The sequence below is a fragment of the Polyodon spathula genome, chromosome 2, assembly GCF_017654505.1.
Source record: "Polyodon spathula isolate WHYD16114869_AA chromosome 2, ASM1765450v1, whole genome shotgun sequence".
Classification (NCBI taxonomy): Eukaryota; Metazoa; Chordata; class Actinopteri; order Acipenseriformes; family Polyodontidae; genus Polyodon; species Polyodon spathula.
This window is the reverse complement of record NC_054535.1, coordinates 27481999-27603894: the sequence shown is the minus strand read 5'-3', so window position 1 is coordinate 27603894 and position 121896 is coordinate 27481999. Positions and strand designations below refer to the sequence as shown.

Sequence of the window (121896 nt, the reverse complement as noted above, 5' to 3'; positions counted from 1 at the left end):
ACTCTAGCTGAGATTTGATGTGAGTTTTTTCAACAATGGCTTTATTTTTGCCACTCTCTCATAAAGGCCAGTTTTGTGAAGCACCCCCGCTATTGTTGCCGTATGCACAGTGTCTCCTAGCTCAGCCGTGGAAGACTGTAACTCCTTTAGAATTGCCATAGGTCCTCTTTTTGAGGACGGCCTGTTCTAGACAGATTCACAGTTTTTCGATTTTCTCTCCATTTTTTAATAATGGACTTTACTGTGCTCCAGGGGATATTCAGTGCCTTGGAAATGTTGTTATATCCTATCCCTGACTGGTGCTTTTGAAGAACCTTATTCCAGATTTGCTTTGAATGTTCCTTTGTCTTCATGATGTAGTTTTTGTTAGGAAATGTATTAACCAACTGTGGGACCTCCTAGAGACAAACGTATTTAACTTGAAATCATGTGAAACCCCTTAATTGCAAACAGGTGGACTCCATTCAACTAATTATGTGGCTTCTAAAGACAATTGGTTGCACCAGAACTTATTTAGGTGTGTCATAGCAAAGGGGGTGAATACTTATGCAATCAATTATTTTCTGTTTTGTATTTGTAATTAATGTAGAACCATTTGTAGATTTTATTTTTCACTTTGACATTATGGATTTTGTGTTGATCAATGGCAAAAACTCCTAATTAAATCCATTTTGATTCCATTTTGTAACACAATAAAATATGGAAATTTCCAAGGGGGGGTGAATACTTTTGAGAGCCACTGTATATTTCTCTAAGAACATAAGAACATAAGTAAGTTTACAAATGAGAGGAGGTCATTCGGCCCATCTTCCTCGTTTGGTTGTTAGTAGCTTATTTATCTCAGATTCTCATCAAGCAGCTTCTTGAAGGATCCCAGGGTGTCAGGTTCAACAGCATTACTGGGGAGATGGTTCCAGGCCCTTATAACTCTGTGTAAAAAAGTGCCTCCTGTTTTCGGTCCTGAATGCCCCTTTGTCTAATCTCCATTAATCTCTACTAACGCAATAATAATTATTCTTGAAACTTTGTATTTTTAGTTTACTAATTACATGTAAATTTTTGCACACAGCCTGCTGCTTATTACTTTCCGCAGTGACACTGTGCCCGCGTGGAGCCGACTACTTCTGCCATCCCATCCAGGGATCAAGCAGCTTAAGTAAGCTGACTTGTGCTCTCATACAGGCTGCTAATAACTCTGGCTGGAGTTGAAATAAAAAATAAAATTGTTGCAAGTCACAGCACGTGTACCGTACCAATCCAGTGCAAGTCACCGCACGTGTACCGTTCCAAGGTTGCCATGCCAAGGATATCATACCAATCCGGTGCAAGTCACTGCACGTGTACCCTACCCAGGGTACCATAGCACAGAGGTTGTTCAGATTATAGTTTTGTAAACTGCATCCGCCGTCTTACATTCTGTACAAAATATTGCTTCTGAACAGCCTGTGGCAGTACTGTATTGGTACATTACTGTGCAGTGGTGCTTGGGTAGACTGAGGCAACAAGTTTTCACTGTGTTGTTGTTGCATCATACTGGTTTCCTGTGACATGCAAGGCCAGTCTCCCAGTGGAGGTAAGCATAGCAGGTGCTGTTCTTGCCGGCGGCCAGAGCATGCAAGAGAGGCACTCGCTGACCACAGATTCTGCAAGTTTTGTCGTAGCGTGTGTCTCTCAGCTCTGAAGAGACCAGAGCAGGGATCTCCCCAGTCACCTGCTAAAGACGTGGCTGCATTTTCTACAGATGGCTCTGTGCCTACGGAGAGTGGGAAAAGTGCTCTTTTCTCCTAAAATGACAGAGGAAGAGGAAGAGTCACCATTCTAAGAGATTGGCTGACTGAGCAAGTGCAGGAACTCTGGGCTTTCTGAGCTACTGCATGAGTGCACTGCTCCCCCTCCCAGACTGGCTGCTTCCTACCTCGAATTTATAATGATAGCCAGGTGCAGGGGATAATTAATAATAAAACAATTAAACAAAAAGAACAAACTCATGATTTTGGGCAGGGAAGATATTAACCCTCTCCCTGTTGTGTTACTATATATATATATATATATATATATATATATATATATATATATATATATACACACACACACACATACAGTGCCTATAGAAAGTCTACACCCCCTTGAACTTTTTCACATTTTGTTGTGTCAGTGCCTCAGAGTTTCATGCATTTAAGTGAGGATTTTTTTCCACTTATCTACACACCATACTCCACACTGTTAAGGGGGGAAAAGTTTTTATTGAGAAAAAAATTATATATTAAAAATACAAAACTGAAAGATCATAATTGGATAAGTTGCCACCCCTTTGAGTTAATACATGGTGGAAGCACCTTTGGCAGCAATTACTGCTGTGAGTCTGGTGGGATAGGTCTCTACCAACTTTGCACATCTAATTTTGGCAATATTTGACCATTCTTCTTTACAAAACTGTTCGCTCTCTCAAGTTCCTTGGGGATCGTTCATAGACAGCAATCTTCAAGTCATGCCACAAATTTTCGATTGGATTTAGGTCAGGGATCTGACTGGGCCATTCAAGGACATTTACCTTTTTGTTCCTTAGCCACTCCAGTGTAGCTTTGGCTTTGTGCTTTGGGTCATTGTCATGCTAAAAGGTGAACTTCTGTCCCAGTTTCAGCTTTCTTGCAGAGGGCAGCAGGTTTTCCTCAAGGACTTCTCTGTACTTTGCTCCATTTATTTTCCATTTTATCCTGACAAGTGTCCCAGTCGCTGCTGATGAGAAACATCCCCATAACATGATGCTGCCACCACCATGCTTCACAGTAGGGATGGTGTTCTTTGGGTGATGTGCTGTGTTGGGTTTGTGCCAAACATAATGCTTTGCATTTAGGCCAAAAAGTTCAATTTTAGTTTTGTCAGACCACAAAACTTTTTGCCACATGGCTACAGAATCTCCTAGGTGTTTTTTTGCATACTTCAAACAGGATTCAAGGTGGGCTTTCCTGAGTAATGGCTTCCTTCTTGCCATCCTACCATACAGGCCAGATTTGTGGAGTGCTTGGTATATTGTTGTCACATGCACACTTTGACCAGTCTTGGCCATAAAAGCCTGTAGCTCTTGCAAAGTTGCCATTGGCCTCTTGGTAGCCACTTAGTCTCCTTCTTGCTCGGTCATCTAGTTTGGAGGGACGGACTGATCTAGGCAGGGTCTTGGTGGTGCCATACACCTTCCACTTCTTAATAATCATCTTGACCATGCTCCACGGGATATTCAAGGCCTTTGATATTTTTTTATACCCATCCCCTGATCTGTGCCTTTCAACAACTTTGTCCTGGAGTTCGTTTGAAAGCACCTTGGTGCTCATGGTTGAGTCTTTGCTTTGAAATGCACTATCAAGCACTGCTGAATTTATCCTGAAATCATGTGAATCACTGTCATTTAACACAGGTTGCCACTTAACTTGGTGTGTGATTTTGAAGGTGACTGGTTACAGCTGAGCAAATTTAGAATTGCTATTACAAATGGGGTGGAAACTTATCCTACCAAGCTACTTCAGTTTTTATTTTTAATTAATTTAATACAAATTTCTAGATTTTTTTTTTTCACTTTGAAGTTGTGGGGTAAGATATGAAGATAAAAATGAAAAAAAACAAACAAACTATTTCAATGCATTTTAATTTCAGGCTACAAGGCAACAAAAGGTGAACATTTTGAAAGGGGGTGTAGACTTTATATAGGCACTGTATATATATATATATATATATTATATATATATATATATATATATATATATATATATATATATATATAAACTTTTAAAAATTTTAAAGTATATATATATATATATATATATATATATATATATATATATATATATATATATATATATATATATATATATATATATATATATATTTTAATGTTAGTTGACTCTTAGTTATTTGACTGGTCAACCTCTCTTGATATTGAAACTGAAAAGCATGTTTTTATAACTTGGCTTCATATTTATTTTCTATTATGTTCATACTTTTTGATATATTTGAAAATATAGAATATATATATACAATGTAATTGTAAATATAATTGTATAAGAAATTTGTTAAAGACTAAAACCCTGTATTTATATTTAAATATTAACACATAATTGAGGCGTCATCCTGTATATTAATGTATATTACCAACATAGTGGGGATGTTCCCTAGGATACTGAGGTATTAACACCTGCACATAGCTAGCTGCTACACTGGTGTCAGAAGTTAACGGGATACAATGAATAGAGAAGATGCATAGTGGAACCCGACGGAGTCATGATTGTTGTATGCTGAAACGCCAGGTCAGGAGCAGACAGTGTGCGCTTTCATGGCTGAAGGCAACACCAATTGTGAAGGCTCTCAGGAGAGCCGAGAGAGAGGGACCTCCAGATCACAGTGCAGCGTTCCCAGCCCAAGAGTCAGGATCCACCTCGCTGTCCACCCCACAGCCGGCTGCTGCTGTCGGAGAAGCAGCAGGCAGTGAGACTGGAACTCCACTCGATGTGCGCCTCCGACTACCAAGTAGGATCCACATGGAACTCCCCCAGCCGCCGCCTACCAGGGCCGAGCTGCTGTCAGCCACTGAGGCAGAGGAAGGCGAGATGCTGCCATCCGCAACGAACCAACAGCCTGCCTCATCCCAAGGACCAACACCAAAGCTGCTCTGGTTCAACGTCACCTCTTCCCTCGAAGCCTTCCTCGCAGAGTTCAAACTGCTCTCTGCCAAATATGACTGTACAGACCACAGGAAGGCTACCTACTTGTCTCAAGCCCTGGAGGTGTTAGCCTCTGAAGTGCTGTTGGACCTGAGCTGGGAGGAGAGGGTCGACTCCACGGCACTGACCACAGCTTTGAAGCGGCAATTCAGAGATTGTGATGCCTACCTTGGCTTACAGGACCAGCTCCAATACCGGAGGAGAGGACCGGGAGAGAAGCTGGGGGCTCTAGCTGTGAACATTGCATGCCTGGCGAGATGGGCATACAGTGATGAGCCCAACACCTTGCACTGGAAACCTTCCTGCTCAGCCTGTAACCACTGCTCCTGTGCCATCAGTTCCGCCATGCTGGCCAATGAACATGAAGGAAGCAGTAAACCAGGCCACAGCAATTGAGGCCGTGCTACAAGGCGAGTAGCCCCTACCTCCCTGCATCACACAACCACCAGAAGGAACACCAGGCTGCGAATATGGATACGATCCCCTGCCAAGAGGGAGACCTGCCGTCCCAAGCAGAGATCGAGCAAGAGAGTGTGCTGGAGATGTGGCCAGCCTGGGCAACTTATGGCTGATTGATGCCACCTGGAGCCCCAAGAGATGCCTCTGCCAGGACCAGATAGAAATGGGATGGGGTTCCAGTAGGAGGGGCACTGTGAGCCCAGCGACTCAACTCCAATATTAATGACTTCCAGTCCTCTGACACCATCATGGTTGGGTGTGCAGGAGACAGAACATTCTTCCACACCTCATCCACATAGAGGGAGTCCCCTGCACTGCCCTAATTGACACAGGGTCATTGATTACCATCATTCGACCAGACGTGCTGCAACAGGCAGAGATGGATTAGAGAGCAAGAGTCTACCCAACCCCAGTGCAGTTGAAGACTGTCACTGGGGAGCTGGCACCCATGGAAGGGAAAGGATGACTGCAAATTGAGTATGGAGGGGTGACAAAGTACCATGAAATTTGGCTGGCTGCAGTACAAGACCCCCCAATTCTTGGGCTAGACTTCCTGTGTGGGGACCCTGCTCCACTTACACCATGGGAACATCGCCGCCCCTGACCGTGTCAACCCTGGGCTGGTGCTGAGGCCCCCCCGGGCCTAACTGCTGCTACCTCATCTGCCACTAGCCACCCGAGAGTGCCTCAGCCACACCGCAAACCCCAGCACTAATCACCAGCGAGCAACCTGTTGCCCCAATCAACCCAGCCCGGGACCTGGTCGGCAGTAGCTGTGAGAGACTTTGCCCAGAGCAGAATGCCCAGCTGTGGGCACTGCTGGCCGAGTTCCAGGACAGCTTCTTCGCCTGCCCTGACTGGCTGCATTGACCTGGTGCAACACACCATTGATACCAGTGAAGCCCCATCAGACAGTAGCCGTGCCGACTTCCCCTCTCCCGGCAGGGAGTAGCGGACAGAATCCTGAAAGAGATGCAAGAGGCAGACATCATCTAACCCTCTGACAGTCCCTAGGCCTCCGCCGTGGTGCTTGTACCTAAGAAGAACAGAGATTGGTGCTTTTGTGTAGACTACCGCTGCCTCAATGACACCACAAAGAATGATTATTTTATCCCCTGCCATGCATAGATGAGTCACAGGACTTGGTGGCTGACTCAGCCTGGTTCAGCTCCCTAGATCTCCACAGTGGCTACTGGCAGGTCCCTTGAAGCCCACTCCAAAACAACTTTCTTCACAGGGAGAGGACTCTGGCAGTTCAAAGTTCTCCCCTTCAGAGTGTGCAACACGTCCGCCACCTTCAAGAGACTGATGGAGTGGGTACTGAAGGGCAACCCCCCCAATCCTGCTTCATCTACTTGAACGACCTTGTGGTCCATGCCGCCACCTTCGATGACACCCTAACCTGAGGGGGGTGCTACAATGATTTAGGACTGCCAGACTCAAGCTGCACCCCAGTAAGTGCAAGCTGATGCAGAGGGAGGTTGCATTCCTGGGGGACCGTGTAGGGAAGGACGGGTATCCGGACTGATCCATACACAAAATTAAGGCAGTCAAGAGGTTTGGAGAGCAGAGATAGATCTCTTTGCCTCCCAGGAATCAACCCACTGTCCCCTATGGTTTTCAGTAACAGGAGGAGGGGACCAACTGGCAGTAGATGCCTTGGCACACCAGTATCTGAGGCAACTGTTATATGCCTTCCCACAGCTCGCCTTGCTCTCGCTGTGTCTGGAGAAAATTCAGCTTACCATGGTTCTCCTAGACTCACCCATAAATGACAATGAAGTCTGTGCACACAGTCCCTTTATGTCTTCGGGTCCGGGCCTTGACTGCCTTACAGGCTCGTCCGAGCAGCATTGATATAGATTATTCAGGTTTCTGGGTCTTTAGGAGGTAAATAGCCATACGGTAATGGTAATTCTATTTCAGGGAACCAGGGTTCGTCAACACACTGTCCTGAACACTGTCCTTGGGGTTAACAGCACAGGACACTTTGGGGTGAGCAAGACCTTGAGACGCCTGTGACAGTCCTTCTACTGAGGTAGTTGTCGGATGGATGTGGAGGACCACTACCACTGGTTCGACGACAGCCCGCAAGGGACTCCCTGGACAGTCTCACACCCTGCTTCGACAGTTCCCAGTAGGGGCACCCATGGAGAGAATCGGGATGAATGTCCTTGGCTCCTTCCCCTTGTCAAACAGTGGCAGACACTTTATGGTCTGAGAGGCGTGCACCATGGCGGACGCCCTGATTGAAGGATTCTTCTCCCGCTTTGGGGTCCCCCAGGAGCTGCACTCCAACCAGGGGAGTCTCGGGTGCTTGCTGTGGTATATCACCACCTGGGGATTAAGAAGACCAGAACCACCCCCCTTCATCCCCAAAGTGATAGCTTGATTGAGCGATTTAACCGAACGCTCTCCACCCAAAGCCACCAGCGAGACTGGGACCTTCAGCTGCCCCTTATCCTCCCTGCATACAGGGCTGCCATGCAGGAGTCCACGATCTGCACACCGGCCTTGTTTATTCTGGGTAGAGAACTCCAGATCCACACCGAGCTACTGTTCAGGTGCCCACACTACCAGATGGGTCAGAGTATGCCAGCCACCTGCAGGACCAGCTGTATGTTGGCCACCAGTTTGCTCAGAACCGCCACCAGGCCACAAAATCCGTCAAAAGCGGAACTGTAGCTTTGTAATAAATTTATGTGTTTCAAAACAAGGTTAGATGTTCTTGTGGAAAATAAAAATACTCATAAAAAATCACAGTAACACATTTAAAAATAATTTTGACACATTTTTATATGTGAAACAGCATTTTCTTACTCAATGTAATATAGTTAGGGCTTGTAGTTTTAGTTTTTTAATACCTTAATTAATAATAATGCAGTGGAAATTAATAAGCTGAATTTGGCAATTAAAGCCAGAACTAAATGCAGATTCAAATAGAATCAGGTGAGATCAATGCACGTCGTTTGTTAACTCAATCAAGATATGAGGGTAAAAAGAAACAACTTCCTTTGGTATAGTGTTTGATTAAGAATGCAAATCGGCTCAAAATATGTTTAAAGGGACATCACGTGATCAAAAATAAAACTTGAAAACTAGAAGCCCTAAATACAGTTCAGTTAAAAAAAAAAAAAAAAAAAAAAAAAAAAAAAAATCACATGTTCATTTTACAATCTGGATGTAGACAATTTTCAGTAGTTTAATGTTAAAAGTCAAACTTTAGAGCATACTTATATCAATTCTTTAATTTGTGCAAAATCATATGCAGGACCAACTAACATTTATGTCATGTTACAAAAAAGCATAATGCACATGCAGTGTCTTCATGATAGTACCTTGAATGTAAATTGTAAGAAATATTGAATGTTCTCATGGCAGAGTTATCTCCTTCGACCGACACCTCTCCTGCTGGCTTTTGTACAAGAGGCACAGCATGCTGTTTTATAGTAGGAATAAACACAAAGTCTTGCTTGAACCACCACATTGCAGTTGAAGTACATATCTCTGCAGTTTTCATCTAGGAAGGAAAACAAAATATTAACTTATATTAGGATATACTTTTAGTTTGACTTTTTTCTATTGATTTGGAAGAATCTTATTTATACTTTATTTAGTTTACTATGATTATTTGTTCCTAAATATGAACCCTTTGCAGAAACAATGTCTGAACTGTTTGTATTACATGATCTGCAGCCCCATAATTTAGCTTGCTGTGTGGCAATCCAGCCAATCTAGCCCAAGTATTCAGGAGAACACAAACTTTAAATTAAGCAGTTTAAAGCATAATTTAACCATGTTCTAACTATACCAGTATAGTTTACTAAATACAGAATTCATGTGCATATCAACAGGTCTTAATTTATTATTTCAGCAGCCCTACCTATTTCAGGGATGCATTGATGAAAGTTGCATTCTTCTCTATCTTCTGGCATGAGGAATGGGTCACAGCTGCCACTCTGTGTCATGTCGTCTGCCAGACAACGGACTTCTCGTACCTTGTAACCACCTTCACATGGTTTTGAACACTAGAGAAAAAATATAACGTTTCTTATAACACATCATTTGTATATGCATTAATATACATTTCTTTCAGCATTTACCACTCACTATATAAAATGTATTTATTAAATAAAAATTAAAAAAAAAAACATTCCTACTTTCCAACAAAGTAATTGATGTTAGCTTACTTACAGCAAACAAGATTAGTTACTGGTCTTCAGTTTGGAGGTGTGTTTCTGATATCTGTATACAGCCTACATGTCTGAAAGACTGTTTAATCTTATTTGTATTGTATTTAGTGACATTAACAAGAGTATCAATTAATCCTCGTTAAAGAAATAGCTGGTGGTATTAAAAATAGTTCAATGGTATTTAGATCCATAGCTGTTTATATATTTGAAATAGACTCCTTGATGTGCTTAGGAAATGTATATGAAAATATACAGGGACTTTATTCTAGAATGTTCACTTTGTACTGGAAATTCAAAAAACAAAAACCGTTATTTCATTCCCTGAAATAGAAATGTTACCATTACCTCATGTTTATTTAATCTTTAATACCAGTCTGGAAATGGAGGAAGTTAGACCACAGTCGATCTACCCAGGAGTGGTCATCCTACCTAAAATCTCTCCAATAACAAACCGGAAAATCATCAAGTCACAAAGAACCCCAGAGTAACATCTAAGAATCTGCAGGCCACTCTCGCCTTGGCTAATGCGAGTGTTCAAGACTCAGCTATCAGAAAAAGACTGAACAGGAATGGTGTTCATGGAAGGATAGCCTGGAGGAAACCACTGCTCTCTAAAATGAACATTGCTGCCCATCTGAAGTTCGCCAAAGAGCACATAGATGATCAACAAGACTTCTGGAACAATGTTCTCTGGACAGACGAGTCAAAGGTAGAACTTTTTGGCCTGAATGAGAAACATTTTGGTTGGTGAAAACCAAACACTGCGTTCGAACAGAAGAACCTCATCCCAAACGTCAAGCATGGAGGTAGGAGTTTGATGGTTTGGGGCTGCTTTGCTGCCTCAGGACCTGGACGGCTTGCCATCATTGACACAACCATGAATTCTGCATTGTATCAGAAGATTCTAGAGGAGAATGTTAGGCCACCTGTCAGTGAGCTGAAGCTAAACCGAAAGTTGGTCATGCATCAAGACAATGATCCTAAACATACAATCAGATCTACAAAATAATGAATGCAGAAGAAATTTCACATTTTAGAATGACCTAGTCAAAGTCCTGACCTAAACCCCATCGAAACGTCGTGGCAGGACCTTAAGCGAGCTGTCCATGCAGGGAGCCCTCAAATGTCACTGAGTTGAAGCAGTTCTGTATGGAGGAATGGGCCAAAATTCCTCAAAACCGATGAGAGAGACTGACCAACAGTTAAAGGAAACTCTTAGTTGAAGTCATTGCTGCTCAAGGGGGTTATCTTTATCTATTATTAGGACTTAGATTAAGATCTAATAACATTTTAGGTTTGAAATATGTGAAAAAGTGAAAGGTCTAAGGCGTTCACAAACTTTTTCTCTTTATTGCTTATATATTACACTTTTGCGATTATTACATGTTATAGTAAATTTACTTCACGTTTTGTACACTCGGCCGTGGTTGTTCATGTAAATTCCACAGCAGCCTTGTGTCCGAGCGAAGCTGGCAGGTTGTGGGGTCAAAACTCTTAGGTAGGCACCATGCTTGAAAAACGGCCCACTTGTACCCATACTGGGAACGTGTGGACACCGCTCTAGCATTCTATAAGGTGCCAATGACCTTATTAGATAACCCAAGGTAGCACCCTGACCTGGTCTTGACTGATCTTTACAAACAAAAGTGGAAACATGGCGAGTGGCGGAAAAGCACTGTTGTGCCAAGGCATCTGTTGCCAGCGGGTGCCCATATATCATGGAGAACCAAAGGGGACAATGGGTTGATTCTTGTGAGGCAAAAAGGTACACCTGCGCTCTCCCAAATCGCTGCCAAATGAGGCTCACCACATCTGGGTGAAGCCTCCATTCTGGGGACTCCCCCTTGAAAGGAATTCCGCTGCCCAATTCCTCACCCCTGGCAGACGTAGTAAGAGGAGGTGATGGTGTGTCCAAAGCAACAGTTTGCAGGCTTACCGATGGAGATATGGTGACCTGAGGTTGCCGTGGTGGTTTATGTAAGCCACCACAGTAGTTTTGTCCATCCGAACAAGCATGGGTCTCCCTGAACCTCCTGTAAAAAAATCTGCAAGGATAGAAACACTGCTGCAGTTCCACAATATTTATATGGAGACCCTGCCACAGGGGTTTCTATACTCCTTGTGCTACCCTGCCATTCCTCATGGCGCCCCAGCTGAGGCTAGAAGCATCCATGGTGATAACCTCCCTTCTGGTAACACTGCCCAGTGCTAGGCCTAAGCGCAGGTAGAGAGGCTGTGTTTACCAGGATAGCGCCTGCAAACACTGCCGAGACACTGTCAACAGGTGGCCTGGGCTCAATACGGGCTGAAAAACCCTGTTGTTGAACCAGGCTTGGAGAGACCACATGTGCAGACGACCAAAAAGAAGGCTCTGGGAAGCTGTTGCCATCAAGCACAGAAACCTTTGAAACATCACAACTGTGAACTTTTCGTTAAGCTGAAAAAGATGCAGACAAGCAGCGATTCTCTGCACTCTGTCCTCGGACCTGGAATCCAGATGTACTCCTAAATAGGAGTCTGTCTGTGAAGGTGCAAGCTGGCTCTTTGCAGGGTTCACTGACAGACCCAACCGATGAAGGTGGTCTATGACGAGCTCCGTGTGAGCCACTGCCTGCACTGGAGACTGAGCACAAATGAGCCAGTCATCCAGGTTATTGAGTACCCTGATGCCCCTGAATATCAATGGGGCCAGAATAGCCTCCATGCACTTGGAAAAGCACTTGGGAACTCTTGGTCAGCCATGTCCTCCGAGGCAGTGATAGAGAGCAGGAATTTTAAGTACCTGCACTGTGCCTAGGCACTAGTACAGTATTGTACAGAAAAATGCCATGTACAGACACAGGGCATAGCACAATGGTGCAGTGCACAATGCACAGTACACAGTTTACGGTACAGCGGTACTGTACGGTTGGAAATAGTACAATACTCACAGTAAGGTGCCTGTACGGTGCACGGTACCCAATGTACGGTGCACACAGTAAGGTATGGTACACAATGCACAGTACACACACACAAATGTGCGGTACAGTGCTCAGGTCACCGTATACACGGTACACTAACAACCACGGCTGAGTGCACAAACATGAAGTAAAATTACTACAACACGTAATAATCACAAAAGTGTAATACACACGTGATAAAGAGGTATAAATCAGATATAACTGTGTCACTTATCTGTTCATAGATCTCTGTCTCTAATTGCTTCAGGTTGGTGAAAGGAAAAATGATGACAAAAAGGGAGACAAAACCGAACCAGGTAACTACAGACCAAGAAGCCTGACTTCTATATAAGCTCTACTTATATGTAAACTTATGGAAACTATAATAAGATCCAAAATGGAAAATTACCTATATGGTAAGAGTATCCTTGGAGACAACCAGCATGGTTTTAGGAAAGGGAGATCGTGTCTAATTAACCTGCTTTTTTTTGAGGATACAACATCGACAATGGATACTTGCAAAGCATATGACATGGTTTATTTAGATTTCCAGAAAGCTTTTGACAAAGTCCTGCATAGAAGATGAATTCTCAAACTAAATGCAGTGGGGATTCAAGGAAATGATTACACATGGAATATGGAGTGGTTAACATGTAGAAAACAGAAAGTACTGATTAGAGGAGAAACCTCAAAATGGAGCAAGGTAACCAGTGGAGTACCACAGGGATCAATATTAGGTCCTAGGCTATTCCTAATCTACATTAATGACTTAGATTCTGGTATAGTAAGCAAACTTGTTAAATTTGCAGAAAATAGGAGGAGTGGAAAACACTATTACAACAGCAAATGTCAACAGCATTCAGAACTGGGCAGACACATGGCAAATTACATTTTATAGAGAAAAGTGTAAGGTACTTCACGCAGGCAATACAAATGTGCATTATAACTATCATATGGGAGATACTGAAATTGAAGAAGGAATCTATGAAAAAGACCAAGGAGTTTATCTTGGCTCAGAAATGTCTTCATCTAGACAATGTGGGGAAGCTATAAAAAGGCCAACAAAATGCTTGGATATATAATGAAAAGTGTTGAATTTTAATCAAGGGAAGTAATGTTAAAACTGTACAATGCATTAATTAATTAGTAAGAACTCATCTAGAATATTGTGTTCAGTTCTGGTCACCTTGCTACAAAAAGGATATTGCTGCTCTAGAAAGAGTGCAAAGAAGAGAGACCAGAATTACTCTGGGTTGAAAAGGCATGTCATATGCAGACAGGCTAAAAGAATCAAATCTATTCAGTCTTGAACAAAGAAGACTACACTGCGATCTGATTCAAGCATTCAAAATTCTAAAATGTATTGACAACGTTGGCCCAAGGGACTTTTTTGACCTGAAAAAAGAAACAAGTACCAGGGGTCATAACTGGAGATTGGATAAAGGGGCATTCAGAACAGAAAATAGGAGGGACTTCTTTACAAAGAGAATTGTGGGAGTCTGGAACCAGCTCCCCAGTAATGTTGTTGAAGCTGACACCCTGGGATCCTACAAAAAGCTGCTTGAAGAGATTCTGGGATCAATAAGCTACTAACAACCAAATAAGCAAGATGGGCCGAATGGCCTCCTCTAGTTTGAAAATGTTCTTATGACGATGTTTGTGTCAGCAGTCTTTTATGCCCTCAGGGGCAGAAGCGACTGTGTCACTCACACTCCGTGCTGCTTTGATATAGTTATTCAGGTTAGATGGAATTAAAGGCTTAATACCCATGAGGTAATTGATACATTTCGTACTTGATAGGGAACACTCAGTAACATGTTGCGATTTTTTTTCTTAACACCTTGAAGGAATTAAAAAAGAACAGACAAAAAAAGCACACCTTCAAAAAGTATACATCATTAAATTGAAATCATAACATACATATATTGTAATAAGGCTGCTAAAATAATTTTACAGATTTCATGTTAATAAAACTTAATGGCTTTTAGAAATGCTGAATTTTCAATTACAGTACATTTAGTTTGTAAGAAATGTTATATTGGTTTACGTAGCGATTATGAAAGATTATGTACTGTTATACAGTATTATGTAGCCTTTATGAAAGTGCAACAGTACATGCCCTATTCAAACAAAGCGTTACTGAGAGTACTACGACAGATGTGAGTAATACAGCTTCTTTGATAAAAGTGTGTAACATCAAGCAAAGCCTTAGTGTAAAGCAGAATTGACCACGTGGCCTCTACCTTTTGAACAAAGAATCGCAACAGCACAAAATTAATCTGGTGCAGCTATTTTAACAGCATAACAGATGTAATACATCTGGCTCATAAAGGATTATCTTTGTTCTTTTTTTGCAACTAAAATGAAGCAGATGTGTTATTTATGTTTAACCTCTGATTGCAGCTTCAAGCAACAACTAAACAGTAATATCATATATCCAGAATTCTTAAAAAACGTATTCTGGAACAGGTGCCTGTTATTTGAAACAATGTCTTCACACATAGTTTACTGCCTAACTACAGATTATAAACTTTATGCACTGAAGACCCTTTGTTCCTTACAACACATCCAATTTAATATGAAAAACAAATGTATATTTCAATTACACACATACTCATTATCAGACATCTTTCTGAGTTTGCTTTGAGGCTGTTCTCCAACTCTGGAGCAGTACTTTGTTTTTTCATTACAGCCAGAACAGGAAATGTGATCTCACGCATGTAGCATGTGAAACCTAAGCTTCCATATTTCATCATATTAAGTTTGTTTTATTGTTTTTATTATAATACCAATTGTGTTCCAAACTGATCACAACCTACTATCTTTTATCAGCAAAAAAGAAAATCTTATGATTATTCTTAATCTTTATTAAACAAAAGATAACACTTGAAATCCTTTAAATTAATGTTTTACATTTTGTAAATAGCTGTATATTATGCACACTATTTTAAAATGTTTGTATATGCTACTTTTGATCTCTAAGTTAATGGATTTATAATTGTTTAATTAAATTGTATGGTTTGTCTTTTTATTTGGATACAATGGGGGGGGTAAATAAACAGTGTTACTGTATCAAACTGGTGGTATAATAATGACAGCTTTGTAGCAAATGACTTTTAAATGGAGTTTGTTGATAAAATCAATCTGTTAATGCTTTGAAATTGAGTCGATGAAGTCATTAATGAACGCATTTCTCATGAAAAAGCTTAATTGTCGTAGGTCACGTACATCGCCTCCTGTCTCAATGAATAGATAACGGGAACTCGTTAATCAAAATGCATGTTAAACGAGATCACAAAAAATGAATGGAAGCATTTTATGGAAACTACTAGCATACAGGGAGATGGCTCTCTCACCAGCGAGCAGCAGCCAAATGGAAATAAAAAAGATGGGAATAACTGTTTTTTGTATAATTTGTAAACTTAAATTTAAAATTGTGCATTTTGTCATCCAGAATGTACATTTATTTAGAACACTTCACATATAAAAATATGATTATCTGGCGTGTGGGTAAAAATTGGACAGCACGGGAAAAAAAAAATGAAACCCCATTAGTCAATTAACCTCATTCGGGGGGATATTTTGCCACAGCTTATTATATACAACTCTTTTAATGTGCATTAATCTTTTTTTGGTTAAAAAGAAAATACCTTTTTTAATGGGACTGGGGGTAAGCCACCTATTTATATTGGTTGGAATTAATTTTCTTATGTTGACATCTACTTTTGTATGCATTTTAGTATGTACAGTTGTAGGATATAAATGAATACGTCTGAAGTGACATTTGTGTTTTTAGTTGTTAGTTATGATACAGGTATACCAGGTATGTAACATTTAAGCGGTAGAGCCTGTCGATGATGACTCTACATGTGACAGTTGACTGCGACAGGTGTTTTGTGTCCCGAGTCAAAGGTGAGGGCACTATCGAAAGTCAAGGTCAGCTATCACAGGGTAGAGCCATCATCGAGAGGGCACTATCACTATTAGACAATTATTTTTACCATTGTTTTCTTAAAAAAACACACCTTAAAACTTAGAGTTACCTTGAACTTGACTGATTTGTTGGGTACCTTTCCGCTGAATAAAGACATTCTAAGAAAATAGTCCAGAACATTTTTTTTAACAAAAAACAAAGACAATACCACAATTTCACTCACCGCACTCCATTCTGTGGTGAACCACTTTGCCCCACATTTCTTCAGATAACAGTTATTTTCTGTAGGTGGCTTCTCAAGCTGGCTGCATTCAGAGGGCTCGACCACCATTAAACTGCTATTTGACCTTTTCAGGCAGACCACACTCCTGCTTTTAGTGCCATTGCCACATTCAGTTGAGCACTACAAAATAATAAAGGTTGTTCATTAATACTGTATTTAGCAACTAAGCAAAACATTTCATGTTTTCTGTTTAGCCTAGCTTTTCGACTATCATGGACTGAAATGCATCACTCTCACTAAGGACACTTAAAGAGCTACGTGGTACGGGTATTAAAATTACAGTTATTTAAACTGCTGTACTTTTCTTGTTTTGAAGCCAACTTCCCAATGTTTCAGTTTGTTCAACATACTTTTGTCAAGGGAAAGTGTGTTTGAAAACAAACATTGGAGGTATTTATAGTCTTTTGATGCCATGGCAACCACACATTCATTTATCTTTAATCTGTATGATGTCATTCATTATATAGCTAATGATGTAACAATCTACTGTTCCTTTCTATTTAAAGCTTCAGGCATCATGATATGTCTATTTATCATTTTATTATAATTCATTCTTCTATACTGTACATTATCTAATTTAATTTGTTCTAAAACCACAAACTTTAGGTCATCCATGGTGTGTTTGTTCCTTCTAAAGTGTTGAATTATTGGTTCATTATACTTGGTAAGTGGTTCTGTATTCTTTTATATAATGATGTATATATATATAATATAATATATATAGATATATATATATATAATCATAATATGTTTATATATATATATATATATATATATAATATATATATATATATATATATATATAATATATATATATATATATATAATTAAGTTAATACATGTTTAATATATATATATTAATCGTGATTAATCTTGAGATTAAAAAAAATAATCTTAGTTAATATTGGTTTTACTCGCATATTTAATTGATACAATTACTGCATCCATATAACTTAAATTTGATTTATTACTGATACTATAATGTTGGAATGTATTTTTTATTGTTTTGCCTAGGTTACAGTATTTGCACTGTTAGATTATTTTATTAATGCTATTAGTCTAAAATTAATACAGCAAAAACGATTTGATTGTTACCATGGGGTACTTGGAGCAAGTTTCATCTGAGCTCTGTATTCTAATGCTGTAACTAAAAGCAACAAACCTGTGCCAAGGAAATAAAGAATATTGAATGGTGAAATCAAAATCAACCTGATGGCTCCTCCGAAAGGAACACATAAACTTTAATGGCCTACATTATTATTATTATTATTATTATTATTATTATTATTATTATTATTATATATCCAAAAAAATGACCCAGCACAATAATAATTTTTTTATTATTAATAACTTGAAATTGCCTAAATAAAACAAAGCATTTACTGAGTAACGGTTATATACCCCATAATTGTATATACTATTGTTTCAAAATAAATGTAGCTATTGAAATAAAACAAAGCTACAATGTTAACTGGTCTGCAATCGGTAGCTATCCACCAGGACTGGTTTTATTGTACTTAGCTTGATTAATGGGTTTGCAGTGATCCTGAATTTCTAAAAGAGTACTCTATCGAAATTGACAGGTTTCATTTGTTGTTGTATTGTTGTTGTCTGTAGCAGAAAAACAACTAGTGTATTTTGAGAAGTGAAAGCATGTTTAGCCTTTGTTATGGTTAATGCTGAACTGGAAGGAGGACTGTGTTGTTATCATGAATGTTTTGTTTCTTTTGTCGTGTCTAAAATATACTTGTTTGTTATTATTAGATGGCTAACACGATCCAGAGCTGTCGCTAAAGGCCAGCACCAAACCTGGACTACATTGCACTTGTGTCATGATTAACTGTATTTGCACCACGAGTACTACAGCACTCACTGTGGACTTGTGATCGTGTTTGTGTTACATGTGGGTGTTTAAATATCGGGACCAACCCGTGGATTAAACAAAGAAATACGCAGTGCTGTATTGCCTGTTATCATTGCTGTTTACTGTTGTCATCAGACTTGGGATTACAAAATAATAAACCATAATTTCACCAGTACTTTGTTGTTTGTCCTTTGACTTGAGCACTGCATTACCTCTACACCTATGCACTGCAAACCACTTTGCCACAACGTCCCATTCACAAGTCCTTCAGTTTGCATGCTTTTCTACATAATGCGGTTCCATGACCAATTTTATATTCAAAAGATGACTACACATTCAGTCCTGGAATGCACTAAAATACCTTTAAGAAGTCTTTACTGGTAATACATGAATCCAAACAAACCTATTCATTTATGTGTTGACTTCAAAACAAGACGAGCGGCATTTTCCTCATCTGTACAACTGAGTACCAATCAATGACAATTAACTTCATCACTGAGTTATTTAAAAGCCACTTGGAAGCACATTTTCCTCTCATCCCAGCCGATAACATTTTTATTGTCATATTGAGGCTATAACTGACATTGAACATGAACAAAAACGTGTCATGAACCTGGGAAATGCAAATGATTTGCCACGTATGTGCATGTGACCATTCCTGACCCCTTTACTGCCCTAGGTATGTTCCCTATTTAATGCCTAATTTCTCAATGTCAAGTATATTGGACACTGGGCAGCAAGGGGTTAAACCTAACTCAGGAGTTACCACTTAAATGTATTTCTTCATCAACTTTAGATCAGAGATTACATTTTTGCCCAGGACTAAAATCCCACAGTTCACTGCAGAGATGAAGCATTTCTAAGGAAATGAGCAAACTGAGAGCAAAATGATTTCATATCAAAAGGACACGAGAAAGGTAAGATAAAGAGTCTCCTATAAAATCTAAAAGGATTTTAGTCAGTTTGTTTACATCAAATTCTATATTAAATCACACTGCCAGATTGTTATTGTTTGATACTCAATAATTGTGTAAAAATTGTGCAACTAAGGGGCCGCATTGTTTTGTGTTAAGTAATTAGAACCCTTTATCCCATTTAATGAATCACAATTTCATTTCTTAAAGGTTACTATTCAGCAAATAAGAGTATCGCCACACTTCTAATGTTTACCTTTAATGATAAAAAAGCCAACCAAATAAAGATCTGTATAAATGTTCCCATACCTGATCCCATGGTCCTGTAAACCACTCTACTTTTTCATTGCACATCCCAAGGCTGCAAGGTTTGCTTTCCATAGGTTTCTCATTGCCACAGCCTTCCAAAGGTAAACTGCTGATATGGTTCATGAGGCAAACAACACCTCTCGTCTGGGTGCCATTCCCACACATAGCTGAGCACTGCAATACAAAGCAAAAATCTAAACCATCACTTTATTAACCAGACTTGGAAAAGGTGTTTAAACTCTCCTGTATTCTAGAAGTGCCAATTTGGAAGCATTCTCAGACTTAAAAGAGCACAGGACTTTTTATATGTTCTTTAAACAAGCTAATCAACTTTATTTTATTTAACTTGGGAACTCACTGGAAATGACCTCCTAAACTTATGAATCCTAAAAGATCAATGCAACAATGAACACTTTTTAAAGGCTTTGCAGTTAACTTATATTTACACTACAACATGATAAATGCATCTAGACAGACCCAGTACTTTGAATTCCTGCATACTTCCCATCAGTACTGTACTTTACTTTGATATCCAAACCAAAGTAAACATTAGCCTTTTCCAGATCACCACGGATATATTCACAATAATTACTCCCAAACAACATATACAGTATTTTAATCTGAAGTCTTCAGTGTACTCTTGGTTTGATTAAGTTAATCATGGAACTGGCAGTCCTCTAACCAGGCCTCTTCAGTATTGCATTAACATATATGAGACACAAAACCAAAACACAGCCGTAAATAATCACCCAACAACCATATTGTAAAACACAGATCATGTACTCAGATATTTACCAGGGTCATCGTTGTTTGAATTTATTTCCTTGTGAAAAACTACTGGCAATAATTTTAAAGAGCATGTTTAGTAGTTAAGGGGATGGCATGTTGTGGCTCTATTATATTCCATATACTGTACTGGGAGGTTTTTTTTCATATTGGATTTTTTTTTTTTATGTTCTGGGTTTCATGGTTAATAGAAATATTCAAAGCTGCATATTACAATTGCAGTGAATTGTTAAAAGCAATAAATATTGTTAAACTAATTTCATTAGAAGTGCTTTATATTCGTTTGTTCCATTTTCTGCTGAAATAGGGTAAACCTTGGCTGCAAGCTGTAATTGTATCTTTTTCTTTTCAAAGGATCTTACCCAAAGTTGCCTGAAATCAATCAAAACAGATGCGACTCAGTTACAAAAGAGATACATTAGCAGTGAAGTATCAAAGAATGGCAAAGTTCTAAATCCTATTCTGTAATAAAACATTCGAAATACAAGAACTGCAACTGGTAACGATAGAAAGTTAGAAATGATAGAATTCTGCAACAGTGAGTTAGCAAATGAAAAATCTCTATTCAGAATCACAGATATAAAGGGGGCAGAAATTACAGCTGCACTCCCCTAGTGGTCATTTTTCAAACCACCCCACAATAGAAATGAATATTTATGGAGTCTTTTCAGAAGAAGACACAGTGTTTGTTGCTAGAAAATGCCCAATTATTCAACCCGGCTCACTACAGCAACCCCTGCACTAACTGTAAGAACATGTCTCACCACGCAGTTCTCAATTGCACACAGGCAGGTCTGCAGGTGCCTGGCCAGCCACAGGGGTCGCCGGTGCGTGGTGAGCCAAGGACTCCCCAGCCAACCTGAAACCTTCCCCGCCCGGGCAGCGCTTGGCCAATTGTGCGCCGCCCCCTGGGAACTCCCAGCGATGGTCTGCAGTGGTACAACCTGGATTTGGACTGGCTATCTCCAAGCTATAGGGCACATCCTGTGCCCTATAGCGCCTTTACTGGATGCCCCCAAAAATATATTTTGATATCCAAACCAAAGTAAACATTAATCTGTTCCTGATCACTGAGAATCAACCTTTTAGCCTGCATCTATTCACAATAATTACTGGATCTCAGCAACCAAAAAAGTATTATATTTAGTGAACTTATGTGAAAAAGACTTATTGTCTAAGACTTATATGTATATAAATACAACCCAGACTCAGCTATTATGTTTGGACACCCCTTGCTCTGTTATGGGGCAAAAATGACTGACTGGATAATGCTAATGCTTTAAATTAATTATATATATATAAAATATTTACGGGAGTCTCTTCTTAATATTATTTATTGTAATGGTTTTAGTTATAAATGTACAACTAAAAAATGGTATGATTTCAAAACTAATACTGATCAGTTCTACTGGTAATTGTGTGGTAGAGCTCCCAAACTGAGAATAACGGAAAGACTCAATACAACATTGGCCTTGCTTCAATTTGAGCAGTTTTGTAAGTGCTGAGGTGTGCAAAGTAATTCCCATTATGTTAACTAGAGGGCACCATGTGTAAACACGGAGAGTTGATATTTTACATCTAAACATAGATGTCAATGGGAAAGGACTAAAACGTGTACCCTTTCACTCCACTCTGTTAAGAACCAGCTCCTTGCACAGGGGCCTGCATCACAGTTCTCTGAGTCCTCTGGCTTTAGCTTCAGGTTACACTCTTCATCATCTACAACATCTCCCAGATTGTCCACACACTTGATATCTCGGGTCCTCTGTCCCACCCCACAAGGCACTGAGCACTGTATAAGAAACAGGACACACCCTTACATCTGGACTCTCTGTTAGTTTAATCATTTATAAAACCACTAAAAAGATCTAGTACTGTATTCTAATGAATTAATTATAATTTGTACAATTTATAACATAGTATTGATTTACAATATATGTACGTATACAGTATATAAACCACCGAAATACTAATTGCATATATATATATATATATATATATATATATATATATATATATATATATATATATATATATATATATATATATATATATATATATATATATATATATATATCTGTATTTTGTTTCCAATGGGCCTTAGAAAGCTAGTGCACAGTTTAGTATACAGAACTCTAAGTAATACACACTGAAGTCCAGTCAGTGTGGATCTGCCACTCGCTGCAGATTTTTAGCTGACAGGTGCTGGTGGTCTCTGGCATCTCCAGGTGGTGGCAGTGATGGGCGTGGATGGTTGTTGTTTGGTTAGAATAGGCCTGTCTGCACAACACCTGCCGATGCTGATTTCCAGGACCACACGTCTTACTGCATTCAGACCATTCCCCAACATCCCAGCTAGAGCACAACACACGCAGCAAGAAGAATAAAGACACAGCAGATACAATATGAATTACCAGACAGTTTGCAAATAGAGAGTAGAAACCTGTAAATCTGTAAAGAATTATGATGTGTTTTTTTTTTATTTTTAACTGAAAGATGACAAGTCTGAAGATGAAAATAAGAGCTAGTTCTGCTACAATCCATTCCCCTAATAATGGACCAGTGGATAAGTGGATTCAATGACTGTAAGAAGATGTCTCATGTTACATACAGTACAGGGGGACCTTTAATCTCTGCCAGGACTGTGACACAAACAAGATAGAAAAAAAGATCCAGGATTCTACACTAGGCTAACTAGAGGCTTCTCAGTGTCACTGTCTGATTTCATCAGGTTGAAGTTATTACTTTCATTCCATTTAAACTTTTGAACTTTAAACTGTCCCAAACAAATCCCCTCCTCCTTATGCATAAGGGAATGTACTGAAACAGAGGGTCCTTTTACTTTTAACATGTTTTGTTGTTTTTTTTTTCTGTTCAAGTTGTTGTTCACAAACAAAACAGCTATTTTTCAGTGTCCAATTTTATTTGTAGCCATTAAATATATTACAACGATATGTTGCATCGCTCCCCAATCTCGTCAACATGACCAAAGTAAGTTGGGTTAAATGAATTAGGTACAGCAGCTTACTGTTCTTACTTTTTATTTTTTATTTATTTTCAGATTTGTGTAACTTACAAAGCAGGACAGGGCTGAGAGTTGCAAGTTTCCTCTTTGGGTGTCGGTCTCATGGCTACATCACAGAGGTTGTCAGAAACCTGCTCATGCGTGATTCTTTCCACACAGATGAAAATCAAGACCTGACTGCCTAAAAGAAAAACAGATAACAACACAGGTTTTATGATTATATTAGATATATATATATATATATATATATATATATTATATATATAGGATATAATATATATCTATATATAAAAATAAACAAAATAAGTAAAAAATTAAATTTCATTTTTAACGAATTTAAATATCCAATGCTGAAATAAAGGTTGTTGCAATTTAAACTAATGGGTAAAAAAAAAAATATATACATTTTTATTTATTTATTTTTTATATTTTATTGTGAGAAGAAGCAAATGTAAAGGTAAATATTCTTACTTCTAAATCACAACAGAAGCAGAAAGAGGTATATACAAAACATGTGCTTAAGAAGTACAAGGACATAGTGTACAATGTAGGAAACCAAGTTTTACTGTGCAATGCCAGGAAGAAGGGCTGTAAGGGTGGGAGACTTGAGGCTTTTCTGGTCCTACACGATTGAGTCTCTTCCACAGAAACCTGTTGCATTAAGGAATCAGTAAGGGGACATTCTAAAGACAATTGTGTGTGAAAACCTGACAAACTCTCCTCAAAAAACAACAAGGACAACACAACTCAACATGAGTTTTAGCCTTGCCAAGAGGATTACTAAGCAGCAATGAAGAGAAAGGTGCTGCACAATATAACAGTTGCTCAGTTCATTTGGTTGAAGTTTCAGTTCAGTTATGATTGTATACCTTTATGTTAAGGTTTTAATTTGTTTATGGGTAAATGATTTTGAAATATCAGTTCTAATTCTGACATATTACAGAATGTAGAACCATTACATACAGGGCTACATCATTTCTTCTAACACTATTTTTCAAAAAAAACATTTATTCTGATTTGCGGTATCCATTGTGCACCATAACATTTTTGTGTTTCAGGTTCAGTGCTCTGTTAAAATAAAATTTGGAGTCAGATTACAAACTAGAGGTCTTCACGGGTCCAAAATAATAAACCTCTCCCAACCCAGAACTGACAGTTTTTTAACCGAAGAGAAGTAAAACTCATCAGACCCATCGCCAAATGGGATACCCTGTGTTTTGACTGAAATGTATAGGTTTTAATCCACTAAAGCCCAGGTAGCTTATTTGGGGAAGCGAAATGACTGCTCCAAATGGAATACCATGTGTTTTTAAAATGTATTTTAATCAGAAGAAAATCTGATTCAGTTTAATATTGTGAAATATCTTAAATTTACTATTCACAGAAAGGAGAAAAAAATAATTAGTGACTATGGCTAAGGTTGGAATATAACTCCTGTCAAATAAACAGATGTAGGAAAAACTGTTGATTACAGTGGTTAATGTAATTGAATACAGGCTGCAGACCTGTTAGGAGTACATGTCCACTCAGCAGAATTGGCATTGCCATGGGAATTCTAAAAAAACTCTGTTTCTAGGCATTTCATGAGAGCTAAAGTGGACACAGGAAGCAAGGCAGTTTGGACATTGCAGACTTTCAAACAAGAACTTCAGATGGACCGCAGCAGTTGTGGTGTCCTTGTATTAATGGTCAAAAGCAATGTGATCACTGCAACAGATGGACACATGCTGAATGCACACAATACTTACAGTACAAATATTAATTTTTTATTTATGTGCAAAAAATGTGTACTCAATGGGTAGACAAATTTCTTTGCTTTGCTCTTTTTGTGTGTAAGTAATTAAGCTGTAAAAGTATGCTAAAGTAATTGCACTCCACTATTTTTTTATTTACTGCAGTTTATATACTTTTTGCATCCTGTAATTTGTTGAATTGTTGTTGCACCTATCATGTATTTGCACTGTATATATAACTGCACTTATTCTGTATCTAGTATGTTGATACCACTGCAAGTCTACTAAATAAATAATAAATTCCTTAAGATGTTGGCTGTGATTTATCTACCCTGCAAAAAAACTCACTTTTTTTCTGTCTTAGAAGCATCTATATTCCACTTCCAAATACACATCACCTTTATCAAGTTAATTTTGCTGCCCCTCCAAATTAGCTACCCTCTTTAGTGGGATAAAACCTGTACATTTCAGTTAAAACACACGGCAGCTAAATTTGGAGCCGTCATTTCTGCTTCTCATTGTTCTGTTTAGGCAGCTCATTTTCAGGGGAGGCGCTATTTATCAGACTGGTCTGAAAATCTGTGCTACGGGAGGCCCACTTGGTGGGGGAGGATCAGATTCTCAAAACACAGGATGGGAACGTGTTCCTGGGACCGGGAAAGAGAAGCCACACATCTCCTCTGTGCCACAGTATATCTCCTGCAGAGTAACAAGGTAATAAATGCTTCAGAAGCTCACAGAGCAATACTTATATTGCAGCAGGGATACCTCGTCCTGTGAACAGAGACCTGGTTGAATACATTTTTCTACATGTGTGTCTTGTACTGTTTAAATCCATTACCATATTTGGTAATGTATTAATACTGTAATATTAATGCATTACTAGCAAATATTTATGAAATGTGTCTATGTTGCAGACATGCCCATTACACACATCAGTCACTGATATTCTCTTTGAAAAATAAAAAAGTATGCCATGATATGGGAAAGGACCTGCAACACTTTAAAAAGGTGATTTTAGACACCATAGTGTCTATTCAGTTAATATGGCTCTATACCTCCAACTTTCATAATCTAAAAATGAAATCATATATAATTAAAATAGGAACTTTCTGGGAGTTGTCATATTATATCCAACATTCTGTGGGAAATGTTTCTGTAAACTGTTTACGACAGATATGTGTTGCCATTTCCATAAAGCCCATGAGACGCAGTCCACACTCCACAGCTGCGCAGGACAATTGGGTGGATTTTTTTCCTTTGATGCAAACAAAGTTATTGAAGGAACACAGCAACTAGAGTGGTTTCAAATTAATAAACTATCCTGTTAAACTATTTGCTGTGGTTTGTTAATGTGGATCAAACTTTTTGTGTGTGTGTGTGTGTGTGTGTGTGTGTGTGTGTGTGTGTGTGTGTGTGTGTGTGTGTGTTGAAAAGGAATTCCTCTATTAATCAGGTTTAAATTTTTTACAACTTGACATACAGCCTACTGATAAAATATAGTTACATCGAGCCCTATTCCTAAACTTGAAGGACTGTTTTAAGGACTGTTTAGAAACATACTCTTAGGTAAAACAGTTCCTTGATGTAATTAACCTAAATAGACCAACACAGTCCTTAAAAATCACATTTTGTAAAACAGTCCCAAAGATTTTGTGCATAAGGACCATTCAAATTTTTGATTTATAGTCATACGTGACTAAAATTAACTTCTAACCTTTCTGTAAACAATATAAATATCACTCCAGACCACAAGTCAAGAATCAGGTGCAAAATATGTACTCTTATTAGTCTGTTGGTGTTAAGGTTTATTTTAGAATTAAGCACTGCACTTTGCTTTTTGAAATATTTCATTTCTTACCTGTTTAACATCCTGTATGTTTTCTTTATAATTACATGTAGTTAATTCTGCTTAAATCATTATTTTCTTAACAATTCCAGTAAAAATGTTCCTTTTCGGCCACCTGTAAAAGCTGGATTTGTGATGTCAGGTGCAGCTGCGACAGTTAATAAAGTAAAAGTCTCCATTTAGATTAGCCGTCAACAAACCACCAAAGCCAAGGTGTGTTTATATGTGAAAGTGGCGGCGAGCCCATATATTTCCAGCAGACACAAGTCTAATTATAGTAACTACCATTCCGAATGACTGCAACCCGCATAGAAAAATAAAAAAATGCATTTTGAAGCTAATTGCTTTTTCATTTTTTAAAACCGAATATGATGGGTAAGAGAGTCCCATATATCCCTTACAGACATTTGGTTGTTTTTTGCTTGATTAAAATGTGCATCTCTAAAAGAACCCATGTGACAACCTTTGGTCTTTATCCAAAACTGTTGCTGGAAAGCCTCTTATTTGCTAATATTGCTGTTAATATTGTAGATTATGATCTAGTGTTGATAGAATTCTAAAACCATATAGTGAGGTCAACTTTAGTACAAAGGGGAATTAAGGTTTTCGCCAAGTTTCTATTTGATTTTTTACAGGTTAATATTTTAGGAACATATGATCCTGCATTGTATTTTTTTTATTTTGGGTTTGTTTGTTTTGTTACTCATTTTTAAAATCTCTTTCCACAGATTCTATCTTGTCAACACTTTCTGACTTCATGTCCACACATGAAATATTAAAATGAAAACTAAAACACAAAACTAATTTGCACCACAAGGACTTTGATCATTGTTACAGCATTTTCAAAGACACCAGCCTAAACCAAGCACAAAGATACAATCACAGTTTAGATACAAAATCAAGCCCTGAGAACAGCAGGAAGCAGAAAGTACATTTATTCATAAAACCAGCCGTACACTGGTGCCATCCTCAATTTGCATGTCATGCTCTGAAAACACAAAATATGCAGTTAAGAGGTTTCTCACGTACCTCAACACAAAAATCACGTTCAACGCCAAATACTCATGTTGCAGTCAAACTGAAGGGCCTGCAATAATACAGTTCACATTCCCTGCAGTGCAAAAATAAGAAATTATAATTCACTGAAGGTTACTGTATGTGACCTTCAAGGTCACACTGCGGCTATTAAATAATCTGTGTGTAAAAAGCAGACAAGAGGTAAAAAAGCCTAATGCAGAATGTTGCAACTTGAGAGAGGGAACTTTATCACAATTGACCTATACTATGTTGTGTCAGAGAGCAAAGGAATTTGAGCTGTAAATCTCCCTCCTAACCAGAAAGGGCGCTGTGTAAGGTTAGTGGTATGCTTCCTCCTAGAAGGGCAGATCCCACGGTAGGCGGAAACCGGAAGATGACCATATTAGGGGAAGTACGTAGCTGCTTGTACACAGAAGGATTCCATTACAATCAGCTACAGGGCAGACAACGATTGGAGAAACCATGGCATCGAGTTGATTGCAGGGAGGAATTTAGTGGTACAAAGAGGAAGCAGCTACGTCAATACGGCACCTTACACTGAAACATGATTTTCGTAGCCGAAGCATGTGTTTTTGTAGTTTTGATTGTGTTTGTCTATTGCTATTTCAATGTTGTTGAAGCTGACATCCTGGGATCCTTCAAGAAGCTGCTTGATGTGATTTTGGGATGAATAAGCTACTAACAACCAAACAAGCAAAATGGGCCGAATGACCTCCTCTCAACTTTCTTATGTTCTTATGTTCTTATGAGTAAAGAGATCGGGCGCTGCAGCCATGAAGCCAGCACTTATGTATATCGAGGTTAAATAAATGTATGTGAAAGTACCAGCTTTAACAAAACAGTACTGTTCATAATTACAATGGTTGAGTAACAATGTCATTTATACTTCAGGTAATTACACGCATTATAAAAATTGGGCATGCACAGAATTGAATGCAATTAAAAAAAACAACATTTATGTTGAGCTGCAAATTCACTTTGAATAGTTTTGATAACCCAAGAGGGGCTTTAAAAAGCAATGAATATACAATGAGGATATAACATTACACCAATCTACAATACCTGAGGCCGACAGAATTAAGGTCAGTGAAATAATCCCTGTTAGATACTTGAGAGTTTGTGGTTTTATAAATTACCAGAGCACTCTTGCAAGCCACTTTCACAAAACAATGACTTATTCACCAACTGCTGTATAACTTACATTTTAATCAACCGTTTGTAATAAGCTGGCAGTCAGCCCAAACTATTGAAATGAGGAAACCATTTATTAACTCAAACACTGGAAGCCAGTAATTATTATCACCTCTGAAGCAGCAGGAATGGAAGTCTTGGCTGCTTTCTCCTAAGTTTAATACAAGTCAGTCCTCTTTAGAAACCAGACAACCTCACCTAAGAGTGACATCATCCACCATCCATCCATTGCTGCCAATTGTGGAACTGCATGTATGCCCCTAGTGATGTAACCCAAACACAACTCAGCCCACATGAAGACTTAATCTGGCAAAGGTTTCACTGAAATTCATTCACAGTGGCTGTCTGATGGAGTGATGATCTTCCAGCTTAGTAAATATCCACAGTGTCCATCCTGCTAGCCAGACCTCTCTAATTCCTAAACCTCTTCACAGGTACCCTTAACACATTTCAGTTCTTACCCATACCGTACACATTGTCAATATACATTGCACATGTTTTTGTTTCATATTGCAAGCCAGGTATTTTCTCTGCTTGTTGGGATCCAAGATATAAAATACAAGGGAGTTGTATTAATAGGTCACCTACCTGTCAAGTGTTTTGAACTGAGAAGTTATTCAAACATATAGGATTGCTATATGCTAATATATAACACAAAGGATTGCTACTTGGTAAAACATGAGCAGGTGCATTGTTTAGAATTTATTTGGTGCAGTTTCAACTACTTGAAAACGTAATCTTGTAAGTCAGTGTTCGTGTATACCCAAAGAACTGTGGAACTTCTGTCATTGTGATTTTGTGATCTGGAATTACATGGTGTTTCATATCATTTGTCAGCATATCTGTTATACTCTCAGAATTGTCATATAAAGAAGGTGAACCCTCAGGGTGCCGTGTTAACTTTTTGACCTCTGTCACAGACACAGAATCAAAATGATTTTTGGTGCAGGTGCAGTTACAGGGACCCAGATGATGTGAACATTTTATATTTTCCATTTCACTAGAATACAAAGATTGTTTGAATACTTTCATTGTGTTACCAGAATACAGGTAGGAGAAGGGGACCAGTTGCTTACAGTTCTGATAACATTTTTATAGATTTAGTAGAGAGATAGAGCTTACCCAAAGTCTCTGAAAACTAGTATAGTTAAAGCATGTCTATTTAGGTGAAATAGATTATAAATATTAAGTAGAGTCAAAGCACATGTTCTTTATTTTATTATTATTACTGTAGCCTTCCTTTTTATGATGTTTGGAGTCATTTTTATTGAAATGAATACTATGTTTGAGAGCTGCTCTTGAGTTCTAATTGTCTGATGTAGATATTTCTAACATTGGCTAGATCAACTTTTTCTTTTGCACTTTGCTATATACAGGATTATTTAGAAATGACCTTAAAAAGGGGAACACAACATGATAAAGTATTTAATGGCAGCAAGTCATGGCAATAGATGTATAGCTTTAGTGGACCTGATGTATGTTCTGTTTGCACCACTGCCACCTCACGACTTGAATTCAACTAAAGAGAAGTTAGATTATTATACTGATTACTCAAAAAGATAACTACTGTTTCACACATTCCAAAACTTAACATCCTTTTGTATTTCCAATTGCAAAAATACTATTAAAGTCCATAATGATTCTCACAAAAATCTAATTAACACCCACCCTTTATGCACAGTGTAATCTATTCAGCTAGTTTGGAGCAATTATGCTGTGAATATATTATTATTATTATTTTATTATTATTAAAATTATTTTTTTAAAAGATGGTCATTGGTAACCCATCTTTCAGATCAAATTCTCTGCAATATCTTATACCCAGAATAATAATTTTATATGTATACTATATCAATATATATAGATATATGATATCCACTCTCATATATATATATATATATATATAGAGAGAGAGAGAGAGAGAGAGAGAGAGAGAGAGAGAGAGAGAGAGAGAGAGCGAGAGAGAGAGAGAGAGAGAGAGAGAGTTGTTGTTTTTATGTTGTTTTCTTTGTCATAATGTGTGGGTTTAGGAAAAATTGAAAGAAAAAGACATTCCACATAATGCCTATAACACATTTAAGAAAATTTAAGATTTTTACTAAGAAAGAAGATTAGTAATCAATAAAACATTCAAATAAACAGGAACCTTTGAAACAAACAATCTTTTATCAACAAAAATGTCAAGTTTTCTTCAATTAACAAAAAATACCCCTACAATAAGGCTTAACTAGTCATTAAAAAAAAGACCAACCATTTCTTAACATATGGCCACTTTTACCATCCTCCCAAAATGTTTTTTTTTTTTTTTTTTTTTTTTTTTTTTTACTGGCAGTTTTGAAAGCCCTGATAAGTACAAGTCATGGACGCCTTTACCAAAGGCAACATTGACTAGTCCAAGATGAGCGCTAATCAGGGTAACCTCTAAAACCACCCATTAGCACCAGTTTACTGTTTACATAGTTTAAAGTACTCTTTTATTTTATTTTGAAGAACCTTAACAGCTTTAAACCACCAGGCTGAACAGGGGATTTTTGGTTATCAAGTTAAATAATTGTGTTTACATTCCTTAGCATATTTTGCCTGTTTATTTTATAATTTTAATAAAATTGTTCTCATTTAAAATACAATTACTTTATTATTATAGTATATTAACATATACTTACCTATTGTTTTTCCTTATTCAATTAATTTAATATGTTGATGCACATGCGTCATGCCAAGTAATACATATTTATTTATTGATTCATATTGTGTCTGGTGCCTAACTCTGTCTTAAAGAACACTTCAGCTAAGAGAACACCTCGCTTGCTTCCTGGGAGTTGTTGTTCTTTTAGTCAGAGACTACTGTATTGGCTTCGAGATTGAGTTATCATTTTTAGTTCATTAGGTCAAAAGCCGTAATAAATAAGACACCTGCGACACATGGCAACACTGGAAGGAAAAACAGTATGTAGTTTTCTGACTCTCAATATTTATTAATAGAAGCTGTGCTATTTGGATTTTTACATATTTATAGAAGTTTACCAGACCCTGTTGTTGTAGTGAGCATAGGCTAAATTAAATTAAGTTAATATATTGCTGCTTAAAATATTATATATATATATATATATATATATATATATATATATATATATATATATATATATATATATATATATATATCTTTTTTTTATGTTTGCAAAAACATGATTTTATAAGCCTACATGTTGTAAACACTTTTACACAGACCTATAGCATTACACAGTTTGTGTTGCTGTAACCTGTAATTTGAGAAGGTCTTAAATGCATTTAGGAGCAAGCGATCTAAATATATTGCTCAACGTTGCTGTGTATTAATAGACAAAAATGAATTACAGCCAAGTATCATCGCAGAAGAGACTGAAAATGCTTTTTACCTTTCCCACAAGTGGCACTGCATTCAGTCATTCCAGCGTGCTTCCAGTTGTATGCTGTTTGTCTTTCCCTCCTTTCCTCCAAGGAGTACAATTCATATAGCTCAGTGGTGGTTGCAGCCTGCTCTGGAGGGAATTGGTTTGTGTGGACACCATTTACAAAATTGTCTCCATTGGTATCAGGTAAGATGTAACCTTGTCCATTCTCAGTATATACTCCTAGTTGGCTGCTCAGAGCCTCACCTTTGTTCAAATGATAAGAGAAATAAAATACATTCAATAATAATTTAACACAAATAATAACTATACATGGGAGTTTTTGTAAACAAAAACAATGCATTCCCTGCAGCTATGGTGTGTGTCATATAAGATTTAATGGTTTGTATACATAAAGTAAACTGGTCAATGTCATGATAAGCAACACTTTTAGTATGCAATGTTCATATAACATTGTGAATATAAAGTCACTAATTCAAATGAATCAACGAATACATACATATATGTATACCTATATGACACCAATTTCTCGAAGTGCTAGAAATTTCGTTTAGCACCCTCAGGAAATGTACCTGTCACCACGGTCAATTATCTAGCAAGTACATTATTAAAAATATTAAACTCTGTAATTATTTTCTCTCTGTATCAGAATCCCTGTGCCTGTAAAATCCTCCTTAATGACTCCTTTTGAGTAACCCATTGCATTCTGATTGGTTGCCACCACTGTGCACAGACCTCGGATTGGCCTGTTGAAATCCAATATAAGCTGTTTTGTAGATGTGTTTTTTTGCTATTAACACTTCTTCTAACATAGCATGGTAGGAATACGACTATTATTAAAACATGTGTCTAAACTGTTTTTCGCTTCAGAGAAATCAGCAGCGGTGTAGTCAATGGTGTTGCTAGCTGAATGGGCCCACTTCCCTTTTCCGGTTTCAATTTTATATTACTCTCTCCTTTATGTTGTAACTGATTGCTATTAATCCAAATCAGAATTTGCTGCTGATTTTCTGACAGGTAATTGTAAAGGTTTAAAGGTGCTAATCTGGAAAACAGTTTTGGAAAAAATAGCTGCCGTTTATTTGCAGTTAGAAAAAGTGTAGTAAAAAGCTTTGAACGTTATCCTGTAACTTTTTGATCTTCTTAATAATGTTATTCTGGCTGCATACTTGTATACAGAGCAGAACAGTGCAACACTTGCATCTGATTTGTTGTACTACACTACTAATTGACTAAATAAACTACATATTACTTGCTTTCAACAGCAGAGCATTTCTATTTAAAGATCATTCTAACTTGCTTTCTGTATTCAGCTTGCTTACATTTGCACTATTAATATATAGTATATCAAAAAGGCTGAATACACCAGTGCTGGCTCGTCATAAGAGGCTATGGAGGCCAAGCATACATGTAATTTTGTAAAAAAAAAAAAAAAAAAAAAAAAAAAAAAGCTTATCTTATGTCATGCTTTCTACAGTCTGCTGTATTGCTATGCTTAATGTAGCCTCAAAATGGGTGGGATTCTGTGTGTCTTCAATCTGCAATCACCCGCTGTCTGTCAAGTTTTAATGTATTTGTATTGGCTACAGGATGCAAGTTTGCAGCTAGCCTCTACCACTCATAATTAAGCTTAATCTTGACGTATCTGTTGCCAGGCAGGTTATGGGTCACGTGTGGATACTCGACTGGATTTTCATTTAGTATGTTGTAGATTTTTTAAATTCATACACCATTTTCCTTGCTTTCAATTTAGGAAAAAATAAGAATAAAAAATAAAAGAAGTGAAAATTTGAAAATGAAATTTACTGGTTGCATAAGTATTCAGCTCCTTCAGTCAGTACTTGGTAGAACCACCTTTTGCAGCAATTACTGCTATGAGTGTTTTTGGATAGGTCTCTATTAGCTTTGCACAGTAGGATGGTGAAATTTGTGCACATTCTTCACGGGAAAATTGCTCCAGTTCTGATAAGTTTGTTGGGGATCGTCGATGGACTGCAATCTTCAAGTCTCGCCACAAATTTTCAATTGGATTCAAGTCAGGACTTTGACTGGGCCACTCAAGAACATTAATTCTCTTTTTGTTCAACCACTCCAGTGTGGCTTTGGCTTTGTGCTTCGGGTCATTGTCCTGCTGAAATGTGAATTTCTTCCCCAGTTTCAGAGACTTGGCCGACTCAAACAGGTTTTCCTCAAGGATTCGCCTGTACTTTGCACCATCCATTATCCCCTCTATCCTGACAAACTTCCCAGTCCTTGCTGAAGAGAAGCATCTGCATAACATGAATCTGCCACCACCATGTTTGACAGTTGGGATGGTGTTGACTGGGTGATGTTCAGTGTTGGGCTTGCGCCAGATGTAACGCTTGGAATTTAGACCGAAAAGTTCAATTTTTGTCTCCTCTGACCACAAAACTCTTTTTCCACATATCTGCAGTATCATCTACATGTTTTTTCGTAAACTCCATACGTGCTTTAGGATGAGACTTTTTGAGTTATGACTTCTTTCTTGCCACCCATCCATACAGACCAGCTTTGTGTAGGGACCGGCTTATTGTTGATGTGTGAACACTGACTTCCATCTCAGACACAGAACTTTGCAGATCTGGGTAGTGTCTTGGTGGTATGATGCATCTTCCACTTCTTAATGATGGACTTCACTGTGCTGAGAGGGATACATTGCCTTTGAAATTTATTTGTACCCTTCCTCTGCTCTGTGCCTCTCTACCACTTTACCCCTGACTTGTTTTGAAAGCTCCTTGGTCTTCATGGTTGCTTTGTTGGATCACTATGTGAGTTGCAGCTTGAAAGTCTTTATATACCTGAGGAAAATTATGTACAAGTTAAACCACTTTGAGTACACTCAGGCTGAATCCATTTCACTATTTTTATGACCTTTCAGACAAATCATTTTCACCTGAGCTGATTTAGGGCCACAGTAACAAAGGGGTTGAAATCTTATGCAACTGAGATTAATCTGTTTTTCTCTGTAAATCTTACTTATTTATATTGTATATGCATTTTATAACTTTGTCAATGTGGAGTAGTTTATGTAGATTCTACATGTAAAGTCTAATTTAAAAGCATTGTGGAGTACGCTCAGGTAGCAACAAAATGTGAACACTTTGCGGGAAGGTGAATACTTCTGCAAACAAACCACATATATATATATATATATATATATATATATATATATATATATATATATATATATATATATATATATATCTCTGCAGTCACAGGAGTGGAGTGAGGGGTCTGCTTCACATGGAGAAAAAAGGAAACGGAAAGTCTCACATGGAAGCTGAGATGTATTGGTGGAGGAGGTCCTTAAAAATAAAAATATCTGTTTGGTGCACAAAAGAGAAATGGTTCTTTTGAGAAATAAAATATGAGACAACATGACTCACAAAATAAATGCACTAAGGTCAAGTACACTTAGAACTAGACATGACATTCAAAAGAGATACTTTTGAGTCCTTTTGACCTTCAAGACAAAATGAAATACACAAAACTATAGGGGTTCCAGGGTACAAGGGGGTGAAACCCAGCCCTGCTCTCCACAGATCAGTGTGGAAGAGAGAACACTGTCTAACTGGAATGTGGTGCGCTGGAGGGTCTTGTTAGGCTGGATATTGGAGGGAGGGTTTAAGAAACTACACAGCTGTAATCATTTGCATTGACATTTTCTGCCAATACTGCAGCCCTGTCCATGTTTTGTCCGTGTTAAGAACAGCTGAGACTTAAACATTAAGTTAAATATTGACTCAAAAAAGATACTTCTTTACACCAAAAGTGTACGATGAATCATTTCCCTTTTCCGATTTTTATAGTCAATGATATGCAAACAGACGTTATTTTAGGATTTGTCGGATTGTGGAAAACAGTCGCTTTTTGGTATGAAAGACATATTTTAATGAATCACAAACAGTTCCTGACCGTTCTTAATCTGTTGATAGCTACGAATTTTGAAATAATTTGACACTTTGATGACTAGTGCCCGTAACCTCAATTTTTTTCGCCATTGCCACCCTGCAGAGCAGGCTCCATGGATTGGGGTTAAAGTGCGATTTGAGTACAATCAATAGCACACGTCCTGTAAACCTGTCCTCTGTGGGGAAATTTTATTTAATTCCCTGTGAGCTTTAGCATGTTTTTTTTGTGTAAATGATTAAATAGTTTGCAGTTAAAGCTGAATGACATAGTTTCAAATAAATACTTAATAAAGAAGGGGTGTCAAACATACAGCCCCTGGGGGAATACTTGGCGGGCCGCCCATTAGTTTCTAAAATTGCATTGATGTACTGTATCGTTTTGGAATTCTTTAAAACAACCCGCCTCTTTAATGTAATACACCTATTCAATATGTGCACCATATGACTGATCAAAAGAATGGATTGGCTAGTACCCATTTTCTTACACTGGACGTTACAGAATTAAAACATGTAGTGAGCATTGTTATCAAGTGTGCGAGAAAAGAAGTGTCAAGTGTGCTGACAGAAGTTAAAAATGGTACATTTCAAAGTGGTGCTGTTTACTATTTCGCATTTTCACAGCTTGCCAGTATTTTATTTTTTTTTTTTCAGTGCTGTTAAAGCATTATATACTCTGACATTTTTTTATGTTTTTACATTTGTGATACTGAGGTTTTTTGTCAGTGTTCTAGGAAAGCTGCTTCTAGTTAATGTGTTTTGAGTAAAAGTAGTATTTTTGAATATATTGGCCTACATATAATTTATCACACATTTTCATATACATTATATATATATATATATATATATATATATATATATATATATATATATATATATATATATATAAAGACACACACACACACTTTTATTTATTTTTACTGTGCGGATTCTCCTCAACAAGGACCCATTCACTTCTATGATGGAAACTCAGTACTGTCTAGTTCTAATGCAGACTTCTCCCAGCAACCAGACCCACAGCCCCGGCATTACAGAGAACAAAATGCCCCTGCCAGCAGGCTCAGCCTCCGCAGCAGCTATTTTATAAGGATTGGCCGCTTGCCTATCTTTTAAAAACCGACAACAATATCAACATCCCGGCTGGAAGCAATAGTATGGTGTTGTTCAATATTTGTTGTACCTTTTATATCTGCTACACCATGCTACCTGCTTCTCAAGTGCACTTCTGCAAACTTGCTCTCCCAGAGCTTCAGGACAGGCAGCAGCACCACCCTCCTCTCCAATCACGGTCACCATCCCCTCCCACCACAGCAACCAAGAGATGCAGCCGAAACAAAGTTTATTTTTTGTTAACAGGTTTCACACTGCTACTCATATTGGGGTTTCCCACGCTCTACACTTCCAATTTCACTGTTACTGAACTAAAGATATTATCATAATGTATCAACGCACATTCGCAATAACTTACACTTGGCAACCTCAGATCCTTAATTTCTAAATAAAAAAAAATGGGACCTGCTATCCTTACTGGGCCATTTCAATTACGCAATTTGCATCATCCCCCAGGGCAGAACCATCATCATCCCCCAGGGCAGAACCTTCATCATCCCCCAGGGTAGAACCTTCATCATCCCCCAGGGTAGAGCCTTCATTTTTCCCCAGGGTAGAACCTTTATCATCCCCCAGGGTAGAACCTTCATCATCCCCCAGGGTAGAGCCTTCATCATCCCCCAGGGTAGAACCTTCCTCATCCCCCAGGGTAGAACCTTCATCATACCCCAGAGTAGAGCCTTCATTTTCCCCCAGGGTAGAACCTTTATCATCCCCCAGGGTAGAACCTTCATCATCCCCCAGGGTAGAACCTTCATCATCCCCCAGGGTAGAACCTTCCTCATCCCCCAGGGCAGAACCTTCATCATCCCCAGAGTAGAACCTTCATCATCCCCCCTTATGCCTAGAGCTATCATTGTAATGCTTTATCAGGGGTGTAGCTAGATACAGATTTTTACTGAGGCAAAAATCACATTTTTGTCTAAAGACAACCTGCATATCCTGTTCATGTTACGAATGTGAATATTGTAATCTTATAAAGCCTGGAGACTATTAATGCAAACTGCAAAGCAACATAAGCCGCTAACTCTTTTTACCCAGTGACCCACCTTGGATGATGTTTGAGAAATGTCATGACCCATATTTTTAAAAACAAATTGTCTCCCAGCAAAAACACAGCAACCTAAAATCACCCTATTCACATTGTCAGAGAAATGTGATATTAAAAAAAAACACAAAGAATATAACTTATAAATATAAATCAGCAGATGGGTTTATTTCATTAATACCTTCATTGAGAGACATGCATTTGGTTCACTGCTACTGAAGTTAATGCTGAGTCTGGTGACACTACAACTGGAGCTGGTAAGACTGGTGCTGCTACTGCTGGAACTGGTGCTGACATTGCTAGAACTGCTAAGACTGGTGCTGCTACTGCTGGGACTGGTGCTGACATTGCTAGAACTGGTAAGACTGGTGCTGCTACTGCTGGGACTGGTAAGACTGGTGCTGACACTGCTGGGACTGGTAACACTGGTGCTGACACTGCTGGAAATGTAAGACTGATTATGACACTGCTGGGACTGGTAACACTGGTGCTGACACTGCTGGACTGGTAAGACTGATTATGACACTGCTGGGACTGGTAAGACTGGTTCTGACACTACTATGGCTGGTAAGACTGGTGATGCTACTGCTGGTACTGGTAATACTGCTGCTGACACTGCTGGGACTGGTAAGACTGGAGCTGACACTGCTGGGACTGGTAAGACTGGAGCTGACACTGCTGGACTGGTAAGACTGGAGCTGACACTGCTGGACTGGTAAGACTGGTGCTGACACTACTGGGACTGGTAAAACTGGTGCTGACACTGCTGGACTGGGAAGACTGGTGGTGCTGCTGCTGGGACTGGTAAGACTAGTGCTGACACTGCTGGACTGGTAAGACTGGTGCTGCTACTTCTGGGACTGGTAAGACTGGTGCTGACACTGTTGACACTGGTAAGACTGGTGCTGACACTGCTGAGACTGGTAAGACTGGTGCTGACACTGCTGGGACTGGTAAGATTGCTGATACTAGTGTTAGGACTGATAGAACTGCTGGGACTGTATGATGCCACGATTAAAAACACTGATATAGAAGGCTTTACTTTAAATATAGTTTGCCAATCTTCCTAAGGCCTGATCTATTGAAACACTGCAACATGTCCTCCTGGGACATCTCCTTGTCTCTGTGGACACATAGCAGGGCAAGGCCATTCAATCTATTTTCACCCATACTGCTGATTTTTACCAAGACGGCTGGCTTAATGTACGCTACGCACCTGTATATAATACCACACAGTCCATAGACAGATAGACATGGGCCCGTGGAACAGAAGAAGGAAGTGATTGGGCTGATATTCCATTATACAAAACATTATAGAAAATACAAGTTAGATTCTCCAGGGAAAACATGCCCCATGAATGCATGCATCATCAGCATCTGGGTGTTGTCAATGAAATTAAGTTGCTGACAGCTGTTATCCTATTCTATGGTGTTGACAGACATCAGCATGGTATCAGTCCAGCGCGGCGTGTGCTATGTGATTCACAGTTGTAACTGAATTCCACCCGTGCAGCTCACATTTTAACAAGTCTTTATTTTTCTCCTGTTAACAATTTCAGCAGTCTGTGTGGCCTTATGCTGTGTTCTACATTTGAGGCCAAATCATTTGGATTTGACAGCAGAAACACATTTCCTAGAAACTTTAAACCTGCTATATACTGTCCTGTTTACTGATACTGAAAGAGACAAGTACAGTTAATTGATAAATTGAAAAAACAAGACAAAAAAACCCCAGTTATATCAGAAAAAGTTACCTAGTGGTTGAATGTCTGAATTTGGAATAGGTTGTATGCTGAACACATTATCCCTTGGTAAAATATACTCATAATGCACACTCGGATGAGGCTGCTGGTATATGACCTAAAGGTGAAAAGAAAACCCATTATATACATTGCCATTTTAAAAGTTCCTTTGCACAATTTGAAAAAACAAATACAAAAAATGCACAATATATAAAGTAATCTCCTTGTTGCACTGCATGCTGATCAATATATTTATTAGCAAAATAGTATGTGTGAATGTTTCCTTTCTACCTCATTGCTAAGACAGTGACCTACTGTAGAAATGACTGTCCACACAGATAAGCAGTGTGTGTGTATGTGTAAAATGTATTTGACCCTCCTCCAAATATGTAGAGATACATGATGCAATTAACATAACCAGCTTCACAGGAATGAGCCATATAAAGATACTAAAAACTGAAGCACCAGAACCTCTCCTCTACTGCAATGTAAAACAGCAGCTCTTACTAGCTGTACCTTATTGTAGCAATCTAGTCAGTCGAGATAGGAAAGTGGAGTCTATACAGAACATGCACGTTTACAGCATTCAGAGCACAGCAACACAATAATTGAAAAGAGTACAGGCAAATTAACAGGGGTGGATTCAATTACAACATACAGCAACACTATTATCTGTGTTATTTCCCTGATCCATGGCATATTTATTCAAATTCCAGACATAGTAGAAAATTCTATTTGCTTTTATTTTAAAACACATATAAACAACACCTCTGGAAATTTGGCAGAATATGGCCATAGAGAAGGCTGTTATATTTTTTGGATTGGATCCTAAGAAGTATGAGTGATCTTGAAAATTACATTTTTTGTACTGTGAATTCTCTTTAATACTAAATATTTTCCCATATTTTTACAGGTGGCTACATTGTATGACAACCAACTAATAAGTACAAAAGATGGCCTCACACTGTCTTTCACATTTGAGTTTGTATAATTACAAAAGTAAATACAGTTCAGATGTAGATAATGCCTGAGGTCTCTTACATAAACATATAATACTTCACTAGTTGGTCCCTCGGCAATAATGGACTCCCCTGCTTTAGTCCTGATCTCATTGGGCCTCCTGTAGGTCACTGTTGTTCCTGCTGCAGCGAAAATGCCTGGTCTATCGATGGCCCAGTTTCCATTGATGACTGGTTCGCCAAGGTGATTTCTCAATGCTGTATGTGACAACAAATTATATATATATATATATATATATATATATACACACACACACACACACACACACACACACACACAAAGATATATATATTATATATATATATAATAATATTTCAAGATCTTAGGATCTTAGGATCCTTTGAAGTACAAGAAAAAAAAAACAAGTATAGCACTAGTTATGAGCTAGGATTCTAGCATTCATACTCACTATTATAATTTTCATAACTATACTTTTGTATTTTAACTTGTATGCTCTTTTGTGTTGTTAAGACTAGTTGATTGAAAATGATCATTTTTATTAATGATCAATTTTTATTAACAAAATTCCAAGTGTGCGTATAAGGTTTCTCTTTTTTTAATTCAAAAAAATTAAGTCAGTTAGCTACAGTAAAGTTAGTACAGATGAGAATTATACATCTTAGCACTAGTGTTAGTGTTATTAAATTAAATTGAAGCAATTCAAAATACACACCGAGGTAATTTTTACTTTTAACCATCTCTGTTATGTTTATTTTTGTTGCTCCTTTGGGAATTTCAAGAATTTTGTGATACCCAACTGACAGAATTGAATGTTTGAAAGTCCCTGTGATAACTTCACAGGCTGAGTTGTCACCGCCACAAATTCCACATTTGTCCACGACGGTTTTGGATCCCAGTAAGTCGTCACATCCAACATCCTACAAAAAAGAAAACAATCAGCTATGTTCGTTCTGTCAGAAACAGGATTTTATTAAGGTACTTCATGAACACACACACCACAATGATGGGTAATCTTGGATGTAGTTGCCTGTAATTAATGACTGTCAGGGAGTTGACACAGATGTGGAAATGGCTTTTAATATAAATTGCTGTTATCCTTTGCCAGGCGAGTTAGTGTTACTGTGGTCAGGGACATTTACCATAAGAAAGTCTGACTATATTACCCCAGCAAACTCACTCTCTTTATCATTCTCATACATACGACTAATACAATGTGTAAATACTTTGTTTTGTGGTTATCCCTGTTATCAAACCAATAGACAGAAAACCAGTCAGGCTGAATTTGTTTTTTTCAGCATCATGTTACATGGAGTAATCACAGTAAAAAGGTTACATATAAACTTTATTGCAAAGTGCAATGCAATGGTTGTTAGAAAATAGGCCAATAAAAAAAAGAGAACAAGCTATGTTTCCCTCTCCTTGGCACTTACACTAATAGGAAAATGTACTTTGTTGACTTGAAGACTGACGCATTAGCCAACTCTCCCATTCCTTTAAAGCAATTTAAAAAAAAAAAAAAAGACAGTTCCAAGTGGACAGAATGTACACCAAACACACATGCATTTTAAGTCACTAAATGGCCCCTAATTTATAATGGCTTTGACTCATACAACCAGTGTAGATTTTTTTAAGCTGATACCAGAGTATTTAATTTGGTACTGAGTGGGAACAACCAGTAAGGAGTCCTATACCTGTCAATAACTGCATAGGTCTGCTCTCTGACATGTATTGGGAAAGATGCACACATGCATAGATTAATCTCTTTGTTTGTGTATTCTATAAATTCCCATGCCTTTGTGACAGAGGGAGTGTCTCAAACAATGGTTGACTGGCTAATCAATCCCCCTCCCATATACGTTTGGGCTCCCCAGATATAAATAGAATGCATTTAATTGTTGGAAATAGTGTGATTCTTTGGTGGCTTTCCAGTTTGTGGTTTACTTATGGAGCATCAAATGAAATATTTCTTGAAATTTAAGGCGCCGCAAAATGGGATGAGAGATGTAACATGGGGTTAGGGTTAGGGTTAGGGTTAGGGTTAGGGTTAGGGTTAACATGGGGATGTTTTACCTTTTGGGAGGGATCTGAAGTTACAATTTCTGCAAATCAGACCGACTTTTACTAAACCACACAAATACCTGCGTTAGGAGCATAGAAACAATAAGAGGGAAGAAAATGTACTGTATTTTGTAATTAATGAAGCATCTCACTTGTGTATGTAGATTTATACTAGTCATTTTTTGTTGGCGTGGGTAGGCTAAGGGCAATATTGCTTTTACATTTTAGAATAATAATGAGGTTAGAGAGATAAATACCAAGTTTCATCACAATTGCAGTTTTCTCTCTATTCAGTTAAGGCCAAAGGTTTTGCAGCACCCTATAGACTGAACACATTTTGCTTCATAAAGTAGAATAAAACCTGCTGAATAATGTTACATTAACATATATAATTACATACCACTTTGTAGATTACAAGATACTTAATGAAAAACTGAGAAAAATTGAAAAATTTGACATTAGACAAAATTTTTAACATTAGAAATACTGTCCTACTATTATGGCTTCCAGTAGACTTTTACGATTTTGTAGTCTCTTTGATTACATGATGTTAAATAATCAGTTATGTTTCATATATATATATATATATATATATATATATATATATATATATATATATATATATATATATATATATATATATATATCTAGTGACAGAAATATAATGATTCTTGGCAGTAAATCTCCCACCTGACATGTAACTAAGCAACAAGAACAGAGTTCTCTGAAAAGGGGGCGGAACTCCATTGCATTAACGCATTGACCTGGAAGGAAAACGACGTGGCAGCCTCAGATTAAAGGTGCCAAGGGATCATGTGACAGCATAAAAAGGGGACAGAGAGACACAATCTGTTCCTTCACTTTGGTTTGAGTTTTTGAACCAGTAAGGACAGTGAGAGACCCTGTGAGAAATTAAGTATTGTGAGCGTTTTGTTTATTTGTCTGTAATTGTCTTGTTTTGTAAATTACTAGACGACTAATACAATTCTGGAGCTGTTGCCAAGGACCTTCACAAAGCCGGAACAGCACTGCACTACTGTCACCCACCACGAGCACTACTGCACACACCCACGACTGGTGACCGTGTTGGTATTATTATGGAGCGGATATTTGTGTTTATTGTTTGGGATTGCAACCATTTGTTGTTTACTCTGTGCAATACACATTGTTGTGTATTGCCGTGGTCTTATCATTTGGTCACTAGACCTGTTTACAATAAAATCCCTTTCCAACTGGATTATAACTCTCTTTGTCTGTTTAATCTCGCACAATCACCCCTGCATCTGTACACAATCAACCACTTAGCCATATATATATATATATATATATATATATATATATATATATATATATATATATATATATATATATATATATGCAAAGTTTTTTGGGGGTGTACACAGAAGGTTCAAATTGCTACAGTAATACTAATTTCACTAATAGTTATAATTGCACAATCCGCAATTTGCAAATCTCCGTGCCACATGTAAAGGTCAGCTGTAATAACCCCTGATGTAGCAAATAAAACCTCCTGCATTCACAACAAAGGCAGAAAAGTGTTCTGTGCCAGCCCAGATGGACCTGTGAGCACAGGGCATGCATTGTAATAGATGTCTTCTATGCTATAGGAACCATTATCAGTACAGGAAGCAGCAACCATGAACCGCTGCCTGGGAAAGTAACTATAAACGATGTTAGAAATGTTTTGTCAAAGTCAACTTTAAAGTCATCTATATGCCAGAAATATCATTTTGTAATAAAACATTTTTAAATACATTTAACAGAAAACAATACATGCACTGACTTATTTTTTCTTTTGTCAATGCTGATGGTGCTTAGCAAATTGAATCCTCAATTGCTGAGAATATTTGAAGAGAGAAAAAAAAAGTACCTTTAATTCTATGGGGTGTTGTTTGTGTCATGCATAATTTTGTCCACAAAATGATCTTGACATACTCTACTTGTACATTTAGTGCACAAAAGGAAAACCAACTATACAAAAGGTAAAAAAATAACCTCATGAATTTCATTATGTCCACAAGGCAAAAATTATTTTGTTTTATGTGGACAAAATTATTTTACTAATTTACATTTTGTGTTTTTCTAAATTCCTTTTGTACACATAACAGAATTTGCGGTTTACATTTTGTCCACAAGAAGCTAATTATGCTTTATCTTTTCTCCCCAAAATCATTTAAAATAAAAATACACACAAAAAATGCAAATGTAATGGACAAAATGTGCATTCTGTGGACGAAATTAACATTTTGTGGACAAAATACATAATTTTGTGGATGAAATGAATCATTTTGTGGACAAAGGACGAAATGCATCATTATGTGGACGAAATGTACATTTTGTGGACGAAATGCACATTCTGTGACATCACTGGTGACACACTATCACATGATACATGTGTCAGCCAGTGCTTTGAGACTGGTGCTTGACAGTGCATACCTATCTTTTTTGCTGGGCTTGTTTCCTGGTGGGAATATTTTCTTGCATGAGATTACTTTTCGGAGGTAATTTATTCCATGATTGTACAAAGCACTACGCAGTTATATTTGTTCTCAACCGAACCATGTCGTAAAATATTGGGACCGGCACAAGTGTGTCTATAATATGTTGTGTCCCCTCTGTAAAATCTTCCTGCCATCTGTGGCGCGTGCATGCTGCCTTGGATAAATGGATCAGTTAAATGAATGAATAATTATTAAAGTAGCCAATTTTTTTTTTTTTAATCTATCAAAAGCATAGTAATAGCTTTGTTATTTATCCTCTCTTTAGTCCCTCAAAATCTATTTACCGGTACAGTATAGTGAAATATTTTTCTAGTGTTTAGTTTAAGCAGCATTTGCCCCACCCTAGCCAACAAAAAAAGCAACGTGGTTAATAACATTTGGATGTGATTTAGACAAGGAAAAGATATATTTGTTCCGTTTGGGATGACTGAAAAATCTAAACAAATTTATAAATGATATCGACCATTTAATTTGTTTGTAAAAATACACAGCCATTTATAGAATTCCTATAATGTATTATAGACGTGATTATGTCCCTTAAAAGTCTATTCTGTTTTTTAATCAAACTCGTGGTGATTGTAAAACAAGATCGCTTTGTTACTTTCTTCCATAACTTGAACTCGACTCTGATTCTATTCTGCTGCACAAAAGAAATGCAAAACTCAGGTCTAATGGATTTAATCAAATATTGTAAACATAGATATTGTAGCATTTCACAGGGCAACCAGAAAACAGGAGAGACAGACACGCTTGTTCCTAGTTCCAAAATCTTTATTCAGTAGTTTCTCCCCACGCACATTCAGAGTCCACAGCTTTCTGTCATTCTCAGGAACCATGATTTACTCGGCCTCATCTACCTTGCAGCTCAGGCCTATGTTCCCCTCTTAAGCCTCGGACTTTCCTAGTGCGGCTGTGCTTCCCATTGACGCCGATGGCGATCGACCACGCTCTCCTCGGCACCGACCCTGAAGCCGAATTAACTCGGCACTGGCTTGACCATCTCCTCGACGCCGACCCCGACTCCAATTGCTCGGCTCTGGTTGGAAACATCTTTGATGCCACTCCTGATGCCGATTAAACTTGGTACTGGTCAGAATACCGACCTCGGTGCCGAGACAATTTAGAAGCAAATTTCAACTGTTTGACACAATGTTACAAGATTCATCACTGTTGTAATTAAACATACTAAACTTGTAACTAAACATAGTTACAGTGTACATTTTTCTGTAGGTTCTTTCTGGCTTTAACAAAGTTGTGAGGTTACGTTGTAACAATGAATCTTGACGAATCTTGTAACCTGTCAGACCGTTGAATTGAGTTCAAATTCTTGTACCTGTTTATACAGTTTAAGTTTTTAGTTTTGGTTTTGTTATCCTTTATCTCCTCTTCTTTCTTACACTGCTCTCTCTTTCTCTCTTTTTATATTTTTATCCCTGCTGCCACCAGTAAGTAAGCTCCTTCACCTGTTGTTAATAAATACTGTGCACAACTTCAGACCTGTTGCCATCCAAAATTTGTCCCCCGAAACGTGCTCCTGCCAATCCTTAATTTTACGCACTGCTGATCCACAGCGAGGCCACCAGACCTATAGCGCCGGAGGACAACACAGATCTGGCGTCTCCACCACAGAACCACAGGCGCCCTATTGGCCACAGGGGTCGCCGATGCGAGGTAGGCAGTGGATTCCCCTACCGACCTAAGCCCTCCCTACCCGGGCAGCACTCGGCCAATTGTGCGCCACCACCTAGGAACTCCCGGTCACGGTCGGCTGTGACATAGCCTGGACTCATCTACCTGTATTTTTGCTTCCAATTAATTAGTATGTTAAACAGGGTGTGTCACTGCAATCTGTTGCATTTATTTATTTATTTATTTATTTATTTATTTATTATTATTTATATTTTGTGTTCCAATTATTTCACCCTCGATTTTCTCCCTAATTTGGAATATCCAATAATTTTTTCCCCTCACCACAGCATTTTCACACACAGCTCAGGAGACCTCAAGGTTCAGTAGGCATCCTCTGAGACCATGACTAAGACAGCTTCCTCTTTTACACCCAGGAACTCAACAGCGAGTGTCAGCAAGCTACTGGCCTTTAGAGGACAAAGACCAACCCTGCAGGTGTGTCCTTTCTTTTACATTACTCTTACTTAAGATAATCAAAGCAAAGCACAAAAAAAATAAAAAAATGCTTTGCATATCCATGTTGGAGTAAAAGTTATAGTTATTACACTATGTAACACAATTTTTATTCCTGGGTAGTGTGTTATTTCCTAATTGCTTATGCCTCAAAAGTAGAGAAAATAGCTATTATTTCCCACAAACTTTGCTTTTGTGACCAGGACAGTGATATTTCAAAATATCATTATTTCCAATGGGAAAACGAGCAAATGGGTGTCTTTTCGTTCATATAAAGTCAGAAAAAAACAACATATGAATCCAAATTAACATGTATTTATACTAAAGTAATACAAAAATGACTACAAAAGATTTAGAAGTGAGTAGTTTTTCGAGATTATATATTATAGATTATATATTATACTGTAAATATATTTTCCCATTGGAAATAGTGATATTTTGAAATATTACTGTCCTGGTCACAAAAGCAAAGTTTGTGGGGAATAATAGCCATTTTCTATACTTTTGAGGCATAAGCAATTAGGAAATAACACTTACTACCCAGGAACAAAAAAAAATAAAATAATTTGTTACACTGTGTTATTGTAGTTGATTGCAATTGCTGTTCTAGTTTAATACTTTTGCTAGTTACAGTTAATGGTGTTTTCATAGCTGCGGTTTAATTTGAGGATTGTAGTGTAATTAAGAACTATGAAAATAACAGAACATGTTTAATGCACTAAGGGCCTCATTTGCTAAAGGCCACTAAATTTAAAGTTGGCATGCATGTAAAGTAGTGAGACCAACATGCACAATAAATCTAAATTTACTGCCCCATTTACTAATAAAGAACACATTCATTTCTGTGCACATTATTTGACTAATTTTTATGCTATAGCGAGCACTAAATTTTGTCCGAGTGATAATTTAATGTACAAGTTAGAGTCTGAGACAACACATGACCACCTTCATATAAAAAGCCCTAGCAGTCCAGGTGTATCCTTTGGTCAGTAACTTATTGTGAAAGGTAGAGGTGGCTTACATTGACCAAAAATGAGCAATCAACAGACACAGCACTCAGCAGCAGGACAGGCAGAGTCATATATTATAAAAGTCATGTTGTGCAATGGCATATTTTTCTTTTTGTTCTGCTTGCTTGAAAATTTTTGTTTGGACACAGGCTCCATGGATCAGGGTGATAGTGCTATGTGAATAAAATCAATAGCACTCATCATATTGGAGAAGCCAGCAACCTGGTAGAAGCCCACTTTCACGGCCTGTAAACCTGTCCTCTTTGTGGGAAATTTTATATAATTCCCCGTTACCTTTAGCAGGGCACGCAGTTATATTATACGCATGAGTAGCTACAGCTTTTAATGGCCTTTGAATCCAACTAATCATAGGCTGAGAGAAATCCTAGTGCACTGGACAAATGTGACACTGTTCTGATTTTACTTGGTAAAAAGACTGAAGGGACACAAACCTAAAAAAAAAAATATGCAAACACACCAGAATATATAAGTACAAGGTAGTTTGAAATGTATCAGAACCCTGGAATTCGAAAGACACATAAAAAAAAAAAAATCTTTATTTACTGTGAAAGAATACTTCACTCACTCACTCACGTTCATTCACCTCTTTTAAAAACTAAGACCCAGCACACAGAAATGGAGTTTTTCTCTTCTGCGCACTTTTAATAATACAGAAAATGAAAATAAAAAACAGTAACATAGCTCTTTTCGAGTACTAACTAAGCAAAACAGGAACAGCCCTGTCTAGCCCGGGATAGCTAAACTGTTTTCCCGACACAAAACAAAACACACAGTTAGCACGATCGTACACACAGTTCCTTCTGTTTGACTGTACACATCTTCCTGCTTCCTTCTACTTAGCAGTCTCAGATTCAAACTGTGAGGCTTATATGCTCCACAGTAACAATTATGGGCAGCTGGCTCTAATTTACAATTATGCCAATTGCCAAAACAATTAACAAATAAAACAATTAGCAAATACATGTGTTTGGCAGGGAGGATTTTTAACCCCGCCCTACTCTGCTACACATCCTCCCTTTGTGTAAAACACACCTGGCCATTCCAAGGCCACTTCCCTCCACCCTTAAAGGACCACCCGACCTCATGTCCCACGGGCTGGCTTGAGGGTGGGTCGGTCCTTCCTCCGGCACCCACAGGAAGGGACCATGAACCAGTGATGAGGGACCCCACTGTGGTAACAGGGCAACTGACACGCCGACCGGAGACCTGGTGGGCAGTGCAGCAGGCAGAGGTCTGAGGATGGGTCACGACGTAGCGACCTCTGAACCACCAGGGGGAGCACAGCAAAAGGCAGGGGGAGCTCAAGCGACGTCTGCCATCTGCGTCGCTACATCTGAGGTTACAGGGGGAGGACAGTGGGCAACCAGGCGAGGAACTGTGCCTGGTGGAGCACATTCCTGGGTTCCAGGTCCAGTGTTGGGAGATCCGGAACCTGAGGCAGTGTGTCCTGGAGTATGGGGCAAGGGACTGCACTGACCTGCGCCGGACAAGATTTCAGGGGTGATGGTTAGGGCTGTGGTGGAGGCACCTTCATCACCTCCTCCCCCTTGTCTGGTGCTTCTCCCTCTGGGGTTGGAGACAGCAGGACTTCTACCAACCTCCACTTCTCAACCAGCAGCTCCAGCTCTGTTGGCTGTGGTTCTGGTTTCTTTTCTCCACTGCCTGTTCATTTCTTGCTCTGTATTCTTATTTACCCTTTCTATTATCTCCTTTAGATCTTCCATTTTCTCTTTGTCTGGGTCTATAGGGGTGCCCACACATGCTGCCACCATCTGTGAAAGAATGCTCCTCTTTTAAGAACTGAGACCCAGCATACAGAAATGGAGTTTAGAACTTCTGCACACTTTTAATAATACAGAAAATGAAAATAAACAAACACTAACCTAGCTCTTTTCAAGCACCAACTAAACAAAACAAGAATAGCCCTGTCTAGCCAATGATAGCGCAGCTGTTTGCCCGACACAAAACAAAACACAGTTAACACAATCGTACACACAGTGCCTTCTGTTTGACTGCTTGACAGCAGGGAGCACACCTTCCTGCTTCCTTCTACTCAGCAGTCTCAAATTCAAACTTGTTGTGTCAATGTCAAAATTGTGAGCTGCCGGCTCTAATTGACAATTATGCCAACTGCCAAAACAATTAACAAATAAATAAAACAATTAGCAAATACACATGTGTGACAGGCTTGCGAGTGGATAGAGGCCCAGAGACAGACTGCAGTTCAAAAAAATAATACTTTTATTATAAATAAACACAAAATAAAAGGGCACAAGGGCCAAAACAAAGATATTTAAGCACAAATAAAAAGACACAGAACAAGACTTACAAAGGTTTCCAGGCTGGGCGATGCCTTCTTTGGTTGAGAGGACCCCAGATATCCAAGGAAGTATGGTGATGCTATCATGGGACCTGGACCCTCCAGCAGATGCTGCATTGACGGGCAGGCAGTACCTCTGGACAGTGTGGGGGTGGCCTCCTCGGACGGTGTGGGTCCCCCTAGCAGTGTCAGACCCTCCGGTGGCGTTGGACCCTTCAGGGATGGTGGCCCGTCTCCCTCTGGTGGCGGAGGCGGGGACGGACCCTCAGGAGGCGAAGGCAGCATGCGGACCCTCGGCAACCCTAGGAGACAAAAAGGAGACACCAGCAGCCCCAGGCAATGCGGAGCAGCAGGCAACCCCAGGCGATCCAAATGTGGCATCCCTGAGTGGAGCGGGCGTGGCATCCCCGGTCGGTGCAAAGCAGGCATCCTTGGGCGGTGCGAGGCAGGCATCCTTGGGCGGTGCGAGGCAGGCATCCTTGGGCGGTGCGAGGCAGGCATCCTTGGGCGGTGCGAGGCAGGCATCCTTGGGCGGTGCGAGGCAGGCATCCTTGGGCGGTGCAGGTGTGGCCAACAGTGCAGGAACCTCTGGCTAGGGTGGCAGAGGCCAAACTTCCTCCTCACTGTCGGCCAGTGAAGACAGTTCCAGCTCCTCCGATGGCAATGGCTGCAGTCCCCCCCATTCTAGTGGCCTCTGAGGCAGAGCTGGTACCTGCCGTAACGATCGGGTGCGCCTCCGCTGGGCTCCTCTCAGCAGCACATGTAGAGGCTGCTTTAGGGCATCAGCCTTCTCCCCTTCTGGCTCCTTGGTCCATGGCCCCTCCCTCTCTGGCTCTCGGGACAGCGGCTCCTCCCTCTCTGGCTCTAGGGATGGCGGCTCCTCCCTCTCTGGCTCTCGGGATGGCGGCTCCTCCTCCTCATACTGCATGGGGCAGATAGCCACCATGTATCCGCCGCGAGTCTCCTCAAAAAAATCTCCCTCTCTGGCACTGGAGTCAGCGGCAACAGCTTCTCTCCCTCTGGCGCTGGAGACGGCTCCTCTCCCTCTGGAGGCAAAACCAGCAGGTATTCTTCCTCTGCTGGTGGAGACTTGGGTGATGGATGCTCTGCCTTCCTCTTCCCCTTTCCCCTTCTTTGCCTCCTCCTCACCTTCCTCTCCTGGGCCAGTTCCTCCTCTCCATCTTGGTAGGGGCCACGCACCACCGGGTGCCCGAACTCTCCACAGGCAAGGCACCAGCCTTGGTCCTCTAGACCACTGAGGAACTCCTCCAGGTCCTCAAAGCCATCTCTCCAGCTCCAGCCTTCCATTTCTTTATTATTTATTTACTTATTTACTTATTTATTTATTTATTTATTTATTTTTATAAATATTATTTATTTTTTTATTACAAAAAAAAAAAATTGTCCCAAAAATTAAAAAAAAATAAAAAAACGTTCAGTACTGCTCTGAGCCTCCTGGAAGCGCTATATCCCACTCTGCCACCAAATGTGACAGGCTTGCGAGTGGATAGAGGCCCAGAGACAGACTGCAGTTCAAAAAAATAATACTTTTATTATAAATAAACACAAAATAAAAGGGCACAAGGGCCAAAACAAAGGTATTTAAACACAAATAGAAAGACACAGAACAAGACTTACAAAAATAAAGGTTTCCAGGCTGGGCGATGCCTTCACTGGATCAGAAAATACAAAAAACAGTAAACCAAAAAACCAGCAAGCACAAACATCAGCTTGCCTCCTCAGCTCCCTCCTCTCCCTAATGGGAAGCTGAGGCCTCCTTTTATGTCAGGTGGCTGGGTGCTGATTGATTGTTAATTACTCTAATATCCTGGTCCTGGAGTGCCACAGACACTTGTGGTTTTTGTTTTACCCAAACCCTAATTGATACAATGATTGGCTTAATTGGTCAGAATTACCATGTGTTCACGGAATTTAGCAATCGATGATTAAGAGATAACTACAAAACCTGCAGGATTGTGGCACTCCAGGACCAGTGTTGCCTACTCCTGCCCCTTAAGTATTCTCCTTAAGGATTTTTACTAAAATGTAGTGTTTTTATTTTATTTTATTTTAATTGTATACCATTTCATGTGTAAGCACAACTCCGTAGACAATCAATTATAATTTTTAAAACCAAGTGTTGCAGGGTACCCCCGCCTGTGTGCATATTTTGTTGTATTGTTATTTAAATGTACTATTTCGTGTTTATTTAAAAATACACTGTTTAATTGTTTTTATTGTTTGACAACCTGGATGAGTTTAAAGTGCTTGGATGAAATTGTGAGAATGCGTGGTCAACAGCTAGTGATTATTGACAAACTGGCTGTTGACCACGCATATCAGAAAGCCTGTGTTGAATGTGGTCGAGGGATAAACTAGGTAATTGATAGCCAGTTAATCCCTTGGTCACAATATAAAAACAAGCAGCTTTGGCTGAAAAGGGGTTGAGTGTGTTCAGAGGCAGAATGGGAGTTGTGAGTAGGAGAGAAGCATAAAGAGAAAACAATTGCTACCCAAAACAATTGATACTTATTGGTTCTATGTCTGTTGTGTCTATTTGTTTTGGCCACTGTGCCATTTATTAAATTAATGCCCTTTAGTAAATACCATGTGAATACAATTAACATCAGAATGCATTACCATATAAATCACAATTTAATTCTGATTACCACATAGTGTGCACCATAATATGTCATGTATCGCACATGATAATGAATAAAATTGCAGTAGTAAATACGGCAATCATGAACATGCGTACTAATTTCAATCGTCACTCATCATAAAGTTTAGCGCCCTTTAGTAAATGAAGCCCAAATTACAATTTTGTATGTTCAAATTTATTTTGACTGACTTGAAATCTAACGTGTTCCATTGTCAAGGCAAAACAATTGATTCAAGCTTAAACATTTTCTCGCTGAAACTGGTTTTATAAATTTCTTGGCAAATTAATCTTATTGCAATGTTGGAGAGTTGCCTTGGCTCTGATGCTCCTGTTGGTTAGTGAGACAAAACCATCAGGAACTGTTTTACCTCATGGCGCTACAGTGGATACAACTGGCCAGACACCTGGTTAGCTCAAGCAGAAATCTGCAGGGCTGACCTTTGTCCTCCAGAGGCTGATAGCTTGTCGACATCCACTCTTGAGTTTGTGGGTGTAAGAGGTGATTGGCTTAGTCGTGGGACTGGAAGATACCCACTGACCTCAAGTTCTTCTGAGCTATTGTGAAAAAATTCTGCAATGAGGGAACGAGATTGTATATTCTGAATTGGAGAAAACATTTGGTATAAAATAATTTGGCACTTGTGTGTGAACATTAACACATTTGGTGAGAAACTGAGTTAAAAATAGAACCATAAAATAGTCTAAAGTAGTACAACTGCCAACATTTCCAAGTCAGCTCCCATGATAGCTGGTAATATGTGCATATGGCCTTTATCACACGGAAAGGTTTTTGGACAGAAAACAAAAGCAGGAATCAACACATACCCTAGGGGTAAGTCTCAGCTAAAGGCAATAGAACCACCTGCGACCTTGATTGTTTACAATATGGTTATTTTCATAATCTTGTCAAAAAAATCAACAAATCCATAAATGAAAAAGTTGGCTAAGTTTCTGCTTGGTTACTCAAACTTAAAAAAAAAAGGTTTAGGAACTTTCTGAATATATTAGTTTTAAAAGTGTAAAACTAGCAAGAAATTACTCTGAACACTGTTCATTTTTGCAACCAAGTTGTTTATTGCTAATTTAACAATACTATTGCTTTAGACAATAGGGCCTTGCAATATGGCTCTGGATGATTACTAGTACCTTGAGATTGCTGCTGTTTTGCATTACAGTGTAGGATAATTTCTGGGTATATGCTTTTTAGCACCCCGTAAGGCCTATTCTAGTGAAGCTGGTTAGGGTAATTGAATACTTATTCATAAATGGCTGATCCAATCCTAAATTAAATGCAGCAGTGGAGTTGACAACTGATAAATGAAAACTTCTAAATTTCAGGCTCTGAATCTGGCTCGCACTTTACACCTTATCAATTATTTATCATTTTATAGCACAACGATTAAAATATGTATGAATTATACATTTCACATCACATGTGTGTAGGACTATGCCAGTTGTGCACCAGTGCTTCTTTAATAAATGACCTGCACGCGTGCTAAAGTTGACATGTATTCCCCTAAGTTCCACCCCCATGCAGTCCCCTATGGTATTGGTTTGTTTTGGGTAACTTTATTAGAAGTGGCTGTTTTCCAATAAGACTGCTAGGGCACCAACATTACTCGGTGAGGAGGGTTGGAGGTACAGAACAGCTATAAAGGGGGAGTTGAGGTGTACAGATAACTGGAATGAAGCTGATCATGACTGAGGCACTTTACTGTATGGGACAGACCCAAATTAAAGTGCACTACAGCACTCTACATTTTGGCCTTTTTCGTTGACTAAAACTAACCCCAAATGCTGCAGTTGCCCTGTTGTTAATTCGTAGATTTTTTTTCTGGGACATTGGTTTTAAACTCTGTCCTCAAGTAGCCCTAACAGCCCAGGTTTTTGACTGTTTGGTATTCTGACCTAAACCAAGCAGATTGTCAATCCCAAAATTATATATTTAATAAATGTGTTGTTAATCAGATTATTCTGCCTTTTATTGCAACTGTGGTACCATTCAGTAGAGCAAAAATTTTAAAGAGGTTCTTGAGCTGAAACTTTCAGACAGATGGGTACAGTTTTAAAAGAAAGTTGAAAACCACTGCTAGAGCAAGCACTGTAGCTACACTGTGAAGTCTTAGGTTCCTGGTTGAAGCAAAAAACTGGATTGTTGGGGGTAAGGGAGGGTTAGAGAAAGCTTTCATGGCTCGGACTGTTTGGGCGAATCCCCCAACATTGTACCATACTGAAAAAAAAAAAAGTATTAGACACTATTTCACAATCTGTCATATGCATAATTCATGGCTAGAAGTTAACTTTTTAAGACAGTAATGAGGATTTGCTACCTGCCTGGAAAGTAGGTAGCAAAATGGTATTATTCATTAATGGTTTATTCGACTAATAATTCTATATAAAAATTCAAAAAAATAATCACCAACCTATTGTTTTAAATAAACTGAATATCCCAAACTATCACATAGGCCTTATTACTTCTTAAATTAATTAAGCAGTAATAACAGAATAATGGATATCAGCCAAGAAAAAGAAAAAAAAAATACACGCTGGGTTTGTTTTCTTAAACAGTGACATTAGTTAGCTATATGTGTAAGCTATAATTTGTAAAACATTGTTTGTTAAAGTTTCACTAGGAGAAGTACACAAGGTAGTGATAATTTATTATAAAAAGAAAACAGATAAATTAATGCATCTCAAGATTATATTATGTCTATTATTCATACAGATAAAACAAGGAAGCCGATCATGGTAATGTTATAGCTAGCTATTTGCTCCTGGTTTTTTTTTTTTTCGTGGTCAGAATTTTGATAAAGTAATAATTTTGTATCTACCTATTATGTGTTCCTTTTCAGTGTGGGTAAAACCAGTGTTAACATTATAACAAAAAGATAGGTTACAGATGTAACCCCGGTTCCCTGAAAAAGAAGACGACCAACAATAATACTTTTGGGATATGCCTGCCACGGGTCAGATATTTGCTGAGCATTTTATGTCAGAGCTGCCGATAGGCCCCTCCTTGCAAGGTCTCTGTTGGTCATCTTCTCTTTCAAGGAACCAGGGTTACATCCGTAACCTATTGTTCCCTTTCAGTTAGAAGACGACCAACAGCAATACTTTTGCGAAAGTATATCAAAGCCATCGTGAGGGAGCGTTTACAGAAACAGCAGATGAAGGACATCTTGCTACCACCAAACTAATGTTTGTGGTGTGAGTGTGCAACCTCAAGGACCCTTGTGCCTAATGAAGGCTTAGAGGGATCTACCACGTTGAGTCGGTAGAATCTGGTGAATGCATGCACAGTCATTGCATCAAGAGGGGCTTGACCCAGGGTTATTTCACCATAACAGACATTGTCAGACTGATGCAGCGCCCTCGTCCTATCCGCATAACCTCTTAATGCCTGAACCGGCCAGAGGGAATTTAATCTCCGATCCTCCTCATCCGAAGAAAATTAACCCGCTTTGCGGAGGTGATGGCTAACAAAAAGGCTGTCTTCATAGAGAGATATTTCAACTCTATGGAATGTACAGGCTCAAACTGGGCCTTAGTGAGAGCCTTTACTACCATGTATAGACTCCACTCAGGGAGGATGCCCTTTCTAGGAGGACGTAACCGCAGAGCACCCTTTAGAAAATGGGTAGCCAGAAAATGAGCGCCCGGGGAAACTGAGTTAGTGGGGACATGACATGCAGATATAGCTGTACTATAGCTGTACTACTCTCCTGTACTGGAGCACAGGAAGAGAGCATCACGGCCACCTGTTGAGACGCCTCCCACTCTCTGTGGGAGCGTTGCAAGATCTCCTCCACTGCTGGCCCGAATACATGGCGAGGGGAGATAGGTGCATCCAGCAAGCCTGACTTATCTGAATCCGGGACCTGGTCTGTGACAGCCAAAGCTGTCTGCACGCCACTACAAAGCCTGCCAGGCTTCGGCACAGGCTTGCCCTTGGAAGCCTATATCTTCAGCAGCATACCTGAGACCAAGTGCAAATCTCTGAAGCTTGTGGTGCAAGGGGGGGACCTGATTGTAGGAGACAATCAGCTGTTGGCCAGGCGCATTACTTGTGCTTCAGCTGCATACGTCTTTTTAAGGTGGGCCTCTGTTATCCTGCATTGGCAGTTGGGGCATGCAGGGTCCTTAGACAAACCTCCTACCAGAGGGGCTTGCACCAGGGCTGCGATGGTAGAATGCACTGGTGGAAATTCCACGAGACCCAGTGACCTCGCGCCTTTCTAGGAAGCCAGCAGAGCTGCATGCTTTGAGACACTCGGCGCCAATGCTTGTTGGTGCTAAGAAGACTATATCTCCTCCAGAAAATCTGGAAACACCGTGAAGGGCTGGTGGGTTAAAGCCCACACCGTTCTGAAAACAGAGTGGCGCTGTTCAGGCACAGCCTTCCAGAGAACCTGGAGGAACTTGGAGGCTCGATCCATAAGCGCCTGAACTGAGCTTGAGGAGGGGTAGTACCAATAGTCCTGGGGCCCGTTTCCAGGGTCAATTCTTGGACCTCTGTCCCGTCCTGTGGGAAGGAGTCACCACCCTAGGATGCTGCAATTGAAATTGCATCCTGTTCCTCCTCGCTCATCGTCACGTCTTGCTCTGAGACATCCAGGGCGACCACCGGTGAGGGCAGGGTCGATCCTGGGGCAGGTACTGGAGGCGGAGCTGGGGTCAGGGCAGGTAGAAGATCCTGCTGCATGATCAGATACTCCAGAACTTGAGCCATCTGGCTCTTCAGTTCGGAGATGTCCTTCATCTGTTTCGAGTGTCTTGTCCGCTTACTGCTCCTTGAAGGAGACTTTGAGCAGCTGTGATCTTGATGGGCTGGAGCCTGGGTACAGGGTAGCTGAGCTGGCTGATAAAGCCACACCAATAAACTCTGCGAGCCTCCTGCACAGGGTCCATGACTGGGAGGAGACATGCTGCATACCAAGACACCTAACACAGAGAATGTAATGCAATGAATGTCATGCAAGGTGGAATTTAGACATATTGACGTGCCGGGACTAAGCTCTGATGCATGGAGTGTCTGAGCACTAAGGGTGTCCAAGCATCAATGCACTGAGGTACTGAGGGCACTGAAGCACCGAGGCTCTGAGGCACCAAGGCACCTAATGCTCAGAGGGTACTGATGCAGGGACCGTCTAAGCACCAAGGGGGCTGAGGCACAGAGGGCATTGAGACACCGAGGCTTTAAGATAACTAGGGCACCGATGGAGGGATAGTTTGAGCACTGGGAGCCAAAGCACAGAGGCTCTGGGAAACCGAGGGAGCTGAAGCACTGAGGCACCGAGGGCACCGAGACACAGAGCATTTAAGTACCGAGGGTGCCGAGACATCAAGGGCACCGAAGCACTGAGGGCGCGAAGGGCACTGTGCACGCAGGGGCCTATCGGCAGCTCTGACATAAAACACTCAGTAAATACCTGGACTATGGCAGGCATATCCCAAAAGTATTTTTGTTGGTTGTCTTCAAATTGAAAGGGAATTAGGAGCTGACATTCTCCATGACAGGATTAAATTAGTATTTTATAATAAAGTTAATATCCTGTTAGGTCATTGTCTTTTATCTTATAAAATTGTAATATTTTTAACAATTATTTAATTTTACTATTGGTCTATAAAATAAACTTCATACCTTGAAATTATATCAATATTGTTCTGTACTGTAGGTATGTGTACTGTACTGTCCAAACACTGTCGCGCGTATCTACATGAAGATTTACAAATGAAATCGGGAAGCTCTATTAGCAATGAAAGATACTAATAATATATGTTTTAAAATATAGTAGCAAGTGAAGAGTTTTTGGTAGTAAAATGCTGACAAATATACGTTAACTTCGATTAAATTTCCTCAAAAATGTAAACTTTCATGGAACCTAAAATCAACATCTTCACCCTTGGTCATAATTATCAGCCGATGCATTTTTCACATCTGACACATTTTCTTGAGCATGAAAAAAATACTGTCATGTCAAATCAAATTTGAATGAATTATTTAGAAGTTCACTCAAATATTTAATGAGTTAAATATAAATATTTAAAGTGCAGCTTAAGTTAGACCATTGTTCCTGTATCCTTTTCTGTCAGTGGGAAGAACTGTCACCGAAAAATGCTCGTTATTCCTGATGCCATGGACCTACTAACCTCATCCTTAACAAACTCCAGGAGTATCTAGACTCACAATTGAATAAAATAATGCATTGCACGCAGTTTGTGGTAAGAATTCTGGGTAAATAACATGTTTACCACAAATTACATACATTTTAAATTAAAAATAAATTCTGTCACTAAAAATAATGTTCCTTACAACTATTACCATATGGCAAATCAGTTGAGTTTTTTGCTAACAATTACTTTTATTGATTTCTCTTTTCTTTTCCCACCCTCTGGGAGTAAAGAAATGGGGGAGACATTACAAATCAAAACAATGTCACGTTAACACACACATACATAATAATAATAATAATAATAATAATAATAATAATAATAATAATAATAATAATAATAATAATAATATGCACTTAATCTTACTCAAACAACCCTGCCACTATAACAAGGATATTCCCCATTGAGGCCCATGTATGTTTCATCTGGTTAAAAAGCTACGTCTAAGATATTTGGTGCATAGAGAGTGGCCATACAGACCTCAACGTTATTCAACAGCGTAGTCACATAGCAGAATCTCCCCTCCGAATCCCTTGGAGACACTTTTTGAGGTTCAATAGTCTCTTGGCAAGAATAAGGACACCCCTACGTTTTTTTCTGAGCAGAGGATTTCTGGAATCAGGACCGAACCAGGTATTGTCATTGGAACCGGGTAATGTCATCAGAACAGGGTACTGTCATTGGAACTGGGTATTTTGATTCCGATTCCAGTTCCCAAACAGTTTAGATAAACATGGCTGTATGTCAATGGGTAAGCAGAAAGGAAGGTGGGGGGCATCTTATATACATATAAACAAGCGCTAGTCCTACAGTTCTATATCAGCATAAAAATCATTAGAAAGACCACAAGAATCATAGAGCAAAAAATATGTCAAACTAAACTCAACACAGCCTGGATCAGCCATGATCAGTCAGTAGTCCAAAACAAGGACAACTAAACGCAAATATATAGTCTAGTTAAGTGGGTGTTTAGTGTGAACATGTCAATTACAGTTAGGCCCGATCAAATGCATTTTTGACAGAACTGTCAAGTATTTGCACGTATGAATGGCTTTATGTTTTGGAATAAACAGTTTTATTAAAAACATACTAGTACTCACTGGAACCGGATCCTTGATATTTGTATCCAGTTTGTCGGTTCCAAAGCAGGAACCGAGTACCCGGTTTCAAATGAACCAGTTCGCACATCTTTAACCGTACATTTTATTTTGATCATTTGGAAAGAACATGTTACAAATTTCCACTGGCTATGTCTAAGCGCAGCACAGAAACCAGAGCCAGAGGACACAGTTGGAAATTAAGTGGAGACAGTAAGGACAGAGGGTACGGAATGGGTTACCTAGCCATGTTGTTAAAGCTGCATCCTTTGGAATCCTTTAAGACCCAGCTGTTGAACTAGATGAGCATTGATGGTCCATATAGCATTCTCATATTCATACATTTTATTATGTGCCTGTGCTCTATAAGTCAAAGGCTTGCCTTGGTACTTAAAGTCACCAAGACAACATACACATCCCTTCAATTTCCTCTTCCCTCCTATTTAGTATACATCCTTCTCTTTCTTACCTGCAAACTGTAACTGTTTTCAAGCTCCCTATGGTCACCATGCCTACCATAGGCCTGAGGCTCTGAGAGGACCTCCCTGTCACCCTTTGAGATTCAGAGCTGAGAAATATACTTTTCACAATGATTCATCCTTCTACACACAACTCAACATTGTTATAATCTGTTTGCAAATTGTTATTCCGTTTCATTTGATATGTGTTTGCAATACATGGTTAAATGTTCACATATTTAAATATATACACCAGTTGGGTCTGCGCAGTGAGGTGAAACAGTCCCTGCCAATGTTACGTCCCTAACCTGAGGGACTGCCATGTGATAGTCCCCAGCAAAAATAAGTGACTTTGCCCAGCCAGGACCCAACCTGCCCTCCCCTGACTCTAGAACTCATGCTTCTGTCAGGCAAGGGACTCTTGGAACCCTGAAAGGCTTTTTTTAAATGTAGTTTTAATTGTTGACTAATATAATAAATAACAGTTCCAAGGTTAAGTACATGTTCAAATAAACAATACTATACAAGAGTTATTACAGAAAAATCATTAGGGAAAATAAGCTAAATTAATAAATAACCTGCCTTTGTGTTACACTGCACATGTACCGTAATATACAATATAATTGAATAATTTTTATAATCAGTGTTTTCTTAGTGGTGTATAATTTCATAAACCATGTGTGTGTGTAGGTAGAAAACCTCACCATTGTTTGACATTGGTGAAAAATAAAACATACTTTTGTTTTCTGCTTACAGTATAATATACATGTATATATAAAACATATGGAAAGTAAAAAAAAAAAGGTTTATTGGCGTGTATATGTTTAATAAATTAAATGAACGATTCCATACTGATGGCATTCTCTGTTTTACTAATAGGTGCTGTTGTTGCGACCTGTGTTTCATTTCATTATTGTAATTTTTTTTTTCAATGGGACACGTAAAAATGCATTTAAACTCACTGCCAAGTTTCCCCCAAGAGCAAAGCCAACTGTTAAGAGGCAACAATAAAACAAACTGAGATTCTTGACAAAAGGTAAAAATGTAAACCAGGCTAAAATATGTCATGGATATGGAGCTGGTTGGGAAATCTACTCCAATTGCTATATTTATTTAGCAAATGTGAAAGAATGTGATTTTATGTAACAAAATGGAGAAACTGGAAATAATTAGGCACGTAAAGATAGAGACAAAGGGGTAAATTCAATTAGCAATGCCAATATACCCTTCTTACGATAGGAATTAGTATGTATGTGGTTATTATTATATAAAGGATTAAACTGAAAAAGAGTTTGGGCAATGATGTTGACTTACATCCCTCAATAGGGTGTTGATACCATGCAAGGTGGGCAACTGGCTTTCAGGATGTTTTACATGACCATACCACCTCTAATTCAAGTCTGCAGCCTGTTCCCCATGATGACCATTGTGTAACTGTGAAGCAGCTGTCACTTGTGCAGACTTGGCAACAGATTATTTGTCTACTGAGGGCCTTGCATAAGCCCTCTTTAAAACTGAGAGCTCATAACATTTTGCTATGATAAAGGATGGGCGCCATTAAGGCCTTTTAAGGCCCTGTCACTAAGAAAATTGTTTTTCTTAAAAACAATTTTCTTAGTGACAATATGCCCTTCATACAAAAATATAATTTGTTGCTCATAAAAAGTTAATTTTTTAAGCATTGTACTTGAACCTAGGTTCGGCAATTTGCTTTATCATTGGTTCTATGGGGGACAAATTTAATTGAAATTTAAAGATGCCCTCCATATTGTTTTTACAGATGTTTTTTGTTTTGTTTTGTTTTTGTGTAGAAGTGTCTGTTAAAACAAAACAAGCTGTCCATGGATGACATCCGAAAATCACAGTTCAAAGTTCTGCCGTTTTAATGGACAATTTTCAAGTTTAATGCTACAGAAAGGGGATTTAGATAAGCATATAATAATAATAATAATAATAATAATAATAATAATAATAATAATAATAATAATAATAACATTCTATGAAGAGCATATTGACAACGATCAATTAACATAGAAATAATCCAGACAGTTTCAAACCTTATTAACACTTGACATGTTAACTTAGCATTTTCCCATGATTAAAATATGCATTCACCATGGCTGATTTTTTATACCACAGTCAAATTTTACAAGCAGCCACAACAAGGCTTTTATGTATTCTTTATACTTTTATACAATTTTAAGGTAAAATATGGTCTATCTGCACTGTCCATTTACACACAAATGTGTTCAAAATATGAAAAAGTTTCATACTATTTTGTTCAGCTCCTGTATGTACTGTACTGGATGTGGGTCAAAGTCATTTACAATCGTCTGGTTGAAATGCTTAAAATACCAAGCAGTGTAGGTCTGGCCATTAAACTGAAGCATGTGACCTCCCAAGCAGTACCCATTTCTAAAGCTTTCTGACAGATACACAAGTAGTTGGGGGCAATACAAATCACAAAAAATGTCAGACATGATGAAATGTCAGTTACTATTTCATTATAATACTTTGTCTCAGACGCCAGGCAAATAAACTGCTATTTAACACTGTCTCAGCATGCTGTCTACACTAGCCATTTAACCACCAACTGATAACAGCAAGACCATTTTACAGAAATGCAAACTACTGTGCAGGATGACATCTATACACGGGTCATTTATAATGTCTATAATGGACTGCTAAAGATCTTTCGGCAAATCAGAGCTCACTTTGTGGTTCTTTATGCCATGACACATCACATAATTAAGGCATGATTGCTTGGCTAACTATGACATTGTGGCATGGCCGTAACTAGCTATGAGAACACTGAAGTCGTGTCCTTGGTTGCTTTTTTTGCATCATCAACACTGATGCTCATGTAAAAAATGTGGTAAAGTACAAAATACTTTAATAATAATCATTATCTGTAGGTTTGCCCTGTAATGTTGTGCTCGAGGTTGAATAGTCATATAAACTGCCAGCTATAGCTTGAAACCTCAGTTTGACCTCGGTAGAATGTCAGCTTTGGTTATGACACTGCATGGAGGTATCCATTTTTGACTTCCATTACTTTGAAAGAAAGATAAAGACTTCTCATGGCAACATTAATATCAGATTCTTTTTAGTTCTGACTTCTAATGCTAGTATCTTGTATCTTTTCTGACTTTTATTTATTTATTTATTTATTTATTTTAGAATTTTACAGTTAGTGTCCAATAATTATAAGGCATACTTCAGGTAACTTCTGTAACCTGTTGGACAATAGATTGTCCTAATATGGACTGTGTGGTGACTACTTCATTGCACCTTGTAAACTATTTTTATTAACCCCATTAAAACCAAGTATAGAAAAACCTTGTTGACATTCACAGCAACATTCCCTTTTTTTGTCATGTTAATGCCTTGATGTTAAAAGTCTATGTAAATGTTTTAAAAGGTGCCACTTTTTTATCATGACTAACATCTATATATTTGCACTAATAACCTGTTATTATCCCACAAAATAGTACCAGTACTTCTGCTAGTCTCTTTCAAGTCTTTTGGAATTGTGAATTTCTTGGTGCCTCACTTTCTTAGACTCTCTCACTATTACTATCTGCAAAGGTCTAGCAATTCTGTGGTACAGTCCGCAGAACCATGACTTTGACTTTACAAAATACTTCTATAATCTAATTTAAGTGTATTCATATTAGTATAGCATCTGTTGTTTAGTTATGCTAGGATCTGTTGTTAAAAGAATATTAGTGGCTGGTTATTTTATCCTGGTTTGTAGCATGACATTTACTGTAAAGTATAACACTGTTGCAACTACTATACATATGTACAGTAAAAAACAAAAAACAAAAAAGAAAAAAAAGTTGTGTTTTATTCAGTATAAAATTAACTGTGCTTTCCACATTTGTATTTAGGTGTCTAACAGTAATTCAAATACTTTTTAATAAAGATGTATGTTTTATCACCCTACTCTTTACATAACTTTGTTTCATGTGTTTGTTCAAGTACATCTCTTCTTTCACTGAAGCCTTTGCAGACTTCCAGTTTGGTGGGTTTTCATTTACGTTCTGAATGCTTGCCTGTCAGAGGATTTCAGTTTCATGCATGGGGTTTTGGAAATGCACTTAATATTAGACAGAGTAACTTGATATCTTTTGGAGATTGTAAAATATGTTACAGCATGTTCATATTTGAATGCCATTACAATCTCCACCCTTCTTAAATACCCTACTTGTATATTCGATTCGTATTGTAGTTAGTAATGCCTGTAAGAGTCATGTTAATTTAAGGGGACTTGCAGATGTAGAGTTTTGTCTCCTGATATCTGTGGTTTAATGGGGTTAAAAAAATATTCTGAATACTCTGTATTAAAGTATTAAATATCAAATGACTGCCATTAATTGAACTTTTGTTTGTTTATCTTTTGCTTGATATTTTAGATTTTATTCTCAAACAAATGTAACATATGTTTTCGGGCAAGTAAAAGGCAAACCACAGAGAAGTTTTTATTTTGAAAGCCTTTGGTCAAATAAATAAATAAATAAATATAGGTATAAGACACCCCGCAGGTCTGTGTTGGTTATGGATTGATCTGAGAGTTAATATAGTCAGATCGTTCTGTAGTCCATTGGGGTTTGATCTTTCAGCCAAGTCTGATACACAGCATGAATATATTAATATTTACAACTTAAAAATACCTGAATTAGGGGTTGATTTAATCAACTTCGGTATATATGCCATCAGGATAAGCCGCAGCTGGAGTTTTAAGAGCCTGTATCAACTAGTTATCCATGGGATTTACCTCTAGAAATAGGTGGCTAATGCAATCCTGCTGAAATCCCTGATACTATAAAATTCTCTAAAAAAATTCTGTAGCTGATCAAATCCACACATTTAGGCAAATGTACTGGTAACGATATTAGTCACTTATCCTAAAGCAGGGTCAATCTGCATGTATAGTCATTACAACTTACTGGTCTTGTTCACTTTTGAAAAAAATACACTCATGGAAAATTACTCACTAGTAAACACAACTAACCCACGAAAGACCTAATTGATTTTCAAATTGCAGTTGCCAACATATTTCCATATTTAAAAAAATAGTTTAGAAACTGTAGCCACGTCTTTTCAAATGAATGGAAAAAGACTGAGAATCAAGGTTTCAAAGTTACAGAACTATGTTTTTTTTTTTTTTTTCAGATCAAATCTCTTGGACAGTTACCAAAACTGAAAAGGTAACAACGTATTTGTAAACTGGTGCTGGCATATTTAGTTTTTTCAAAAACACTTTGCTTATTTCTTACAATTAAGCAGTGATTAGAATTTTCACGTATTGTCTTTGAAAAAAAACAGGCTTTGGTCCTCTTGAGACCGTGGAATGATGCCCCTGAGTGGTTTACTTATACAGTGCTGTGAAAAATTTTCAAAGGTGAAAAGAAAAAGTAAACAACACAAACAAATGGGAATTTTGGCTGTTCAGGGTGTCATAAGGGGATCACAGAAAAAGTTTATTAAAAAATCTTTAAGCTACTTGTGGTTTTGTCTTAAACGGATAACTTGTGCTATAGAAGTATCCTGAATAATACAATTTTGGAAAGAAAAGAGGGTGTTACCATACAAATACATCCATTACATTCATAACAGTCGTATACAGTTCAATTCCTGATTTAAATAGCTCAATTTGATTAATGTCATATTCATATATTAATGTCATGTCAATATCATTTCATATTTTCAATATAGCACTTATACTGAAGCGCCTCATACGTGTATGTGTACAGGACTGTGATCTATAGTTCAGCCATATATATATATATATATATATATATATATATATATATATATATATATATAGCCTATAAGTATATATAGATACTTTTTTTTTTTTTTTAAATACAAAATGCGTAAAGTAAAAAAGAAAATTTGAGTTTATTATTTTGTATTTTTAATGGCAAAATAGGGAAACTAAAAAGTTTAGATGTTGGCAGACCTAATGACGAGATGAGATGTCAAAATAAATGTATGGAAGAAAAATCTCCTTTAAAGTGATGGATTTTAAAAAAACCTCTGTTTCGAACAGATTCCTCTTTACACTCATGTCATGCTTAGCATTTTGGATGCTTCAACATTAAAATGATTATATGTTACTACCCACCAGCACAGCGTCTCCAGCTCAATAAAGCAATACTGAGTTGTGGTACATATCGCTCTCTCTAACTTTTAACTATTTCACTTTTTGTCACAAGCTTCAACATGGGTATAGCACCCCACTATACTACAACAGGCATGGAAGCACTGTTTTAAATTTGAAACCTTTGCTTGAAACAGGCAAACTGAGGTTTTGATAAACATGCATACACATGAATATTAACTATAATTATATATTTTTTGGAGCTGAGCCCACATCTGAGTTCATACAGTATCTGGATTTGTTGCAAATGGCCTTTGCTATTGAAAAAGCACACAGAATCCAGGACAGCACTGATTGAACACAAATTCAACAAGACAAATGAAGGATATGTGACCAATAATTCCTCATTGACTGTATAATGAACAAATACAAAAAGCATAGGTTTAGTTGAAGGAAAAATCTCAAGAGACACCTTTAATAATTGTCTCCCATACAGAATTGTTTAATAAAGCCGAGAACTATCTTGTATATTTTAGCTGGCAGGCAAATTTATTAAGAAGTACTGTACAAGTGGGTCTTGAATGTTATTTAGCATTATAAAGAAAAAAAAAAACAGAAACAACCTATTACCATTCAGTCTAACAGGGCAAAACCACAGGAATTCATCAGGGACCCATTTACATTTATCTTTTCATATTTATCAGTTCTGCACTCCCTTTTGACATGATATTGGAAATCAGTCATCTGTGTGCTGATTACATTTTATAGAATTAGATATTTAAACAACAGATGCCAAGAGTGAAAGATGAAACTGAAACTGCCCAATGTATCAGACCAGCATTAATGTTGTAGATTTTACAAGCTTCCATTTGAGAAGCAAATTACATAAACAGTTGTCTACCCCACACCCTCCCAGACAATGTGCAAAGGGGAATACAATCAAAGCAAGTTCTAAAATTACCAAGATCAAATATTATAAGTTCCCACATTTTGTAAAAGACATTAACCTTTCTCAGTGACATTTTAAAATGGTGTATCAAATATCTTTGCCAGAGTACAAAGCAGAGCAAGTTACAAAGTGTGTAGTACCCAAGTACTACTGCCTTTCACATGTAGCCTTAAAGGACCATGGTATACTTTTATAGAGTTGGATTCAGAATGCTCCATGTGTACTCAATACATACTACAGTATGAACTAACTGGGGCAATGTGGTTGAACCAGATGGGTGACAATGCATGGAAAATAAGCACTCTATAACATGATGTCCAGAAAGGGTAACATCAGATAACAAAACAGAGCTCTGTCCAGGGACCCAAACGTTTAGTCCTTTTGAATAAGGTTGACCCAGAGATTCAGCAAAAAGTCCAACCCTGCCACTCAAATAATACAGCTGCCATGACAATGTGTTTGTGTGGGGCAGGATTGCACACCCCATCCACTAGCCGCTTTACATTCACTTAACCTAAAGATCGGTGCATCTGTTCCTGTTTGACCTCTTTTCACTGATATGATTTATATGATCTAGGGTGGTGGTCTTGGAACCCGGGTGCTGGGAAATCCAGTGCTTAAAGTGTGTCTAAAACGCAGATTCCAATGCACATACCTAATGTATGGATGGGCTGGATTAAACCAATATAATGGATTTATGGGGGTGTCTGCATGAAACAAAACAAGCTATAAGTGGCAGACCCATATATCCATGCATTACACCGGTATTTAACTGACATCACTTTTGACTGTGAACAATGGCTTATGTAGCACACTGTTCTAAAAATGATTTTATAAAACAATGTTGCTGTTTTTTTTTTTGTTTTTTTTTCAATCTGTGCTTTATTGCATTATGCTTTATTCATGGTACACCACAGTACACCTTTATAACGGTAGTAGTAGCATATTAGTAACTTAACAGTACAAAGAAATACCTTTAACTAGGGAGGGCTGCTATTTTGCATTTTTCAAAAGTTTATCCAATGTGTTCTATATTGAATGAGAACTCTATTTCAGAACTTGAATACTTGACAACACCAAGACAAACAACCTTTATGTAAAGTTCGTTCGATGCGGTCCTCTGTTTGCTAGGTTTTAAAGTGTATTTCCTAAAAGGCTAAAGTCGAAACTATATTTATTGTACGTTTGTCCTTATAAAGAATTCTGTTTAAGCAGTGTACTTTACTAAATGATATATAATAATATATATATATATATATATATATATATATATATATATATATATATATATATATATATATATATATATATATATATTAATATATATTATATTATTATATAATATAGCAATTAGCATGCAACAGAGAAGACTTAAAAGTTAAAGTAATAGAGTCCAATATTGCTTGATAATGTAGCTATAATTATACACTAATCTGTTTTTAAGTACAGTGTATGGGGTAACAAGCATTCTGAATTCCAATAAATAACAAGGTCATGTCATAGTTAAGATTCTGTGCATGTGACTTCAGAGTGAGTACAGCAAAAGAAGAATATGGCATTACAAGAGATGGAATTGTCATGACAATACCCTTTATGTAGTCACTTTTCAATGCTAGTGTGCACTACACATTTTAAATAATTTTATTCCAACTTGAATAAGATTTATTACAGTGTCACTAGATAATAACAGAAACTTAATTTCCAGCTGCATTTAAAAAAACACAATTTGCTTCTCTTAATTTTCCAGTTAGTTTCAGAGAGGTATGTTTCCCATCATTTGCAGGGCCCAAGTGTCAACAGTTTATTAGGACTTGGTAAGAAGCCAGCTATTCTGCTCTATACAGCTTGGATATCAACTGTATTCAGTGCTTTGGTAGCTTGTATTATTATTATTATTATTATTATTATTATTATTATTATTATTATTATTATTATTATTATTATTAATAATAATAATGCATTTATTTATTAGCAGATGTAATTACCCAGGGCGACTTGCAGTTGTATACAAAACATACATAACAAGAATTACAGTGCAATTAAGAGCAAGATACAAAATACAATGACTACAGTATATTTGACATAGTGGGGCTTTGATTTCTGGTTACAACATACTGCTTTGGACTGCCACATCAAACCACATAACACAATGCCTTTGTGTAAAGTGGCCTATTGAGGCATCTGCTTAGTTTCTAATAAGTTGTCCAACAACCTTAAGTAAAGTGAAGATGGATTGAAATAGTTGTGTTCTCTAATAGGATGTTCTGAGTCCAGAGTCATCACCTCTAAGATGGTTACTTGTGAAATAATTTAGATACTCAAAGCACTACAAAGGAATTTGGATAACTGATAAATCATATATGCAAAGGACAGCCCATATACACAATATTGTGTGTTACATACTACTAGTGTTTGTGTTTTTTTTTGTCCAGCATCTGCAAAGTATTTTATTTTCTCCTTCCTACATCAGGACTCATACAGTAAAGTCTATTTGAATAAATAGTTTTGTTTTCGTGAAACTGATCTACTGTTACATACCAAGAAGACAGGCCAAGCTATATGTAAAAAAAAGTTATCTATATAAGAAAATGCAATGCATTTATTCATACTGTTAGCTATAGCTTGCTGAAGAAACAACTGTGAAAAATTTTTCCATTTCTTAAGCTTTTCTGTCATCACAAAAATACCAGTACAGTATGCTAAAATGTCAAGCTACAAAACCGAATTTAATTAAGATATAGGTTTACTTATTCAGGTGTCATATTGATTATTTAAACCTGTCAGTGAAAGCCTAACATGTAAAAATGTAACCATATTGCCTATGTGGTCTTTTAACCTTACAGAGCATTGTTTCAGATTTTAGTTCTTAGAATATTCATAATACACAGGACATTTCCTCACAAACAACAAGTTCTCAAGCCACTGTACCTGTAGTCAATCAAAACACCATTTACACCACAGTGTACTGTGCTGCTTTTTTTTTTTTCTACTGCATGCTAAATACAATTTCCACCCATTAAACCTTGCAGGTGTACCTTAGTTCTGAATAAACTTGACTCATGTACCCCCCTTTTCTCATGGTGTAAGTGATTTTATAACATGCGTGTAGGAGACAAACGTTTCAGCTTTAAATGCCTCCCTCATCATCAGATAAAGCAGTAGCAATATTATAGTTTTTTAATCATTTTGACCTAGTTTACCATAATTGTATTACTTTATCTAAAAACTTGTGTTACAGCCTTTAGACACAAAAGCAAATATAGAAAACATATAAAATACATGAATGGTTCATCACTTACCTCTTTAAGATGCTGGATATTATTTTGAGGAAGAGATTCACATACATAGTAGCATAAGAAGAACAGAGTTATACAAATCCCGTTAGTCTTCATTTTATAAGGGGAGACACTTTTCTAAAGATTGTAGCAGGGGTTTTGAAGAAAGCTCTCTGCTGGCTGGCTGCTATGTGCTGAGACACAGCCTTTGTGTAATATATCTGTTACCAGTATGTGGCATTAACAAACCCTTAACAACTACCTCCTCCTGCAACCACAGTTACACCCCCCCCCCCCCAGAGGTGGCATGCACTTGTACAATGAAAGCTGGAGTGACCAGCTCACTTACAATGGGAGGAGAAGAGGAGGAGGAGACCAAAATGAGCTGGTGAATCATTTCACTTTCAGCTCCTTGTCAAAGGCAACCTCACATGAACTCAATCCTGCTGTGGGCAGCATCGCCACTAAGTAATATGGAGGTGGGGGTTCACAGACATTACCGTGCATGGTTAAGGCAATTTTATTTTGTAAATATTAAAAAGTTTGAAACACTAGACTATGCCTTTACTATACACAAAGCGAAAACAACAAAGCAAAACATCAGTGATATTGTGTTTGACATTTTTTGGTATTTTGGTATTTGTTTTTGCTTCCAAAACTGCACAAATTGTTGATTTCCTCTCCAGCTTCCCTTTTTAGAAACAAATCTTACCTGTTGTGCACTTTTATTCCCTGTAGAAGTCTCAAATGCACAGATTTGAAAGAGATACATGTTGCAGCAAACAGTCGTTTTGTCCTTTTAAAATATGATATATGGATCTACACTAGGTTAGAGACATTTCTATTTGAAAACGTTGCTTTAGGGTAGGCTTGCAATAACTGGTTATTTCAGTGAAAATGTCCCACCCTTTCAACACATTTATTTTCTGTCCTTAATCAACCAGTTGCCTCCCTACTTGGCTGACATGCTTTGCAGCCAGAAACATGTTTTGACCTCAAAGACACTGCTGAGGTACAATGACCTACAAAGTGAAATAAACTTTCTGAAAGTAAGACCAGCAAATTGAGAGCAGTAGTGCAGTACCATGTATCGTGTTTTATAATGAAAATACATGCATGCTATAACATGTGTTTCTTTCAAAACAGCACATGTTAGACCTATATAGGAAATGAAGATAGGACAGGTTTTATAAACCACTGAACCACTTTGTTATCTACAGTACAACCAAGTTTTTTCTCCAGAGACTTGAGTTACTATGCTAAGTGCCAGTGTTGGATAGCTAATGCAGTGTCCACCTGGATTGTGGCTTAAGAAGGCAGAGGAAAGTGTTCCTTTGCCAACATATGTAACATGCAAAGTGTATATATAGCAAAGTGAGAGCAAAGAAGAGGTGTTATGAAGATTTCAAAAGTGCTTGCCAAACTGTAGCATTCAATGCCACAACGTTATAAAAATCTGCTTACTAGGGCTGCTATACTATCTCCGGTTCCAAAATTAGGATAAATAATTATCGGGATAAACAAGCCAGGCAAACTCCACACAAACTTTCATTTGTTACAAAGTTGAGTCTGGTCAGGTGCCTTGTGGACTATATATTTTTCTTAACAGGTGCTTGTATATGGTGCTGGCCACACAGGTATGTAAAGAAAAATACATCTGCCTGAGAAAAATGCTAGGTTGTTTAATAATGAACCAGAATGCATTTGAATTCATATTCATTGATTATGTTTTTAAATCTATTACTGAGAATCTTAGACTTCGTTTTATCGATTTACAGCAGAGATCTTCAACCCTGGTCCTGGAGAGCTCCTATCCTGCAGGTTTTCTAGGTGTCTACATTATCAGTGGCTAAAGATCTGGGACACCTGTTAACCTTGACTAATTAAGCCAATAATTGGTGCAATTAAGTTACTGAGAATTGAAACAAAAACCAGTAGGCCCGGTAGCTCTCCCGGACCAGGGCTGGAGACAAGGCTTCACTGTAAACAAGGAGTATCCCATTAATGCATTGTGTATTCTTGTGTAATTACTGCCTTACAACTTATAAATAATACTTTGACTAGCTGGCAAATTGCCTGACTGTCAGTGGTGTTTTTTTTTTAAATTATGATGCACATTTTTCACTCAGAATTGGTTATTATATTATATCATTTTATGTTCTGGATTCCCAATTAGCATGAATCCTGTTAACTTAGGTATGATAGTCCAAGATTAATGTAAATCAGGTTGTGTAAAATCGATAGGATCTTAAGTTATGTTTTAATGTAGAAGGAAATAAACCAACTATTGACTGGATAGATACGTGAGACCTTGTAGAAACTTTTATATTATAAAGATTTTTTTTTTTAATCCTTTAGCTGTGTTTCAAATACTAGTATATTGCTTTGAAATGATTTGCAAGCCTGAAACATTTGAAAACATATATATGAAAACAACAAAATATACTGATAGAGGTTGTTATATAAATCCTTAATGGTAGAAGGCAGATTATAATTAATACTTTATAGATACTAAGAAGATTGGTGTTGCAAGGATCCATATCTAACCCCTGACTATATTCCAGCTGTGTTTGAACTACACTGCTATGCTGAACTTGAAAACAAAGGAATGTGTCTTGGCAAATATCTGCACCCCACACAGTCTGTAGCAGACTAAACGTGTGACACTGAGTTCCCTTTCAATTCGAAGATGACCACCAAAACATTGCTTATGGGCTATGCTTCCTATTAGTATGTATTCACTAAGCTCTTTATATCAGAGCTGCCAATAGGCCCCTTCCTGGGGCGACGTCTTCAATCCCGCCTACCGAGGGATTAAACAGTCAGCCCACGGAAGCCATGTTTGCTTTTTGCTTCTCAAGACAGTAAGGTAAGAAACTGAACGCATTTCAAAAGAGCTTTTCTGAGTCGACTGCAGTTGCTGAAATTTGCCACTTTCATGGAATCAGCTGCTCTAAAATAAAGCCTCTTTTTCTCCTTTCTTCAGAAGCCTGTGCAGTATTAATTTAAAGGAGGTGTGTGCGTGTGTGTGTGTGTGTCTTTTCTGGCCTACACTCTTGGGGAGAACGCAATTCCTCCACGGGGACTAGGCCTCGCTGTAACCACGCTATTGAGTGATTCCGCTGACTGCCGTGCGTGCAGTAGTGCAAAATATAAATAGATAAACAATTGTATTGTTGTTGTTGTGTGACCCGATCTCACAACCCAACTTGTCTGACAGATCACTTACCTCTCAAGACCAAATCGTCTGTTTGTTTCTCCCTCCAAATCTAACCTCTTTAGTACTGCCTATGGATCGATGAGTCCTGGAAAGTTTAAAACGGTGCTATAGGCTTTATCTCTGAAAAGATTTCTCACTGTGATGCCGCTACAGTAAGAAGCATCTTCTTCCAGTACCTGGAGCAGCAGACCCCACTGTTGTTAATGAAGGGGCTATGTGATCATGCAATGACCAAGTGATGTCTAAAGAGATATAAACTGCCAGATTTATTCCAGTTCTTATGAACGTGAGTACTGTTGTACCACTGTAGGCTACATTCAATTGCAATTTTGTTAATACCGTGTGTACTTTAAACTTAATTATTATTGTATTAAAAGCCAGCATTGTTTTTTTGTTGTAAATGTTTCATATTTTATTCCTTTGCAATTCTGTTACGGTACAGTACTCTATTATTAAAACCGTTTTGTACATTTTTTTTTATGCTGATGAATGTTTTACTCATGTTCTTGCATGGCTTAGCTGTCTCCTGCATTAAAATAACCGGAGTTTTACATATATATTATAGCATCAATAAAATAAAATACAATTATTTAAGAAAAAATACATTTTAACATAAACCCTAGATTTAGCATTCCTAAATTAACAACAATTCCGGCTGCTGAGAGACACACAGGCAGTGGCAAGTGGTGTTCTGGTCCTATCTCCCAGTAAACACAGTCGTCGCAGTAAAAGATCGTATGATCTGAGCACCGGTTATAGTTGGAGGAACCACCCACGTTCTCCCATCCCCAGCTGAAGCACTACTGTAATGCACTGAGTATGTGTTAATTTATGAGTGTTGATTGAACTTGCATCGTTTCGTTTTGCATCGCATCAGAGGTAAGAAACTCAATATATTTAGTTTTTGTTTTATTTTGGTGCATGTCTTGTGCAGGTGTAATGTCAATTTGGGGATATCTCAGATTATACTGAAAAACTTAAAATAAAATCTGATATGGAGACCACAACAAAAAATTGAAATTGCTAATAAGAGCATGTCATTTCATAGTGGCTGGTATGAAAGAGCGGATTGGCTGACAGGAGGTGTAGCAAATAACCATCTTTATTGCTGGCTTTGTTTACTTTTCAGTAACTGTGCTCCCATGGTCAAGTATGGCTATCTTGATTTTAAAAATCTGGATCAGGTTGTAAAGCGTCATAGCAAGTCAAGAGACCATGTACTTCTGGGGCAGGTTAGTGTGTGTGTATAAAACTTTTTTTTTTTTTTTTAAACTGAAAAATAGGCCTACTATTTATAACCACATAAAGGAAGAGGATAATTCTCTTTGTCAGTCACACATACAGCTGAGTGATATATCTTGTTCCAGAGCTAAAGTTTGTCTGAATTGCTTCTTTTATATTACATAGATACGTTTCGTATGCACAGAACGGTGTCTAATTATTTGGTTGGCTATTTAATTAAGTTTAACAAATTAAGTCGGTAGGATGTGCTTGATTTTTGTCTGACTCACCTGCTTTAACAACTTTGTTTAGAAAATATTTAATGCAAAGTATGTTAGTGACGTGGTCTTGAACCTTTAAGTGATATATTAATGTACCAGTTAAGATTATTAGAATAAATTATGGTGGACTACTGTTTTCTTTTTTCTGCTGCCTAGGGGAGAAAATGCGTTTAACAGCTTTGAATTGGGGCAAAACGTTAAGATATGAAAAGTGTAATAATAAAATATTATTCTGGAGCTTGTACTTTCAAAATCTTTAAGACTGGAATTTAAGTTAAACATTTTTTAAAAAGATTAAAAAAATAAACAAAAGATCTTTCACACAAGAAAGGAGAGACCATCGTGCTATTAAATAAGGCTATAGAGACTTTTAAACAGGAATTAAAACCCTTGGTTAGCAGTCCTTTAAATGCTTCTGTTAAAACTGTCTAACAATGAAGGAAACTGAATGTTTATTCCATCTTTTGATTTTAGGTAATGGAAATGAATGGTTAAAATACTTAAACAAATGGTTAAATTGTACTCCAAATGGGTACGACTAGATCATTAAAATGATCTCCCTCAGACAAGGTTTAACCAGTTGCGAGTTCTTTAATTTCTTCTTTCCCATTTTTTCAAAGAATTTTCAATGAGATCTGTTCCTACCTTTACTAAAATATGTCTACAGTCCCTCGGTTTACACCAGATTGATTTGAAAACATGCAACACTACCTGAAAGTAAGGCTTGCAAACAGATAATTATTTAACTGGTATGATGCAAGATATCATTTTGTTAAATGTTTACTTATTTTAAAACTGCACATTTGACACCTATATGGAAGTGTTGATATATAGGTCTCAAATGTGCAGCTTCAAAATAAATACAATATTGCAAACATGTATTTTGATTTTAAAACGTAACACCTGGTACTAAACTTGGTAAAAGAAAGGTCTCCGCTTCATTGCCTTCCATTCCAGGAAAGTTACATTTGCACTTCCTGGGTCGTTTTACCTCAGCAGGGTCTTTGCGGTCATCTTAGTGGGGTCATCTTAATACTCATTAGGGTAGGTAGCTGATTGGGTACTTACAGGAAAGATAGCCCTGAAGGGATGGGGACAATCTTACTCTCTGGGTGGAATGACCATGAAAATGCAAGACAATCAAAGAACAAGAACTGCAATCAGATTGGTTTACTATTGAGTAGCTCCAGATACCATGTGAAACTAAAATGTTTCTAAATATTTGCTAAAAGATACCATTTTTTCCAAATGGCACATTTGAGCCCTATGTATTGAATGGATGTGCCTGGCATGGTAAATGTGTAGAAATATTTTGTTAGTCTCTATTTATTTGTTTCTGGCAGGCTAACTGGTCTTTGACCTGCATTAGAATTAATCTCAAGTAGTTCTTCAGTTCTAAATATGGTCAGCATTCAAGAAGAGGCCAGAAGAACAGTTCTATGTGAGAACTGTCTTCAGCCAAAATAAATAAATGCAATCTCTAACTGTGACAAATATCACAGTAAACAAAAGGAAAGAGAAGTCTCAATCCATGCCAACACCGAGGTACACAAATAGTCCAGAGACAACCACACAGCAGCACACATTAATTACACCCATATTTGTTTTCAATATTTCCCCTTCCAGAAAGCCATAATCAAAGGCTTTTAAAAGGCGGATCAGAGAAAAGGCTGAATGATCAGGCTGTTTCCACAGCAGTGTCCACATCCCAAGTTTCTGGACCTTAGCCAGTGACAAAAGGAATGTGAGGTTATTCTTTTAGAAGCAATAATTAAGCTGGAAATCCATCAATGAGCATCTTTTATTGGGACAATCCACAAGTGCCAGTGCACCTGGGACTTCATTAGGGCATTAAAATGACAAGCAAAACAGCACGTGTGTCTATGTAGTCAAAACAAAGCAAAAGTGCATTTAACATGCTTGTTAAGGGAAAATGTGATTGTGATTGAGAGCACATGTGGGTGATTGTTCAACTATAAGCCTTTTGGGCCACACAAAACAATTAAAAACCAGAGGGATTCCAAAAAACTGATTCAGTTGTTTGTATACTACCAATAGGAAACCACTAACAGCAATGGCCCATTCTTTTTAGATTATTAACTTTTTAAGCCCTTTTCTTGAGGTGCTGTCAGGATGTGGTGTGGGGAAGAATCAGAAGGTCCAAACATTGCTGTATTTACAAGCATGTCCCCTCTACCACTACTGGTGTAAGGGAACTCTATTCGGGCTTACAGTCCAATATAACAATGCATGCACACCAATATTCACAATCCATGCCGTTGCAAGTGCTTGTGCTCCATGGTGCTGTGATAGCACAGGTGCTCAGGCGGTTGTGCTAGCTCAGTCGCGACAGCTGCCGTTCTCTCCATCTATAAAACAAACAAACAAAACACAGCGCTCCAGCGCATTAGTGTTTCAGTGTAAGGGGCCTTACTCACATAGCTATGTTCCCTTTGTATTGTCAAACTCCTCCCCATGATCAGCCCGGTGCCATGCTCTGTCCCATTGCAGTCTACCCCCCAGATAATCACAATGGTGTTGTTTAGCTGTCTTAAAGCTATGGCCTTTCACCAAGATGGCCATGAAGGGGGAAAAGTTTTGTAATTGCATTAGTTTTTGCACTTGTGTATAACTGTCATAATATTCGGTACACCTCTTGTACTGGTACTGTATGTTTCAGTAGTGACTGGTAAAGAAAACTGTCACATCTCTGTCCAAAGTATTGGGAAATCAATGATTTACATCCTCAGATGGATAGCTTATTGATTGTGGGAAAATGATATAAAAAAAGAAGTATGTCATTATTCATTATATTTTCAAATAAACAGTAAATTATTCAGATCCCAATTGAATATAAAAGTTACTTCAGATTTGAATGTGTAAAATATGGTAAGCTTTGTGTTCACTGGTGACCTTTATTAGTACACTGCTAAACAACATGTAGCAGGTGCTACTGATTTTACTATACTTAAGCACAATTGATCTGCACAATTAACAGGTGTGATACATTTCAAGAAAACAAACATGTTGATTAATTGGTCACACTTACCTTTTAAAAGCAGTGTGTTTCTCATTATGCGATAGTATACATTTCACCCGGGAGCTCTCTTCCCGGTTGTCTGTCCAGTGTTTGATGAATTAAGGCAGGTCGGTTACATTTCCCTTCTGTTTAGTGTGATTCTTTTATTTGGAGAATTATTTTTAATTGCAGCTCTATTTTAGTTCCGGTATCTGTAGGGCGGCCTATCAGATGATTTGAACGTGGACTCGCCTGAGGTCATTTTATTTGTTTAGTGGTATGTGTAGGGTGGGTTTTTGTATTTTAGAGATTGCAGCTCACCTGAGGTATTGTGATTTTTAATTGTATAGCAATAAATGCATTTGTGTGTGGAGACGCTGCTAACCTTTGTTTTGTTTTCATAGGACAAAGAGCGCCTTCCACTGTTTTTCTTAGATAGTTTTTATATGGTTTCCTATAGTAACTTTACAAACGTGTGTGACTCTTAATATGCAAACTTATGGAAACTATAATAAGATCCAAAATGGAAAATTACCTATATGATAACAGGGTCCTGGGAGACAGTCAACATGGTTTTAAGAAAGGGAGAGCGCATCTAACTAACTTGCTTGATTTTTTTGAGGATGCAACATCGATAATGGATAATTGCAAAGCATATGACATGGTTTATTTAGATTTCCAGAAAGCTTTTGACAAAGTCCTACATAAAAGATTAATTCTCAAACTGAACGCAGTAGGGATTCAAGGAAACACATGTACATGGATTAAGGGGTGGTTAACATGTAGAAAACAAAAAGTACTGATTAGAGGAAAAACCTCAGAATGCAGTGTGGTAACCAGTGGTGTACCACAGGGATCAGTATTAGGTCCTCTGCTATTCCTAATCTACATTAATGATTTAGATTCTGGTATAGTAAGCAAACTTGTTAAATTTGCAGACGACACAAAAATAGGAGGAGTGGCAAACACTGTTGCAGCAGCAAAGGTCATTCAAAATGATCTAGACAAGATTCAGAACTGGGCAGACACATGGCAAATTACATTTAATAGAGAAAAGTGTAAGGTACTGCATGCAAGAAATAAAAATGTACATTATAAATATCATATGGGAGATACTGAAATTGGAGAAGGAATCTATGAAAAAGACCTAGGAGTTTTTATTGACTCAGAAATGTCTTCATCTAGACAATGTGGGAAGCTATAAGAAAGGCTAACAAGATGCTCGGATACATTATGAAAAGTGTTGAATTTAAATCATGGGAAGTAATGTTAAAACTGTACAATGCACTAGTAATGGCTGCATAAGAATCCTGTGAATAGCTTTACATACTATTTGTCCATAGCTTATATTGAAACTCTACCTTTTGTGGAGTTTTTGTGAGGCGGTGCCCTCCCGATTGCCTGGACAGTGATAGTCACAGGGTGTTTTGTTCTGGATTGTGGTATTGGGGGGAGCACTGCGCTATGCAAGTTGTATTGTGTTATTTTTGGTTGGTTTATGCATGTTTGATAATTTTGTATTCTAAATTGATTTTCATTTTCTTTATTGTTTGACACTGAGTGTTTCTTTTTTTTTGTGTGTGATTGTTCACAAGTTGGCTTTATCGCTCTCCTCCATTAAATACTTCTTATTTGAACCTTTGTATTAAATACTGTTAAATTTGCTACCATTAAATACTATCTATTTGAACCTTTATACTAAACATTATTGCTTTTGCTACCTTTAAATACTCCATATTTGAATAGAGTGCTTTGTAATTGTTTTTAACTTGTGTTTGATTCAATTGGGGGTTGTTTCCATTTTATAAATAAATTCGGTTTCAAACTGTACCGACCCTTGTGCTTTCATTTATTTGAAGGGTTCTTGTGTGGGGATGTTGTTCTTAAATTTTATTCTTAGGAGTTCCCCTCTCCTATATACTAAAAGGGGGTGGTGTAGTCCAGTATATCTATTGGGTGGCGCTACAAACAATTATGGGAGAAAATCCAATGGGAAGCCAACACGTTTCGTTTTATGTCTGCATTTGAGCATTGTAAACCATTTGTGAAGAGTAATACATCATGTAGTATACAGTAGGTGATGCCATTTTAAATACCAACATTTCCATCAAATAGTATTAAAGAGATGTCTGTGTCAAATTATATATTACACCCCCAGCCATTGATAGGGTTTATCCATTTCTGTCTTTGGATGGGCAAAAACTGTCCAAAAAGAGCAACAGATATTACCTGGTATTCAAGGTTCATACAATGAATGAAAATGACAGCTTTGGACAATTGCCCATCAAATGCTGGATAATGGATAAATCTATCCATTGTTGACACTGGTTGAAGTTTACAATCCTATGTCGGCACTAAAAACTGTACAATTCTCACAACTTGGAATATCAGGCATCATCCAATGCTGACATCAGATGATACATCTGCAGCTGCTTGAAAATTGGCTGCACTAGCAAAATGCATATCCCCATTAACCAGTGAATCTAAATGTACTAATCACTTATTAAGATGTTGCCAGATTAACCATTATTCCTTATCCATTATTCAGCATTGCTTAAATTATCAATTATTAGTAACTCAGTTTTGAACTGTACATTATGTAAAAAAAGGTTTGCATCATCTATCCTTCCCCAAGGAAATATCATTCATGAGATTCTGTCCAGAAAACAACACACAGAGGACATGCTAGCAGATGATTGATACTCCGTTGCTAAATTGTTATATTACATTCAGGAATGCTATGTTTAATTTGTATGTTAACGTTAAATGGCACTATTATTATTAGTAAGTAGTTGTAACTTTTCAAACAGTAATGAAAACTTATTGATACTAACCAAGTAAAACAAACTGTATTTTGAGTGATACTGTGAAATAAAATTCTTTGAAATAGGTGGCAGAATAATAGGCATTATGCTTAAAATGCACAGCCTGATTTTCTGAGGTGGCACGTTGTACTTTTTTGTAGTTCATAGAAATGGCATTTCAGTCTCAGCAGCATGATGGTGGACATGCAGTGATGACAGAGCCTTTTTGCTGATTTGCATATGCATCAACTGATTATATATATAAAAAAAAAAAAAAAAAAAAATGACTTTTATTTGGTTCAAAATTAAAACCTCTCATGAATTATTCTATAAGACATATTTAGTAGTTAAACATGATGAGAAATGCATGCCGATGCTTTTTTTGTGGCATAATAAAATCCTTGCAGATCAATGCAACAGATTACACAAGATATTTTACACATTTGGCAATGCAAAATCATTGCAATAAATTATGTAAGTAACTGTAATTTAGGTTAGTGACCCTTAGCCAGTATCGCACAGTCCAAAATTTACAGCAACTTTATAGGGTCATAAAGCAATGGTAGTTTTTCATATTTATTATTCACAGCTGACAATATTTTGTAACAGTTAGCCTTTGGTCACAGCTTTAATATAGTTTTCACAGTCACATATGTTTTTCTAATATTTGGTGTGCCTAATTTATTTTAAACACGATTTTACCCCCAATCTGGAATGTCAAATTATTTCTTCTCACCGCATTAATTCCCCACACAGCTCAGGAGATCCAAAGGTTCAATAAGAGTCCTCAGGTCCCACGACCAAGCCAGGAACTCGAGCACAGATGCCAGACCCCAACAGTCATACGTGTTTTGAATGATGGAACACAAATGTTTTGCAGTATACCACTAATAAAAGTGGTGCAAAATGTGATAATTGACTTAATATGTTTGCACACAAATTACTTTATAGACTTACTGTAAGTATTATATATGACAGGCTACATTGTGTTTATGTTGAAAGTGTGTTTTCCCATATTACCTATTTTATCCTAAAAAAGAACACGAAAAAGTTTTCTTGCTGAACTTCACTGAAATGATGGCAGAAGCTAATCAGAGGCCAAAACTCATGAAAATGTAGGTCACAATGACAAAGATGCACTAATGAATGCCCGTACCAAGTGTCATCACAACTGAATGCTAGCTTCTCAAGAAAATATGTCATTAAAACAAACATAGAGGCATCTCTCCTGTATCCTTGTCATCGAGGAGAAGTGTAAATGCCCAAAGAAAGTCAGCACTGGATGGGTCATTATGGACTTTGTATACGATGCTGCTTCATGCATGCATAGGTCAAGAGACAATATCCAATGTCAGCATTGGATGGATATAGTAGCTGTCCAATGACAACAGATACATTCCATATAATTTGTTAACATTAATGGATTTCAATTGTTCTCTTTATGGTCCTTTTTTCAGGAATTCATCTAACAACAAAACAGCAAAAAGGTCACAGTATCCACAACCCTCCCCCCTCCATCTTCAGAAAGCCAGTGACACTAAAGTCTTCCTCTTTCCTTGATTGACTGCTTTTAAATGAATGCTTTTCACACTGCGTGTTGAACTGAACCTACTCTAATACAAGTGGTAGTGAACCCTATGTACAATTCCCTATTGAAATTCTACAAGTAGCTGTTGCAGTTGTGCTGGTTCAAAAAACTGCAGTGCTGGTTGCTGGTTGAAGAGCTGGTGAACATATTTCTTTCAGGGTCAAAAATCTCTGAAAGATGTGAAAGAGTGCTGGTCAGATTGAATCAACTAAGTGGCAGTTGATGACAGATTATTTAGATAGTTTCCAGATAGAATACCTTGGCCTAAAAACAAATATGATAACTGATATACTTCCAGTAATGATGTGAGATTACTGGTCTTGCAGCTGTTAAGAAGCTGGCTAACTGAATCCTTCAAGGTCAGTTATGAGAAGGCATTTAAAGGTAACCCAGATTCTTGAATTCAGGTGCTGCTCTGATATCAAATAGATTTTTGCATGTAGTGCTTTTCACTGTCTATAGTAAATATTAAGAAAATGTCACAAGAGCAATGTTATGTGACAAGAAGCTGATAGAGAATATAAAGAAAGAATAAAGGTACATTTTCTGACAGGAATAAAACAATTGTAGCAGCATAAAGCTTGAAATAAACAACTTAATTACAAGAAAAATCAGTTAATTATTGTTCTGGTAGTTGCTTTTGTAAACCAAGGGTGTCTCAGTGACACGATAAAAATACAACACCCAACTACTAAAATGTACTATAATGTATGCCAAAAATGACAAACAAAATGTCGTCCAGAGAAGAAGAGCTTTTACTGCTGTCATTTTTTCTCGGTTCCATAACAATGGGTCTCTGCTGTTAATTTTGGGATTGTAGTCATGGACAAGATTTAAGCTGATTAAACTCACCAGACAACTACATCGTCCAGATACCATAAAAGAGGAAAAATATTTCCAGGAGGAAACTGGTAAGTTTTCATTTATTTGTTAGCTTGGTGGTGCAACGTGCTGTCAGAATTATTTCAAAACCTAACTCTTGTGGAAATCTATATAGGGATAAAATATTCTTGCTGCTTTTTGATGCCAGGTAGGATAATTTGTTTAGACTCTGGGTTTTGTTTTTTTGTACTTCTCTGTTAGGATGTGAGTGGTTCCAGAGTTATCAATGTCCATAAGTAGAATGTAGCTCCAAAACAACTCTCTTTATTTTCTAAAAGAATTACCCCCTCTACCAACAATGGTATTGGATGAGCACAGATGGTGGGGTTGCAGTTCCCAAACAAGAGTTTCAAATAATAAACAATAATCACATTCCCATTTATAAGTGCACACACATGTTGAAGTGGGGGGGAAAATGCCAGTACTCCAAGGGAAACTCCAGGTGGCTGTGCTGGGGAAGTCCCATTGCTCCAAGGGAAAGTACAGCTGACTGCTGTGGCAGTGCCAGTGCTCCAAGGAAAAGTCCAGGTGGCTGTGCTGTGGCAGTGCCAGTGCTCCAAGGAAAAGTCCAGATGGCTGTGCTGTGGCAGTGCCAGTGCTCCAAGGAAAAGTCCAGGTGGCTGTGCTGTGGCAGTGCAGGTGTTCCAAGGGAAAGCCCAGGTGGCTGTGCTGTGGTATTGTCTTCTAGCATAGCCACCTCTTTGTTTATCTCCTGCATCATATTGTTAGTTTGTAAGCCCAAACTGGTTGGGTTTCATACCAGGCAGCAGAGAACACATTGGAGGACTGTTTTCTCACATTCTAATTTCTGTTCATTTTAGCACTTCTGACAGATAGCAAATTACATATACTCTGTTTTAATTCAATTAACAGTTTTAGTAGATTTTGGGAGAGAGAGTAGCATCTCTGCATCTTTTATGGCAAAATGAAGAGCTAGAGCTAGATTTGCAAGCTGATTTTCCCCCAAAAACATCTTTATTGACTGGTGTTATACTGGAGACTCCCCAAAAGATATATGATCCGTTTGAACTGTTCTTATTATCATAAAAGTACCCTCTAAGAAGCTGCTTCAATAGAATCCTTCAATTATGTTAATATAACCAACCAAAAAAAAAACAGCTTAAAAGACTAACTTGTTCAATTACAGATAGTTTGCAGGTGTTTCTGTTTCTTTCAAAATTCAGTACATTGGAAAATAGGCCTCATAGCTTCTAGGGCTATAACTTCGACTTGGCATTTAGTACAGTACATTCAAACTCTTATTGTCTTGCCAAAAAGCTCCCAGACAATGATCAAAGGAGAACCCACAAACTACTGGAACAATCAGTGGCGTGTTTAAAAAACTATTTTGTTGTCTGTTGAAAAACTAAGTTTCTAGCCTGGAACATTCTGAGCCTGGTTTATTTTTTTTTTTCTTTATTTTCACAGTTAATTATCCATATGGGGAATTCACACACACAAAAACAGACTTATAACACATATTTGCTTCTTACAAAGCAATTGCACAACATGTGAATAGTATGTGTTTATACTTGTAACTAAATATGACTATTTACAATGCCCATAGTCTGTTCAAACAATCAGTATTGTTCTAAGCGATTGTTAAAATAAAGTCTTGTTTAAACATGTGTGATTTCTTCTCTTCTCTGTGTTTCAACATACAGAACATGATACTGTGCATGCATTCTGATTAGCTTACAATTCAGAAGTACAGTATTTAATAATCTGCACCACAAAGAAGAGAGACACACTAATGTATTAAGTAATAGTCAGCATTTCTCTGGGTGCACTAGTAACAATCTTGAGCCTAAAGATTATCTTTGAAAATGTTGTTATCGTATATTATTAGGCTAGCTGACTGACTCCAAAAACTGAAAAACTACACATTGGAGCCAAATGTTATGTCACTGGCTGCAAATGAGCTAGGAAGTATATTTTGAAGCTAAAGTTGGTAACTTTTTTGGCTCCTGTATTCACTGTCTTGTCCCGCTCCAGAGCACTTGGCTCACCAATATCTATGCTTCGAGCATGAACCCATTTTTACCAACAGAACTGCCTTCTGATCAGTCAGACTAAATATTTTTTTTCTTTCAGGCTCAAACTCAGTTGGACATTGCCCTTTTCCAAATCAAAGCATATGCTGACCATTAAGATTATGTTTTCTTTACATATAAGCAAGCATTCCACTGTATCTGCCAAGTCTCAAAGCATGCTGTGTCGTACCACATTACTCAACTTGTTGGCTGTGTTTGACTATACAGAGCAGCAGAACAACCACCACGGGTAAGTTGTGTTTCATAGTATGATATTCATTCAAATGACAAACTCACTGTAGATAGTACTCTTCATTTCCTCAGCTGTTTCTTTGACCTTTAATTGATGTCACAAGCCTTGATACAGCCTTAGTACACAATTTAAACAGTTAAGAGAATCACTAAGTTATTTATTTATTATATCAACTGCTAAAACTTTAGGAATCACACATTTGCCAAATCTGCCATCATACAGGAGACATGCAATTATTTTGTATGGATAAGATAGAAAAAGGCAATAACAAAAATCACTGGTGTTACAGAAACTAAAATAATGTTAAAACACACTCATGACAGTACTTGCAATGTTGCACATAACCGCATTGATAACTGCACAGAGTGTAACAACAATAAATGGAACATAATACAACATACGTATTTTAATAGCTTAATCTGCAGGAGTTAATTGTTATTAATCTTTGCCTTTTTTCCACTCTGCTCAGCAGGTGACTCGACGGGTAAAACTTCAAATCTTTGATACTATGGATTTTTAGTGCCCTGTCTTCATTTATTTTTTCTTTAGTATAGTACTTCTGATGATAAAATAATGCAGCCTACATCTATCATTATAAATATGTTTAAAATTTCCTGAAGAAATCATTGTTAATTCAAAATATTTTATCGGGTGGGGGGGTCTGTGGATAAATGTATCCCCCCCTCCCCCCCCCATCAAATCGCACCCTGGAGATAACACAGTCACTAATACTAACCAGCAAGGTACTGTTCATATATAATGCCAGGTCCAGGAAATTATTCACAAGACTGTGTAATAACATACAACCTATGTCACTTAATGAAGTGCAGAAAAACCTTTTTGAAAATAAATCAAAAGAAAACAGTTGGGATGGTAAAAATGTAACCCCCAAAAAACATGGGTATTTGATTTCTCTTAAAGGCATCAGATATGTGCCTTATTATTAGCTACTTGTCACAGAATGGATCACAGAGCCAACTTAAAGGAAATGTGGGATTACATGATCTTGACCCTTGCAGTCTCTCATCAAAACTTAAACTAGAAATTATTAATTTGTGGGTCATCTCTGATCCTGATCTATCATTTGAGACTCATATTAGGGAAGTTACCAAAGTATCTTTTTACCATTTGAGAAATATAGCCAAACTTAGACCACTTATTTCTGTATCTGATGCTGAGAGACTAATGCATCCCTTTGTTTCATCTATAATTGATTATTGTAATACACTTTTTTTCTGGTGTCCCAAAACGTGTGGTATCCCGCTTGCAGCTTGTTCAGAATACCGCCACTAGACTTCTGACTAAAACCAGAAAAAGTGAACATATTACCTCTGTTTTGGCCTCTCTACACTGTGCAGTATAGATTTTGCTGTTAACTTACAAGGCCCTGAATGGATTAGCACCTAGTTATTTGCAGGAGTTACTGACCCAGTATCTTCCATACCATACTCTGATATCACAGGAGGCGGGGCTGCTGGTTATTCCTAGGGTCAACAAGAGAAACACGAGAGGTAGGGCCTTTTCTTTTTCAGCTCCTAAATTATGGAATGCTCTGCCTTCGTTTGTCAGGGAAGCTGGGTCAAGACTAAAAAAACACACTTTTATGAAATGGCTCTCTAATCTTGGTGTATTTTAATGTAACTTTAAAATTGCTGCTTTTGTATTGTGTATACTGTTATTTAAATGTGTTATTTAAATGGTCTGACTGTGGCAGTTGTATGTGTGACATGCTAAACAAATGTATTGTGGTTTGTTCTTTTTTTCTGAAATGTACTGTACAGTGCTTTGCAATACTTTTGTATAAAAAGCACTATATAAATGCAATAAATGAAAATATTATGTGTGTGTGTGTGTGTGTGTGTGTGTGTGTGTGTGTGTGTGTGTGTGTATATATATATATATATATATTATATATATATATATATATATATATATATATATATATATAACACACAAAAAAAAAAAAAAAAGATTATAAATATAATATGAAAGGAATTTCCCTAATCTTTTTACATTCGCCAAGTATTTTCTGAGGTTACTAAGGCTAGGTTGCACCAACTGGATGCAAGTCTGGCATTTAGCTACGTCTGACTTAAAACCAAGTATAAACTAGGTGTAAAACGTATGCCGATTGCACCACCTGGACATAAGCCATTCTTTGAGTTACACATGGGCTTAAATCCAATGCCTTATGAAGGGTAGGCATAAGGAATTAGTCGTGGGCTTATCTCCATAGACACACCTGTATACAGCAACATTTCTTTACCATAAACTTGAATTTGAAAGTAATGGAATGGCACATCCAAAACCAGCACCAACGGGCAATGAGGCGTGAACAGGTGTTGAGAGACAGGAGTAATGCCTTGGATATTGTCAATGACGGAACTGTTTGAAAGATTTTGTTTTCATCCGTGAGAACTATTTCGATTATCTCATGAATTTTCCAATGATTTGCAAAACATGTCAAATAGAAATACTACACTCTCACTAGCCATAAAGACATTCATTGCCTTGAGGTTTTATGCCGTGATAAATGTTCACAAATTCACAGCCTGTCAGGCCATTCATCATGTTTCACAGGCACTGCAGCAACGCATGTCTGGTTATGTCTATTTCCCCACCAATCAAATACAAACTGCTCATATAATGCAAAAATTCAAGGAAAAATGTAAGTGCAGTGCGATGAAGCTCGTATTCAACGAGAAAGTGCCATTTACCAGCCTTTGAGGCTGGAATATTAGATAGTATCATATTTGACTACAGTGGGTATCCACTGAAAGAATGGTTGATGAAACCTGTGCTAGTACCCTGAATAGAGCATGAACGGCATTACAATGATGTCCACTCTGCAACAAGGTGTGTCATTGACCGTTGTAATGGTGCGCTGAAATGGCAATTTCACTGCCTTCATGGAGAAATGACCCTATACCCTGAGAGAGCGTGTATAGTGATAGCCGCTGTGATTGTGCTGCACAATATGTACATTCAAAGTTGGATCCCACTGCTACAGGAAAATGAAGAGGAGGTCAAACAAGAGGAAGATGAGGATGACAATTCACATTCACACTAAACTAAACTTAGCAATAGATCCACTTTATATATGGGAATAACGGTAATATGTGTGTTTAAATATAATTGACATGTATACTGTACAGTTAATGTGTTTAAGTTTTAGATGCAGTTACAAATATTTAAATATTTTTACTTAGATTTAACACTACATTGCAAATAATTCATCATTCTAGATAACAATACTGCCAGTTGACACCGAATAAATATTTGAAACTTTTTATTATTTTGTTTAATGTACTTAAATATAAACCTCCATTAGAAACATGACATCTCTTTGTTTATTATTCAGGAATGTTATGTACAACTACAACCAAGAGAATCAACATCAACAAATTGAACAAATTGCACAGCTAAAAACACAAAACGTAATGCTGGCCATTCAAACATATTAACCACTGCATTCAAATAAACTACCGCATTTACATGTACTGTATTACAGTACAGGAAAAGCCTGCTTTCCCTTAGTTCATAAACCATTTTATACCCCCTGTGTGGAACTGGGGATATCTTGTATTTTAGAATGTCTCATTTTAGAACTCATTTTTGTTTTTCTAGCTCCAGTTTGTCTTTTTCTATCATAACATTTTTAGTTTCTGTTTCTAAATATTTCTTTTTCAATCAACTTGCAGCGCAGATTGTCTACTCATGCCTATTCTCTTGTTTTGCCCCGGACCCTGCCTTCCTTGCTGGTGGTAGAGCTGGTAAAAGAGTTGTAATGTAGCTGCTGTCTGTCTCTCTTGCAAGTATTTTTTTTTTTTCAATTTTGCACTGACTGCCATGGGTTGACAATAAATGCTTATAATAGCTCAAATGCTATTTTAAATTGAGTTATTTTTTTTTTATTTGGAAATGCCTGTGGAAAAGGAAATATAAGCTGAAAATATTAATTACAGGTAAAATGTTACACAAAGCGACAGGCTGTGTGTGTGCATGTGTGTGTTTGTTGCCTGGAATTAAGGGCACACACGTGCATGCTTTTTCAGTCTGGCAAAAGTGTGCATCATGTTAGTCTGTGGAGGGGGAAAAAATTAACTGAGAAAACTGTAATTTTTATTTTCTAAACATACCTCATCCATAGCGATTCAAATTCCTATGACTATTTGATGTATTATTATTATTTGCATAATGGTTTTAATTATGATTGCAAATAATTGGATATATTTTTACTTGTATATTCCAGGGATAGGGACTTGTTCTAGGTTATAAAAACACTGTCCTGAACTATGGTTAGTTGTGCCCTGAGTTCCTACAGAGCCAGAGAAAGAGGGCTTTGTGTAAAGTGAAAGGTTGTGTTAGACTTGTCTAAAAACGCCTGTAACCGATGCCAGTTAGTTTTTGTTTGTTTGTTTTTGTTGTCTTTGTATTTTGTTTTGGTTTCATTTTATTTCATACTTGTCCTTACAAAAAAGTACTATACTGCAAGTATACTTGTGCCAAATGGTCTAGTTTTGGTATACTATTAGTGCTATTATACTATCCTATTTTGGCACAAGTGTACTTGCAGTGTAGTACTTTTTTTGTAAGGGTGCCGCCCTCTAAAAATCAAACAATAAAATAATAAATCAATGCAACATGTTCTTCCCAGTGAACAAATATAATGAGGCAGAGGAGACACTCTGACTAGTCTTATGACAAAAGATTCCTTAAATCAAGATCATTTATTCAGAAACTAAACAAATAACAACACTAGGGTAAGTACCAGTAGCCTTAACACCTTTGCTTCAAAGGGAGATCACATGGCAACCCTAACAATAATCCAAACTGCCTGGCCCCTCAAAGGCCCTGGAAGGTCTAATTGTAAATGGAAAAGATATTTAGGAAAACATTACATAATACTATATAAGTGAATATACATTAAAAACCATAAAGTCTAATTTGGACATTACTTAACTCAGCACTTTCTTCTATTGCCCCATTGTTAGTCTTTGTCATGCAAAATCATCTAAACCTTATTCTTGGTAATGAATCTGACTAAGTGTCAGAAAATAACTACATAAATTAGAAACAAATCAGTCATCCTTACAATAAATTAAATAAATTTAAAAAAAAATATGTCGTTGTCCTGCCATAATCACATAAACTGGGTGTAAGAGTTTGGAAAGATGAGTCAACCAGCCTGAACATCTGGGGCTCTTTACATGCAGACTGCTCGGTTTAGCAATCCCACAAAGTCTCGGGGTAAATAACAGAGATGTGTGAGAGTACAACATCTGTCACAGATCCTGCTCCTCTGTAGTCATAGCTTCAACTGAGTGTAAATAGCTACAGCAGAGGTGTGGTATGCCGGGAGAGACCAATGTTGCCAGAAAAAGGAATGGAAGTCAAAAGAAGTCTAATAAAGACCATAAGGGGAAAATTCATTGAACTAAATAATAATTACAAGACAGAGTTATTGCATCTTTGCAGTGAATAGTCCACTAAATCTGTCCACCCATGTTATTAAAAAGATATCAGGCAGTTTGTTTTTATTTTTGTTACAAAAGGCAGCAGCACAACCCATACCACACAATAGTATCAATAAAACACTAAAAGCTGCAGCCATTATGATCCATATTTACAAAATAGATTTTCCTCAGATCCTAAATGTTTACTTGTTGGAAGTGTAGCATGTATTGATGTTAAGAACATAAGAACATAAGGAAGTTTACAAACGAGAGGAGGCCGTTCGGCCCATCTTGCTTGTTTGGTTGTTAGTAGCTTATTGATCCCAAAATCTCATCAAGCAGCTTCTTGAAGGATCCCAGGGTGTCAGCTTCAACAACGTTACTGGGGAGTTGATTCCAGACCCTCACAATTCTCTGTGTAAAAAAGCGCCTCCTATTTTCTGTTCTGAATGCCCCTTTGTCTAATCTCCACTTGTGACCCCTGGTCCTTTTTTCTTTTTTCAGGCTGAAAAAGTCCCTTGGGTCGACACTGTCAATACCTTTTAGAATTTTGAATGCTTGAATTAGGTCGCCACATAGTCTTCTTTGTTCAAGACTGAACAGATTCAATTCTTTTAGCCTGTCTGCATATGACATGCCTTTTAAGCCCGGAATAATTCTGGTTTCATGTAATGTTGTAAAAGGCAAATTACTCTTTTTGTAATGAAAACGCATTTGTAAAAAGATACAAAACTAGAAATAAACAAATCCATTTTTTTTTTTCATGTCAGGGGTTAAGTACAGTTAGGAGGTTTATTTTTCATTTTGTAACTTTGTAACTTTTCTGTTATCTTTGAAGTCATATTTCCACTTATAGAGGCTATTTTACATATCGGCAATGTAAAAAATAATAGTTTTACTAATTGTATTAGAAGTAGTTTTTAATCTTTTTTCAAGCTTGTCAGTAATACATACATATTTTTTTTTTTCAAACATATAAATCCAAATTAATTTTGCTCACAAGTTAATAACACATAAGGGCCTACAGTTATGGCTAAACATCACCTAGAATTTTCTGATTGTAACATAATTGTTTGTTTTTGTTTTGTTTTTTAAATCATATGAACTCAATTTTGATCTTTTATTCAACATTATGTAATCAAATAAACTACAAAGTTTTATTGCAAAAGTCTACTGGAAGCCGTAATAGTAGTACAATATTTCAAAATATCAAATTTTTCCATTTTTGTCAGTTTTTGTTAAGTATATGGAAAACTACAAAAGCAGTATGTAATTCAATATGTTAACCTAACATGATTCAGCAGGTTTCATTTGACTTTATGAAGCTAAATTAATTAATTTTATAGGGTGATGCACAACTTTTGGCCATAGCTGTACTGTTACATATTGCTACAGCCTATGCAAAAAGAGCTATTTTTATTGATTAAGAATGTACTCCATCCTAGCTAACATATTTATCTCACTACTGCCTGGGGACAATGTCCAATGCAATTAATTCACCAGCTACAGCCTCAAATGTGCATCGTCTATAACCTGTAACCATAGAGAGCAGTTTCAGTGAGGTTGTTATTGTACATGAGCACAATTGCTCCATTTTCTTCCGACAGCTGGCTGTCTGCACCCACTAGGGTCATTAAAGGGACAACAGCTAACAATACTTTAGCAGGAGCTTCAAGGTGTACACCATTACTGCCACCATAAAAGTGAAGCATGCATAAGACATCAAAAACTGACTCGACCACAGATTAATTTATTTAGTATGCTAACAGGTATGTTTTCGTAAAAATCTGTTACACACCAGAGGTCTTATTAGATGTAATGGACTTGGATTTCTGCAACAACCAGAATGGGCTTAAATACCAATAGCCATAAAGTTGCACTGCTAAATGTTTGCCTCTTAATGTTTCCAGCAAGCTGTGACAGAGAGATCAGCCTCAGTCTACACCCAACCCCTCTCTCGTTAACCACTTCTTACCACAAATTAGTCTGCAGTAACAAGTACAATAATCTGTTTTACAAAAAATGCAAGTGTTGCATGTTTTCTTCCCATAGATTTGCCAGCTTTCCAAAAAACAAGGGCAATTGACTTTCATTCAGAACACCTGTAGAAAGAAGCAGAGAACATTTCAACGAAATACAAAGTATCTTGGTAATACCTACAGTTCTTATAACAATTTGGTCTTTCATACATGTGTGCAGTAAATGATCTTAATACTTAATGAGTAGTGATAGTGTAAGTTCATCTGCAAGTTTGTTTACTTTAGAGGTATTTCAGTAAAAAGCACTGTTAGGAAGTAAAATGTCAGGAAATGTGGCCTGTTGCAAGGCAAAGTGTAAAATTGTATATATTGTGTGTGTTGTATTTGTTGTATTGAGTCACTTGAATCTAGAAGGTTTATGGCTGACTTGAAGAAATTGTGACTGGCTAATCTGACTAGCTGAAAAAATACAACTTCAATTTAGCTAAAGATTTCATTAACTTTTTCAAAAATAAAAATAAACAGTGCTGCACATATGAAGGTATTATGAATTATTTTAATTACGTCTGCATACTTACTTAAGCCCCTTTCTCACTGGCATGCTCTACCCAGGTCGAACTTCATCCGAGTTGCGACCCCGTGTCATATGGGCCGGCTACATGATTTCACAGTGCTTTTTGAAGAAGCAGGGTCGACCTGGGCGACCGAAGCAGGCACACAATGTGCTTACAATGGTACCTTGCGCACAAACATTATTTAAGGAGGATGTGTTGACTTTCCCTCTCTCGGAGTGGCTGAGAGGCGGGCCTTGGGGGATTGCTCGGCCCATAAGTACTGCACTTGTTTGTGCATTTGGTTGGCCGTAATTAAGAATACACAGATACACCAGTTGAGAAGGCTGTTGTTTGGAATGAGTGACCAAAAGCGGGCAAGCACGGCTGAGGAAGACAGCCAGCCTGAAATAAACCGATTATTACAATATATGGTTACGTACCCGAGGGGAGGTGTATAGTGATAGGGGAACCACAGTGTATATTGCACAGCGAATCGTAGGATGGAGACCTGAGCTGACCGGCATAGTGGCAGTGGGGGCACTGTGTAAGCAGCACTTTTGTTTTGTAGTTTTATTACTGTGTTTTATTTTCCCTTTTTCTTTTACCTTTGGTTTTCATTATTCTTTTGAGCACCTGTGAGTGCGGAAGCAATAGACTGTACCGTTACTGGTATTATGATGGAACTGATTACCGTTGTCGGTACTCAGGCCACAGACAACAGCGCCCTCTGCAGGATGAAATAAATCATTGCCGAAATACAAAAAAAGACTAATAAAACTGGGCACCTGTGCGGTGTTTGCAAATACACTTCTGTCTTCCGTGTCAGTGAATACCCACACCCTTCCACAGACTCCAACAAGCGATCATTATATGCAAAAAAAGACACACTGGAAAAAAACATGCCTCTACAGCAGGCAGTTCTCAGAAATCATGCTATAATGTCAACACGAAATGTGCAGTCAGGCTTTAATTTAAGGGCCATTTTTTTAGTTTATTAACTGTTAACAAACATTGTTTATTTTTAGCGTAGGGTTAGGGTTAATAAAAACCTGATTTAACTTGCTAAACATAACTACAGTAACAATTTGGACCAATTCCAAGCATATGATCGACTGTTATTGAGCATCCCTAAGGCTGGTGTTTGATTGATCATCCACAGGGCTCTGATATTTGCCATTTTAGCTGGTTTTAACATGTTTGTTAACAGTTAATAAACAAAAAAACAGCCCTTAAAGGAAAGTGTGACCAAATGTGCTGCATGTAAGTGTAAAAAATGATAAAAAGAATGGACTGAATGGGCTAACACTGATTATAAAACACAGAGTAACTATGAGAGTAACTTATTCACAAGTGCTTTTTATTGCATATCATTCTTTATAGCTTAATGTTTTTCCTGAAAACTTTTTTTTGTTTTGTTTCAAAGAATAGATGCATAGAAATGTTTTAAAGCCAGAACATTGAAAGGTCACTGTGGTATGGTGGAAGCGTTGCCTATGTAATGTGTGTGTGTGTGGGGGGAATATTCACATACTGGTCAGCCCTCTCCCTTTTTTCCCCTTTACAGACAGGAAGCCTTGTTAAAAAGCAGTTAGCCTTTGTTGGGGAGTGTGACGGAGCAACATTAACAGTCTTAATTAAACAACTTATTGCCGTTTCTTTTTATAACAACAATATATTTTCTTTTAAATAACATTAAGCATTGATTCACATACTGGTCAGCCCTCTCCCTTTTTTCCCCTTTACAGACAGACAGCCTTTTAAAGAGCTAGCCACGCCCACATTAACAGCCTAAAAGAATTAATTTTGTTGAATAACGGCAAAAAAAATATTTGTTGTTATATATATAAATATCAATATATATATCTTTATATATCAAATAAGTATATATATAAATATATTATATATATATATATATATATATATATATATATATATAAAACATCACATATAAAACCTTAAGATACTTGTTTCTTTTTCTTTATACTGTGCACTCGCACACACAGTATTTTTAACAATGCATAATAGTACCTATAAACATGCAAGCGTTTAATTTATTTTCTCAACATTAAATATTTAGGGTTTTAATTACCGTTATTAAGCAATATAACATTATTGAGCAGAGGCGTCGCGACCTGAAGGGACTGTCATTTGCGGGGCTTGTCTGGAGTTGGGCACCACAAAGAAGACTGCCCATACGAAGACCCTTGCTGTATGATGGCATACTCAAGGGTGGAGTACCCAGATGAGTGGCTCGGTCTTAAAGCCCAAGACCAGCTGCCTACCCAAATGCGAGAGACGGGCCCCTCAGCGCGCTTGGTAACAGCAATAATAATACCAATTTACAGCTCACCTGCCTGGCTTGGTGACTGTGTTTCTCATCGAGCTAAATTGTTGTGTGTGAAAGCCTATCTATTTTTTTTTCCTATTACTGCCCTTGCAGTAAAAAAAAATAAAAATAAAAAAGCAGTACACTTTTTCTTCCTGTCTAAAACGCCACAGCTCCTTGAGCCTGTGCTCCACTCCAGTATACACTATGTGCTGCCCCGTAGTGTGACTGCACACGGTCCAGAACCAGGTTATTACCACGCTGCACCCTGGTGCAGCACCGTACTGTTCTCCTGATTGCCTACCGTAGCCACTCGAGGCTGTGTATCTACCCCGGTGTATGATATGCACTACCCAGGGTTGTGTTGACTACATGCGGTTAAGGCTAGATGCCTCTCGGTACTTTGGCATCCTTGGTGCTTAGACGCTCCATGCATCAGTGTTTACAGCTCCAGCATGTCAATAACACCTGCACTTAGTGGCCCAATTCTTTGGTTCACCAGTACTGTGTTCTACCTCACTCAGTGTCCTCGGTGCTTCTGATCTGAGTGCTTCAATACGTCTACACCCTCCGGTGTTTAAACAACGCCCTTGGGGCCATACAAACATGAAGCATAGCTAAATTTCACGCTTGCACATCCTGCACAATGTCCCCTGCTAGAACAGTTGAGCTGTACATGGTGTTGGGAGCCCCTGGCCTGGCAGCAGGCTCAAGCCCTTGCTCTGGACCCAGCTCAGCTGATAAAGCTGGCCCCCGGAGCTGACCCCATCTGCAACAGTGGTCACCCTGGATATTACAGAACCAGATGTCAGCACAGCTGAAGAGGACCATAATGCGATTTCAATCATGGCCTTATGGGAAGAAGCAGCCTCTACCTCCCCTGGCCATTCGTTTGGACCAGTGGTAGACAAGCAGTAGAGGAATTGCTGCAGTGCTCTCACCGAGAATGCAAGGCGTTTCGGCAGGTAGCCTCAATGCTCCACACCTGTTCTCTGGTACAGGAGAGAAGGAGACGCTGGTGTCTGCCATACTTGCCAGTCTGTCTGGCTGGGTGAATGGTTTATAACAATGGACCGAAAGGATACATATTCCACGTCCCTATTCGTCCGGCACGCAGGAAGTATCTTTAAGGGGAGCATCTTCAAGTTTTCTGTGTTGCCATTTGGTATCAGGGTGATAAACTACCTGGATGACTGGTCGATCTGTCCCAGTAGCAGGATGGAGCAGTGGCCCATACAGAAATTGTGACAAAGCATCTGTTGAGGCTGGGTCTCACCAATTAATACTGCTGCAAAATAAGTTCTACTTGGGTCTCCTGCCGACAGAGTAGATGCAATTCGCAACTGTCTGGCTCTGTTCAACAAGGGCTCATGGTACAATTGATTATTGTGTTAAAAACTATTCAGTCTGATAACTGCAGCTTCATCAGCCACCCAACTGGTATTACTCCACATGCACCTGATCCAAGTGTGGCTCAGTGCCTTTTGGCTACACCCCAAGTGCAACAGACACTGTTGGCTGACTATGTCTCACCTATGCTGGGAAACCCTACGCTGGTGGAGGCAACCCTCTCACCTGAGCAAAGGCGTAAGGATGGAAGTGATACACAACCTTCAATTGATGACAACAGTCGCATCTGACTCTGGCTGGGGGGCGGTCTGGGTAGGCAGAGGAGTCCGCGAATCACTGGACATCCCTGCACTTAAATGCATGGGAGCTGAGAGCAGCCCACCTCACGCTTCAAAGTTTTCATTCCACAAGGACAACATGTCAGTATTGGCGTACGGGAACCACAAGGGAGGGCTTTGGTCCCCGATGTTACACTGCATAGCCTTTTGGCTGTTGATCTGGGCACTGAGGCAATTACTATACCACCAGGCTGTCCATTTCCCAGGAGTGGTGAACTGGGCAGAGGACCTCCTCTCCAGGGAGGGTCCTCACACGTCAGAATGGCAACTTCACCTTCAGATGGTGCAGTGCATTTGGGAACGCTTCGGGGAAGCCTGGCGATCTCTTTGCCATGGCAGAGACAACCTATTGCCCCCTGTGATTCTCCCTCTGCAGCTGCGGAAGTCCACTAGACATCAATGCCCTAGCCCACGAGTTGCCCAAAGTGTTGTTTTACATTTTCCCAGTGTACAAACCCTGGTTTCCTCCCTAAGATGATCACAGCCTTCCACATGAATCAGTCTGTGGAACTGGAGTCTTTCCATCCACCTTCGTTTTCTTCGGAGGAGGATAGAAATTCCTCTGCCCGGTGTGGGTGTTGAGGTGACCTTCTAGACCTCCTCCTCTTCATCCCTGCACCTCGAGGGCTCCTCCTCTTCATCCCTGTGCCCAAGGCTTCACCTCTTCATCCCTGTGCCCCAAGGCCTCCTCCTCTTCATCCCTGTGCCCCAAGGCCTCCTCCTCTTCATCCCTGTGCCCTGAGGCCTCCTCCTCTTTATTCCTGCACCCCAAGGCCTCCTCCTCTTCATCCATGTGCCCTGAGGCCTCCTCCTCTTCATCCCTGCACCCCGAGGCTCCTCCTCTTCATCCCTGCTCTCTCTACATCAGCAAAAATCTCAACTCCAATATTAAGATTTCTTCAGAAGCAAGGAAAGATATCAGAATTCAGACACTAGAATGGCAATTGTATGTTCTACAATGATTTCACATCTGCCCCCATGATCTCTCTTTTCATACTGACGCTTCCTCCATCGGCTTTAGCGGTATTTTCACAATCAATGGTTCTCCAGTGCATGGCCTCGGAAATACAAAATCTCTCCTTAGTCTAAATCCTCAGCTCTCCTTGAGCTATGTCCTATTGTCATTGCAGCCTCCCTTTGGTCCCTCTTATCAATCAATCTGTTTTTCAACCGTATTCTCCCTTCCTCAATCTTCGCTCATCAGCTCAAGAATACATGGCTGCTGCCCTCGCTCATTCTACACAACTGGCTGGTTAGCCTACTCAACCTTCTGTATTCCAATTACTACCGACATTCTATTTCCCTAATCACAATACTCCTCTGAGGTTACTTCTCTTCTTTCAACGATCTAGTTTTGAAGTCTCTTTGCTTTGCTGCCTTATTTGGTTCTCACCGCTTTTCTAAATTCTCTGTCCTTCTCCCTTTATAGTTTTGCTAGTATGCCCAGAGTGGGAGCCATCTCCCAACCTTAGAAGAACAGCCACCTCTGGATTCGTTCTCCACGAGGAAGGTTCTCCTCAAGTCAAGGGGAACCCCCGGCCAAATATAACTATCACTGTCATCTTATCATTTCTCTCCTCTAGATCCCCCCTGGAGTAAGTACGACTTGGTTTCACCTCTGCGAGAATGGCCCTCCTTGAGCCAAGGGGAATCTCCTTACTCTTTTCTAAGTTATAAACACATATCTTCTATTAATTCTTGAGGTCTCTTCCTGTATGCAGCCCTCGTCAATTAATAAGAATTTGTCTGTAAGGACTTTCTCAAATCCATTGCATGATGCCATGCCTTGGCTGGACTTAAGAATCTACCCACACCGGTATGTCCACTGAGAAGAAAAAGTTTACATCCTAATTTTACAACTAATCTCTCATTAATTAAATAGATAACTGTGACAGGAAATGGCTGAGTGGTGACGTCAGGCCAGAAAGAGGAAATGAAAAGGCAACTGCAGTTCAAAGACGTGTTGTGTGCCGTTTATTTTCAAACACAACAAAAATAAATAAAATATTTGAACAAAAATAAACACTGCTCAGAGAGCAAAAATAAAGGTTTTAAATAAAACAACTCACAAGCACAAAATAACTAAAACTAAGGTCAGGCTGGGCAACTGCCTTTACTGATCCTTATTATTATCCTTATTAATTCCTCTCTCCTCTCGTACTGTCCTGCGTACACCCACCCAGAGTGCAGAGAGCTGCAGATTTTTCTGCAGGTGACCATCTCCAAATTAGCAACAAATGAAATCACTTAATTAACTCTGGAGATGGCCAACACCTGCACAAGTTTTTTTTTTTTTTTGTATTAATTATTCCTGGCAGAGGACAAGTTGCTACCTTGCCTCTGCCAAAATACACTCAAACAAACAAAACGTGGCGCTTCGCCATCATAACAATAACAAATACAATAAATAAATCATAAAACAAATACAACACAGGGCCAGACCCCGTTCTAAAAATAAACACTGTACAGGTCTCCTCACCCTGTTACAATAACATGTTGAAGTAATTCAGAGCAAAAACCTTGAAAGCAAATCACACTTTTGGATGCCAAAATTTATTCCCCCTTATCCTCTAAGGTCTAATGCTGCCTAACTCATGAGGGCAGAAATGGGAGGCTTTTTCAGTAAGTCTACTGATAAGGACTTGTAGCTTCATGCATTTACTAATGTTTTTTAAGTAGGTCACAGTTTTGCACTGTATTGTCTCATTGTTAGACTAAACAGTTTTCTTCTTATAATAGTTCTGTTCTTTATTAGAGCAGAACCTTAAAACAAGTAAAACACTTATGTTAGTTCAAATATTCTAGTGCAATTTACCCAAACATTAATTCTCTCCAAAATTGTTTTTCTTTTACTAGATTGAAATACCTAGGAGGCTCTGTGTTTTAACTAATGAGCAACTTAACTGTGAACACATTCTCCAGTTAAATAAATGAGATGTTTGTTTCCTGTTTTTCCTCTCAACGTTAATGCAGGCAGGCTTTTTTTTCTAATATTAAATAATTGCTTGCTCTTCATTTTCTGCAATAGTTTTTCTGCTGGCTTTATAGCCTTTAAAACACAATACAGTTATTACATTGTTGCAGTTTCACAAATGTTCACTTTGTATCCCAAAGATCAGCTTGCTTCCAGCAGGATTGGCAGTCTTGGATCAGGTTCTGCTTCTGCTTTGGTCTGTCAAAGCCACCACAGGATCTTGTATCCATTTCTGTGCATCACAGGTGTGGGTGACAGTCTTTAAAAGCCTGAAACCTACAAAAAACTCCCATCTACATTCTCATTCCCATCATCAGTGGGGAAACTCCAAATAAATTAAGCTGGTTCTATCAAAGAGCCATGCATCTTTGCCGAAAACACCTTTCACTCAAAAAGGTGCTGTTGTAGCGCCCCCCAAAACACCCTGAAAGACCAACCCAGCGATAAACCCCCTTGGCTATCACTATAATTAAATTGACTATTATAAATGACCAATTAAGTAGAGCTAAAGACTATGCCAATTTGAAGCTAATATAACTCCAAATAAATAACAGGTTCTTTAAAAATCAAGAAAACTCACTGGGTAAAGTGAGGACAACAAGGAATAGGATTTTATTCAGACAAAATGTTACAGCTTTTACCTATAGCAGCAGATTCGATAGCAGCAACCTTTAACTATAACAGCAGGTTTTTAACCAAGACCGATCCCATCAGACCCTAAGTATTAGGATACTTTAAACTAGATAACGTCACACCAACACTTCCAAGTAGGAAAAAGACAATGATTCTCACAGCACAATTCCAAAAGTAAAATCTTAAACACTTAAATAACACACTTTAAAAATTAGTAGACAGTGATTTTCATATAAAAAGAAGCACAAAAACTTCATGCAACCTAAAAATGCCTAATGCCGAACCACTCCAATAGCCGCTATTTTAGTTAATACACAGGTTGATAAAGTGCAAGGGTGCAATCAAGAGATAACAGGCCGCTTATAAATAAACACATACACAATTACAGTTGGAATAATCAGGACAAAGACTCTACTTTAAAAGTCTAAAACAACCACTAACACAGGAAAGGAATTCCTACACAGTGCTATTACAACGAAATTCACACGATCGTAATTACAAACTCAGGATACAGGCAGTGCACATTCTCTTTCGTAATCAAACAATTGCTACTGAAGTCTGAGCACGAGGGATACTTCACTGAAACCACTCTAATATAGAGCGGACCAAACTATTCAATATGAATAGTAATAGTTTACCATTAACTAGCGCTTCAACCAATTCACAGTGCATCAGTATTACACTTCAAAAGTCCTTATCAGACAGTAGTTCCCCGGCCCGTGCTCTCAACTCACAAATCTCTCAGAACCTGGTAGCTCTCCTGTTTGATTAATCTCACCTGTTTGTATACAGCTGGCCCCATTACAAAGCACTGCAGTTACCATGGAGACCATTTGTTTCCCTGGGGTTTAAAGGGACAGTGCAACATTAAGAAATAATAAAAATCACACAATAAAACTCAATCTAATTACATGCCAAAAAAATAAACAATCCATTGCACATCCGTTACTTGCACAAACCATGTTGTTGGTTTGTGTAGAACCAGTTTCGTGTTTGTTAAGAAAATTAATAAAGGAGTATCCATTTTTGGCACACCCAAGTTCACTCCACTTAGCAGTTTACATTTATATTTTTTAAACCTCTAAGGAGAGTGAACTTGGGTGGGTCTCAGGGACATTTGGTGTTGCATTATGAAAATGTACTAGCACCAGCACTGAACCAAAGACTATACCTTCACCCAACTTGTTAGCAACCTGAATATTTTGCAAAACACTGCTTAATAATCGCTCATCGTGGGAGACCTTTGTATGTGTTGATAGCAAGGGCTTAACTTTGGTTTCAAAAGTGGGAGGGGGCAGTTTCTCTAGCTAGGGCATGCATGAAGATTATTTTATCTGAAATAAAAATGTCACAAACAAGTATAATAAAACATTGCATTCCTTGTATATCTAATTAAAAGATCCAAAGACATTCCTCTGGCAATCATTCATAGCAATAAATTGTTGGCACAATGTTACCACGAATAACGAGTGAGGCAAATAGTTATATTATTTAGTCTCTTCTGAGTCATTGAATTACAAAGCCATGACTTTAGTCTTCAAAGAGATCTTCAAAGCCTGGATCCATGACTCAACGGTAGTAAACACGTCTTTTGTTATCCATCAATAATGAAAATAGATCTATAGTTTCCATCAATAATGAAAATAGATCTATAGTTATAAGCTACACAAAATTATTAATAATATATTATTAATATAATAATAATAATAATAATAATAATAATATTAATTAATAATTGATACCACTTTCACCAATATCTCCACTGGTAAATCGATCGGTAATATCACAATTTGCCCAAATACTGTTTGTACTCCTAGGCTATCGAATGAGAGCATTTAACACAGATATGTTGGCACCTGAGATGACTTGAATATTAATGGAATGAAAACATTTCCTGCATATATACAGGTGCTCATTCACAGCAGTCGACAAAATTGGTATTGAGCTCCATCTATGGGAAATTTTTGTATGTAATAATAAATTGTACAGATTAGTTATCTCCCTTTTTGGCAATCGGTACTTTGATATTAATTCTAAGTCTGTATATGCATCAAGAGGATTTGCCCAGTCCCTAAATACTCTTTGCCTTAAATCTCGACCATATCGACAGACAGCTAGTAATATAAGGGGCATGGTATTTACTAAAAAGAATCTGTGATGAAAATTGCTACTTGCAGTTGCTGTCTGGCTGTCGCAAATTTCAGATGAAAATCTTTTTATGAAAAACATATTTTAATCTGAGAGGTGCCTGCGACTGTGATTCAGCGCAAATCTCTTTTATGAAATGACCCCTAAGCTAGGGTGGCCACCTTTTTAAATGCAAAAACGGGACACCTGACATTTTTATGAGGGGGTATTTTACTGTGACAGAGAGCGAATGAATCCTAGTCAACAAACTCCCTTCCGATCCGTCAGGGCATGCTATAACCGAAGCAGAGTGCCCTGTAATGGATGGTTTGGCAGTGCATTCCAGGGTCAGTCATCCAGAAAGGGGCGGGGCCACGATACCCAAAGTCATAGCCTTAATACAGTAGGCGATGTGTCAGTCACAGATGGGAGGATATGTGGGAGTGGCTGGGGGTATTTAGGGGAAATGGCAATCTTTTACTTTGGTTGGTTACTGAAAGGACCCGTGGGAAAAAGGATTTAATTAAAAATCATGAGTGTTATCATGTTTTGTTTGTTTGTCAGTCTAACTGTTTCTGTTTGTTCTTGATAGATGACTAGCACAATCCGGGAGCTGTCGCTTAAGGCCAGCACCCAACCTGGACTTCACTGCACTTGTGTTCACTAATAAACTGTATTGTCCCACTTGCCCTTCAGCACTCTGGACTTGTTTGTATTCTGTGTGTGTTTATACTATGTTTATTATTTTGGGACTGAACCCCGTAGTTATTTCACTGAGCAACACTCATCATTGTGTATTGCCAGTCCTCCTTTATTATTGCTGTCGTCAAGTGACATTTAGATTATAAATGAACATCATCCTTTCACCAGTACTTTGTTTGTCGTTGTATTGAGCACTGGATCACCTGTACACCTGTGCACTACTTACCACTTTGCCACATGTATATTTACATATTTTATACTGTATATTTAATAACAGTATTTCAAAATTAAATATCAGTGTAACAGGGAGAGATCTGTGCTGACTCTGCTGGCGTGTTCACTGGCAGCAGGAAGAGGGCGGCAGTCGCCCAACAACCGCCTGTGAGTCATGGCAGTGACACGGGGAGGTGGGAAAGTGGGTGTGTGGACTTTCCCCCTCTCTGAATGGCTGAGAGGCGGGTCTTGGGTGATTGTTGGTCCTATAAAATAATGCTCTGATGTTTCCTCAGGTCTGCCCACTTAGACGCGCTAAGAGTGCGGAAGCTTTGATTCGGGACCGGGAATCAGCCGGGAGAAAAATAAAGATTCATAGCGAGACAGAGAGAGAGAGCGGGGAATCCTTGGGCAGACCCCGGCGTATTGTGAAAGAGCAGGCTAGATAGCCGATAGAATAGGACTGTGATCCGGGTCGTGCGGGTAGCGGCGACCGGGATAACGCTGCCGAGTGCAGCACCTTTTATTTGTAGTTTTATTACTGTTTTATTTTCCCTTGTTCTTTTCGCCTTCTGTTTTCATTATTATTTCTTTGAGCACCTGCGAGTGCACTTGCTGTTCACGTACCAGCTGTAGTATTTCCGTGGTGCTGTCTATCATCGTTGATAGGCAGCCCACGGTCAACAGTGCCCTCTGCCGGAAAAAAAGCAAGAACTGTTTGAAAATAAAACTGGGCACCTGTGTGGTGTTTTCAAGTACACCTGTCTGTCTCCTAGTCAGTGAATTACCCACACCCCTTCCACAATCAGCTTTGAATGTTTCTTTACCTCAGTAACCAATACTAAAATCTTTTCTACATAACGTATAAATAATTAAACTAAATGTTGAATTATTTGCACTTTTCTTAATCCATGTGTATGACTGTTACAACCCATTCCTTGAACAGGTGCTTACTTTTTTTCTTTGTTGGAGTAGGCCTTATAGGGTACTCCTTCCTTTATGGACATATCACTGTCAGGGACTTGATCTTTACATTTAGGGACTGTCCCGTCCAATTAGGGATGGGTGGTCATCCTGCCCTAAGCCAGAGAAAGGGATTAATTATTTAACTCCTGCTGTTTATTTTCTTTAAAAAAATCTATTTATTAATTAAAAAACATGATTATTAAAACAAACAATGTTTTTAAATTAATAAATAAATGAAGAGTTTTTTAAAATTAATTAACGGTTGGCCTTCACATGGCCATACAGCATGCAAATGGAGCACATGGGTGCACCGGCCAGTGCCAACTGGAAGTACCTTTTCTCCCACGCTCTCTATGGATCCGGTCGACCCCCTTGCCCATGGTGTTCAAAGCCCCTTTTAGTGCAGGATAATTACATATCCCCTTGAGCTGGGCTTCTCAGGTCAGGTGGACGAAACCCACCTGGATGTGCCTGCAGGTATTTCCTCCCCTCTGTTTCCAGCCACAGGGGAGTCCTGGGGTCTAGAATCCAGGCCAAGGAGATGTACATGACTCTCTCTAGTGGGTGGTCTTACCTCTCCTCGGCAGGACAGTGTATCTTACTTCTAACAGCAAGTGTAACAAGGGTATACTGTTACAATGTGGGTATCCGTAGAGAAATGTGAGAGACACAGACGGTTTGTATTTGAAACACCGCTCAGATGTCCATGTTTTATTTATTTAAGCAGTTGCAGTGTTTTTGGCCGCCAATACAGTACCAGCAATGGTAGCCCTAGGGCCAAAAGATATCTACTTAGCAGTACATGAATAACAAAAAGGAAACTCAAACCACACAAAAACAGTTAAGAAATAAAAGGTGGCCAAGCTAGGGCCATGTGCACGGGCCAGGTCTAACCTTCCAGCCCTGCCATCCAATTAAACAAATTAAATCCATTATTATTTATAACCCAACCCAAAACCATATTTTAGTTAGAAACCCCAAAGCAAACAAGTTATTGAGTATCAGATTCTGGTCATATGGTGTGGTGTCTGTGACACTTACATTTTGCATACATCAGGAGAACTCGCATAACTAATTGTCTTGAAACTTGGTATTATCATTATTTAGAATATTATTGACAGTATCAGATTCTGGGATATAGAAGGGCGTCTGTCCATTCATCCATCTGTCTCTATCTTATATTTGCATTTTTGCATATAGCTGGAGAATCTCTTATGAAATTGTGAATAAACTGTGTGCATTCTGTTATGTGGCATGGTCATTACATGTATAGCTATAATCTTGAATTTACAGCCAATTTACTAATCATAGTGGGAGGAAGAACACAGGCTGTTGATCATCTTTCTTCTTTTTGTTTTTATGCAGAGCTTAATAATTAACATATGCAAAATGTTTAGCCAACATAATCAAGCAAAACACATTTCTCACACTCTATATCAGTAAACATTCAACCTCAAGTGACTCAATTTGGAAAGACCTAGGCCCAGATTTATAAAAGGATTGCGCATGTTTTACGACCATAAAATGAGCGCTGAAGGTTCTGAATTCTTGGATGGGATTTATAAAACACACGCAATGGCATAAACACACAATTAAAACGTAATTTGCGGGGGCAATGTCTGTGTGTTTTAGCCCTTCATGCATATGTAATTCTGTATATGCATATGTAATTCTGGGGCGTTTCTGAACGAAACCACTAAAATTGGGAGGGGATTTTGCAAATGAGGTCTATTAAATATTCTGTCTAATTTATTTTAAAGCTGCCGGCAATTGTGGGCCTTGTATTTGCTTGATTATTTTAAGAACTCTACAAAGCAGAGGTTAATTTGCTGCAGTCAGACAGTGGGCTATATAAAAGGCAAGGTGATGTTGGAGACTTGTCTGCAGCAAGAAGGAGACATAATTTTCAAGGATAACAAAACATTTGATACCATTTTGCAAAGAGCTAATTTTTTAACCCTTCTGATCAAGTCAATTTGTAAATTGTGGTTTATAATACCGTATTGTTTTGCAAACTCCAGTTTTCAATACGTTTCATAACTTACATGACAAAAAAGAAAGTCTGCAAATAGAGAATATAGAATCCATGTAAAAAAAAAGGTTCTTAGAAGCACCTAAAAAGGTCTCCCCACAGTGGCAAAGCAAGGTTCTAACGAGAGCCTTTACTTCTAGAGTGTAAGCATTATTAAAAGCATGGTGGAGGAGATTAAGAAAAGATGGAACGATATTCCGAGGCCCACGAAAGAAAAAGTCACATATACATGTAATACAATAAGGGCTCATCCTCCACTGTTATCTTAGTAATAGCTACAGAATTTATGTTTTGTAATAAAGCATTCTGGTATTTAACAATACTGGTTCAGGCAGCGTTGGTAAATTCGAGTTTGAAAGAAAATTGTAATAAAAAGGACAGAGGGACAGAAGACACAGTTAGTTTGTAACTAGAGCAAACACAGTACAGCTGGTTATAAGCACATCTGAATAATGTAGCTATATTATAGACCATACACATATGCTTTAAAATCATACATAGAGTCAGAAATACAGACATACATAAGAAATAGGAGAGTTGTAACTGCATAAGAATTTAAGAAGATATAAGTCTAGTTAAACTGAAGACTGTTCGTAAGAAGCCGTATGGAGTTATTGTTGTTGAACATATCGCTGTACAATGGAAGGATTTTCCACCCATATGATTGCCATGGATGTAAGTAAATAAAACTTTATGTTTCTGAAGTTTGAAAAGTCTATATGCCTGGAATTATTCTATACGAAATAAGAAGCTGAACTAATATGCGAAGCACAGTAACTGGATGATGCGTCGTAATGTATAAGCAACCTGCTACAAACTCTGAAGTGGTACATTTGTTTACAAGAAGCCACCGCACAGTCCATATTTTATTCCTTTGCCCTGGTGATGTATTTCGAGCTTGTAACTCATCTTCATGTGTTACAAGTACTGCTTGTACCAAAATTTACACTTCCATATTGGTATATTTCAGTTTTCACTTCTGAGCATCCTCATCACCATGGCTAGTACTAGGCATTTAAATTATATTTAAATTGTTTGATTGTGGAATATTAGTCTTATAAAATAAGTCATTATTTTGATGCTGAGTGTGACTGTGCTGAACACACACATTATGTGTCTTTCTGCAGTTGGTTTTTCCCCTTTATAAATTTGGACCTTAGTGTTTCACCCAAGCAGGCCCCCTGTTGAGATGACTTAATCACCAAGATCAACATGTGATTTTTATGAATCTTGCACATGCCATATCACCAAACTGACGTTCAAATATTAAAACCTATGTATACTGTCCTGTAAAAGGGGTGTGGGTATCCTCTGAGGACCTTCCAGACAGACACAGTAAAGATACACTCTCTGTATAAGAGACACACCCTCTCTGCACTGATTTGTGGGATCAAAATCCACTGAGCTATTTCCCTATTCCCTATCCCCACTGCTGGCGATTCTGGTGTACACACAGTGATCTTAGCTGTTGGTTTCCTCAGTACTAATGATCAGGTATACACACGGTGATCATGCTAACAATAAGTTTTTTTCTTCTGTATTTTGCTGATTCTGGTTAATACCCACAGTGGTGAGGATTCACACCCACTGCATCTTACACAAAAATTTACCTCCATGTTTGCAGAACAGATATAGTTCTCAGCTACTCTTTTATAATAATAGTAATCTTTATATAACACCTTTCAGAGCAGACCACCATCAGACCACGACTAGGTGGTATCCATCAGCTTCACAGAGTCACTTACAAGAACATCTCACCTGAAAGATGGAACACAAGGAGGTTAAGTGACTTGCTCGGGGTCATACAATGAGTTACAAGCCCATGTCTTTAACCACTGGACCACACAGCCTCCTATACATGTGGTCAGATCCTACTTGCCAATTAATTGCATCAGACCACATTCCACACATGTTTTCAAGGGATAGCTGTCTCAACCCTCCTGCTATATTGAAAAAAAAAACGAAAAGTTCAACTAACTTTATTTATAACAACTAAATGAACAAATTCTGTGGGGGGACTCAGTCCTTGCCATACACCCCTATGGTTTTCTTTTTCTATAGCTGTAAGATTCTAGCCAAAGCATGATATTGCAATGGTTTTGACTCTCCTTTCTATTTATCTATAATAACAAATGGAGACATGGAAATGTGGATTAGGTAATTATGGAGCTGAAATAGAGTTGTTTACCCCCTGATAATGCACTGAGGGTCCATGAGTTTGTGATGATTTCTTAACGGAGCAGGACTCATCAGCTGGAGGTCCGGCAGCAGGTCCGAGTCGGGTCACAGAACACAGACACACCAGCTTGTTGGGAATCCAGTACAATACTTTATTGTTCCTCAGTAAGTCACACATGACTTGGCATCATATTTTGAGTTATGATACACACATGTAGGACACCCAACTTCAGCTGTGCAAAGTATATAGCTGATCAGACTCTGAGTGTATTTCAAATTACCTGCTCACACATAAACAGACCAAAGATTCTTCTGACTGGAGTGGAGAATGGCAATAAAAAATCAATGTATCAAATAGCTGAATCCTGAATACCAACACTTTAATGATGCTAACTCAAAGTGGCTTAATCTCTCATAAGCACAATCCGTTAACTGCAAGTATGCTGCAATCTCAAAGGTTTGGCTGATGTTCAGTGGCTGTCGAGTTTGCAATGTTGATGCTCCACATTTGTGCATGTTAGTGTGTTTGCACAGCTTCTGTATTTCGCTGTTTGAAAGTCTGAAGAATTAAATAAATGTGTCTGAGAAGCTTCCAGCTATGCTGTATCTGTGATAATAAAGCTCTTTCACATTATTTTCCTGTCGCCGTTTGTGTTTTTGTTCTCTTCTTATTGTTCTAATGTAAACATACTTTACATTTTTGGTCACTTTTTGCTTATTTTCTTTAAACTTCCTGATCCCACAGTCTACCTCCACATATACATATTTAGAGAACATGGCAAAATAAAGATGTGTGTGTAAAATCATTAATCTCTGCTGACATTACTGGTCCAACAAGAAAGACTTTTGTGGCAGTGCCTAATATCTGGCCTTCAGGGAGCTTGCCGACCTTCTGTAGTCTAGGAGGAGAAACCCCTAAAAATGGGTTTTCTCACCTACCGCAGGGAAGTTTTTACTTGAAAAAGATTGCCTGATTAAGTGGCACTGTTACATTTTTAGGTGAAAAGGATTACTGTACCATTCTGAGTGGTTCTAATGCAATCACTAAAATATTGTGTCAATTTCATTTTATAAACTGCTTGGCGCACTGCTTTGATCCAAGTTCAGGTGTAGCTGTAGTTGTAGTTGCCAGACACTCTCTCACCACACATCTAGCACAAGCCAAATCAGCAAAGTGTCTGTAAGTTTAAAAGTCAGCGCCATCAGGTTTTGCTGTCAATAGGCACTACCTGCTCATTAGATGGAACTGGAGTTTTGCAGACAGTTTCTGATCTAGCCTGTGTTACATATATATATATATATATAACATATGATGAAACTAGAGCTGGAGTGCTCTTGTTGAATTCAGGTCCAAGCACCTCAACACAGAGTATATTAAAAAATTGAATACATGGAAGTACAAAATGTTATTTGAAGCTACTTGCTCTTTAATGGTACTTTGTTGTAAAAATCTTCAACAAAAAAGTTGAAATTTTTACTGTGGCACACCAAGTGTTATACCATTCTATGTACTATGACATTGAAAAGGTTAAGCCTGACACACTGAAATGAACCTACGGTTAATATTATGATTAGTATAAATACTCCTGCTCTTCTGCTAAATTGCTAATGCACCTGACTAACTGTCAGCTGCTTGTCTTCAGAAATATAGACACATTGGTTTTTGACATTAGAATTGCTAGGTTTCTTTCATAGGCAAATCCAGTGGAGCATTTCCTTATGTAGCAGGTGGACTGCATTTGAGTAGGATTGTAGGACCCAGGGGAATCCTGTCTTTAAACATATCGGCTTCCCTATTCTTAGTTTCTGTTTCTTGTTATCATTGACTAATTGTTTTATTGGCGAGTTGGGCAAGTTCTATAAACCTACCGTTTTGTCAAACTATATTCAAACACTACCTGATTGGAGACTCTGCTGGGGTTGCTCAGTAGATAGAACTTTTCATTCTGCTGACTTTGGGCAAGGCAGGGTGGCTTAGCCAACTATATTATCAATTATGATCCATGGTCAGGGCGCTACACTTGTAAACCAAGTTATTGTAAATAAAATAAATATTTAGCAAACAGTAAGTAACACTGAGGGGATTTTATTCCAAGTGTTCTGGATATGTACTGCATTAAGCAATTTATATATTAATGTTGTTTTAAACTGTAGCCTTGTGGCAGGATAACATACCATCAGTTCTGCTGATGAAAGGTAAGAAAGTGGAGTCTATTCAATTGATAACTGGTCTAAATACCACCACTGAGACACAATCAGAATGACAAAACATTTAAGAGCTTGTGAGTCTCTTTATTAACCTAAATACCACCACTGAGACACAATCAAAACGACCAAACATCTAAGAGCTTGTGAGTCTCTTTATTGCATTTCTGTCTGCAAAATATATAAAATACCAGAGAGGGTTGTATTTAGTAATTTAAAAGAGGTAGTATGCACTTCCGCTAACACTTAGATCAATTCTTAAACCCTCGATTATTACACTTTTAACTGGCTATTCAGAGTTTGTGTGTTTTTTTACTTTTCATCCTGGATATGTGCACAACTGGTTAGGTTGAGGGAGAAAGGTAAATCCCTTTGTAACATAGCCAATGTGTGGTCCAAAATGTACCGGGACTGCAGATTAGTCCACATTTGTAAGGTCTGTGAATGTTTGTAAATGCAGATAGTAATTCCTTAACTGAAGACAAATCCAAAGAAGATGATTGGAAATGGGCAGTACAACTGAAGCACAGGACAAATGTGCTTCAGTTCAAACAAGTACTTTTTAATAATTTTGAAGTCTTGGTCTGAAATTGGGATTCATTGATTTTCTTTAAATAAGAAATAAGAGAATTTTTACATACAGCATATAAAAAATGTGTATACAATATATACAGTACCATGAAAAAGAACAGTGGCTCTCAAAAGTATTTACCCCCCTTGGACTTTTTCACATTTTATTATGTTACAACATGGAATCAACATGGATTTAATTAGGAGTTTTTGCCGCTGATAAATACAAAAAAGTCCATAATGTCAAAGCGAAAAATAAAATCTACAAATTGTACTAAATTAATTACAAATATAACACAGAAAATAATTGATTGCATAAGTATTCACCCTCTTTGCTATGACACACCTAAATAAGCTCTGGTGCAACTAGTTGTCTTTATAGTCACATAATTAGTTGAGTGGAGTCCACCTGTGTGCAATTAAGGTGTTTCATATGATTTCAGGTTAAATACACCTGTCTCTGGGAGGTCCCACAGTTGGTTAGTACATTTCATAACAAAAACTACATCATGAAGAAGAAGGAACATTCAAAGCAAATCTGGAATAAGGTTCTTCAAAAGAACCAATCAAGAGTAGGATATAAGAACATTTCCAAGCCATTGAATTTCCCCCAGAGTACAGTAAAGTCCATTATTAAGAAATGGAGAGAATATGGCATAACTTTGAATCTGTCTAGAACAGGCTGTCCTCAAAAACTGAGTATCCGGGCAAGAAGGGCACTAGTCAGGGATGCCACCAAGAGGCCTATGGCAACTCTAAAGGATATATAGCCTTCCATGGCTGAGCTGGGAGACACAAAACTGGCTTTTATGGGAGAGTGGCAAAAAGAAAGCCATTGTTGAAAAAAACTCAAATCAAATATCGGCTAGAGTTTGCCATAAGGCATGTGGGAGACTCTGAGACCAAGTGGAAGAAGATTCTATTGTTTGATGAGACCAAAATAGAGCTTTTTGGCCTCAACGCTAAGCACTATGTTTGGCTCAAGCCTAACACCACACATCATCCTGAGAACACCATCCCTACCGTGAAGCATGGTGGTGGCAGCATCATGCTATGGGGATGCTTCGCTGTGTCAGGGCCTGGAAAGCTGAAGATAGATGGCAAAATGGATGCAGCAAAGTACAGAGAAATCCTGGAGGAAAACCTGCTGAAGTCTGCAAGAGACCTGGGACTTGGGAGAAGATTCTTCTTCCAGCAGGACAATGACCCCAAATATACAGCCAAAGCCACACTGGAGCAGCTTAAAAATAAAAAGGTCAATGTCCTGGAGTGGCCCAGTCAAAGCCCGGACCTCAATCCAATTGAGAATATGTGGGAATTTGCAAAGAAGAATGAGAAAAAATTGCAGTGTCCAGATGTGCAAAGCTGGTAGAGACTTATCCAAATAGACTCATGGCTGTAATTGCTGTCAAAGGTGCCTCTGCCAAATATTGACTCAAGGGGGTGAATACTTATGCAATCAATTATTTCCTGTTCTGTATTTCTAATTAATTTAGAACACTTTGTAGATTTTATTTTTCACTTTGACATTATGGACTTTTTTGTGTTGATCAGTGGCAAAAACTCCTAATTAAATCCATTTTGATTCCATGTTGTAACACAATAGAATGTGGAAAAGTCCAAGGGGGGGGGTGAATACCTTTGAGAGCCACTGTATTTTTCCCCTGTCTGATTTTAAAAGACGTCAAAACATATTTTTGACACTTGAATGGTTATACTTATTTGAATCAGTTTTAGTCAAAAACAGTTTTATGGTACTATCCGAAATTGATAAAATACTCTTTACGCAGCTACGATATATATATATATATATATATATATATATATATATATATATATATATATATATATATATATATGCATTTTTGCATATTTCTGACACTGAGTGTTATCAGATCTTCAACCAAAATCTAATATTAGATAATAGGGACCCTGAGTGAACAAATAACATAACATTTTGGTACTTATTTCATTTATTTATTAAAAAAAGTTATGCAACAACCAATGCCCCTGTGTGAAAAAGTAATTACCCCCTTAGACTCAATAACTGGTTACACCACCTTTAGCATTAATAACTGCAACCAAATGCTTCCTGTAGTTATTGGTCGGTCTCTCACAGCATCATGGAGGAATTTTGGCCCACTCCTTCATGCAGAACTGCTTCAACTCAATGACATTTGTGGGTTTTCGAGCATAAACTGCTTGTTTCAGGTCCTGCCACAACATGTCAATGGGGTTTCAGTCTGGACTTTGACTAGGCCATTCCAAAACTTAAAATTTCTTGTTCTTCAACCATTCTGATGTAGACTTGCTTGTGTGTTTCGGATCATTGTCTTGCTGCATGACTCAGCTGCGCTTCAGCTTCAGCTCACGGACTGATGGCCTGACATTCTCCTATAGAATTCTCTGATACAGAGCAGAATTCATGGTTCCTTCAAATATGGTCCTGATGTCCTGATGCAGCAAAGCATCCCCAAATCATGACAATACCACCACCATGCTTGACCGTTGGTATGAGGTTCTTACTGAGAAATGCAGTGTTTGGTTTTCGCCAGACGTAACGGGGCCCATGTTGGCCAAAAAGTTCCACTTTTGACTCATCTATCCATAGAACATTGTTCCAGCACTCTTGAGGATCATCCAGGTGCTTTTTGGCAAACTTGAGACAAGCATTCATGTTCTTCTTAGTGAGCAGTGGTTTCCGCCTTGCTACTCTGCCATGAATCCCATTTTTGCCCAGTGTCTTTCTGATGGTGGAGTCATGAACACTGACCTTAGCTGAGGCGAGAGAGGCCTGCAAATCTATGATGTTGTTCTAGGGTTCTTTGTGACTTCCTGGACGATTTTACGCCTTGCTCTTGGAAAGATTTTGGCAGGACGACCACTCCTGGGAAGATTCACTACTGTGCCAAACTTTCTCCATTTGGACAATATGGTTCTGTCTGTGGTTTGGTGGCACCCCAGAGCCTTAGAAATGGCTTTGTAACCCTTTCCAGACTGATAGGCATCAACAACTTTTTTTTCCCAGAGGTCTTCAGGAATTTCTTTTGATTGTGGCACTATGTGCCTGTAGAACCTGGTGCTGACAACTTCACTCTGATGGTAAGGGCCAAAGTTAGTCAAATTTATATTGGGCAGGGCTGTCCCAAATCAGGCCTGATTGTTAACCAAAGTATTCAAACAGCTGACCCTGATTATTCCTTTAAGTTGAGTTAACTAGGGGGGGGGGGGGGGGGGGGGAAATAACTTTTTCACACCTGAAGATTGCATGTTTGATTACCTTGCACACCAAACAAATGAAAGAAGCACCAAACTTTGGTGTCATTTTTTCTCTCAGACTCCTTCTATATAATATTACAACCCACAAAAAGATCTGACCAAATTCAATGTGAAAAATGTGCAAAAATGAAGAATATCAGACAGGGGGCAAATCCTTAAGTGGTAACATCATTTTTTAAGGCCAAATACTAGAGATATATTCTTCTGTTAGCTTGTATCCCCATCTACTTTAACAGCGAAAGAAGATTCAAAGAGGAAGTACAATGTCTAAGAGATACAAATGGCAAAATCATAGACAAAGAGAAAAAAAGAACAAATATATTAAATGATTACTTTTCACAAGTTTTTACAAAGGAGGATATGGACAACATGTCGACCTGTTCCTTTTCAGTTTTAAATAACTTTAGCATAACAGAGGCAGAAGTGTTAAAGGGACTAGGGGCTCTTAAAATAAACAAATCCCCTGAGCTGGATGAGATCCTCCCAATAGTATTCAAGGAAATGAAAGACGTTATTTACAAACTGCTAGCTAAGATCATGCAACAGTCTCTTGAGACAGGGGTTGTACCGACAGACTGGAAAATTCCAAATGTAACAGATCCACAAAAAGGGAGACAAAAATGAATCAGGTAACTACAGATCAATAAGCCTGACTTCTACTATATGCAAACTTATGGAAACTATAATAAGAAATGGAAAATGACCAAAATGGAAAATTACCTATATGGTAACAGTATCCTAGGAGACAGTCAGTATGGTTTTAGAAAGGGAGATTGTGTCTAACTTTGGCAGGGCGATTGCCCTGCGCAGTGGTAAATTAGTGTTGGTGTAATTTGTATGTGGGAATGGGTTTATTGTGTGTCGTTTTGGAGCTGATTTGTGTAATTGAATTGTTTACAGACGGGTGCTCGTTTGAGACTTGCTGCCTGCTATGCTTGGTTGAGGGGAAGGGCAGCAAGTGATTGGCTGTGCTGGTCCTCAATCAGCAGGTGGGCGGGTCTCGACCTAGTGTCCGTCAGGTTAAAAACATCGGCGGGAGATAGCTCGGGGCTGCTGCAAGGCCTGCCGTTTTCATGGCACCTTTGATTTATAGTTTGTTGTACTGTGTTTTATTTTGCACTTTTTGTACAGCTTGATGTACTAGTCCTCTGTGGGTTACCATGGCTGGTAATGTCACATGACCACCTTTATTTTACTTTTGTTTTCTGTTTGTTTGTTAATAAAACCTGCGCGCATGTGCTGGTGTTTCAAAAACACCACGTCTGTCTTTCTGTATGCTTGAACAGCGGCTACCCACATGCGTGACACGAGGAAGAGCCTGTCACACTAACTAACCTGCTTGATTTTTTTGAGGATGCAACATTGACAATTGATAACTGCAAAGCATATGACATGGTTTATTTAGATTTCCAGAAAGCTTTTGACAAAGTCCTGCATAAAACATTAATTCTCAAACTGAGCACAGAAGGGATTCAAGGAAATGCATGCACATGGATTAGGGAGCGGTTAACATGTAGAAAACAGAAAGTATTGATTAGAGGAGAAACCTCAAAATGGAGCAAGGTAACCAGTGGAGTACCACAGTGATCAGTATTAGGTCCTCTGCTATTCCTAATCTATTTTAATGACTTAGATTCTAAAATAATTCAAACACTGTTGCAGCAGAAAAAGTCATCAAAATGATCTAGACAGCATTCAGAACTGGGCAAACACATGCCAAATGACATTTAATATGGAGAAGTGTAAGGTACTGCACACAGGCAATAGAAATGGGCATTGTAAATACAATATGGGAGATAATGAAATTTTAGAAGGAATTTGTGAAAAAGACCTAGGAGTTTATGTTGATTCAGAAATGTCTTCATCTAGACAATGTGGGGAAGCTATAATAAAGGCCAACAAAGTGCTCGGATATATAGTGAAAAGTGTTGAATTTAAATCAAGGAAAGTAATGTTAAAACTTTACAATGCATTAATAAGACCTCATCTAAAATATTGTGTTCGGTTCTCGTCACCTCGCTACACAAAGGATATTGCTGCGCTAGAAAGAGTGCAAAGAAGAGCGACCAGAATTATTCTGGGTTTAAAAGGCATGTCACATGCAGACAGGCTAAAAGTTGAATCTATTTAGTCTTGAACAAAAAAGACTATGCAGCGATCTGATTCAAGCATTCACAATTCTAAAAGGTATTGACCATGTCAACCCAAGGGACTTTTTTGACCTGAAAAAAGAAACAAGGACCAGGGGTCACAAATGGAAATTAGACAAAGGGGCATTCAGAACAGAAAATGGAGGCACTTTTTACACAGAGAATTGTGGGGGTCTGGAACCAACTCCCTAGTAATGTTGTTGAAGCTGACACCCTGGGATCCTTCAAGAAGCTGCTTGATGAGATTCTGGGATCAATAAGCTACTAACAACCAAATGAGCAAGATGGGTTGAATGGCCTCCTCTCTTCTGCAAACTTTCTTATGTTCTTATTTGATAGCTAAAGAGGCTCTAGTGGCTGTACTGCTTCAGTACAATATGTACTGAATACCTAGTGTAGATTACAAGACAGTGTAAGAGAAGTGTTATGGTAGAAAATGTTTGAAACATACAAAATATATACACTAACACTAATCATTTTAATTTTGAAAATGTGTTATCCAGAGGCAAACCTAATTTCTCCATTCATCATCTCGACAGCAAAGCGTTGTATAGTGTAAGCTGTATTGAAAGAAATGTTTGAAACCACTCTGCTGTTTGGGATTTTTTTGTTAAATGCCCATATGACCAAAAAAAAAGTTGAACGCAAACTGTGCAAGCAACTTGTATGAAGAAGACATAACCAATCTCTGGGGTCACTTGACAAGCGTAAATTCATATTATTAATATTTTTAGTAGTGGTAAAATGTAACTGATAACCTGCTTGGAACGGTGACTGTTAAATAAATCTTTATCCGCTGTAGTTGGTGCTGCAATGCAAGCTTACTGTATAGATCACAAGCAAGGTCAATTATGTGTAAATAAACACTGTGTATTTTTATTTTTATTTAAATTATAAAGACATGATTACTGGTCTATATAGCGTATTTTTAAACTACATGTGAATGTTATATTACATGTATATGGATTACCTATAAAGTAATAGGATTTTCAATCAAATATAAACAAACAGCTAAGTTGAAGTCACCAATAAATTATGCAAATGAGTACCATTGAAGGTTCAAACCCTCCTTCGGTAATGTATTCTGAACCTTGCAGCAATAAAAATCAGTGTGCCATATGTATTGCCCTGGAAAGTATTTATTTAACATCTTCTGCAACAGCTGCATCCTAACAAGGTAACCAGGCACACACTTTTGTCGGTTCAAAGCCAAGGGAACAGCTATCACATTTCCAAAAGAATGTTCTTTATCTCCTCAAATTAAATGAGGCATGTGGTTGCAGATCAAACATAGCTGTCAAGATCAGGAAGACCATTAAAACATTACCTTAGGACCCCCCCCCCCCCCCCCCCCCCCAGTTATAATGTAAAATCTGTACAATCTACAGATCATTAACATTGTTACAGCTGTGGAGTAGACCTTGGAATACGCTTACATGTGCCTGGGTCACAAAAATGCAACAACAAATGAAACAAGTTGTTGTTGTTGTGAAAAGATCAGCATCCAGTTAAATGGTCATCACAATATGTAATGTATAACAGGTCAGTATCCAGTCACATTACATTTTGAATGGTCATCGCAAATGGAATGTATAACAGGTCAGTATCCAGTTACATTACATTTTGAATGGTCATCGCAATATGCAATGTATAACAGGTCAGTATCCAGTTACATTACATTTTGAATGGTCATCGCAATATGTAGTATTGTTCATCCTATGTAGAGTACACAGCATGTTCATTTAGGTCTGAAAAATAATACAAAAGATTACACTTTTAACCAAAACTTACATTTCCAAATGAACTATAGTGTCTGTTGATACAGCTGTTGGACAAAATGTGATATGTATTTGTGACAGGACTGGAAGGAGTCCCTGTCGTAATTTGCCCTCCCGACCACCGGCAGCGCTGTGTAGGGTTGACCGTGATTGGATCAGGAGGCTGAACTCTGACCATGCAGGAAGTTCCGGGTCAGGCAGCCATCTTGGCCCAAGGTAGAACCATGCGGCCGTCGGGTCCCATCATTGCAATCAGCTGTGCTGTTCTCGTTGATTGGCTGACGTGGGGCAGCGTGCTGATTGCAGGGGTGGGACTTGGCAGTATTTAAGCAGTATGGTTTTGCCATTCGCGCTGTCTGGGCTGAACTGAAAACACATGCTGTGCTTGCTTTGTTGCTTTCATTCACTGCTGTTATTCACAGAAGCTTGAAAATCTTGGACACTGTTGGATTACTGGAGTGAGGAACCAAGGACTGGCCATTAATCTGTGAAAGGGAGCTAAGAAGCGGTGAGAGGAAACCCACCGCAGTACCACAACGAAACCCAGTGCTTCCTTTGTTGTT

The 121896-nt window shown here is 38.2% G+C and overlaps 1 protein-coding gene across 1 annotated transcript; it reads right to left on the bottom strand.

Annotated features, from left to right (window-relative positions):
• Window positions 1–8293: 8293 nt before the first annotated feature.
• Window positions 8294–72485, bottom strand: LOC121294796 (thrombospondin type-1 domain-containing protein 4-like). Its single transcript, XM_041218887.1, has 12 exons — window positions 72247–72485; window positions 42141–42345; window positions 41489–41664; window positions 40460–40565; window positions 32625–32864; window positions 23470–23599; window positions 22544–22748; window positions 22012–22185; window positions 19608–19781; window positions 16461–16640; window positions 9055–9199; window positions 8294–8691 (listed from the first exon to the last, which is right to left on the bottom strand). The coding sequence occupies exons 1-12, from the start codon at window positions 72337–72339 to the stop codon at window positions 8555–8557; spliced, it is 1965 nt and encodes a 654-aa protein (XP_041074821.1). The 5' UTR covers window positions 72340–72485; the 3' UTR covers window positions 8294–8554.
• Between the last annotated feature and the right edge of the window lie 49411 nt (window positions 72486–121896).

Coding starts and splice junctions, on each gene's coding strand:
- LOC121294796 (XM_041218887.1), bottom strand. CDS start 72,339: ATGAAGACTAACGGGATTTGTATAACTCTGTTCTTCTTATGCTACTAT. Junction 42,346..72,246: donor ATATCCAGCATCTTAAAGAG/GTAAGTGATGAA, acceptor TCTTTTTTGTAG/GATGTTGGATGTGACGACTT. Junction 16,641..19,607: donor TTACAGGACCATGGGATCAG/GTATGGGAACAT, acceptor ATTATTTTGTAG/TGCTCAACTGAATGTGGCAA.